This window comes from Hibiscus syriacus, unplaced genomic scaffold, assembly GCF_006381635.1.
Source record: "Hibiscus syriacus cultivar Baekdansim isolate YM2019G1 unplaced genomic scaffold, ASM638163v2 tig00111238_pilon, whole genome shotgun sequence".
Lineage (NCBI taxonomy): Eukaryota > Viridiplantae > Streptophyta > Magnoliopsida > Malvales > Malvaceae > Hibiscus > Hibiscus syriacus.
The window spans coordinates 1,384,807-1,508,618 of NW_024063030.1; the positions used below are offsets into that span (position 1 = coordinate 1,384,807).

At 35.9% G+C, this 123,812-nt stretch overlaps 13 protein-coding genes, 1 non-coding gene and 5 pseudogenes across 18 annotated transcripts; 6 read left to right on the top strand and 13 right to left on the bottom strand.

The window, feature by feature from the left end:
- Positions 1-2,681: 2,681 nt before the first annotated feature.
- Positions 2,682-4,903, bottom strand: LOC120156882. The gene is made up of 10 exons (XM_039168149.1): positions 4,859-4,903; positions 4,691-4,746; positions 4,525-4,582; positions 4,386-4,425; positions 3,962-4,042; positions 3,794-3,846; positions 3,610-3,670; positions 3,390-3,475; positions 3,075-3,308; positions 2,682-2,941 (listed from the first exon to the last, which is right to left on the bottom strand). The coding sequence occupies exons 1-9, from the start codon at positions 4,898-4,900 to the stop codon at positions 3,192-3,194; spliced, it is 594 nt and encodes a 197-aa protein (XP_039024080.1). The 5' UTR covers positions 4,901-4,903; the 3' UTR covers positions 2,682-2,941; positions 3,075-3,191.
- A 2,065-nt stretch (positions 4,904-6,968) lies between these two features.
- Positions 6,969-8,791, bottom strand: LOC120156881 (growth-regulating factor 1-like). 4 transcript variants are annotated; one of them, XM_039168148.1, is made up of 4 exons: positions 8,311-8,791; positions 7,764-8,226; positions 7,185-7,657; positions 6,969-7,061 (listed from the first exon to the last, which is right to left on the bottom strand). In XM_039168148.1, exons 1-4 carry the CDS (start codon positions 8,495-8,497, stop codon positions 7,054-7,056), a joined length of 1,131 nt encoding a protein of 376 aa, XP_039024079.1. In that variant the 5' UTR covers positions 8,498-8,791; the 3' UTR covers positions 6,969-7,053. The 4 variants fall into 4 exon arrangements, with proteins under 4 accessions (XP_039024079.1, XP_039024078.1, XP_039024077.1 ...); XM_039168147.1 differs by having other exon boundaries at positions 7,185-7,648; positions 7,764-8,791; XM_039168146.1 differs by having other exon boundaries at positions 7,185-7,654; positions 7,764-8,791.
- Positions 8,792-11,273: 2,482 nt separating this feature from the next.
- On the bottom strand, positions 11,274-19,654 carry LOC120156878. Of its 2 annotated transcripts, none has more exons than XM_039168143.1 (20): positions 19,168-19,654; positions 18,329-18,653; positions 17,828-18,016; positions 17,631-17,714; positions 17,358-17,417; positions 17,086-17,130; positions 16,335-16,534; positions 15,898-16,085; positions 15,627-15,807; positions 15,339-15,465; positions 15,036-15,233; positions 14,848-14,937; positions 14,306-14,368; positions 13,843-13,917; positions 13,717-13,767; positions 13,366-13,443; positions 12,719-12,853; positions 12,162-12,269; positions 11,798-11,863; positions 11,274-11,596 (listed from the first exon to the last, which is right to left on the bottom strand). In XM_039168143.1, exons 2-20 carry the CDS (start codon positions 18,635-18,637, stop codon positions 11,528-11,530), a joined length of 2,316 nt encoding a protein of 771 aa, XP_039024074.1. In that variant the 5' UTR covers positions 18,638-18,653; positions 19,168-19,654; the 3' UTR covers positions 11,274-11,527. The 2 variants fall into 2 exon arrangements, with proteins under 2 accessions (XP_039024074.1, XP_039024075.1); XM_039168144.1 differs by having other exon boundaries at positions 15,627-15,753; positions 15,940-16,085; positions 19,168-19,652.
- Positions 19,655-22,712: 3,058 nt separating this feature from the next.
- LOC120157219 lies at positions 22,713-24,515 on the top strand (annotated as a pseudogene).
- A 1,621-nt stretch (positions 24,516-26,136) lies between these two features.
- Positions 26,137-27,375, top strand: LOC120157220 (annotated as a pseudogene).
- Positions 27,376-27,808: 433 nt separating this feature from the next.
- On the bottom strand, positions 27,809-29,782 carry LOC120156883. Its single transcript, XM_039168150.1, has 2 exons — positions 29,429-29,782; positions 27,809-28,548 (listed from the first exon to the last, which is right to left on the bottom strand). The coding sequence occupies exons 1-2, from the start codon at positions 29,739-29,741 to the stop codon at positions 28,496-28,498; spliced, it is 366 nt and encodes a 121-aa protein (XP_039024081.1). The 5' UTR covers positions 29,742-29,782; the 3' UTR covers positions 27,809-28,495.
- Positions 29,783-35,145: 5,363 nt separating this feature from the next.
- On the top strand, positions 35,146-38,062 carry LOC120156879 (annotated as a pseudogene).
- Positions 38,063-42,930: 4,868 nt separating this feature from the next.
- Positions 42,931-44,800, top strand: LOC120157053 (annotated as a pseudogene).
- Positions 44,801-51,083: 6,283 nt separating this feature from the next.
- On the bottom strand, positions 51,084-52,115 carry LOC120156938. The gene is made up of 3 exons (XM_039168205.1): positions 51,689-52,115; positions 51,311-51,502; positions 51,084-51,177 (listed from the first exon to the last, which is right to left on the bottom strand). The coding sequence occupies exons 1-3, from the start codon at positions 51,871-51,873 to the stop codon at positions 51,159-51,161; spliced, it is 396 nt and encodes a 131-aa protein (XP_039024136.1). The 5' UTR covers positions 51,874-52,115; the 3' UTR covers positions 51,084-51,158.
- Positions 52,116-54,235: 2,120 nt separating this feature from the next.
- On the bottom strand, positions 54,236-54,931 carry LOC120156913. Its single transcript, XM_039168183.1, has 2 exons — positions 54,767-54,931; positions 54,236-54,596 (listed from the first exon to the last, which is right to left on the bottom strand). Exons 1-2 carry the CDS (start codon positions 54,907-54,909, stop codon positions 54,281-54,283), a joined length of 459 nt encoding a protein of 152 aa, XP_039024114.1. The 5' UTR covers positions 54,910-54,931; the 3' UTR covers positions 54,236-54,280.
- Positions 54,932-56,012: 1,081 nt separating this feature from the next.
- Positions 56,013-56,370, bottom strand: LOC120156959 (ethylene-responsive transcription factor ERF017-like). Its single transcript, XM_039168224.1, has one exon. It carries the CDS (start codon positions 56,343-56,345, stop codon positions 56,028-56,030), a length of 318 nt encoding a protein of 105 aa, XP_039024155.1. The 5' UTR covers positions 56,346-56,370; the 3' UTR covers positions 56,013-56,027.
- A 785-nt stretch (positions 56,371-57,155) lies between these two features.
- Positions 57,156-57,746, bottom strand: LOC120157221. Its single transcript, XM_039168433.1, has one exon. The coding sequence runs from the start codon at positions 57,744-57,746 to the stop codon at positions 57,156-57,158; it is 591 nt and encodes a 196-aa protein (XP_039024364.1).
- Positions 57,747-60,691: 2,945 nt separating this feature from the next.
- LOC120156948 lies at positions 60,692-63,005 on the top strand (annotated as a pseudogene).
- Positions 63,006-63,776: 771 nt separating this feature from the next.
- LOC120157222 lies at positions 63,777-81,052 on the bottom strand. The gene is made up of 5 exons (XM_039168434.1): positions 80,954-81,052; positions 80,460-80,541; positions 80,155-80,221; positions 63,871-63,986; positions 63,777-63,799 (listed from the first exon to the last, which is right to left on the bottom strand). Exons 1-5 carry the CDS (start codon positions 81,050-81,052, stop codon positions 63,777-63,779), a joined length of 387 nt encoding a protein of 128 aa, XP_039024365.1.
- Positions 80,995-81,067, bottom strand: TRNAA-UGC. The gene has a single exon. It is a non-coding gene; the product is annotated as a tRNA-Ala (tRNA).
- Positions 81,068-94,145: 13,078 nt separating this feature from the next.
- On the bottom strand, positions 94,146-94,636 carry LOC120156982 (auxin-responsive protein SAUR76-like). The gene has a single exon (XM_039168250.1). The coding sequence runs from the start codon at positions 94,558-94,560 to the stop codon at positions 94,189-94,191; it is 372 nt and encodes a 123-aa protein (XP_039024181.1). The 5' UTR covers positions 94,561-94,636; the 3' UTR covers positions 94,146-94,188.
- A 3,780-nt stretch (positions 94,637-98,416) lies between these two features.
- LOC120157049 lies at positions 98,417-112,449 on the top strand. The gene is given in 14 exon segments (XM_039168309.1): positions 98,417-99,230; positions 99,508-99,784; positions 99,908-100,093; positions 100,430-100,564; positions 100,824-101,246; positions 101,781-101,931; positions 101,934-103,058; positions 103,095-104,047; positions 104,582-104,787; positions 104,882-105,037; positions 105,219-105,450; positions 106,912-106,920; positions 111,017-111,330; positions 111,934-112,449. Coding segments are annotated over 14 exon segments (5,238 nt in total). The 5' UTR covers positions 98,417-98,469; the 3' UTR covers positions 112,244-112,449.
- On the bottom strand, positions 108,510-109,929 carry LOC120157048 (sucrose synthase-like). Its single transcript, XM_039168308.1, has 4 exons — positions 109,715-109,929; positions 109,067-109,630; positions 108,824-108,962; positions 108,510-108,732 (listed from the first exon to the last, which is right to left on the bottom strand). The coding sequence occupies exons 1-4, from the start codon at positions 109,816-109,818 to the stop codon at positions 108,703-108,705; spliced, it is 837 nt and encodes a 278-aa protein (XP_039024239.1). The 5' UTR covers positions 109,819-109,929; the 3' UTR covers positions 108,510-108,702.
- Positions 112,450-113,836: 1,387 nt separating the features above from the next.
- On the bottom strand, positions 113,837-118,069 carry LOC120157047 (sucrose synthase-like). The gene is given in 15 exon segments (XM_039168307.1): positions 113,837-114,063; positions 114,156-114,294; positions 114,399-114,962; positions 115,047-115,271; positions 115,389-115,446; positions 115,449-115,554; positions 115,649-115,765; positions 115,859-116,032; positions 116,125-116,309; positions 116,312-116,555; positions 116,688-116,880; positions 116,977-117,128; positions 117,202-117,328; positions 117,413-117,519; positions 117,981-118,069. Coding segments are annotated over 14 exon segments (2,412 nt in total). The 5' UTR covers positions 117,511-117,519; positions 117,981-118,069; the 3' UTR covers positions 113,837-114,033.
- Positions 118,070-123,812: the final 5,743 nt, after the last annotated feature.

Genomic DNA, 123,812 nt, shown 5'->3' on the forward strand with positions numbered 1-123,812 from the left:
ATGGAACAAAAATAATAGCTGAGATATTAAACATGCAGTTTACCCTATAAAATATCCAGACTTTGACAACTTGATCACGCATATAATTTAGATGGTGTTTGTTTTCACTATGCAACCTCTTCAAACCACTTATGTCTGCGTCGCGCAGACCACGCGCAGACATTAGGTTTTGCAGACTGTTTGTTTTTAGAAGACAGAAGCTCTTCAAACGTCTGCGCGAGCTCTTCTTGGTGCAGACTTGGTTTTATGTCTTCAAAGGTCTTCAAACATCTTCAAGAACAATTATAAAATATAGTTATTTATTAAAATAATTTTAAATAATTTAATAAGGTTATTTATTTTAAAATAATTTATTTTAAAATAATTTATTATAAAATAATTTATTTTAATTATTTTAAAATAATTTATTTTAAATAATTTATTAGTATGGATTGATTTATTTTAAAATATGGATTGATTTATTTTAAATAATTTATTAGTATGGATTGATTTATTTTAAAATATGGATTGATTTATTATTGTAGTTGTATGGATTGATTTATTTTAAATAATTTATTAGTATGGATTGATTTATTTTAAATAATTTATTTGTATGGATTGATTTATTTTAAAATATGGATTGATTTATTATTGTTGTTGTATGGATTGATTTATTTTAAATAATTTATTAGTATGGATTGATTTATTTTAAAATATGGATTGATTTATTTTAAATAATTATTAGTATGGATTGATTTATTTTAAATAATTTATTATAGTATTGGATTGATTGATTTATTTTAAATAATATATTAGTATGAATTGATTTATTTTAAAATATGAATTGATTTATTTTAAATAATTTATTATTGTAGTTGTATGGATTATTTAAATTTCAGTATTGTAGAACTAAAATTATTTAAATCTCAGTATTGCAAAACTCTTTTAAATTTAAAAAATCAGTTTATTTGTATTTCAGTTCATTTTAGCAGTCTGCAGACGTTAAAAAACAAACATTTTTCTTCTTGCAGACTGCAGACTTTTGGTCCACCTCTTCTGCTGCAGATGCCTGCAGATGTGATCCGCAGACTGCAGACATTTTACCTCTGTAAAAATAAACATCACCTTAGCATGTCTTGTCTTGTTATCCAGAGCAATGTACGCAAATAGATCTTGAAAAAGACGGCAAACAAACAAATGATATTTGTGTACGAACTTATTTTTCTAGATATATGTACATATAATATCCGTATATGAATTTGTTGTGTTCAATGTAGATATAATTTTTAAATATTATTTAATAAAATTAAATATTTTCGTATCAGATATTTATAATTATTAATACCTGACAATCATGTCTGATATATAATTAAATAAAGGTGTGAATATACAATCATTTAATAATCCTTGTTTGTATTTATTTTCAATACTCACATTAGAATCAAAGTTACATAATTGCTTAATACCTAACAGATTAGTAAAGAACCGAGGAAAGTACTTTTCTCTCATCCAAGTAAAATGCGTTGAAGGATGATCAACCCTGAGTTTCAACTTGAGAAGCTCAAGGTTCAACACTTTTCTTGTTTTTAAACAAACGTCAGCTCAATTACTTGAATATTCAGTTGGGTTTCTCATTGTTATTGAATTGTCCTTTCAGCTGATAGAGCAGTGGAAGGAAATGGCTACTTTGCAATCAAGTTGTGAGATTGATATCTGGCCTGAAGTTCAGAAGCTTACTGCTGATGCTATTTCCAGGACAGCTTTTGGAAGCGGGCTATGAAGAAGGGAAGAAAATCTTATGTATCTTGGTAGTTGTTGACGAAAAATTGTAACGATCATGTGATATTCCTACAAAAAAGGAATCAAAGGAGAAAGAAATTGAACTAAGAAATGTAATCCTGAGGAAAGAAAAGAGCATAGAATGAAGACGGGACAAGAGAGGGCCGATGATTTGCTTGGTATGTGTTGCTAGAAAACACAAAATGGAGCGGAAGGAGGGATGGAAATTAAAGATATAATAGAGGAATGTAAACAGTTCTACCTTAAGATTGCGAGTATTCCACTGATGAAGCAATGATAATGAACCACAAATATGTAGGCTTTTTCTTCTGAACAAATATTGAATGATGTAAATTTTCTTGTAGGTTAACAATGATTGAATTGAAGAACTCATGAGACTGTATCCATCTGTTATAGCTCTATATCAGTAATACTAACAAAGACACCAAGGTTAAAGAAATCATGATCATCTACTTTGGGGTGACCATTCTGAAGAATTCAAACCTGAGTGATTTTCTGAAGGTGTTTCGAAGGGCATCGAAAGATCAACTGCCATTTTTTCACATTTGGCCAGCCATGAATGAAGCTAAGGTATACCCCTTTGGCTATGATTCTAAAACATTTCTCATTCAAGCCCTCACCATCCCACTCCCATACACTGTCATGACTCTTCAACCACAGCATGGAGCACAAATAATGTTATGCACCAAATCTGTGGCAAGCTAGGATTTATGAGACTATGGTGGATTTGCATTTTGGAAATAAAGTTGAGTTTGGAAGGGAGAAAGAATTACCTCTGTTTGTATTGCATTGTATTGTATTAACAAGAAAGATTCACAAGCTGAACAGTTTCGAATTTCTAGATAACTGATAATTTTGTGGCAAACTGACTGATTCAGTAGTTCATTTACATTGGTAATCGAGTTGAATTTGAACCTCTAACCTTCACTGAGTACTCATGTTTTCAGAACAATTTTATTTTTAAATTCCTTCTTGAATAAACTACTAACCAAACCTGAACAAGCAAAAGCCATCAAAGATCATCCAATTTATCCAAGACAGAATTTATATCCGGGCTTAAAACAGCACGCTTCTCAAGCTCCCCAACAACACAACAATGCTTCTCTGCAGTATTTACAGCTACAACATCTTGGGAAAATCCGCAATTCGAACCTGGAGTAACCTGCATCAAATGGAGAGAGAAAAGTTCAGAATCATAACCACCAAATGTTTATCATCGAGTAATCCGAAACTCCTAAAAAAAGTCAGGGTCTCAGGGAATCATGACAAGGTTTTCACAATGTTGAGTTGCTCACGTCATAAAGGTATCCCCAACTTTAACTTGACAGCACCACTTTTGTAGACTAGCATTTTACCCATGAGACCTGCAGGTATCTCTTCTAAGCCACATGTCTTCTTTCCAGAACCTACACTCACAGCTGGCTTTGAACTGGTATTGATCTCTTGCCAGATGTGTTTCCTGTTTGCTTTGTCATAGGTAAAGTTGGTGGTAACTGCATAAAGAACATAGTTGCTTCTGGATTCTCCTCCTGGTAGCCGATCATCAGCGAGTGTCAGCATAAAGAAACCAGGCAGAATGTAATGTTTGATTCAGTTTCTAAGCAACTAACCAGTAGACCAAGATCTACGGCTGGCTCGACTGAACTTTCATCGAAAGCTATATTCGCTGAAGCAAACTCCTCCTCATCAAGAAACTCTGCAATTGTAAATTCAACATAATATATTAACAAGTTATGTGAACGACAATGCCCGGTTCGTTCCAAAATGGTTGTGTTACTGTCTGTACTACAATGCCCTATCCTTTAGCTTTAAGCGAAACTAACCACAAACCTGGATTTCCTGAATATGGTCTCCTCATAGGAAGAGTTAGAGGATAATAACTGTAATAATCCTGCAGAAACATCCAAATAAAGGAAAACCAAAAACTAAATATACCTTACAATCAAGGATCAATGGAGAATTAGAAAACGGGTCATCATGGCTTGAATAAATAATCCAAAGTTTACATACACACCCATGGTTCTTTGTATTCTTTCTCCTCTCTCAATCCTGATGTAGGAACTTTACCTATAGAAACATCGACACTACATATCAGACTGAAATGAATCTCAATCACTAGCGAAACAGCATATAAGGATAATATATATGGCATTGAATGTTTCCACTCTACTGCGACTTGAACCTTTGGAAATTCCACCAAATATTTTCATCGAAGATGATGCTGATGCCGCTCCAAAACCAAATGCAACTTGTGAAGATGCAGCTGCATGTCAAGAAAAGCGTATTAAGAACTCGCATTTGGGTTGCAGAAAACAGTAGTGTTTTCAACTTATAGGGAGTGCATGTAAAGTTTTTAAATTCCAGGTCTTTTAATACAACTTGCAATCACAAGTACCAGGCATATTAAAGTAACTCATAAACCTGGGTTTAAGTCCAAATGCAATTGTAACAGTAGAGATATTTTCATTAATTCGAGGCCTGTTTAAGGCGTTGATTACACGAGATTCTGAGCACATAATAGGAAAGAATAATGACGAACAATAAAGCAAGCAAAACAATGCGTGAAAGAAGTCCTTGCACTATGAAATAATAGATAAAGAATATACCTTTCCTTTCAAATTTAGGCTTTGTCTTTGCAGAAATTTGCTGTGAGGAAATAATGAAAAAAGATGAAATGAGAATAACATAACAGGGAAACCAATGGCATGAAGGAAAATGGCAATAATAAATTGGAAACTCATGTACATTTAAACGCTCTAGCAAATCCCTGGCCTGAGCAGCATCAGTGTCTTCCGCCGATTCACTGAAACCCACCCGAAAACAACCACAAAGCATGCAGATTAATAAGTCGGTCTCAAAGCAATGAAACAGACGACTTGCATTACAATTCCAAGTGCCAAATGATATATACGTTTTAACCTCAAGCTTCGGTGCTCGGCGAGTAGGAGCTTTTGGTGCAAATTTCATCTGCAATAGAATACCCACAGAAACCCAAAAAGAGAGAAATTCTTAGAAAAAATGATCGACTGCTGAAGTTCAACCATATATAGATGATAAGTTAAAGGTGTGGGTAACAAACCTTCCTGGGGGCATTGGTTTTGGTAGTTTGTTTTTGTTCCATTGATGATGACAATTCAAAGAAGCCTTTCAAACAATAAATGGAATGATTACTTGCCTATGATACTATTTATCTGGTTAAGGATCAAACAAAAAGCATGGATTTGAATTGAACGAACAAAGAGATGCAATTTAGGAGGGGGAAAAGTGAAAAACAACAATACCTTGGAACGTGGAGCAAAGTCTATATCTTTATAACTGTAATCTTCACAACAACAAAAATAGGTCACTAACGTAGGCCTAAAAGGCCCTCTATATTAATCACCCCACCACGTAACTGTAGTGCCATCATTCGATACTATTTGTAAGGTGTATGTAATTTTATTTTGTTCAAAATATGGCAAATATTATCATGGAGCTATGTTAAAAAACTGTATTTTATTAGAAGTATGAGAAATAAGGAATGAATAAGATAATATTTTTTTAAGAAAATATAATGTTTGATAAAATAATCTCTTTAACTCTTATCCGTTAGTTGATTAATAGTTAGTCAACAAATGATTTTCATCAAATTAGAGGTCATTTTGTCTCAAAACAAAATGTTGAGACTTAAATACTCTAAAAAATATGAGTCAAAGTGATTATTTTAACAAATCTTAGAGTACTTTTTGACATTATGCCTTTAAAAAAAGTTTGAATTTTGTTTAAGGGACCAAACTAAAATTTGTAGAAATGTTAAAAAAGACTAATAAAAATTTCCCCTTTTTAAGGATAGAGATATTGTTTTCGGGGTTTAGTTATTCAGTTTATATTTGAAAGCTCAACGTTCTGGACAGAGTATTTCCATTAAAAAAATGTGGGGGACCGACTGACATAAAAGAAAAAGAACTTGGAGTGTGAGACAGAGGCAGAGACTGAGTACGTGCGTGCGTGCGTGGAGGATAAAAAGTGTACCCGTCAGTCGCAGAAAACTGACTACTGATGGGGCAAAGCCAAGCCAGCCCACCCAACTACCACAACCTTGTTGCAGGCTTACTCCTCTCTTTTATTTTCCTCACCTTCTTTGCTTTTATTCATTGATCGACCCAAGCTGAAGGTTATGACTTGAATACCATTGTCTCCTCCAATGAAACATGTAGTTTATGGACCAATCTAGCTGCCTTTAGTCTGCTTTTTGTTTAACAGTGATGAACCTTTTGATTTCTTTATTTGCTTTTGGTTTAAAATACCAATTGAAAGGTGGTTTGTGCGGGAAACTTTCGGTGTTTACAGGCACATTACGTTACATACCGGTGTGCACTAAAGCAGGCAGAGCACAGTACATAAAAGAAAGAGATGGAAACAAAAATGGGCTTAGTGGAACACTAAAGATGAAGATGAACATGGTGAAAAGTGACCTGCAACTACATTTGCATGGAATGGAAGATGCTTCTTTCTACTTTTAATAGTGGAATGTTTTCTCAAAAGCCTAAACCAAAGCTCTCAACTTAAGATGATATGGTATAATATTAGTCCTTTTGAGAACTAATTCCAAGCTTTTATGGAGCATTCCAATGGTGTTTTTAAGACATTATTATCTTGTTTTTCTCCCAAAACAATGGCACAAGTGTTGGTATCTTCAGTGGACCATTTGGTTCCGCTTGGCTTTGCCAAACTTCAATACATAGGCGTACAGAAAAGCGACAAATTAGCAAATCCGGAGAACAATCGGCCAGGGGGACCCCAACTATTATTATTTATTATTACAATAAGCAGCAGGTTAAGTGTGCCTGCTTGAACCTTCAAGTTAAAGCCAACATGAAAACCCTCAGAACAACACATCCACATGTTACCTGCATGCAGGGATGGATGGACGGAGGATGGCGGACATATAAGATATTTTCTTTGTATTTTCGATTAAAAATATATTTTCATCTCATAAAATTTTATAAATTCACACTTACCATAAAATCATGTTCGTCCATCCCTACCTACCAGCAGGCCATGTTTCCAGTCTTAATGTTTATGAACTGTATATTTGCAGTAGGAAAATAACATCAAACCAGCAACATACAAGTCATTGGATACTTCATTAATATAAGGGGGGAAAACACAACCCAACTTTCATTTAACCCAAAAAAAAAAACAAAGGCAAGATTACTAAACAGTCAGAATTCACAGAAGTGATCCCACTAAGTACATCACTGTCCTCTAATGCAGAAACCTACTACTGGATATTCAACCATCTGCAGAAACAAAAACAAAAAAAATCTCGAGTTTTTCAGACCAAATTAAAATATGAAAGGAGTTAATTGTCTTAAATTAATAAACGTGTGGCTAGGTGCAAAAACCAGCCAAAAAATAGATACCATTATGAGCTCTTGAATTGAAAATGGGGAAGTCATGTGAGGTTGAAGGGATGGATATTGAGAGCCTGGTTGTTGAAACTGATGAGCTGTTTGATGATTTATCATCCAAATCCAGACATGAATCCCTTTGTTTTGGTGGCCATTCATCAAAGAAACGATGGACTGTCTTTGGGGGTTCTCCTTTCTCCAATTCATTAGGCATTTCAAATCTGATGTAGCAAGGCTCATCATCGTCCTGCTTGCTTTGTTTTGTGCTGTGATCGGTGAGGCTTTGAAGCTGCAAGTAAGAGTATTCACTCTGTAACCCAGAGCAGCTCCTCTGCTTCAAGGAAGGAGAACTCATCTTTAGTGGTGCAAATTGCCATGAATCATCCACAGAAGAACCAGAGAAGCTCCTCATTGTACCAGAATGCTCAGAGAAAAAAGCATGCTCATCCACCTCTTCTTTCAGCCCATACACATAACTGTTCCTTCTTCACAAAAAAAAAAACAAGAAACAAATCTCATTAGCAAAATAATAGCAGTAAATGAAAACAAGTACAGTAAAAAAGAAATCCCAAGATTCTTTTGTAATGGAACCTGTAATCTGTGTTTGTCTGGGAGTACGAGCCAGAATCCAAAAGAGAATGGGTGGTGTTCTCTTGAGGTGACAGGCCAACCCCTGGAGGCCTCGATGCATGGGGATACATAAAGGGATGATTGACCTGAGAATGATAACCATGGTGGCGAAGTTGATGGTGGTGCTGTTGGGACTCAGAAGACAAGGACATGGAAGAAAGAGAAGAAAAAGAAGGGCGAGTCTTGGTGATCGATGACGAGAAGTTGTGGTTTGTTGTTGAAGGGTTTGCCATTGTTGTATTACTACTAACTTCCACAGGCTTTCTTGAACGGTTTTTGCCTCTATGCATGTGTCTCTCACAGTACTTTGAATCGGGGTAGGCTTCTTTCGAGCATCTCCATTTTTTTCCATCGGTTCTCCTACACCTCCCCGGCTCTGGGTCCACTTTTCTCCCTAATCCCATCTGGAAACAGTTCCATCCAACTGCCAAAAAAACAACAGGAAACTCATTGTCAAAAACCCAAAATGGAAAAAGTAAAAAAAAGTGAGTTAACTCTGGGGTTTTACCATGTTGAGGCTGGTAAGAGAGAAGCCTTGAAGGAAGTGAGGAATCCAAGCGGCTTCTCTTGATGGTAAAGAGGAGATCAGGTGGTATGGGGACGCCAGAGACCATGTACTTGAAGATTAGAGCTTGGTGTTCAAGCTCTTGATACTGAGATGCAGTAAAAGGAAACCTGTTTCTTCCACTCATCATTCAAAGAGAGGAACAATGACAAATTTGTTGAAATTAAGCAAAGCTAATAAATAAGAAAGGTGAGGGAAAAAGGGCAGTTATTCAGACCTAACAGACGAGTGAAAGAGAAACAAACATGAAGGAGAAAGATTGAAAGTGAAACGGTTTGGTTTTTTTGTAAGCGCAAGTTTGTTGGGTGGGTGCATTACTTGTTACTTAAGAAGCCTGGGCTGTTGAAAGCTGATGTAGACTGTGTATATAGAGTACGTATATTTATTTCAGGGACCATTTCACTGCAGAATCTTCTGTTCATGGATAAAAAAAAAACTAATGCTGCCAATGCCAGCAACCTTTTCTCTCTCTTTTTCTTCCCTCTGACACCTGAGGGAGAGAACTGAGAAGAGAGCAGAGGCTCATATTATGACTGAACCCTCTCTGGTGCTTTTTCTGGTCCTGCAGGCTAAGCTGCTCCTCAGTTGCAGCTCTTGTCTTTCTGACAACACTTCTGAAACCCATAAACTAAAGTTTAGTGGGTTAAAAAAGACTGTAAAAACAAAGGAGATCATTATTGTTGTTAGTATTATTTTAACCTACAACACTTGGTGTTGGTGTCTAAACTCTAAAGGCCAAATGCCTCATCAGAAGTTAGTACGGTTTTGGGTTGTTACTGCTACTAACTCTTTTACTTTTTTTCTGTTCCTTTACGTCAGACGCTCAGTATACTCTCCCCCACTCACTACACAAATCTTTTTTCAACTTTGGGAAACTGGAAACTTAAAAGATTAATTCTAGGGTACTTTTAGGGCTTAACCAGGTTAACTCTTACCACTTTTTTTTATGATTATTTACCTTTTGTTTTTCTCAATGTAGTATAAATATATATTCATGTTGTGTTTGTTGTTTTTCCCTAATTCTCAAATGAGATGAACATGGTTTTGGTTCGTCTGTCTCTTGTAAAGTAGCTAAAGTCTGCAATCTGCAGAAACCAAACCACCTCAGTTAGGCACTGTCTTAACTTTCAACCATTAATGCCTATTTTATTAGTGAAGGGTGATGATAGAATCAACTTATTGCATTGCTAAACCCAAGGATTAATATTCTTTAAATGAAAAACTGGTGATATAATAATTTATATAACTATTTCAGCTAATCGCTCTATGGCAACTCTCCATTATCACTCCTATGTCCTAAAATAATAATAGCAAGCTAATGGAGGGTCCAAAAGAGGTTAAAATGGACACAACTGTTTTCAACAGTGATACTTTTGTTTCTCCTTGTCGTTTCAGGACAACTGTATTGCATGGAAAGATATCAAGCATTCATGTGAGGGGAAAGAAGTTGGAGGACTTTTTTAAGGGATAATAGTTGGAGAATCACAGATTTTGAGACTGGATTAATGGAAATAAAGGAACCCTGAGAACTAGCATTTAAATCCCGCGCACTGTTGTAGTTTTATAAGTTTGGCAGGTGTTGGTACAAAGTAAGTGAAGGGTTCTTTGGCACTGTTCAGAGCTGTCCTTATCTCCCCTGTCAGCTTCAAACACAAGCAAACCACCTTTAAAAAGACATTAGATTACCCACGTGACCACAAGTACGGCACTTCCCCATTGTATTCCTTGGATACAAGAGGTTTTGGAGGCTTATGAATAATACAACTAAATGCATACATTTATCAACTGACCCTGTACTTCTCCCTCAGCAGAGTTTGGTAGAACCCACTTGCATTGCATAACTGGGTTTTGAAATCTTTGGGATCATATGATTCAGTGAGGTAGTGGGAAATATTGGCCTTCATTGATGATCCTGGAGCCACCACTCACACTGGTTTAGCTTTAAGGGCTCCAACTGCATGACTCAAATGTCCAATGTGGGTCAACAACAGGATACACCTGTAACCATTTTTACAGTTTAGAAGAAAAAATTGTGGTCACTCATGTCTTTGTAATCTCAGCAAAGTTTTTATGGCCATAGCATTGCCATTTTTCCCACTTTGCCAAGAATTTGCTTGTTTTCTCAATTCTCATTCATTACTCTCTGCCTCTATGATTACAAAAGCTTGAAAAATCTGCCACTAATTAATATCAATGTTCAAACTCCATTAATTCTGCCCACGTTTACTCCTCTGACTCTTTTCTATATCGAGTCTACGGAACGAGAGCCACATGGAGCCATGGCCCTACCATCAGATCACACAACGGTATCAGCACAAGGTCTGTCTCAATAGGTTAAAGAGTAATACACTTCTGCTCAGATTATCGACTATTTTGACTCTCTTGATTACCATTTCAAGACTAACAAAAAAGAGCTTCACTCCCGTCAGAATTGTTAGTCAATGACCGAACCAGAAGGCTTTGATAGATTATTGAGCCGACACTAGATTGTGCACCATTAAAACCAAGTCTGCTGCTTGCTTTAAAGATGGTTCCTTTTTTCAAAAAAATAGTTTGGTCAGCAGAAAACAAAAGCCTTTGCTCCCAAACTCATTCACCGTCTTTTTTTCTTGTGCTCAAGCAGATTCACGTGTCTTACTCTCTCGAACTGACAGAAGGAATTTAAAAGAATCTCTGTGCACGAAATTGCTGGTGGTCCTATTAGAACTGCATGAGCTAGCATTATGGTTTAAATCAAGCTCGATCGTAAGTTTCGAGAATTCCATGAAATTTATTGACACTTTTGTTGGTATTTAGGAGACGAAGCAAAATGGGAAACCAACAATAACCATGTCCTTGAAGAAAAGGGTATAAAAACATTAGATTTGACTTAACCTGCATATGCTAAATTTCCACTATTCCTGCTACAACTTGATCAAAATCCCATTTCAGGATAATATCTCATTGAAGTGTTATAATCTTTCAATTTCATGGTGCCCAGTAGAAAATGGCAAGGGGAGAATTGGGTCCAAGGAAAAATAAACATATACTTTTACAAAACTATAACATTCTTTTTGGGGGGCTGATATTGATAACATACTTTGACATTATACAATCATTTCTGAACTTATGTCCAAGTTACAACACTGGAATAGCAGGCCCTCTTTGGATGATTGTTGTCCTATTCCTTCTGGATAAATGAGAGAACAAGATCTGTATGTACAGTGAAGAGTTGTGTGTCTACAAACAGCTGAGAGAGAGAGGGGGAGAAACTGTCAGTATGTATATTCCAAACATGCTAACATAAGCACCTTAAAAAGTGAATATGGAAATAATCATCCTGAACGAAATGAAAGAAGATGGAAACAAGGTCCAATATACTATAATTGTTTTCAAATCAGGAGCTGAGGCAAATATCTAGAGATTTAGTCAAGGGAAATGAGGGACTCACCTTCATAAATGGTCGATCACGACTGGGGAATGAATCGATGAAACTCTCTTTTAAAAGCAATGATACCTGAACATGGAAGAACTTCAGGATTTTATCATTTGTTTTCAAACAATACAAGGTATCACAATAAAACATAATACTGCATTATACAACTCCATCCTCCTATGCAATCAATATTACTTTTACATTAAACTTGTAATTTGGATCGGGTAACAGCAATATCTATGATAGAAAATCCTAAAAAAGTTGACAAATTAGTGTATGACAACAGCAGTAAAACAGCATAGTAGGTTTGTCCATATACCAAAAAAGCACCTAAAGAAAGCTGCTTGGCTGAAATATCTGAATGCAACGGAACACAAACCTTATCATTGTTCAACTGTACATTTGTAATTGTGTGTGAACGCATGTTAGAGCAAAGCGAATCCAAGTATGATCTTAAAACCGAGAGAAAACCTTTAGCAGCTTCAATCTAATCATTAACATCATCAAGACAACAATTAGCAAACCACTGAAATATGGCAGCAGCACTTCATTAGATGATTTTGAGCAAACAATCATGCAAAACCCAAAATGAAACAAACAGGAGATGATTCAATGGTTCATATGGATATTTTACCGATAAAGAGACATGATCAACTTTATAAACTTCAGAAATGGTGGTAGTGTGTTTCCCCATTAAAAATGGTGGTAGTCTAGTCCACCTCAAGATGGTAGAAAATATAATTTCTAGTTAGACCTCACAATATAATTGTGAACAGTTGGTATTGCAAAATTTCAGACATTAGTTAACCACACTCATGAATGTTTGAATTGCATAATTTTTCATGATACATCATAAGTGAAGTTGTTAGTAATAGGTCTTTTGGATTTAAGATTGATTAGAAAAACCAAAACTGAAATGGGTGACAAAAGGCATACCTGCACATCTGTGCACTCGTATACTGGTCTTTTCCTCCCCAAATAACTTTCACCAACAAGCTTTGCATGATAAGGACTTAAGCATGCAAAGAGCTCCTTATGCTGTGGCAGTTGTGGTATTGTGGATGCCTTTATCTATCACATCGTGCAATGAGAAAATTAGAACAGAACAGAAGTGCCCAGATCTTAACCTAAAATATTTCTCAAGAACAAATATCCTCTTCAAATGCGGAATGGAAACTAGAATTTTGTCTGCTGCTTGCTAAGCAAGAAAACAGGCTTTTACAGTGTGACTAACTTTTTCCTCTTGATCTGAGAAAAATCAAACTGATCTATGAAAATTATCATATTTTTTAATAGAATAGAATGGAAAATATAATATTAAATACACACAATGGTAAATAAAAGAAAAAGAAAACAAACCATTCAAACAATAATTTGGCAAGCACACTACCCAAATATAATTTTTTTTAAAAGAGAGAAAGGAAATGCAAAGAAAGTATAGTGGACTCGTCAAACATAAACACTTCTAGCAGCAAAGGAGATAATATTGAAAATAAAAATATAGAATATAGAATCTAAACTGAAAATTATGAAATTACATTATTATGCCATATTGTAATGCAAACATCAGAGAAGATGCAAACCTGGTTCCTATTAGCATCAAGCAGAATGACATTGGCCAACTTTGACTGCACTTCGCTGGTTTTATTCTTTACACCAACCTAGAGATGAGTAAAATTTAATTGACGAGTACTTCATTGAAAACAAATTTATGGGGGAGATAACTTATTCAGAGAGATCTTATTACTTTCCAGGTAATAACTAGAGAGAAACCTTAGCCAAGAGACTTTATGAGTTCATATATGACAATAACCAAGTCTTTTCCAAGTATGTAGATTCAGTTAAAAGAGTTAGGTGACCCGTTGTGCACTGAGCACTAGTGCAATAAATAAAGCATGCAACATTAAGGCTTTTTTTTCTTTCTGAAAACTTACTATGTAAGGAACAGGCGCATCTAAAAAGTCTAGCATATCATCTGGCAAAACCTGCAAACTTTTGAATGTAAGTACAGAAAAATATGACTAGTCTAAATATCAGATAAGATTGTTAAGAGATTATACCGGCATCAAGAGGCTTTGCCATTGGAATGGACGGATCAGAGGGACAATTGACAGAACAAGAGCAGATAAGACCCCCTGCAAATTTTTAAAATCTAACATAAATCCAGAGGTTCTAAATTTCTAATTATCACCACTTAAGGAAAAAAAAAATACACGAAATAATCCATATCATTCAAATATAATAATATAAGTCATAAACATCAAACAGAAACTCTCAGGAAAAAAAATTAAGATGTCGTCTTGAACCCAAATCCATGTGAACTCCAAGCTACAATCTAATTATAGAAAGTTCCAAGCTAATGGATGCAACTAGCCTCAAAGGACGAGGAAGGAGATACACTTGTTTTAAAGTTAGGAATGTATAATAGCAACACGATCATCCGGTTTTAAAGTAAAGAGCGGTAGTTAAAACATAGTCAACTCAAAATAGATTACCATTATTACGATGATATTTAATCCATACCAAATTTGAACAAACAACCACAATCTGTTTCTCCAGCAATGTTGCAGCAAAGACTGTTAACACCTGTCGAATAAGAAGAACAATTCAGCAACCCTCTCAACAATCTATACAAGACCAAACAAATTGAAATCACTAATGCTCATCATATCTTGAGAGAACAACTCAATGACACACATGCAAATAAATAAACAGATAAATGGTGATTGATGATTACATCACAATATAAAATAGAACAAGGTTTAAAAAAACAGGTCATAAACAACAAATTCTACGATTTAAATCATGGTTGGACTTCATAGATTACGGAATAGAAACAAAATTTAGAATCAATAGAACATAACCGTCATTCACCACTAGATATATAGGCCATCTCAAAAAAGCATAAAAAAATTATGTTAAATCTTTAAAATTTCACATTAAAGTACATGAGCAAAATTTATTATATGACATCCAAAAAGCCAAGCATTACATTAAAATCAACTTGAAAGAAAACCTAAGGCAGCATGCTATGCTTCTGTAAATAAGCAGGGACACGTATTTACATGTTCAAGCCGCAGAGATCCACATGTGCATGCAACAGCCCATGTTGACATAGCGATTGATTCTTCTTCTGCCAAAAGTGCAGTGTATGCCTGATAAAAGAAGATAATAGTGAGATGGAATTTAACCATCAAACTTGAAATGAGGAATGCACATTATCCCATCCCATGAAACTAATAATCACGGTTACCTCAGCAATTTCAAGACTTGTATTGCAAGATCTCAAATCAATGGTTGAGCCAGCAATATGCAGAACTTGTTCATCAGGTCTATGATATTCCAGTGGATGAAGGTGCTCCAAAGGATGAAACCTGAGTTTTGAACCCCTTGTTGGACATTGTAACTGGTAATATTCACACAGTATCTGCAATGATCCATGATTGTTTGCCTGGAAATTGTGGGGAATTACTCTCTATGATGTAGAAAAAAAAAGTGGGGCATGGCATAAGAGTAAGGTTAATAGCTTAAATTACTAAACATGGCATATTCAAACCTTAGCCCATTCAAGGATATCAAGGTGATCACTGGAATCTTCCTGGCCAGAAATAGATGCCTCTTCTGTTTCTGTATCATCAACATCACTCCTCAAATTCCTGTCATCACAAGGAGAACCTTGAAAACTGCACAGAAAATAAATATCGAATATATCAAAATGTTACCTGAAAGATGAGACTCCTGAATGTGAAGGACCCAAAAGCATGCTTCAGCAAAACAATATAAAACTAGTTCACCATGTAAATGTCCATAAAAATGATACTAGGAGCATTGCAAAGCATTCTACCTGCAAGAAGACTCGGAACTTTCATATTGATAATAGCGCAGAAAAGGCAGAACCGCATTTGTCAAATGCCGTTCTGCTGTTTGCTTATTTGTTGTGAAATCATCAACATCAGTATCACAATCTTCAGGAAATGCACCACTAGATTCTTTTTTTCTTTTAAATGTCTTCGTTTCCAGATCAACTGTAACAACACTATCACAATTAACAACTTTGTTTGATTCAAAGTCCCTCTCAAGCATTTGATGGTCCGAAATGTTCCCATCATCAGTACCTCCAGGTTTAGAATCTTCAGAACTTAACTCGGAGGTTCCAGTCATTGCATTCTGCATATCCTCCATTGCTTCTTGCTCCGTTAAGGCATCATCCATATTTGCTTCATTGCTATAATTCTCAGACAACTCCAAATCTATATCACTGATGCTTTTTGTTAATCGTTCCAACCTTTCTTCATCAAAAATGCTGCATGAAAATTTTAAGGAGATAAAGAAGTTATGAAATCAGTAAGATGAACTAAACCATGTTGCTAGCATCAAATCTCAAGATTTCAGTCTAGAAACTTCATCAAGTAGGACTTTTAAATAATGCATGAATCTTAACTGACGTTTCAGTCCAAATAAATCTAGATTGTACTCTTAATGGAAACAACAATAATAATAAGTTAAAAGATCCATATTATCATTTGTTGCATCTGATATTAATAAAGCACACCTATTCAGAACACCAAAGTGCAATTCAAAGCATGGAAGCCTCGAAAGAATGCAATAACATCTGCGAGTGGTCATTACATAACGACTCAGAGACGGGTAGGCAGGTTGTCTATCTGAAGTCAAGGAAAGCAATCCAGAGGGCTTTTGTACTAATTCTTCAACTAACACACAGCATCCATACAAAGTGGAATTATCAGCAACCTAGAGAGAAAGAGAGAGCGAAAAGTCACAGAAAAGAAAACAGCTACCATGGTTTACAATGTCATGATAAAGGAAATCATAAATGAAGTAGAAATTATACTTCTTATAAACAATTGAAGATATGAAGTAAACAACAAAACACTATCTTCATTAAAAATACAAATATACACCTAATAGAGCTATAGTAAGTGATCTAGTAATTCAAGTATAGCGTACAAATGAGTAAAAGATTCAGAATACATATACTTATATGTCCCAACTCCCAATAACAATCACAACTAAAACTAAATCTGTTAGCAGAGATTAGAGACAATAACAAGGATTTTGGGATCAAAAAATAACGGGACCAAATGAGTTCAACAAAGTTCCAGAACACATTAGCCTAAATTAATAGCTCAGATAGGAGCATGAACTTTAGAATGATCATCAACATACAACACGTCAAGCTTTGATCATATAAGCAGCAGGCAACACAACTTAAAACAGAACAACACAATGAGAAAAGAAATTCAACATTATAGAAACAAATAACATAACGTTTCCAAGGTTACCTGTAACCGGAATACAAATGACAGGTCACTTTGTTTTAGGTGTTCCTGCAAGACATGAATTGTGACATGAGAGATTTAACATTTGACATAATCAAGTGATAAAATCAAACTATGCAGTCTGCAGCATTCAATTAAATAAATCTAGAACTCATTAAGATGATTTTTTAATGGTAAATCTCCACAAGAAGGACGATTGAGAAGGTACAAAGGCAAACAGCTTTATATAATCTATCATCAAAATTCAAGTGGAAGGTAGATTTTAGCAAAAATACCTGGGAAAGAAAAATTTCATTCAGCTCACTCATTGAAGGAGTTCTCTTAACAGCATGAACCTAAAATTGAACAAACTGAATTTAGAAAAACCAGCTTAAATGTGCATCTATAATGCACAGGTATATTTACGCAGGAGAAAAACAAAAGCTAAATTGACAAACTCGCTCAACTGAGTATTCACAGGACAACATAAGCTATAAGCACTTTTTAGCATGAACACTTCACACTATTAAGCACTACCGCAATAAATAGAAGAAGAACCATTAGCCGACCTCGATGCCTCCAGGGAAGCAAAAAGAAAGAAGATCTTTGTATTTAAGTGGCAGCTGCTTTTCTGGTGGATAAACAAATAAGACCTGAAAATAGAGAACAGAATCAACATCCAAAGACATGCCCCACCCCAACCACCCCCTCCCTGTCTCCACATGAGAGGCCCTTAAGAAAATGCTTGTTTATGAAGAACACCCACCTGGGGTTCGAGGCAAGGTTCGACACGAGAACTATTCTGACAACTTAGAACACTTCGCAGCTTCCCAGAACCTTCAAACTGTCTAGTGACATATTGCCTTTGAGGAGCCTGAACATCACAACTAGGAGGAAGTCCAACAACAACCATGCTCTCGAACAACCTTGAGGGTTCCTTAAAAGATCTATGATCCTGCACACTTAGAAATAGAATGTTATGAGAACAAGTTTGAGATTTTTTATTACTAGTTAAACAGAAGTATGAATATATACAAGTAAAACAAAAGAGGTTTATCGGAGCTCATATTATGCCTTGCAATAAATATATACTGAATGACAATTAGACAAGAAAATACTTGGCATATTAAGGGTTGTAAATGCTGTACTAAAATAACAGCTACATTAACAAAATTACATCCCTCGGTATTTACTTGCTGAGAAAAGTCCATACACAGGTCTGAGTAGCATTAACAAGAAAAATGTCAACTTGAATGAAGTACTGTACCAAATATTGCAGTTGAAAGCTTGCCCACTGACGCTTTTGGCTAGTCAGAATTTCCGGATTGTAAGTTCCAAGTCTCACTTCAGAGGACTGCGAGAAGCCTCTTAACACTCTTGAAACATGATGCTGTAGCTTCTGGAATCGACTACCGGTATTCTCATCTTTCAATGAATATACAGCAGATGGTCGGGGAGAATGAACAGCAGTTGCAGCTGCAGCAGCGGCAGCAACTGCTCTAGCAACATCCTCTTTAGTTGGCATGAAAAAGGATGCACTCCATCCAGGGCTACCAGAATTTTCACTCTTAGACATCCTTAATGCCACTCAACTGTTAGCATACACGAACAAACAACACATAAACATAAACAATTGCTAAAACATTGAACGTTCCATTCAATTTGACTAAAATTACTTGCTTAATAATTTTCGCCCTTCAAGTGGAAACAAAAATGAAAACCCATCTTTCAACAAATCATAATAGATCATCTAAAAATCACTGATCTAATCAAAGAAACAAGTTCAAGAAATAACTGAAATCGGCCTATGGAAAGACAAGTTACACTAATTAAACGTTTATCTTAGGTGAGAAATCATTCAGTTACTTCCATTTTATTAAAAAAAAAAACTTCAGTTACAACCTACAACAAGCTTGAGAATAACAAAGTCAGAACTTGAAACAAATCAATATTCTTGCAATAAAATAGGATGCTTCGAAAAACAGTAATTCGCACATAGTTCTTCAATAACTCGAGCAAGTAAAGCACACAAAAACCCACTAAAATGGGTACTGAAATTAACCTTGAAATAAATTAAGCATAGAAACAAAACCCCAAAATACTTGCCTAAGAAAAACGGTTTGGAGCCACACTAAAACGATTATCGTCTACTGTCTTTTCGGATCGATGAATTAAAGGGAAAAATAAAACCAACTTTAACAAAGAGAGAAAGAAAACATAAAGGGTATTTAGCAACCGCCATATAAAGAAAACAAAGCTCTCTCCTTGAGGTCAAATCCTTCAGTTATTCCCCCCCCCCTCTATTTTTACCAAAGCGAAGAGAAAACTGTATCAAGTTTCTGGTAATTAATGGAGGTTTTTAAGAAGCAAAACTAAAAAACAAAAAAGGTTTTTGTTCTCCTCGTATGCGACGTCCAAGACGATATTAAAAATAAAAATTATTTTAAAAAAGAAAAACCCAGAACCAATAAGAAATCCTAAAAGCTGCAAACGAATCAAAAACGACAACGGACGAAGTGAGGAGACGATCAGTTTCAGTTGCTATCCCTATCAGTTTCTGTTCTTGTCAATTGTCATGGTGTTGGGCTTAGAAGTTTCAGAGTGAAAGCTTATTTAAGCAGACAGATTGAGATTATGGACAGTAATGTTTCAAATTCAAGCATTGGTTTAATTATTATTAATTAGAGTATTAAATTGTTAATTTTAATTCTATTAGGAATAAAACGGTAATATTCTCTTCTTCTTTTGTGCGCGCAATGTTCTTCAGATCATTTTGATACGGCTTTAGATAAAGACACGTGGACCATGTGTGCGGACATGATCCTCGATATACGGTTCGGTGTATTTAGCAGTGTTTTGCTTTTGACCAGATCTTACTTCACCCTCTATGCCTTGGAAAAGTGGGAATCATGAAAAAGCTTTCACTTTTATAATTAACTAGGTAAAAAGTTGTCATATATTGGCTTTATATAAAAATTAATGCCGAATTATATTATTTTTATCTAAATTATTTTTCAGTTAATCTAAATATTTAACATTTTCAACATTATATTTTTATGTATTTAGACGGTTAACATCATTAAATTTCATTATAGAATGACACATGTTATCTTTATAAAATTTTAAAAAAATATTTAAAATTATAATTTTAAAAAAAGAATTTTAATCTCATTGTCACCGTCAGCCGCTATCAAAGTCATCAATCGGCCAAACATCAACCACATGTATCTGGTCAATTACTCAATGACCAAAATCTCTTACTTTTACAACCGACTGAACACCCAACAACTATATAAATGCAAGATTTCACGATCACCAGTTTTCAATTATCGTCAATTTCCATTGCAATTAGAGGTTTGAGTACGAGGTTTCTATCTTTTGTGTTCAGTCGATCACACGCCGTTAGAATTTTGATTAGTTAGCGGTGTTGATGATGGCCAACTATAGTAAAGGAATTAAAAATAGGTTATTTTATAATTCCAGAAAAAGAATGAGGTTTTTTTAAAAAAAAATGGTTTTTTAAGTTTTATTTTAAATAAAAAAATTATAGAGGTTGCATATGTTATGTAATGACAGAATTTAACGATCGTAATAGTCTAGATAACTAAAAATGTTTCTAAATGCTAGACATTTAAATTGATCGAAAAAATATTTTAGACGCTTAAATAAAAAATAATAATTTTAACAATTATTTTTATATTAAACCTCTTGTATTCTTACTTTTTACTACATTAAATATGTGTTATTTTAATATGAATAATAATTATATAATGTTAAAAATAAGACGGCGTGAATTACATGAGATCATCCCATGGTTCAAAAACGTATTTTTCTTTTTCTGATGAAAGTCTTATATGGGAGTGAATTAAAAATGATGGATCAAATTGAATAAACAAGTGACTCGGTACTTGAAAGAGGAACATTAGGCTTCTTCTTATAATATGAAGGGGTGGCGTCTGGAAATAGGCAACAAATAATTAACAGTCGTGATTAAAATTCTTTTTGGATAAATAAAATAATATATTTAAATATTTTTAATTAACGATAAATATTATATCAATGTTTAAACTTAAAATTTTAAAAGCTAAAAATAATTTTTTATTCACTAAATTTACTTACTTCGTGAGTGATTAATATTAAAATTGCCAATAGTGCTCCTCTTTTTTTTTTTGGATAAATTCTTTTTGTTTTTATCAGCAGCTGGAGAGTGAGGAGTGATGTGTCGGGGGACCATCCGACAATGACAATTTGTGTGATGAAAAATGAAGCCCACATTTATGATTGATTGCATCGAACAGAGAGGACAGGATGAAGAAGGGTCTGGGTGTGGGCTACCACATGCTAGTATTTTCACCCCTTTACTCATTATACCTTTCATATCAAAGTATCGTGCAATTAGATTTAAAATAAAAATAAAAATATTTAAAATTAACTTGAAGATTTATAATTATAGTCATAAAGATGAGAGCATACAAAGACAAGATTTAAAAAAATTCAAATAAAAAAATAAATACAAACAAATATTAATACACGAGGCAAACAAACTACAATAATATATCAAATTATTGAAATATTATAAAAAAACATAAATCAAAGCAAAGTATTGTGAAAAATCACATATATATAAATTCAATTTGACAATCCAAAGTAAGGAAGATTAGTAGGACAACAAATATGTATAATCTTAATTAATCATGACAATGTCAAATCTAATATAAGAAAAATAAATGAAAGAATGACTAAACATGTAATATTTCAAATTTTGGACTGGTGATTGAAAAGTAAATTTCGAAAGTCGGGAGAACAAAGTGTAAATTTGTAAAGTTTATGGACTAAAAATATAAATTTCCAAAAGTTATATTTTGGGTATGTAATTGAGTAGTTCAGCCCAAGAATATAGTTTTAGTGGTTTTTAGAATTTTGATTTGAAATTGGTATAAAAGTTTATTAAGTGATATAGTCTGATAAAATATTCGGATAATCGGATCGAATCGCAAGCTTACAAAATTTGAAGGAAAGGAGTTTGAGGTTATAAATTTATATTGATATTTTAATTAGTATAATTTGATGTGAATTAGTGAAATTTGGAGGAATTTTCATGTTAAAGTGGAATAGTGAAATTTAGTGACTACATTGAATTTTTGAAAAATTAAAAGGGTGAATATGAAATTGATAAATGAGATTTATATTTATTTAACGATAGTAAAATGGAGATAAAAGGATGGCATGTTGGTAAAAATTAGGATTCATTAAGGGTAATCTTGACTTTTGGGCTAAAATGGATTTTTAAAGATAAATTAAGAGATATTTGTATGGAAAACTCAATAATTCTCCTCCCTTCTTCTCCATTCTGCCGTGGCTCCATAGCCAAGGTGAGCAAAGTTTTTTTTTTCCATTTTGATCCATTTTAGTGAGATTTTGGACTAAAGTGTGAAGTAAGAAAATGTTCTAAACCGAATTCTCTACAAATTGGTATAGGTATTTCATTGTTTCATGCTTAAATGGTGAAGTGGGTATTTATGGTGGTTGAAGAGAAAGTTGAATTTGATTGAGATAAGGTTGTAATCTAGCTTTAGGAGTGTTATGGAAGTATAAGTGTGAAAATTGATTGGAAATGATTAGGAGGGACTTAATTGAAAGTTTTGGCTATGATGGGTATTATGGAGAGATGTTAAAAATTTGTTAGTTTGATATGTGAATGGTTTAGAATGATCTTAGATGCTTGGAAATTGTGTTTTGGATCAAATTAGAACTTTGTTGGGTTTTAAGGACTATTTTGCATGGTTTGAAAAGTGAAGGATTAATAGGTAATTATTGGAAAACTAGAGTACCATGCTGGAAATTATGGTTGGATTGATGAAATGTTGCATCTAGATTAACACCCAGATGTGTTGCTGGCGCCTATGACTAGATGCAGGGGTTGAATGGAATCCCAAGGGCGGCGCTTGCTGAATATTACACCCAGAGACGACTCCCGGCAGCTTTCTCATCACCGAAGTGACACTGATCTCCGACACTGGAGCAGGGTAATCTCGTAACTCAAATTCTGATAGTGTATTTCATATGAGTCTCACTCGCATTATTCCGTCAATAGTAAAGTCTCACTTAAAAACTATACATAGTAACACAAATATTTTAATATTGCATCTGAAACAATGTCGAAGCAGGTTTCCACATGTTCCAGGAATCTACAATGAAGAACAGGTGAAGGCATGGAAGACGATTGTGGATACTATTCATGCCAAAGGAGGCATCATTTTCAGTCAAGTGTGGCACGTCGGCCTAGCATCTCATTCAGGTAATTTCCCCCAGTCCCTGGGTACACATTTTGCGTTTTACCGGATATGTTTTGGGAGTTGATCACTTATAGCATGTTTTATTTGGTTGTTGACTAATGAAACAGTGTATCAACCTGGTGGAGCGCCACCGATATCGTAGACGGATAAGCCAATCTAAAAGAAGTGGAGAATTCTTGTGCCAGATGGGAGCTACGACATATATCCGAAACCTCGACCTCTGGAAACCTTGGAAATACAAGAGGTTGTAGAGCATTAACGCAAGGCAGCTGCGAATGCCATTCGAGCAGGTTAGTTAAACATTAATCATCGAATTCAATTATCGGTACATTGCCTTGAAGCTGCATTCTTTTCAATTTATGAGTTTGATCTAGTCAAAGTCGTTGTCTCAATCATTGAATAGCAGGCTGAATTTAGAAAATTATTAAAACTTGCAGGTTTTGGTGGAATTGAGATTCATGGAGCACATGGCTATCTCATTGACCAATTCTTAAAGAATGGGATCAATGATCGCACAGATGAGTACGGTGGATCATTGGCAAACTCTTAATGCAAATTGTTCAGGCAGTAGCTTCAACTATTGGTGTAGATAGAGTGGCCATCAGAATTTCACCTGCAATTGATCACCTCGATAGAATGGACTCCAATCCGCTCAACCTAGGCTTCGCAGTGATTGAGAGACTTAACAAGCTGCAGCTACAGCTGTGGTCAAAACTTGCTTATCTTCATGTGACGCAGCCTCGTTATCATGCTTATGGGCAAACCAAATCAGGCAGACACGGGAGATTAGGAAGCTTATTAATGAGGACTCTGAAGAGGACTTATCAGGAACTCTATATGTAGTGGTGGATTCACTAGGGAGCGGGAATGCAAGCTGTTGCAGAGGATGATGCAGATCTGGTATCTTACGTCGTCTTTCTTCTCAAATCCTGACTTGGTTTTGAGGTTGAGGTTAATGCACCATTAAATAGGTACATTAGGAAGACATTTTTTACGCAGGATCTCGTTGTCGGGTACACAGACTATCCATTCCTGAGTGAAGATAAAGGTAGCCGATTGTGCATTTCCAGAAATAAAATTGAATACTGTAACAGTGAACAGCCTAAATATCAGCATCATGAGTCTCACATCCACTACTATAGTTAAGGAGTTAATGTACAAAATATTCGATGACTTGGTGGTGAATTGATGAATTGTTCGTATAACAGTCGTTTAATTTTATGTATGTTTATTAAGTTAAATAAATGAGTATAAACAAAATTTTTATGTTCATTTAATAAACGAATTAATACAAAAAGAGGTGTGTTTGGTTCGTTATTGTTCACAAACAAGCTCGTTTACCCTATTTTCTTTTTTATATATATATATTTTAAATATTGGTGAAAGTAAAAACTAAATTGAATACATTGTGAATTTTGGAGTTCAAAATGTAGAACCTGATTAGTGGTATAATTTCATCATTTTTCTTTGGCTTGCAAATAAAATGGTGAAAATAGAGTGTTGGTTTGTAAACATTAAACGAATATGATTTAAAAATTTAAACTAATATTAATTAAACTTTAAAAACTTTAAAAATTAACAAACGAGTACGAACATAGTATTATTCATCGCTTGATTCATTTACACACTAACTATAATTATATTGATATATAAGTTTTCAAGTTAGTATCAACATTGAAATACTAACTTAAATATGTCTCGTGTTAGGAATTTAAGAGTGAACAAATAACAAAGTGAATTTAACGTAAAATAAGACATGTGCAAGAGATGATATTTAACATGATTCGACTTTACTTACCTTTACAGGTGAGAAGAACAATAATCTACTATAAACGTAAATATCACAAAGATAAAAGAAACACCAAGATTTTATATGATTTTTTTTTTTTAAATCACAAATAAAAGAGAATTTTTTTTACTAATATCGAGAGAAGAAGAATATAGAGGATTCCTCATAGATAACCATCATCCTAATATTTATTTATAGAGATACATATTCAATTATAAAGGAAAATTATAAAGTAGATATCTAATCAACGTATGTTTACAACATTAAAAAAAAGCTTCACACTTTTAATCAACCTAAGTTCCTTAATTTCCTAAATTATTTCTTAATTAATTTATGCCATAATGACTTTGAATCAGACTAACAATTTCCATCTTTTTATGCCATAATGACTTTGAATCAGGCTAACAATTTCCATCTTAAAATGAATTCTGAAAGTATAAAGAGTTTGAGACAAAATCTCAAATACGATGAAACATCCAAATTCTAAGATCTTGTGGTTCCGGTTCAATGATGGTATCTGAATGAGGCATCGACAGAGTCGACCAGGGAAGGGCTGATGCCTCGAATCTTTAAGGTTTCAGGTGGGACCCCAAGCTTATATGTCTTAATGGTGGGTTGCCTAATCACCAGGGCAAAGGATATTTCACATGATCTGAAAGGAAAACCTCTGTTATAATAAATTGGAGAAATCAGCGTGTCAACCACTAGGATATTCCATAAATGTTTGATATTTTGCATTTTCTAAGGATCTTTTTCCCATGGAGAACCAAACTGATGAGCAGACTCTTATTAGCTGTTCAGGATGTCTTCTATTGCCCTAACTTCACTCCCTACTCCCTCCTAACAAGCCGCTGGAGCCAATGGACCACCACTTCCTTACTCTTCTCAAACCTCCTCCCTGTAAACAATGATCTTGGTTTTCCATGCTAATTAAACCCTAATAACAGACTATGTTGTTGTGTATATCTGTGGTTGGATACAACATAGGCAATGCCACCTTCAGAGACTCCCTCAAATTTTGCAGGATTAGTACAGTTCCCATCAGTATGCCGTCTTTGATGGATACACCTAATAGATTCCATTTGAGCGTTAACAGTACGCATGCATTCAATGATTAGTCTTGTTTCGTTAATGCTAACAGATACTGCGATGTCGCATATATCAGGGATTTAAACAGCAGCAATGCTACAGCCAAGAAACGGAAATTACCCGCAGCAGTTGGATGCAAAAGATATTTTCATTTTCCCCTCCAATCTTGTGGCTTCCGAAAGCAAAAGAGTACTGATGTTTTGCGCGAGTCTTACCTATTCACACGTATCACTGCTTCCAGATCCGTCGTTTCGCACTCGAATAGTCACTTTCATCGTCATCACGTGAAAATATGCATGGACATAACATCAATCACCTATCGTGGCTTAAGAATATTCATACTTTTTATTCTAATAATCGATGTTCAATCTATTAATTAATTAATTTGTATTAAGTGTATTATGCGACGGATCTCCAAGCTTATTTACTCTATTCACAATATCACGGTTTTAACTCTAAACCATTAAAGCAATTGATTGTCGGTAAATATATCTATTCTTTTCATTCTATGTAAAGGGCGAGACTTACTCTTCAAAGTTTCCAGGCTTAAAAAAACAGTGGCCATAAAATGTCCTCCCAGTCCTTTTCGCGTCATCTTTCATATTTTTCCTCCTCCAACGCAGTGGGGACTTAAATGCTCCTCAAGGCCCTGCAGGTTATTCTCAAGAAGGCTGAAGAGGTCACCGTAAATGATTTCTTTTACTCGGGCATCGCTGCCACAGGCAACACTTCAAACCTCATAAAAGCTACCGTAACACCAGCCTTCTCTGCTCAATTCCCCGGTCTTAATGGACTTGGCATTTCAATGACTCGTCTGGATTTGGCTCCTGGTGGTATGGTACTTACACCCCGCCCCGCGTACTCGGAATTCCTTTATGTTATTCAAGGCAAAATTAGTGCTGGATTCATATCCTCAGTCAACGCTGTTTACGTCAAAACTCTTGAGGAAGGGAGATGGTATGGTTTTCCCACAGGGTTTATTGCATTTCCAAATCAATGGAGGCTAAACTCCAGCCGCTGCACTCAGCATCCTTTAGCAGTCAAAGACCTGGTCTTCAAATCCTCGACTTTGCATTGTTTGAAAATGAATTACCCAGTGGCATTATACAACAGACTACCTTCCTCAATGCCTCTCATTAAGAAGCTGAAGAAAGTTCTGCCTCTCATTAAGCTGAAGAAAGCTCTTGGTGGTACCGGTTAAGATGATCTAATTTGTTGGGTTATTTGTCTTCAGTAATTTCCCTGCTTCCTTGGTTGCTTGTGTCTTCTGCTTCCTTGGTTGCTTGTGTCTTCTATTTTGTTTGAAATTGCTAGCAAATGAGTCGGTCTTGTTGTGCTTCTTTGTTTTCCTTCAAGTTCCTTTGTATTTTGGCAGGGTTATTTCCAAGGATCTAAAATGCAACCCAAATTCCTTAACTCTTATCAGTTTGTATATCTTCAAATAAATGCAATCAATACTTGTGTTTCTCCCTTAAATGGGAAATAACCAATATTCATTGATCTCCAAGAATGAGGAGAGTAGCCTTTTTGGGAGTGCAGTAAAATGTTAATGGTAACTAGAAAAAAAAAATTCTTTAGAAAAAAAAACATTTGCTGCTCAGGAAGAGAATGCATTTTACTTATAGTTCCATACAATAATGCTCTCATCGTCGACTCAAAGCAAACAAGAGAACATACATTAGGAATTACTTCTAAACTCATCATCATGGTATACCTAGCACTTCAAACTAGAAGTATTAGATCAAAGCATGACGTGGCAAATGACTGACTCCAAGACTAAACTACGAACCTTGTAGAAAGATCAAGTTCCGTAATTTTGTAAGTTGAACTTCAGTTAAATTCAGTGCAGTATATTGCCCTTGTTGCCACTGTGAACAGCAAAACCAGCAATGTTAGGAGTTCCGGCAGCAATAAACTGTAGATCAATAAGGAAAAGATCGGCAGGGGGGTTTGGTCTATTAGTCGATGATGACAATGGTCTGCTTGTAGTTGATTTTTTACACGGTGGATGCAGAGGTGGAAGACAGTAATGGTGATGATGAGGTTGATTGATGTCAGAGCTGATTGTTGCAGATCCCAGAGCCACTTGATTCGGTTGGTGTTGGATACTCTCTTAGATATCTCAGTTACATAGTTTCTCAAAGGATTATTGCGTTTACTGTCCAGTAAAGAACCACGGACTAATAAGTTCTTGCGTTTCTTACTGTAGGGATCTTCTGGCTTTGCAAAATCTTTGACAGAGGAAGCATAACTGCATAGGCTACACTTGTGAAGGACTTTGATTTGCCATTATAAAACTGGGATATGCCTTTTCTGAAATAAAGCAAACCACAAATAATAAGATATTGACGCACCCAAACAATAACTATGCAAATGACAGCAGTCCTTTTAAGAAAACATTTTCCTGTTAGCCAAGCATGGCTACTAAGTAAAAACGGGAGAGCACCCATGTCTGGCATCCGTGTTTCCTCAAGCAATGGTTACTAAAAACATTTTCCTATTATTCCAAAAATACTTGAAGTACCTGTGTCCGGCATCCATGTCCGACACATATGGGTCTAGATATACGAGTCTCCAAATATATGAAAAACCTGAAATATACTTATGTTGAGAACATACCCGTGCTCGGCACTCACACCCGAGTCCAAGCATCGCATGGCCTTTGGTTTATAGATGGTAATATTGCAACATAAAACCAAACTCCCTCGAAATGTTTAGTGACATTAGATGATCAAAGAGAGCAACTTCAAGGAGTGATTGGTGGTCAGATATTCTAATTTCCAAGTGCATCAGAAGATTATCATTTAAACAAGTAAATAATGCAAACCAGTAAATATTCTTCGGTCTTAACAATTACCAAATACAAACCTCGCTAGTTAGCATGCTGTAAGTGGTTCATAACTTCCACTAAGAAAATTTATTCAGGGATATATGTCAAAGCTAAAGCCAGTTCAACTCTCTTGAAGAAATGGAAACTCATAAATTTCACTTTAGACTACATTCTAAGCAGTTAAAAACCAGAGACATATAAATCAGTATTTACAAAACAAAAGGAGAAATTTTCAAATAAAACCCTAGCTATGCCTCTAGATTTCTTTACAAAGTTCGACAAATAACCCAAATTAGATCAACCCTATAAAGGAAAACAGAATCCAAAATTTTAAGATTTTTTTAATGATAAAAAATGATTTACCTCTTGGGCAAAACCTCCTCGAGAGCATCCATGTGTCCAAAGGTCCTTTCGGCTGGCTTTTCACTTCCGCCTCCGGTGAGTCATCATCATCTGATTGGGATTCACCAGAATCATCACTGTTCCTTCCAATCGAAGACGAACTGCAAGACCCCAAATCATCATCGTCTATCTCCACCGTCGAAGACAACCTCCTCCTATCCTCGCTTTTCTCCTCCGGCGATCCATAGACGGAGATACACTGCATCCCGTGAAGAAACCCCGAGCGTCTGATTGAACTAGAATTATCATTATTCCTTCCAAAAATTAGCGGCATCGTAATGAGTAAATGAAACGAGCAGAGAAAGCTTGGGAGCTGAAGCATGGCTATTAATAATATCTGGTGAAGTGCACATGGAAGGCGATATTTCCGCCATTGTTGATGAGAGAGAGAATAAAAAAACCAGAAGTTGCTTTAAATTTCTAAATATTTTACATATTAAAGATAAAATATCTCATACCGAAAATATCTTATAATATACGATTTTGATAAAAAATTTGATTTTTCAAAATGACCAACAAAATCGTAATACGATCTCTAATCGCAATATGATCTCCATATCGTAAATCAGTTTCCAGATTCGTAACGCGATAATACAAAATCGCAATTTGATTTTCAAAGCACCATTAGTATCGCAACGCGTATTTTATTTTCAAATTCCAAACACGAATATTAATATATCTCGTAATCGTAACTCATAACCTAAAACCCTAAATCACACTCAGTCTCATCTTCATCTCTCACTCTCTCGGCGACATCCGTCCCATCTCCGACGAAATCCGTCATCATCTCCGGCGAAATCCGTCTATCTCCATCTCTCAGAGCCACCCTCACAATCATTCACGGTCAGAAATGGAAAATCAACCACCGATGCTTAGTTTTTTAAATTATTTTATTTTGAAATTTTTGCATTATTATTAGGTTTTTCATATTGAAATTGATGATAAGTTTACTGGTAATTTCAATAATAGATTAATCATTTCACTTAGATTATTTATTAAATTTATTCGATTGTTGTCAATACTGCTAAATTGTTTAGTCTTTAACCCTGTGAAGTTAGTATTTATCTTTGTTTTGTCTTTGGTTGAAATAATACAATTCATTCAAGTTTCAATTTAGACAACGACTATTTGAAATTGAGAATCGCAACGCGAAATGAAAATCGCAACGCGATTTTAGTTTCGCGTTGCGATAGTCATTTTCGTGTTGCGATTTTAAGTTTTAGAAACTATTCTTCTTCTGTAAATTGAAACTTGAATGAATTGTATTACTTCAACCAAAAACAAAGACAAATACGAATTCACAGTGTTACAAATTTAAGTTTTGAAGAATAAACTACTACTACTCTTTATGTTTATTATTGTTTTTGTATATCTTCACAGTGTAGTTTTTGGTATATCTAACTAGGTATGTTTATTATTTTGTATAATTTTTTTCGGCTTAATTGACCTTAAGGAATAAAATAGTCTAGTCACTACAATTGTGAAGCTTTCATCTGTACAAAGAAAATTGTTTGAGGATAATTGCTTCGGGTCATGGCTGAAAGTACAACATCCGGGTGAGATGCTATGTTGACCCATTTGTGGCTTCAGACCATGACTAACGATCTACCCGAGAATATAAAATGTGATAATGAAGAGATATGGTTTCATTTTCTACCGGCGTATACGTGTTTTGGGCGGGATGAGTTTTGCTTAATCACTGGTCTACGCTTCGGACACGATGATGTAGGTCGATACACTAGCATATTACCCGCCCATCATGGTTATCCCGGGGTTTTTCTGACCTGTCAATGGAGAGCCGAATTTACACGTCGACGACTTAACAAGATTATTTAATAAGAAATATGGTTTTACTCGGATGGATGACGTTGATGTTATTCGAGTATGTCTTTTAGTACTTTTACATGCCGGCTTTTTAGGCAGAGAAGCCAGACAACCTATTCCTAAGGACCTAATATTATTGGTAGAGGACCTAAATGCATAGAACATGTTTCCGTGGGGTTCGTATCTATGGAAAGCTACCTGGAATAAGTTGTCGTCTGCCTTTGATGACCGAAAAAGTTTGTATGGCGATGGTTCCAAATACACTTTGTCAGGCTTTATTGGCCTTTAAGGTAATAATTTCTATATAATGTTTCCAAAATTATAATTAATTATTTAACAATTACTAATGTTTGTATATTATATTGTTTGTAGATTTGGATATTTGAGGCTTTTCCCCGCATGCAGACATATGCATAAAAAACTTCAAATGATATTCCTAGGCTATTTCCTGGAAGAGGAAACGGCGGCTGTTAGATTGAGAAAAGTTACTACGGTATACAATAAAATGATGTAGTTAACACAAATACTACCATATATAACAAGTTATTACTGGTACACGTTTAACTTTGTTTGATCTTTTATATTGTTAGGAGGCCAACACTCTATTACAGAGGCTGACACCCACGAAGGCTGAGCTTGCCACTGATTAGTGGCAAGCTAGTAAGCGTTTTTTTGATGGCACGGATGATGAGCACCTCCACTTCGAGAGCCATCACCTCACCCAGAGCCATCACTGATCAACCATACTATCTACAACGAGAGCCATCACCTATTCTGTCACATCATCGAGCCTCTTCTCCACCATCACCTCATGATAGGCGACCGACAAAGATGCCACGACATTTATCTCTCTGTTATCCACCTCCACGGGATGGTTAGGGGAGTTACGTGATGAGGTCAATGCCTTGCGTGAGGAGGTCGGTACTTTACGCGATGACAATGGTGCATGGCGTGATGAGGTATCTACTTTACGTGGTGAGGTAGCCGCTCTGCGTGAGATGGTAGCATCGTTGCAGAATGAGGTTCATCTCTACGCAAAGATGTAAGTTTAAGATTTTTCATATTTAACTTGATTTACTCGTAATTTCACTTAGATTAACCATTTCACTTAGATTGTTTAGTAAATTTATTCGGTTGCTGCAAATACTGCTAAACAGTTCTAAAATAACCCTGTGAAGTTAGTATTTGTCTTTGTTTTGTCTTTTGGTTGAAGTAATGCAATCCATTCAAGTTTCAATTTGCAGAAGAAGAATAGTCGCAACACGAAACTTAAAATCGAAACGCGAAAATGACTATCGCAACGGGATAATCGCAATGCGAAATATGTCTTTTTTTGTAAAACAACATATTGATGCATGGATGTCACGTCTTCTAATATAAGGAAACTGAGGAAAATAAAAAAATACGCGATATATAATTATGCCGACATCTTTTCACGTAGTTCACTTGAAGAATCAACGAGATGAATCATATGTGTTGGGTAATGAACAAGTTAAACTTTATCCTGCATGGTGGGAGGTCAATAAGGTTAGTATTTATTTTTTAAATATTTTAAAGGTGTTCATAAATAAGCGCGCAATTGAATTATTACTTATAATTGCAGGTGTTTATCCCTGTTTTGGAACATAATCATTGGTTTCTCGTCGAGCTGAAGCTCCCATCCCTGAAGATAATAGTATATGACAACATGATAAATTATATATCATTGTCTGATTGAGAGATATTATTAAGAGATGGATCTCTCATTTGGCTAAATTATTGGATGCGATTAATTATTGGACTTATTCTGGAAACAAGAACAAAGAAGTTCAATGTTACAGTTATCAGAGACGAGACTGCGCCACAAAAAACGCAGGGAGTCAGAGGAAAATAAGAATTATTATTATTTTTTTGCTTGTTAATTGATTTGTAAAAGTTGATTTGTTTAATTGATGTGTAAATAATTCTTATTGTGCTTGTTTAATTGATTGAAATGTAAAATTAATTTGTTGATTCAATCTGCATCATATTGAAAGCAAAAGACTGTTGAAGGTACACATTCGCAACGCTAAACTCAAAATCGCAATGCGAAAGTCAAAATCGCATATATTGTAAAACACCATGAACATTCTCCCATGACCATACAAACACAAATATATCCAAACATGATCAACATTAGATGATTTCATTATTGTAAATTAATTTACTAAACAAACGGCTGCGAAACTAAAACCTGTTGCCGGATAGGGAAGGATGTCGTTGGATAGGATGTTGGATATAGAAACGGATGTCGCCGAGAGAATGATATAGAGGAATGAGTTGTGATTTAGGGATTTAGGTTATAAGTTGTTGCTGATGCGTAGTTATATCCAAAACATTTGTGTTACGAAACTAAAACCTGTTGCGAATTTGAAATTCAGTGTTGCGATAGTCAGAATCGCGTTGCGATTTACACATTCGCATTGCGATAGTCAAAATCGCGTTGCGAATCTGAAAAACTGATTTGCGATACTGGAGATCGCGTTGCGATTTAGAGATCATATTGCGATTTGTTGGTCATTTTGACAATAAAAAAAATTGGTCAAAATCGTATATTATAAGGTATTTTCGGTCATTGAAGTTATTTTCTCTAAATTAAATACTCAAAACCTCAATAAATTAATACAAGAACCCTTATATTGACTGAAAATCAAAAACGGAATTTCTTTTTTTATTTTATATGTTTTGTTGGAAATTGTAGATAGAAAGAATAAAAAGTATTATCTGAAATTATGGATAAAAAATATTTCCGTATGCGTAAGAATTAAGAAAGAAATTCAAGGGGCGGGACTATGTTGAAGACGAGTGTATGATGATGATTCGCGTTCCTTCTGGATTTTTCGTTGACTTTTATATGACGTGGACGGTTATGATTGAGTTTGATCAATGATGAAGAACTTTGCGTGGATACTGATGATAACGTATTCTTGTCAGTTGAATCAGTTACATAATTCAAGAAAAAAGCTTTTGCCGTTGATCACGGAAGAGTTTGTCTAGTAAGGACTTTCTCGTCTTTTAACAAATTTTAATTTCTTTTATTATATAATTATGAATTCAAATATGTTTAAAATAAATTTAATTAATATTTTTAAAATATTATAAAATAATAATAATTTTTTAAATTAATTGGCCCAAACAGAGAAAATCCTGTGTTAATAACATTTTGGCCAATAAAACAGCACTTTAATCCTGTAATAATTAAAATATTGTGTTTTAAAACCAAATATTGCAAAACATTTATTTTGGATTTTTCTTCCCGCTTCTGATTCTTTTACCGGAAATAATATATTAGGTGACAGCTCAGAAGAACACGTGGCGACCATGCGATCTAAAAAGGCGACACGTTGCTTTTCCTGTTTTGGTCTTGATTTTTGCTCACTCAGGTTTTTTAATAAAATACATTAGAGGTCATTAAATATGTTCAATGATCATTTAGTCACTTTATATTAAATTTTATAAAATAATCATATTATTATAGAAAAAAACCAATAAATTTTATCAAACTATTAAAAATATTATTGAATATTATTCTTATTATTATTATAAACTTTATTAATTATGTTATAATAATTTTTAAAAGTTTAATAATGAAAATTTAATATAATTTAATGAATTTTTCGAATTTTGAGATTAAAAGAATTGAAAGTAATCTTTAATCCAATATTACAGGCCCAATGGCTATCGCTCAAGCCCAACTGTTTCTTTAGCTTAAGCAGGACCAATTGAGCTCCGATGGGTCCAAAGTTCTGGAGATGAAGCCCAAACCTTTGAACTGTTTGTCTTGTTTCGCGTAACGATAGTTAGGCTATTCAAGACAAGCAGCGAGTCACCGTCCTCTAACAAAGCCAGCCTTACACTTCCCACAAGCGACGCCGAAAACCCTAAATACCCATTTTTACATCAGACAGCAGTTAGATATTTTCTTTCTATTTCAGATTCCTTTCAATGCCAATCGTTTCAAATGCTCATTGATATTCCAATGGTCTACTTGGTCGTTGAATGCTTGATGTTTATCTGGTAGTTTTTGCTTTTTATGGATAGATATCATCATTTTGTTTTTGGCTTTGGATCGTTTGCTATGGTACCGTATTTGAATTTCTCACTATCTCATGAAGGGTAGAGAGTTCAATCAAAAACCCAACTTTGAATCTGGTGTGCGCTGTAAAAAAATTGGTCATTTTCAAGAAAAATTTTGAGCCCGAATTAGGCCTAGATATGGTTTGGGGTTACAATGACCCTATTTCATTCACAACTTGTGCCTCAAGGTTCGAACCCGCCTCCAAGCTCTTCATTCCTCATAACCCACTTTCAATTTCACGGAGGATCTCACCCGCAAGGCTATAAAGATGTAAGGGTAGCTCAAAACACGAGGCTTGGTTTGTTAAGGTTGTCTGCACTTTGTTTTTTATTCACAACCTTTGAATGATTCCTGTGTGGGATTTTGAGCAGAATTTGACACCTTCTATTGAATTTCAAGTTGTTAAATGGTTTAACCATCCCGCATTTGGGTTGAAGTTTTTTCGAGTTCAGTAGGGTTAATTTTTAATATTACTCATTCTTTTTGGACTTATAATTTGCTTTTGAGGTCATTTTGTAACATGGGTCTACATCATTCGGCTAAATTAGTTTTTGATTATATGAGGACTGATGGTCATTTACCTGATAGTTCTGTAGTAGGATTTATGATTTCGCTTTTGGGAAAGCAGGTACTTTGGAATGGCAACGAAGCTGCTTGCTGAGGTTCAGTCTGATGAAGTAGGAATCGGTGTTTTTTCAGTAAATAATTTGTTGAATACGATGATTAAACAAAATAAAGTAGACGAGGCAGTTAGCTTATATAAAGAGAATCTAGGATCGAACTTTTACCCGGATAATTGGACCTTCAATATTCTAATTCATGGCCTTTGCAAAGCCGGGCAGGTGGATCAGGCGCTTGAGTTTTTTTTACGGTATGAGGGTTTTGGTTGTTCTCCTGATATTCTTACCTATAATACCATATCGGTGGTTTTGTAGGGCAAATGAGGTAGGTAGAGGTCACAAGTTACTGATTGAAATACGATCAAGAGATGATTGTGCACCCGATGTTGTGACTTATACATCAGTCTATCTGGTTTTGCAAGTTGGGTAAGATGTGGGAGGCTTCTGCTCTTTTTAATGAGATGATTAATTCAGGAACTGTGCCTACTGCCGTTACTTTTAATGTTTTAATTAATGGCTTTGGTAAGGTTGGAGATATGCTTTCTGCTAAGTCCATGTATGAGAAGATGGGTTCTTTTGGTTGTGATGCTGATTGTGACCTTCACTTCCTTGATTGATGGATACTGTCGCAATGGAGACATGTTCCAGAGTTTGCAGCTTTGGAATGCTATGAAAGCGAGAAATATACTTCCAAGCTTATACTTTTGCCATTACCATCAATGCTCTGCAAGGAAAATAGAATACATGAGGCCCGTGAACTTTTGAGGGAGTTGAAATGTACAAATATTGTTCCGAAACCGTTTATCTTCAACCCTGTGATTGATGGGTTGTGCAAGTCTGGAAATTTGGATGAGGCCAATCTGATAGTTGTGGAGATGGAAGAGAAGAAATGCTATCCTGATAAAGTGACATTTACTATTCTTATTATCGGGCTTGTATGAAAGGAAGAATGCTTGAAGCAATTGCATTTCAATAAAATGTTATCAGTTGGTTGTTCCCCTGATGGTGTCACTGTGCATTCTTTAGCATCTTGCCTTTTCAAGGCCGGGATGCCTATTGAAGCCTCCTGTGTTACAAAATAGTTTTCACAGGAAAGGAAGTTGGCAAGTTCACCCTGGATACATGTTCCTTTGGGGATAAACAGAGTTGTGCCTGTAGCTGTTTAGTATGAAAGCTCCCCATCATTGAACTTGGCGTCTTACTGTGATGTTGTGAAGCTCTTCGTCATGCACAGAGTACCCAATTAAGCATATCCAGCTTGAAGCACAAATTACCTTCCATTCAGTAAGAGTCTTTGTTTTTCTTCTTGTTCAATCGTTTAACAAACTCATAATAATGCTATTGAATGATTTTCACTTTCTCCACTAGTATTATACGGTTAAAAGCGCATTTATCAATATGCATAGTAAGTTAGGTTTTAGTAAAAGTAATGTTAGCGAGGAAATTGATGCTTATCTAATCTTTTTCCTAAACCCTTTCTTTAATTATTCGGCAAATTTATAACTAGTAAATGCTTTTTAGAAGATAAAGGTGAAGATTGGTAAAATCTGAATGGTTAGTTCGATGAGGTTACTCATGTCCATCAACGGTTATTGGACCCTTTTTCATTTCTTAGTTCAGGTCTGATTAAAGTGTGATGTATATTTGAAAGCATCTTTTGGTAAAACCTTATTTGAAGGATTCTTTTATTACCTCATTGATTATTCTTAACACAGTTTTTCTTTTTCTATGGGGTTGCAGGAGAGCAAATAAGCATTTTTACTCATATTAGCTGAAACCTCAACGGTACTCTGTCATCACTTCTTACATTTTATGAGGGTGTTATAAAAGATTTAAGCTGCTACATCTTAAATTTGAATGTGGAGAACATCATCGATGAAGATATTTTTGGCTTCAACTGTTGGACAATGCTGAAAAAAGAACTGGCATGATGCAGAATGAGTCATAAGTGCCACGAGGTCGACCTTTGTCCTCACAGTTGTACGTCAAATGAGATCTCTAGTGGACAACAAAACAATTTCGTGTTTAGGGTAAGGAGCATGAAAAAGATAGATGATTGTTTAAATTGTGTTTTTTTTTTCCTCCTTACTTTATCTGGACAATTCACACTGTTTTTTTGCCCCTCACTCTCTCTGCATGCAATCGCCAGTCTGTACAGAACTGAGGAAGTTTCATTGTGAAGTGGACAACAAAACAATTTCGTGTTTAGGGTAAGGAGCATGAAAAAGATAGATGATTTGTTTAAATTGTGTTTTTTTTCCTCCTTACTTTATCTGGACAATTCAACACTGTTTTTTTGCCCCCCACTCTCTCTGCATGCAATCGCCAGTCTTGTACAGAACTTGAGGAAGTTTCATTGTTGAAAGTGTTAGATATCTGGCAAGTCTTAAAAGAGAGCCAAATATAAAAGGATGTGAATTTATTTCTCAATGTTGGCAAGTTGTTAGGCATGAAGCATTCAATTGATGACAATTTACATAATGTCTTTGTCGTGTACGATACATCTGCTGCATCTTATGCGTCTTGGACCTTATCATCATGAACTAGATCATGGACCTTCAACGCCTTTTGAGATGGACCACAAGTACAACATCTGTACGCCACTGCTAGAGTGATTAAATTAAGATAGATATTCGATCAGATCTAGCAAAGATGATTGTGAAGAGATATTAAGGTGACTCCAAATGAAGGGGATAAGTATGCAGATTCATGGGCTGTGATGATCTGCCGGTAGTTTGATATCGTGCAGACAATATTTTCATCATGAAGAAAAATATAATTTATTATCCAAATTCTTTATAATGCAAATATATAATTTATAAATAGTATATGTAAAGAGACTCAGTTGCACGAGTTCAAAATCAGGTATTGTGAGTTGTGACCCAGCAAAGGCCTCAACCTTAATCACCAATGAGACCCAATAGGAAGAATACGGGGCAGGATAACCAAAACGTAGCCAATTAAAATGAACCAGTTTTCTAATTCTAGGCCGCCAACGTCTCTTCAACCAACGCGCTGATGAGTACCAATTCAGCAAACTGCAAGTACGCGTTCAAAGGCAAAAGCCTAACTCGGTGTCCCAGAAGTTAAGAACCCATAGATTTCTCCACTCGTAAACCCCAAACCCTTCATATAAATCGGTCAGAAAAATCCAACGCCGTTAAAAAATTGACTTTGACTCCCTCGTTATCCATTTCCATGCTTCTTTCCTCGTCCCTAATTGGTTTCTAACCAACGCCCCTTCTAATTTTTGGTAGTCACTTGAATTAATTTTAACTTTTTTAATAGTATGAGGTAATTATAACGTATTATCTTTTTATAATTTTTTTAAATTATTGACAATGCATACATATTTTACAGACATAATTGCTTAAACTCAAGACTTCGATAAAAAACAACACTTCTTTTCAATACTAAGACCACTCAATAGGTTCTAATTTGAATTTTCTTTCGACTTTAATTTCAACTGTCATTTACATTATTACAATATTCCATAATGGATTTTAGTATTTGAAACCAAACTCTAATTTAATTCCATACAATAAAAGAATCTTGGCAAGTAGGGATCCTTAATCTATTTAATCTATATTGTTAAAATTACATCTGAACACTCTTTTGAAAATTTATAAATTCATTTAATCAGTCTCGTATAAATTTATTATCTTCAACTCCAAAATTATACTATTTATTGAGTATATTAACTCATTCGGAAAAATTTATAAAATATCATTCGTTGAATAATTAATCGAATTCTTAATTGGTTAATATTATTTTCCTAAGATATTTGTGCTCGATTTTAGTCATAAATCATGAAGGGGTGACGAGAGCACCTCTTTGATGGAGGTTGGTTCACATAATCAGCTAGCATGGGTTCCATCTCCTTATGCATAAATGCTAATATTTAATGTTATGGATGGCTTAAATCGTAGGGTTTCAAAGGTATTTAATTTAGATTCAAATGAAGCCATAAGTTTAATATTAAATGGTACATGGGATAACTGTTATTTGGTCCTTAAACTATTAGACTATTTACAAGATTATTCCATGTAGTTCAACTATAAATAGACCTATCTATTTCATTTGATATTATCCTCCATGTCAAACCATCTCTCCCATTTATTGTATTTGGGATTTCTTAAGGAATTCCATTTGATATTGCCCGTCCAGCTCAGTTGGTAGAATACAATGTTTTTAATCTTGGGGTCGTGGGATCAAGTCCCATGGTGGGTAATTCATAATTCGGAGGTCTTTCACGAAGCTATTCTCAATCTGACATTGGGGGCAGCCTACTATCCTACCTCCCCTTACCCCATTACATATGAGAATAAAGGGTCAGCCAAAAAATACTAATAAAGTCAAAAGCTACAAAATTGGGAATGCCTTTTTGAAGTGATTTACATACCCACGACGAAAGTCATAATGGATTCACGTGTGTGGCAAGAACTATAAGTGCAAAATGTGAGTGCTTGCTCATGGGGACTCGGCCTATAACTTTATAAGGCCATTAAATGGGGGAGATGGTATCCCACATAAACAGATGTCTAAATATCTTAAGATTTAGGTTTGATGTCGCACATAATTGCTCACATCTTACCTTCTCTACAAACTCATGAGAACCCTTCACAGCTGATTTTATGAATCATCTTTTTCATGTCTCGAATTTGAAACTTCGGAGAAGTGTATCCTTAAAATCCCTTACATTACCCCCGGAATCAAAGGTAATTGACAAAAACGACGTAGTTTAACATCAAAGAAACATTCAAGTAAGTTACCCGAGACTTTGCATGGCACGTTAAATAATACATTACTTCTACCATACTATAATCTAATTGTTTAAGCCGTAAACTATGACAAGTTAAATGTTGTGCAAGAAACATTGAAGAGTCAATGCTTTAGTATAAACAGTTTTGCTTCTTCCTCTTCTTTCTCAAAAAAGGGTTTTGGTTATTCGGTGAAATTACAAATAAATGAGGTGAACGGTAACTGTAAATAAACTAAAATTAACCACGCCAAGACAACAATTTCACAGCTGTAATCGTAGTAAAAATTAGTTTTATCTTTTAAAAAATGCACCCACCGAGTAATATGCAAAATTCAATATTAATTTATTTTTCTACTATTCATAATATAGTAAACCACGCGGCCTTAACTTCACACTGTAAAACAATATTGCCCATTGACTTTCTTTAGATAACGACACGACGAATTCTTCTCTCAAATCACACACCAACCCCATTGTTGACAAAGTTGCCCCTTCTATCGTCTATAGAAGGATTAAGACGGAATAACTCCTCCCCCCTCTTTCTCTTTTTTCAAATGTATTAAATATTAGGATAATCTACATATTTAGTACCTTAACAATTATTTTTGTTCCGTTTTGGTCATCTAATTATTTTTTATTTCATAATCATACCCAAGGTTTTAATTTTATTTTGGTCACTCACCATTAAAAATTTAGCGTTGTCGTCGATGTGTGATTATAAGATAATATCATATCATCACTGAAAAAAATTAAAAATAAAACGTTAACAATTCTATTATTTTTTAACGGCATGTGACTAAATTCAAAGTTATATTCGATATTAAGAGAAAAAAATAGTTGCGTGGCCAAGACTAAATAAAAGTGATAATTGAGATACTAAACTTGTAGTTTACTTTAAAATTAAATATTAAGCTTTACAATGAAACTTGGCCATGATCCGACCACACAAAATCACAAATTAATTATACATTTATATTTTAGAAAAATAAAAGATTGTGAGATAACCTACCAGCTTCTGGAACCACGTTTATATTTTCATCATGTCACTTATCTTAATACCGACAATGCAATATTAGGGTGACAAGGTCAGCCTGATAACTATATATATATATATATATATATATATATATATTGAAGTAAATCTTCTAGAAGATGTAACACTATATAATGTATTGTTTTTCAAGCTCATAAAAACCATATCTTAAATTTGAAGAAATTACCCTCATTGGTGGGCTTGAGTGTAAACTAACTGGTATGGTTAGCATGATAAATATTGAAATTATATAATTGAACTCGTGATTTTTACCTTCAATAAATTAAAACCATAAGTTTGAATTCTATTTTTACATTTAGGTAATATTTTTACCTTTTAAATTTCACCTATATAATTAATTTATATTTGTTACCTGGAATCCAATTAAGGAGGAGTTTTTATCTTTTTTATTTTCAATATGAAAACACGAAGTCAAGGCCTCCACGGAATCGGGGCAGCCCCGTCATTTTCTTTTTAACTAACATTTTAATAAAAAAATAAAATAAAAATCCCAGTTAATTATTGATAGGGATCAAGTGGTTTTTAATTATTGATCTAGTCGATTTGGTATCAGAATTGATTTAATTAGAATTGCAAATATGTATGAAGAATAAGTATTTTTTAATTTAAAATATAATTTTATGAATTAGGAGATTATTATCGAGTATACAAAGTTTTAATTTTATGAGTGATATGGATTTATCATGTATTTTTTATTTATTAATTTTTTTTAAAAAAATTTAACGACATCTAGTTGCTTATGAAATTAACCATTAATATATTAATTAAGTATCTTTAATTAAATTGGATGGAAAATGTATCTTAATTTGTAGAAGACTTGCTCCATATATTTATATGAAGAAAATCAAGGCGGAATGGTACACTGAAAAGACAAAAGAAAGTTGTAAAACCGCTTTATCCGCGTCTTGGTTATTTGGTGTTTGAATATTTTTCCCCTTCTTTTAAGCCTCCTATTAAGTCTTTCCAAACCATCGCACATTCTTCACCTTTCTCTATTATTTTTCCAACCCAACTGCGTGCTTCTATCAATCATTGCCTGAAACCTGTCGGCTGTACCTTTTTGTTGATCATATATATATATATATCAAGGCTGAAGAGTTGTTTGCACGATTTATACAGCATTAGATTTAGAAGAAGAGATGAGAGTGATAAAAATCACATGGAGATCCATCATCCCGACCTGTTCCAAGGGTGTTGTGAAACCAGAAGCCAAGCCTAAGAAGGAAGTTTCAAAACAAGGTTCATTTAACAGGCTTGCAATGTTAGACTTGAGCTATCCCAGTTCAATGCTTTTTGAAGATTTGTCTACCTCGCTTGCCGGTTCAATCTTCATATTTTCACGCTTGGGGAGCTAAAGTTGATAACCCAAAGCTTTTCATCGTCCAACTTTCTTGGTGAAGGTGGGTTTGGACCGGTTCATAAAGGGTTCGTTGATAAGCTTAGGCCTGGGTTGAAAGCTCAGTCTGTTGCCGTTAAATTACTGGATTTAGAAGGTCTGCAAGGACATAGAGAATGGCTGGTGAGTGTTTTGGATCAAAATATTTGCTTACATTTGGACATGGTTTTGTTGTAATGTTGGACAGTTGGTAAATGTTTCTTTTTCGTGGAACAGACGGAAGTAGTGTTTCTTGCACAGTTGAGGCATCCGCATTTGAAGTTGATCGGATATTGTTGCGAAGAAACATAGGCTGTTGGTGTATGAATATATGCCTAGGCAGCTTGGAGAATCAGCTGTTTAGAAGTATGCTTCTCTCTGCAAATTACCATTCAGTTTTAGACAAAAGAAGAATCGAAATTAATGTCAATCTACTTGCTTGCAGGGTACTCCGTTTCTCTTCCATGGGCGACAAGGATGAAAATTGCTCTCGGAGCTGCCAAGGGTCTGGCTTATCTCCATGAAGCAGAAAAGCCAGTCATTTACCGAGATTTCAAAGCATCAAATATATTGTTAGACTCTGTAAGTAAAAACATGTTTTTTTCCCAGGACTTTCTTCACTTTTACTGATGTTAAGTTTTGAAACATCTTCTTGTTCTTTTGTCCCAGGATTACAATGCCAAACTTTCCGATTTTGGTCTCGCAAAAGATGGTCCCGAAGGGGATGACACGCATGTTTCCACCAGGGTTATGGGAACACAAGGCTATGCTGCTCCTGAATACGTCATGACAGGTACAGGCATTTGATTCATTCAGTTTGATTTTCATAGATTACAATGCCAGCCGAATTGACGTAATGGTTGGGTTTTAGGTCACTTGACGGCAATGAGCGATGTGTATAGCTTTGGAGTGGTACTTTTGGAGCTTTTAACTGGGAGAAGATCTGTAGACAAGAGCCGGTGTCCAAGAGAACAGAACTTAGTCGAATGGGCAAGGCCAATGTTGAATGATCCTAGAAAACTTGGCCGAATAATGGATCCTAGACTCGAAGGCCAGTACTCGGAAACCGGTGCACGAAAGGCAGCTACTTTGGCTTACCAATGCCTTAGCCACCGCCCAAAAAGACCCAAAATGAGTGATGTGGTGAAGACACTGGAACCACTACAGGACTACCAAGACACCCTGATCGGTACCTTTGTCTATACGGTTCCGACCCAAAGAGGTTCGCCAAAAGAAGACAAGGACACTGTCACTAAACAAAGTGAATCAAAGTAAAGAAAGAGAAATCCCATTATCTCAAAAACCATGAACTCCCATCATCGCCACCATGGGCATCACAATCACCGGGGATGTCTCCGATTCACCCCGGGAAGCGAAATCATAGATTTAGGGAGGCGTAAGAGTATTACAAAATCAGAGTTAGTCTATTACAAAATGTAGATCTTACGGTAAATAGGCAGTAATTAGAGATTGTTCAATGTGGCAAATGTCAAAAGAGTGTGCGCTGTTTTTTTTTTTCCCTTGAGAGCAAAGATCTGTTCATTAATTCTTTGAAATCAAAAGTCTCGTTGGTTTTGGTATGTGGAATGGGGTGGGTCAATTTAATTGTTTTATGAAGCAAATGACAAGTTCAAAAATGGCTAATCACCACCAACCCATGTCTACCAAAAGACGAAATCTTCAGAATTGTCAAACACGGCAAAGCAGGGAAACAACGTGGATATACTTTAAATCAATATTCATTTAGGGTAAATTATTTTTTTCATCACTCAACTTTCTTTCCATACCTATTTTGATCACTAAATTTTATTTATTTTTAATTTAATCATTCGACTTTCGAATTGTTTCTATTTTAGTTACTCTGACATTAAATAATTAACTACATTATGACATGACAATTTATACAAAAATAAAGTCATTTTAGATCCATATAAAAAATCATCTCTTCATTTCTTCATGCTTTTCTCTCTTTGTCTCTTAGTTTGAATCATACTCAGATTTTGACCACTGTATTGGTCGTCGTTTTGACTACCACCGACAATGGAGGCTGATGAGTCTCAAAAATTTTCACCATACTCGCGAGCCCTTATGAACATAAATCTAAAGTCCGTTTAACTAGAAAACACCTCAAGCTCCACGAAGATGTCATCTGACAACTTCAATTCGTTGAACCACCATTGTCCGACATCACTTCCTACCAATATAATGTCATTTAGCTCACATTTTCTTTCTTTACAAGTATTTCGGTTTAGTTTCTCATAAAACTCCACAAAAGCTTCAAAAAAATTCTTCTCTTTCACTGATCTTAGCATCTGGCTGTCAAATCACCTTGATTTTGAGATATATTATTCTCTTTATCGTTGTTCACCTTTTGATCATCATAATTCTCCATTCAACCACTATAGCACTGAGGGCAAAAATGAAATTTATGATCGAAAATAAGTTACGACGTTTAAGGTTTGATTGTGATTTGGAATTTAGGATTTAGTTGAGGTTAATGAAATTGGATGAAACAAAAGCTAAATTTAGATTGATGAGATCAAAATAGGTCAATTTAAAATTTTGAATTTAACGATGTCGACAACAACGATCGACACATTTGTCAATCTAAAAAACTAATAAAAAAAGATACAAGAACAATTACAAAAGCTTAATTATTAAATTAAAAAATCTTAAACTTCCATAAACAAACTATAAGTGAGAAAAAAGTTGTGATTATTTATGTAATTTAATTTTTATAATAAAAACTTGAACAAAAGTTATATTTTAATAAACAATAGTTCAAATTATATAAAAAAAACCCGCACCCCAATAGGTATGATTTCCTTAAAAATCTCAACTTGCTCATTCAATTATTAGCCCAAGTTTGAGGCCAAGATTGACGATACAGGGAAAAGATATTGTCCCTTCTATATACACAACAAATCCAGTTTTTAAGTTGATTTTCTCGAAGTTTCTTACCAATGAAAATGAGACAAAGATCCAACCAGAACCAGAGTAATGTTAGAAAACTCCATAGCTACAAATTTACCTCGCCAACTGGCAACTTGTTGGGTTATAGCATAGCGTGATGACAGAATTAAACACAATCAGCCCTAAGGATATTATTATGGAGGGCATTTCATAATTTGGAGGTCTCCTACGGAAGCAGCTCTCAATTTAGTATTGGGGACAGCCTACTATCTTACCTCTCCCTTACCTCATTACATATGGGAACAAGGGACAACCATTTTTTTTAATATGACTTGATAAAAATTTATTCTTCATTTAAAATTCGATTCAATCTGATTAGGTGACTTTACCTGGTCCGTCTTTTAAGATAAAACTCATTACTCGACGCATATATATTGTAAATATATAATTCTTAATTTTACTTGATAAATAAGGAGTAAGTTGAAAAAAAAAGAATAACATAGAGAGGGATATAATTTTTTGGATAATTTGATTTTATTACCCAAAGAAAGAGCAAATACCAATACAACTGCAGAAAGCAAATCAAAAATAAACAACACCCTACAAGCAACCTAAGCAAAACAACTCAAGAAGGACAACTAAAAGAGAAGCAAACAGCAAGTAGTAAATAGCAAAACAACAAACATCAAAATTAGAAAAGGAAAACAACCCGCAAACAACCACCACAAAGGGACCTCTCGCATGTCTACAGGCAAGAGACCAACAGATCAGAAGCAAACATCAAGCTAGCCGATGTTCCAGTCAAGGCAAAGTTGAGAATTAACCCTATCAGCTTTGTTAACGCTACAATCATGCAACTTAACGCTGACTGTCCGTTTGATAACCTCAAAGACCTCATCAATCGCCCGAAAGCAGCCTCTAAAGTGTATGAGATTACGTTCTTCCCAGACAAAGTACAGAAGACTAGTCCAAGCTAGCTTCAGAATGCAGACCAGCAAGGATTTCCCCTTAAGATTGCTGGCAGCCCAGACCAAGGTATCATCCCAACACAACACCCTATAGGGAATTCTGCAAGTCTGCAGAATTTTACTCCAGAGACCAACAACAAAATGCAATCATTAAACATGATCTCTGCTTTCCCCCATCACTACAAAGCTCACAACACCCATCTAACTCAATCCCCATATGGATAAGCCTATCCTTAGTTGGCAAGCGATTCAAAAAAACTATCCAAGCAACAATAGACATTCTAGGGATATGAAGAGGAAACCAAAGTAAGTGTTCCCAAATGACATTCTCTCTCTTGTCCCTCAACTTCTCCCACACCCAATAACCTTTAACCAAATTTCAGTCAACTACACTGTCAAATAAGCTAGCAGCCTTTATTCTAAGCTTAAACCTTCCTTAAGATCCAGCTGAACTGAGGCTTATAACCAACCGCCCAAAAAGAAGCCCCCTTCAGGGCATATTCATTAACCCAGGCCACCCAGAGGGACCCATCATTTGCAAGGATATTTCGGATCAGCAAAAAACAACAAACCTTGTTCCAGCAGCCCAGACTTTTAAGGCCCAAACCACCTTCAGACTTCAGCAAACAGACTTGCTTCCAACTAACTCTAGCCCCCTTGGTAGGAGTATCATCCCCCTTTCAGAAGAACCGCATACAAAGTTGCTCAACCTGCCTAATGACATCACTACCAACTGCCTGCACCATAATTGGAAATACTGAATAAAACAAATTGGATAAGCATTCTGCCACCATAACTCAGCCTCAGCTTGGACCACAAAGACAACTTACTTCTAATCTTATCAACCAAAGGAAGACAATCTTTAGCAGTAAGTTTCCTGGTAACTAATGGCACACCAAGGTACCTAACAGGGAACTTACCCAAATTAAATCCAGTTATAGCCTGCACTATTCTCAAAACATCCTTATGTACACCACAAGGAACAACTCAGTTTTCCAGCATTTAACTGCAGCCCAGACAACTCATAAAAGGCCTCAAGAACACTAACAACACCCAAATAGAAGTCTCGTCCCATGACAAAAATTAACAAGTCATCAGCAAAGCTGAGGTGGGTGAGAAGAACACGCTTACATTTGGGTGAAACCGGATAAGCCCATCCTTGGTAGCAATATTTAACAAGTGGGACAACACATTCATAATAAGAACAAAGAGATAAGGGGACAGTGGGTCACCCTGTCTAATTCCCCTTCTCCCTTTAAAAAAACCCACTAAACTACCATTAAATGCCACAGAATATCTAGCACCAGTGACACATGCAGAAATCCAATCCCTAAACTTTTCAGGAAGCCCCAAGAAAGCAAGAACATTCATCAAGAAGTCCCAAGAAACAGAATCAAAAGCCTTTCTTAAATCAACTTTAAGGGTGCACCTAGGGAAAGTGATCTGCGGGAGTATCCCCTAACAATCTCTTGAGCTAAGAGTGTGTTATCGACAATACTACGCCCTTTAATGAAAGCAGATTGATTTGGCAAAATCATGTCAGGGAAGTAACTAGCTAACCATTTAACAATGATACCAGTGATGGTTTTATAGACAACCGAGCAACAAGATATGGGACGAAAGTCTTTAGCCATACCAGCATTATGAGTCTTAGGCACCAAGGTAATTGATGTAGCGTTGAAAGCAGGTAGCAGAGTTCCAGACTGGAAAAATCCCTAATAGCAGCCAAAAATCATCCTGCACAATCCCAAGCCATCTAAAAATGAGCCGTATAACCATTTGGCCCAGGGCTCTTTCGTTACCTTGCCTGAACAAAGAATTTTTAATTTTCATTAGAGACCTCCTCAACTAATGAAGCAACAGCAGCACAAGGAAGCTCATACCCCAACAGACTTTTGAGAAGATCAACACCACAACTTTTAACCCCAGCATCTTCAAAACCAAGCAAGTCAGTACAAAATCTCAACATCTCAGCAGACATTGCATCAAAAGAATCCAACCGAGAACCATCCTCAGCATAGAGTAATCTAATCGTGTTTCTCTTTCTTTTCCTCATTATAGTAGAGTGAAAAATTTTGTATTTTCTGTCACCCTCTTTCAACCAATGGACTTGGCTTTTTGCTTATAGAAAGAAGCTTCAGCCACCTCAAGCTCTTGAAGTTCATTAAAAATAATCTTCTCCTCTACAAAATGACAACCAGCTTGTGAAAGATTTGCAAGTTGCATCTTCTCAAGCTGGGATCTTTTGGCCTTTACCCTGCTTGAACAAACAACACTCTTGAAATCACCATGATTAGCCCAACAATTGAAAAACTTGAAAGGTTTGGGCCTGTCAGCTTGGTTGTCCTTGAAAAAAGAAATCATAGTAGGGCAATGATCAGAAACCCCCTAAGCTATAAACTCAACAAAAGAACTTGGGAAATCTTCAAGCCACCGGGAGTTAATAAGAACTCGATCCAATATACGCGCCAAGAAATTCTCTTCTTGTTTATTAGACCATGTGAAAAGAGGACCCACATAGGAGTGGTCAAAGAGCCCCAAGGAAAACAAACAACTCCTATAAGCCTCCATTTCAGCAATGTAATAAGGCCCAAGCCTCTCAAAGTCTGAGCTTTCTTCAGCATTAATGAAGGTATTGAAGTCACCTCCTATTAGCCAGGAGGACTCCCCCACCAAGCTTTCCACCTCTTACAGCTGCCTCTAGAGGCACAGTCTGTCAGAACCACTGTTACTGCCATAGACTGCAGTTATAACACATCTATGGCCACCCATATCACCAACAAAAGATAAAGACTGATCAAAAACTTTCAGACTGAGAAGAAATATTTCCTCCAGAAAATCAACAGTCTACCGTTGTCAAACACTCGTGATTTGTGAACAATTCCAATCCAAGGAATAACAATCAACAACTTGCACACATTAACAGTCCTCACTCGAGTTTCCATAAGGCAGATAATATCTACATTGAGTTTGCCCAATCTAGCAAAAACTTGCTTTTGTTTCAGGGGATTATTGAAGCCCCTAATATTCCAGAAACATATAATCATTGAGCTGGATTAGCCTCCCCCCAACAGCAATCATATATTTTTCGTGTCAGGTCGGATCATATATTTTTCGTGTCAGGTCGGATCATATATTTTTCATCCTAAATTGAACCGACATGAATTTATATCATAAAAATCGACCCCTTAGACCGAAACTCATTTTATTTACAATAATTCACCTAATAGAATCAGATTTAGTCCTGTCTACATCCCTATCAGACACCTCTCATGGATTAAACATGTCTTCCCTTAATAATAATGAAAAGAACATGTCTTCCCTTTAATACTGAAAAAAGAAAACATGCCTTTCCTACAGAACACTATTTGTATGGTACCAGAGGAGAGATATCGTTGATTGGAAATAACTATTATATACTCTCTTATGTTATTATTAAATTCTAATCATTCTATTGTTCTCTATGAATGTGAACTACCTCTAAGCAAGTGCCCATAACCCAGGGAACTGCAGAAAGGAACTCCAATATCAAAACAGAAGTGACTAGTGAATCTTAAAGATGTAAGGTAACCTGGCCTAGTGCTCTTCTGCCACACCTTATTTGATTGGTCTTAGGGAGAAGTATTATTAAAAAAATACCAGGCCCAAAATGGATCCAATTGTTGCAAAAGAGAAGAAAAAGAAAGGCCAAGATTATTTTTATTTTTTTATTTGATTTGATTGTACATGTTTTACTCAGTCTGCAACTGTATTTCCAAGTTGCTTCATCATGACTTGTCCAGTCATATTATGAAAGGAAATCTGGACGAATCCAGCAAATGAATGGCCAATCAAGGAAGAGTTCAACCAAGAGATAATACATATATCCGGAAACTTCTTGTTTTCTACTAGAAACAGTTTCGTTTGCAGATGGCTATTATAATCAGCACCACATTTGCACTATGACTGATTATGGTATGGAATGAGATCACAGAACACAATCTTTAAGGAAAATAATATAGAAAACCAAAATACTACTCTTCTGCCAGGAAATTTTATTGTGTGTCATCTTCTTCCCCTTTATGCCACAAGTTCTTAAATCACATGCTGTGAGATTTGCTTTCATTACCAAATATGCAAAATCAAGAGAAAACCAAACCCCTTTAATTAGTCACATGCTCATCAACATTCAATAATATGGATTACAAGAACAAAGGCTATATTTAATCAAGAGAAAACCAAACCAAACTACCTTTTGAACTTGAATTTGAGAAGAAATAAATCAGATAGAAAGAGCTGAGAAACAACTTTCAGATCGAGAAGATGACCAGGCAAAACGCTGCTCGATTTAGTCCTAAGAGCTCTGGGCGAATCCAGGCTTCGACGAAGAATCCTTCCCATGGCAAAAATGGGGTGCTCCGTCTTATCAGAAGGATTCCACGCCCTAACTTCTCGCAGCAAACTGATGTGTCGCTCCAGAGCTGAGAAACAACTTTCAGATCGAAGAAGATGACCAGGCAAAACGCTGCTCGATTTAGTCCTAAGAGCTCTGGGCGAATCCAGGCTTCGACGAAGAATCCTTCCCATGGCAAAAATGGGGTGCTCCGTCTTATCAGAAGGATTCCACGCCCTAAACTTCTCGCAGAAACTGATGTGTCGCTCCAACGCTTCCTCTGTGGAGATATGCGTCACCGATCTCAGAGCCTCGTCTTTGACCGCCTCGACGCATAACCCGCAAATCCAACGGCCCTGGTAACGTTCCGGACACGCGTGATGTAAGCAACGGTGCATTCCTCCGTGAAACCGCACTCGCATTTAACGCAATGGGTTTCGGTCGGGGCAGTCACTTTGCTCGGTGGGTTTGGAGTGTCTGAGCCTGAAATTCCCATTTCATGGAACCAGACATCAAATGCTCTGTCTTTTTCTCTCGATGCTTGAGATCTTCTGTGTAACTTCTGTTTAATTGGTGAAGTGAGTGGAACAGGTGAGTGAAGGAGATTTATAGCACGGGGGTGAGATGAAGAGAGAGAGAAATCATAACGTGAAACTGTTGTGTTTTCTGCGTTTGTGGGCTGTTTCATGGGTTTTAGATCAAATCAGGGTATAAGGTGTGGGGCTTTTTAATTTGTTTTTTTATTGAATGAGAACCTTATTATTATACTCGTAATTTTTTTAAAATAATTAATACCAATTATAAGATAATATATATTCAATATATTTTTAATTGTTAATTATAAATATTTACCATATAAATATAATTGTTTAAACTTAAACTTTTTAAATAAAATAATATTTTTATCGTTGATTTCATTTAATAAATTCAAAAGAAAAAAATTAAGATTTAAGGTTCTGATCAAAGTTAAAACCAAGGGTGATTAGATCAAAGTACTTTCCATGTTGACATGATTGCTAAACCATCAAATGATTGATAGTATGGCGGCTTTTGCGTGAATTTAGAAGTAATGCGGTACGTACAAATTATAAGAAATAAAAATAAAATAAAACTATATTCGATTGGGTTTAATGTTTTAATATTTAAATTTATTAAATACTGTTATTGTTGGTTTTGTTGGACAAATAATCCAAACAACAACAAAAATTAAGAAATATGTTGAGAAATTAATTTAGGGTATAGGTATTTTTTTATTGTATTTTTGAAACTTGTCATGTTATCTTGAGGAGTTCTATAAAATATAAAAAATAATTAATATACGTTATGGACTCATAATGAGTTTCATACAAATTTTATCAAATTTACCTGACGAGTTAAATTTTTTAATATATTTTATAAACTTGTTATGAGAGCATAACGAGTTTTATGTGTACCGTAACAAATAATCTAAATCTCAAAAAAAAAATCAACACATGTATTTTTAAAAATTTTGTTCTTGCCCGTGATATTTTCAAAATTTAAGTTATTGTTGATATGTAATTTTTATCAGTTACGTGATAAAATTGTGTTGACATAAAGTATGCAATTGATAATATACTTCAAAGTAATCTTTAATTCGAAATGATCATCCAGCTCAGTTGGTAGAGCATAAAGTTCTTAACTTTGAGTTCGTGAGATCGAGTCTCATGGAGGGCATTTCATAATCTGGAAGTCTCTTACGGAAGCTGCTCCTAACCTGGTGTTGGAAGCCAGCCTATTATCTTACCTCCCCTTACCCCATACATATAGAAAAAAGGGACAACTATTTTTTAATCTTTAATTCAGGGCAGATGTTATGGACAGATAAAGAGAAATAATTGTATATATGTTATTTAAAAAAGAAATATATATATATATATATATTTTATAAAAAAAAAAGAATATTGAATTTTTACTCTATTTTTAAATTTATAGATCCGTTACTGCTTTAATCAATCCGGAACAAAATTTTCATACTAGAGTTGCATGATTTACTCATTAAAAGTATATAGAAAATAAGATATATATAACGACTCGAAATTTGAGTCAATGAATGAGAGTTAAACCGTTAGATAATATATTAGCATAATCAAATGAGATTTTTTAAACTAAACCAAATGAGTAAAGTCTCTATAAGTAATTGTTCTATCTGTGAAAATAAAGTTGATTTCCCTTCATTTTTAGTTATGTCATACAGGAGAATTAAGAGGAATTTTTCACCACCCTCAACTCATCTCTTTTCCTTTTTTCATAAGTTCAAAGGTTCAAACTTTGCGCTTTGTTTAGAGATTTTGGTCAAGAAAATAAGAATTAGCTATAGAAATACTTGAGCTTTAAAATGAGCTCCACGTCTTCCATGAAAGATGATGTAAAGCAAGCTCGAGGTTTATGAATGTTTCGGTCTTAAAGTATTGTAAGCTTCATTCATAATGTCATATGTGGTTATATGTGGTTAGGTGGGAATTTCCATTTGCAAGAGGCTTTCTCTCACCGGTTTACCTGCTTGTAAAACAACATACATAGCTGAGTGCATCTGATGGTACATCAAAGACTAGGAAATGAGTTTTTTGACATAATATGGTACAACAGTAACATGACATGAACACCATACAAGTTCATAATCTCTGAATTCGAGTCCAAGATACAATGGATGTAAATGAAAGCGAAAAGTAGTAACAATACAGGAATCAGAGATCTGAAAGTTGGTACTAGGTACGGAACATCCTAAAGCGTTCGTGTGAGCTACAGTATTGGCTGAAACTTCAATTACTGAAACCATTATCAGAGTGTGGTACTTTATTAACCTTCATTTCATTCGGGCAAGTGAGTAAGAAAGGAGATGCTTTGTTTGGGAAATCGAGTTATAAGTTCCGAACGTTTTGCAAGTTCAAAGTCTTGGAACTGGAAGGCAGGTGCGCAGGTGCATCCTACGAGCGAGTAATGACTCTCGGCATCCCTCGGTTCATTTTTCGCCACCACCCCTTCAGTCAAAATGTGGAAATCCTTCGTCGGATTTGCAGCAAACCAAACATTTGGAGGCAATGTATACTGCAACTTTTGATCATTCAGCAAATCAGGCCCGAGACATGTTAGTTTTACTTGCCCATCTCTCATCCAGCTCCAGTACCTGTTTCAAGTATGCTTCAGAACAGCAATTTAACTCCCAAAAGACTATAGCTCCTATATGATTCACATTTCTTTTTGACATAACTCTATAACATTTCAAGTTATATATCAGCTCCATGTGATTAAAAAGGAACTGTTATGGCTTGAACAAGGTCAATTGTAGGCCTTTACCGTAAGAGGTTCTCCCAAATAAAAATGCCAGGTCTCAGCACAGGGTATACGATGAAGGTGACACACATTCCCGGACGGTAACAAGAAGTAAATACTCGTGCTAACAGGGCGATCGACTTTGTCTGCAATGAAGATACGATCATGTTACGATGGGAGATACTGTTGAGGAAGTAAGATGTTAACCAGTTTGTTAGAGTAGTTAGCTCGTTAGTTGTTTAAGTTGGTTACATTATTAGTGTATATAAAGGATGTATGTTACTTCAGTTAGCTTGTTAGTTTTTAATAATACATTGCGATATACGATGTGTGTTGTAAAATTTTCCTTTGGAAAAAACAATCCAAGGGTTTACTTTAGTTAAAAAATACTGGAAAAGTGGTGATGAATACAATATTGAATTCCAATCCCACCACTCAATCACAACTCACTCACTTCCAACTTTCTTCTTTTTGGGCTACCAAAAACAACTATCCATCCATGTTAAGAGGAGGGTCGGAACAATCGTGTTTAAAATTTTAAATTATTATATATTTTAATTTTTTATAATTTTTATTAAAAATATATTTTTATCATCTAAAATTTTCTATTTAATCATAATAAAATTTATAAATTTGATTGCAACATAAAACTCTCCTTGCATCTCAATATCAAAACATATTTTGAGAATTCAATGCAAACATAGATAGATAGTTGAACCACGAAAACGCTAAGAAAATCAGTTATAGAAAGCTGACATTATCTTCCCATCTACAAACATAACAATTTTTTATACCCATCAAAATTTCCACTTGAAAAAAAGAAATATTGTATTATGGGTTAGAAAGTCCAAACCATGATTTTCAGAGTTGGATCGGTCTACGAACCGGCCGTGCTATCGGTTTATTGGTTCAACCGGTCGAATCAGTCAGACCGGTCGTAAGAATCGGACGACATCATAATTATTTAAAAAATTAAATAAAAATACTAAAAATATTTAATAAAAAGGTAAAAAAAATTAGGTTAAACCGGTTCACGGTTCAAACCGGTTCAAATGGTTTAAAGCTGATTCTAACGGTTCCTTGCGGTTCACTAAAACCGATTCAACCGAAATAGAATAGACCAGACCAATCAACGGTTCCGGTCGAACCAGACCAATCAACGGTTCCGGTCGAACCGACCGATCCGATTTTTAAAACACTGGTCTAAACAGCTGGTGGGCGAAAATAAGCGCGGCCCGAACTGTCTCCCAAACCAACACCGCCGAAATAGCACTCCGCGCGTGAATTACCGCCCTTCTTTTTCAGCACCCCGACCCGCCTGCCTCAAAGCCACTTCCTTGATTTGAGCCTTACTCGAATCAACAGCGTCCGCTATATCCGGAGGATTGTCGAGAAAGTTGAGCTTTGCTGAATTCCCCCGCAGGCAGAAAACAGCGGCGTCGTAAGCTCTCGCCGCTTCTTTCGATGTCTTGTAAGAACCCAACCATATTCTTCCTCGGCTGTTGGGTTGCCGTACTTCCGCCACCCATTTCCCCCACTTCCTCATCCGTACACCCTTGTAACGGCCTCCGTCATCATCCCTCTCTCCTATCGGCCTCACCATTTTCCTTCTCCCGAGTAATTTTTGTTGGTTTATCATTAATAGTAAAAAAGGTGGGAGGCGGCAGGGCGGAGGGAGCGCGTGGGTATTTGACAAACTGCCACGTAGAAAATTAAGAGGGAGATGCGTCCGGGGTTTTCGGTGATGAAAACGTGGGTACCCGGCGTGGAAGCTTTAGAACCGTTGTATATGGATAAAGACGCAAAGCGTGGGGAGGGAATTTTTTTATTTTCTCCCCCACGTATTGAGTATACACTCAATTACTGTATACCTAAAAGTCTTCTACTATCTTTCCCAACGGCGTGGGGGCAAAATGCAGGCTGTGTTTCTCGTTTTGCGATGCTTACAACAGTCATATAGTTTTGTCTTAGATAGTTGTTTAATAGATTATTAATAAAAAAGTATAAAATTATATTTAAAATAAATTTTAAGATGAATGCGATTTATCCATTTCTAGTTCTAATCGGTTTATATAACTCATGAGATGCATTTGAGTTGCATGCTCGAAGCTTCATGGTTTTGTTCGCATCAACAACGAGATGAAGCTGATTATTATATTTTAGATAATTTCACTTGATATAATATTTTTCAAGATAAATTATAAAATTCATTGCTCATTTTTTTATTCATGTTTTAAGCACTAATATTTAAAAATTAAACTACGAACAAGAATCAATTGCTAAAAGCCTTTGCCTTTGCCTTGGTTTTGTTAATTGTTGTCGGATAAATACATTTACATGTTTCCACAACCTTAAACCAAAAGCCATTAAGCCAATGATTAAAGTACAAATGTATTTCTTAAGAAAACACCTACTACCCTACAGAACAGCTTCGGCTGTACATTCCTCTTCTACATGAATCATCCCATAACCGAACAACGTTGCCGTTTATCGCCGTCAAATTCTGATAACGGTACCACCCTGTCTCCCCTTTCCTAAACCTCAACACTCCCTCCCAACTCTCCCACCACTCCCCGCCGCGACTCCCTTCCGTACAGTACCCGTCACCGTCACTCCATTCCGTATCTGTCGTTTCACCGTCGATGTCCTCTTCGTAATAAACGGTCAACTTGGGCTTCCCACTTTTTGTCACCCCGTCATTGCAAACGAACCGCGAAACACGCGTCTCCGTAACGGAAGCTGGAGCTGACACCAAAGGTGAAACGGTCAGTTTTTCTTTAACTTCGGGAATCGGTCGACCAATAACGGATGTTGACGGGCACTGCTCCTGACTTTTAACAGAATATGATGAAGTGGCGGCGCCGGCGGCTCTGATTCTCCATAAACTAACCGCCGCCGTCATGATAGCGACCCACGTCCATAGATTATTAACAATAGTGAAGATCCCAAAACTTAGGTAGTTAAATGCTAAAGCTTCGAGCCGAGAATCCGACAACTGGTCCATTTTGTTCAAGTGGTTTGTGAGAAAAACAATCTGAAGCGCCTATAAATGTTATAAACGGTAAGGGGTTAGGTATATGATAAGGAAATATGGACCGTTAGATGGGTCAAGTTAAGGGTAGGGATCTTGATGAAGAATTCGAGATGCTGAGAATCGGAATCGAAGATGCTAATATGCTCTAGGTAGATCCATCCCGAATTTGAGGTTAGTACTAGACAGGTGTTGGGTTATAATTGGTTGTGACTTTCAGCTGTTGGTGGTGATTATTTGGTGTTTTGCAGCAGCAGAATATACAAGGCCAATAAAAATCCAATACCCCACGTCTCCCTTGCTTAATTACTAGTATTAATGCCAAATTTATTTGGCGGCAGTTTTTGGAGTTCACACAATTAAATTAAGCCTTAATATAAAAGAATTATTCAAATTATATCTCGTTTGCTATTTAGGTATTTAATTTTCTTAGAAGATATACAAATAATTCTCTGACTACATGATATTATTTTATTGAGTTTCTTAATTAATAAAAGTTGTAAAAATTGTCCTCAACTATAGGATACTACTCTGTTGAGTCTTCAGACTATTAAAAGTTATAGAATAGTGACCTCCTAAGCTAGATGTAAACTTTTTGACTAATATATGATAAAATATAATTCTAGAATCTTTTGAGCTATATTTTGTAGATCGATTCTCCGTTTACATTATGTCGTCAAGCCAATACTTTAAACATTATGTCATCGAGATAATGCTTAAAAGCAATGATAGTATCAGTAGACATCATTAAAATATAATTTTATCATATCTAAGTCAACAAGTTAACTTTCACCTCAAAAGAACATTAATTTTTTTTATCGAAAAGGACGAGTTTGGAACATATGAATAGTCAAGTGACCATTTTGTAATTTTTAATAATTGGAGGACTCAACAAAATATTTTCATATAATTGAAATATCATTTTGTAACTTTTAATAGTCGATGACTCGATAAAGTATTACTCTATAGTTGGGGGACCATTTGTGTACTTTTTTTTTTATCAATATAGGTGTTTAATATTGTTAACGTTACAATTTTAAGTATGTGGCTACTCACATTCATTAAAAAAATTAGTTATCTGACACGTGTCATGTTTTTATATAATTCTTTTGAAAATTTTATTAACAAACTTAAAAGTATTATTATTTAAAAAAAAATTATTTTGCACGATTAAATTTACAACTGAAGCAATGGGAAGAGGATAAAATAGTGACAAAGCCGTACACAATCCAAATTTGGGCCCAAAATATTAGATAAAGGTAAGCTTGGACATCAATCTAAAAAAAACAAAGTAATGGTAGTTCTGATCTGTGAGTACAGCCCACAAGTAAAATGGGCTGTCAGCCAATATTTTTAATTTTAGTTAAAATAATAATTTCGTACACTAAAAATTATTTGAAGTAGCTCTGAAAGAAGTTCTAGATTTTTCGTTTCAAACCCTTGGCAACCAACCACTCATGTTTGTATGTTCCACGGTCGTTTGATATTCAAAATTGGACCGCTTCCTTTCACACGTATGTGGATGTGGGATTGTAATTGGCTGCCGCAGAAGCAAGCCACCCACAAAACCATGTAATGGAGCTCACTCAAACGGACCAATATGTGAAGCCAATCTTGTCCAAGTCAAACTCTTTTGCCTTATCGCACAATAACCATGTCGAGCTTAATCCGCGGGGAGAAGCCGCCTCCCATAGAATCCATGGAGTCGACTACGTACTAATTATTCCCTTAACAATAATAAATATAATTACATATATGGATGGATCTGGAATGGGTGAACAGAGGCAGTCGACCCTTTAAATTTTTCTTTTTTATATATTTTCTGTCAAAATATATATTTATCTCATAAAATTTTATAAATTCATCTCATTTAACGTAAAATCATATATTTATCCCTTATTATATATTAGTTAACATCTGTTTGGAAACTCTCTTGTAATCCAATATGAATGTATACAATCATGGTATATTAATTACTATAATTTACGAATTTCATTAAATTAAATATAATTAGAGGTTTTAATTACAATTTTAAAATTTACTATTATGAATAATATTTGATATTATAATAAATGTTATACTAAATGACAATGATTTATGTGAATATATTTTTATTCATATATATAATTTTTTTTTATTTTATATTCGTTAAATTTTATTATGTGTTTATTTGTTTTTACTTGGTAAATAAAATTATAGTTATTAATCTTATTGTTGTACGTTTGAGTTTTATAATATATTTATAATTTTTTTCAACCCTGGCGATTTTATTTTTTATAATGAAATATTTAATTAAATATTTACAATATTTTAGATTTAATTTTTTTATAAATAATATTTTTATAATTTATACGATTAAACATGCCGGTAGAGTACGAACCGAGCTACTATAATGATTAAATAGATGTAATCATATTCGTTTAAAAAAACTCAAAGCCGTATATGAGTAACCCTTAAAAAGTTGAACCCTTATGTAATCATATTCGTTAGGTTCATTGTATCTTAAAAAAACTCAAACCATAGAATTTAACAAATGAATAGAAAAATTCAAGAAACAGTTTAATAAGAAATATCATTATTTTTAAATAATCTGAATTCAAATAATTTTATTTAAAATAATGCATGGATTTAATCGGATTTAACATCAAATATATATAATGCTTTATAATTAAAAGTATTAAAGATCGTACTGTAATAAATATTTCTTTTTTGAAAATTCTATTATGTTTAAGAAATAGAATATTGGTCTGCCCTTCTTTCTCTCTCTATGCCGAACTCTGACGTCAAATTCACGTGCTTTTGCAATGGCCTCACTGGTTCCATGCAACTATATATAACGTGCAAATGCTCAAAGCTTTCATCACCTTCAAACTCTCCAACCTATTCTTCATTTTTCTCCAAAAGACTCAAAATTTTCAATGGCTGATCTTCACCATGAAACCCCTCCTTTTATCGTCTCCAAGATTGCCATCATTGGAGCTGGTGTTAGTGGCATCTCAGCTGCTAAACAGCTATCTCACCACAACTCGGTCGTTTTCGAGGCATCGGATTCCATAGGCGGGGTGTGGAAATCATGTGCTTATAACTCTACTAAGTTACAATCTGCTCGTAAGGATTATGAGTTCTCGGATTTCCCATGGCCTAACAGAGATGATCCCAGTTTCCCTACTCATGTTGAGATTGTGGATTACTCGGAATCATATGCTAAACACTTTGATGTTTTGAAGTTTGTCGAGTTCAATTCAAAGGTGATGGAGCTCCGGTTTTTTGGTCACCATGAATCACTCGAGCTTGCTGCAAATGCTGGGGCATATGTGAGTCCATTGCCAGGCCACCCTGTTTGGCAGATTGCTGTGAGAAGGAATAATTCAGAAAACCTTCATGTTTGTTGCTTTTAATCACTAAACCAACGAATTAAAAAGGGTTAATTGATGATATGATCCATGGTTTGATGCTTGATTACTCTCAGTGGTATGCGTTTGAGTTTGTGGTTGTATGCATTGGAAAATATGGGGATATACCCGGAATTCCAAATTTCCCAGACAACAAAGGACCTGAAGTGTTCAAAGGCAGGTCCTTCATTCCCTTGATTACTGCAAGCTGGACAAGGATGCTGCTACTCAACTACTCAAAGGGAAAAAAGTTGCAGTCATTGGCTACAAGAAATCAGCCATTGATCTTGCCGTCGAGTGCGCAGAAGAAAACCAAGGTAATTTATCTATTAAATTAGATGGTTAATATAAAAAGTAATTGATCTATAGTTTCGAATATTCATTAAGCACTGTACATTTCTCTATCTTGATAGTCACTAACCAAGTGATAGATTAATTAATGTTTTTCTAATATAATAAAGATGTAAGCAGTAGTGTGATACAGGGTCGAATTTTGCATGGTTTTCCACGTTAGGAAGGTCGAATTGAGCATGGGTTTGATTTATTTATTTCAAATGATGACTTGAAGGGCCTGAAGGGCAGCCGTGCACCATGGTAGTAAGGACACTTCACTGGACTGTTCCGCATTATTGGGTGTGGGTTTGCCTTTCTTCTTGTTCTACTCAACAAGATCTTCTCAGTTCCTCCATGAAAGGCCTAACCAAGGCATTCTCAGGACCCTGCTCTGCTACCTCTTATCTCCCATGGTGAGTTTGACGTTTCTTAAAGCCCTTAAAGGACACTACATATTACACGCACATGGTGTGCTATATAACCGATCTTTATTAAAAAAAAATTCTTTTGGCAGAGGCGAGGGGTTTCGAAGTTCGTCGAATCCTACTTGCTTTGGAAACTTCCATTACAGAAGTATGGACTGAAACCAGACCACCCATTTGAAAAAGATTACGCATCGTGTCAGATGGCCATCATGCCTGAAAATTTCTTCACCGAGGCTGACAAGGGAAACATTGTTTTCAAAAAATCATCGAATGTGGTTCTGGAAAGAAGGGATTGAGTTCGATGACAAAACTAAAATGAAGGCCGATGTTGTGATTCTCGCGACTGGTTATGATGGAAAGAAGAAACTCAAAACTATTTTACCAGACCCTTTCTGTAGTTTAATAGAATATCATCCTTCTGGAATCACTCCCCTGTATCGGTAAAAGAACGTAGTAAAAAAGAGCTTAGTTTGGGAGTTTCCGACAAGATTTTTCAAGACTAATTGATGATTAATTACTGTTTTGACAGGGGCACAATCCACCCGTTGATACCGAACATGGCTTTCGTGGGTTATATCGAAAGCGTTGCAAATCTTCACACGTAGGAGCTTCGTAGCATGTGGCTAGCTCGATATGTGGATGAAAAGTTAAGCTCCCGACTGCGGAAAACATGCTGGAACAGATACATAAGGAAATGCAGGTGTCGAGGAGAACAACTAGGTTCTACAAGAGGCACTGCATTTCGACGTTTAGCATCAATCACAGTGATGAAATCTGTGAAGAAATGGGATGGAATTCTTGGAGGAAGAGAAGCTGGTTTGCAGAAGCATTTAGCCCTTATGGCAGTCAGGATTATATTCACCAAAATTAAAATGTTCACAGAGTCAATACCATTTTCTTATTAATGTGCATCTCAGAAAAGAATCAGCTGATGCCAAAAAGGGAAACAATAAATGTTAATAAGTGAAGTAGAAATAATCATCAATTCATCATAGAGTCATTCAATTTCAATGTCCTTAAAAGGACTTTTAGGGGTTTCCTGTGTTTGTCATATCAATTGGAAGATGAAAATAAAATAAATGAAGAAATATTCTGAACATCGGTTCAAGACAAGTTCAAAAAGGAGCGGATGCAAGTATGACCATAGAACCTTTGATATCATTTGATGTATAGAATCAGAGTCGCATGAATTATTAGGAATTTAATATGCAATAATTAATGCCAAAACAATAACTCAAGGAGAATTGATGCTTGTTGATTCAATACAAATGGGGATTTCTTCTCCATCCTTTGAAACAAAAGTGACAGATATCCCCAAAAAAAAAAAAAAGATAATCTAACTTGAATAAATGGAGAAAAAAACAGCCGTACATTAAATGTATATAGAACCATTAAATGTTTAAAGACAATGTTGAGATGCTATCAAACTCCAGACTTCCGTTAGCAATGAATGAATTGCAATCAGAATCTTCCACCAACTAGAAGTTTAAGAGCACCATTGTGCAGGGATGGAAAGTAGAAATGAAAAATACACAAAATCTGATTAAAGACACATGCATACTTATACAAAAGTCCTCCTATTGAGGGGTTCTGGTGCTCTGGATGCCACCCTACCCCCATATCACCTGATGCATTAATGGACACTGAAGGTTCAAGTTCACCTTGAAGTATGCTAAAATTTGTCTAAACGATATCATGTCCTGACAAAGAAATGCTTTTCCTAGTCGGTATCAGCATAGAATAACTCAAACTGAATTGAAGTTACATCATCTCCCCAGGAACTAGTAAATGGAAATTAGGTATGCGTATTTCTTCTTTCATTTGCATGTGTCTGTGTATACAATTTAAATAATTCACCAATGCAGGAAGACAAGCACTAAAAAAATTCACAACTTCATCAAGAAGTCATAGGCAACATGCTCATACAATTTTATTTAAAAAACTTACATTTCTTTATGTTTGTCCCCTCCTTCAGAAGCATTGTTGGAAGCTGAGTGAGAAAAATCATGATGCTTTTGAAATATGCCCCCCTGAAAAGCTCTAGTTTCGGGCAGTAATTCAATCTGTCAAAAAAACTGAAGAAAAGAGAAATAGATCATGGGAAAAGCTCAATAGTTATTCACTATATGTGAAATCTTCTTTTTTCAGATAAATAGCCAATACTGAAATCCGTTTCTTATCCCATCTGTAAAGTGCAATACCAACTATTTGTCTATCATTCTTCAATTTTTATACCAATACAAACTACAGATTTTTCATGCTTCAATGCATTCTGGCAAGTACCGTCACCTACAACTTATTAATATTCGGATTTCGTCAAATGTTGGTCAGTATGTGTCGTAACCGGTTTTCGTCCGGGCACGAAATATTTTACTTGGCGGGAAAAATGATGTGAATAAATATTTTTTTAAAATAATTTGGAGTCGCCATCGGCCTTTTGGGTCAGGTAGGTCGAATACCTAAAAATCATCTTTTAAAAGAGTTTTTAAGAAAACATCAGTTAAAAGATAAACTGATCTGCGTTTAACCAAAAATTCATTCTTTTTTATTAATAAAAAGGGATTCGTGGTCGGTTACGTTTAGGGAAGGATTAGCACCCCTACAACGCCCAAAATTGGTACTTTTAATTATAAATTGTCTCTATTATTAAAAATTAAAAAAATTCAAAATATATTTAATTCATAATTCTATTGTTTCAAATAATTTTAAGAAAATATATTAATATACATAAATAATATATTTACTTATTTAGAAATATCAGAAAAGGGCTTCTAGGTGTTTTAAGACAGCTCTTTTCTTTAATATTTAAAAATAAATATCAAAAACCTTTTATTTTAATATAGTAAGATATTTATTTATTCAAAAATATCAGAAAAGAGCTTCTAGGTACCTTAAGACAACTTTTCTTTGATATTAAAATAAATAAATATCAAAATATGATTATTTTTCTTAAAAATAATTTATAAAATTAAATTTATAAATAGGAAAATAGAATAAATAAATAAATATTATATATATTTATAAGACTATATATATTGACATAATTAATAAAAAATAATAATAATAATAGTAATGATAATTAAATATATATGAACATAAATATAAAGGTAACATATGATTAAATAATGTTTAAAATACAATTAAAACATGGTATGAAAAAATAAAAAATATAAAGCTTGTAAATGAAAATATTAAACTTAGGGACTAAATTATAATCTAATAAAATTAAATACCTAATTCATAATTAATTATTTAAAATTATAGGGATTAAACATGCTATTTTCCTTATTTATTAATTTGATGACTAATTTAAAACTATATAAAATTCGAATATCATATTAAAATAAATTAAAAATATATATACTCGGGATTAAAATATTATTTATTAAAATTAAAGGACTAAATATGATATTTATCTTAAATATATTATTAATACGGTAAATGGCTAAAATATAAATAAATAAAATGTAGAGACCGAATTAAAAGGATCAAAAATTTGATTTAGTGACTAAAAGGTAAAGATTACAAATTAAAGGGATGGCGGACGGGATTAATCTTTTGTTAATTACGGACATATCCCTCCCCAAAACGGCGTCGTTTGGGGAAGGCTTTAAATACCCAATCGGCCGGCCATTATGCCATCTTCCTCATTTCTTTCTTTTTTTTTCTTTCTGTGAGAGAGAAAACTCTCTCTGCTCTCTCCAAACTCTTCCCCGGAGAGAGAGCTGACCACCGGCCGGCAACCATGATCCGCCGCAAGTTCCGCCTCCGGTGGCCGGAAATTCCCAAATTTACCTAAAATAGAGATCTAAACGCTCTAAGACCGATTCCGGTCTTTATTTTCCCTAAAAACCCTTAGATTCCTGTAGATCTAATTTTTACCTTCGAAAAATGAGACTCCGGTGACGCTCGGGATTTCCGGTAATGAGCGAGGCTTCAAGGGTAAGTTCCTCTTCTTCTCTCGTTTCTGTTTTGGTCTGGTTGTTGGTTGCTGTTCGTATCTCTCTTTTTTGTTCTCTCTTCGTCTGTTTTTCTGTTGTTCTCCGTTGCTCTCTGTGGGTCTTTTCTTTCTTGCAGGTGGGGTGGCTTTTATAGCCACCACCGAGGCTCTCGTTGGACCGGTTCCAGAGATGAAAGGCCCGGTGAGTCACCATAGCTATGGTGGTGACTCACCATAGGGCTCAACGTGGGTAGCTTCGTGACGTTCTGGAGTGTCGGCAACGGCGGGATGAGACACCTGGAAGAGGTGGCGCCGCGTGGTCCCTAGGGTTATAATACCCTAGGGTTTTAAGCTGGAAGCATCTGGAGACCGTTGGATCAAGGCCAGATCCAACGGTGATGAGCTAAGGCGGCTGATGAGAAGATTCTGAAAACCCTAGAAGGGTTTTGGGTCATGTTTGGGCCTGGATGTAACCGGGTTGTAAATGGGCTTTGTAATTTTTAATAAATAATATATAATAATAATAATAATAATAATAATAATTTTAATAATAATAATAAGCTTAAATGAAAAAATTGATATCTACAGCTGCCCCTCTTTGCTCATCCTTGTGTTAACAAGAATAGAGCAAAGACGAAAAAGACAATAATTTTTTCATTTGGCTTCTTTTGAGCAGGATGGAAATGTTTGAAAACATCATGCACTGAAGGGCTTACAGATAACCCGAAGGTTTTGAAAACATCATGCACTGAAGGACTTACAGATGACCCGAAGGTTTTGAAAACATCATGCACTGAAGGACTTACAGATGACCCTAAGGCTTTGAAAACATCAAAAAGCTACCGAAGGCTTTTTGGAAACATCATGCACTGAAGGACTTACAGATGACCCGAAGGCTTTGAAAACATCAAAAAGCTCCCGAAGGCTTTTTGGAAACATCATGCACTGAAGGGCTTACAGATGACCCGAAGGTTTTGAAAACATCAAAAAGCTCCCGAAGGCTTTTTGGAAATCATGCACTGAAGGACTTACAGATGACCCGAAGGCTTTGAAAACATCAAAAAGCTCCCGAAGGCTTTTTGGAAACATCATGCACTGAAGGACTTACAGATGACCCGAAGGCTTTGAAAACATCAAAAAGCTCCCGAAGGCTTTTTGGAAACATCATGCACTGAAGGACTTACAGATGACCCGAAGGCTTTAAAAACATCAAAAAGCTCCCGAAGGCTTTTTGGAAACATCATGCACTGTAGGACTTACAGATGACCTGAAGGATTTGAAAACATCAAAAAGCTCCCGAAGGCTTTTTTGAAATATCATGCACTGAAGGACTTACAGATGACCCGAAGGCTTTGAAAACATCAAAAAGCTCCGAAGGCTTTTTGGAAACATCATGCACTGAAGGACTTACAGATGACCCGAAGGCTTTGAAAACATCAAAAGCTCCCGAAGGCTTTTTGGAAACATCATGCACTGAAGGACTTACAGATGACCCGAAGGCTTTGAAAACATCAAAAAGCTCCCGAAGGCTTTTGGAAACATCATGCACTGAAGGACTTACAGATAACCCGAAGGCTTTGAAAACATCAAAAAGCTCCGAAGGCTTTTTGGAAACATCATGCACTGAAGGACTTACAGATGACCCGAAGGCTTTGAAAACATCAAAAAGCTCCCGAAGGCTTTTTGGAAACATCATGCACTGAAGGACTTACAGATGACCCGAAGGCTTTGAAAACATCAAAAAGCTTCCGAAGGCTTTTTGGAAACATCATGCACTGAAGGACTTACAGATGTGAGAAATAGTTTACTAAGTAAGAAACTATGGAAATTGTTTTCTTACTATTCAACAATTTCATTTTCAGAAAAGATTGAATGAGAAACTATGGAAATCATTTTCTCATTATTTTTCAAAATAACATGTTGATTGGGTAACATGCCCCAATCTCAAGATAATACTCATTCTTGTGGATTGCGTCCATCTCTTCTTTAGATGTTTGCGGGATTCCTGTATTTTTGGTTTTGAATACCTTCTTCTTGTAAGGTATTTTTTTTCTTCTTCGTTCTTCCGAAGATCTGTAAAACTTCATGTTTGAATGCACTCAGATGTATCAATGTAATGCATTGTCTATTGTGTAAATGATATTCTTATGAATGCATGAATGTTGATGCAATCTTCATTTGACTTCAAAGTGGTGAACTTGGTCTTCCTCTAGTTCATCATTTATTGCCAGGGTTACCTCTGGATATCAATGTAGCAACTTATGCTATCAAGCTTGCATTTCTGCAGAATCATCTGATCAACTTGTATCTTTACTGTCTTCTTTGCTTCATGAAGGTCTCAGAAGAAATGTTTCATTTGTGGAACTCTTGCTGTAGTCAGAACTATGACCTTGATGTCCCATTTTGTCTTGGATAAAACCAATTTTCTTTGCTTGGACTTGTGTAGAAATTCCATAAAGCTTTCATTTTTGAAAAGAGAATCTATCATCTTTGAAGAGTGTAGATGTAGATATGCCTGACTCAACAGGGATTAATTAGGAGAGTAGAGTCTGATCTGATTTGACTCTTGAAACATATCACAAGGAAGATTTATTCCAATTCATTTCATGTCTCCACATATAATCAGATCTCGAATAAGGCAACTTGGACCATATAATGTCGAGATGCTTAACAACAACTTGTAGTTCAACCATAGTTGGCTCCACTAGTTTCTTATTGTTAAAATTTCTGCGTCCCTTCTGTGGAAAGAAATCTTCATTATATCTTGCTTCTAATCTTGGGGTTGAAGAAGACAGATTTCATCTTGGGTCAATAAATGGAAACCATATGATCGTAACATTGGTTCAGTATCCGAATAGCAGGTTCGTAAAACATTTAACAGTGCATTCATCCTTTCCTGTGGCTTCTGCTCAGATGTTCGTAAAACATTTGACAACACATTCATCCTTTTTTGTGGCTTCTGCTCAGCTGTTCTCAATCATTGAAGCTCTTTGCCTAGTGTTCAAAGCTTTTGAATGATGTCATAAGACCATTTGAGGAAAAAAAAACTCAGTGGGGATTCAAGTGTAATGTTGGTATGACCAAAAAGTTGGTCAAATTCACAAGATATGCTAGTGCTGAATTGAATAGGAGATACAACAAATCTTGATATCATCTTGGGTAAAGACAAATGTGATATTGATCACATTTTCTTCTATAATGATCTTTGTAGGAAGTAGAAACACATCAACTGTAGGATCAATGTACAGAAAGATATCCGTGGAATTTTTGCATCTGGGGATGAAATACAAATGATAAAACCAAAATAGATGAAAAATCAGTTCATCTTGACTAGCAATGATGATCCCCATGAGGTCCAATTTTGACAATGAATTGTTGTAGGTACTTGTAGCTTTATTTGTGCCCCAAATCTATTTATCTTGAATACTCTCATTCTGGTGTCACTAAACAGTAGTGTTATCAGGTAACTGGAATTCTCTTCATGTTGTCACAAATTTAAGAAATACTCAATCATTCTGACATAAATGTCTGAAATGAGGTGACCATTTTCTGTATCTGGAGGGGTCTAGTCAGACAGTGAAGTAAAAATAGCTTGGTAATCCGTTCCAGGCTGACACAGTGGCTTATCATCTTTCAGTGAAAAACATCTCTGAAATATACTTTTCTGTGGGAGAGAAACCAATTTATGCAAACAATAATCTGATGCAATGGCAAAACTACATATTCAATGGTACAAGCTCATCAAAAATCCGCACCCATGCAACATGTTGAATCTGATAACAACTCATCTGATTATGAAGCGATCTTTCAGGATGATTTCATATATATTGATAGTTCTTCTGATATCGAGGAAATCATGAATTCTGATTTTGATGAGGAGAGTAAACTGTTATACTTGACAAAAATGGGATTCTCAGAGGCTGAAGCTTCAATAACCATGGAGAGATGTGGTTCAGATTCATCAATTGCAGAATTGACAGATTTTATGTGCTGATCAAATGGCTAAGGTTACTGACGCACTTCTTATGGTAGAAGATAGGAAGCCATTATGCAATAATCCCAATTACAAGCAAAGGCGAAACTTGGGCTATGATTTGTGGAAAAGAAAGAAGCAAAGGAAGCTTGAAAAGAATCTTCTTAATGAAGATGATCATGCAGTTCATCTTTCAATTCCAATGATCAGTTCTGGGGTTCTTACCGAATCAGATCAGATAACTCAAAGAACACTTCCAGAAGATGCTATTGGGTCTCCTTATTTCTACTATGAGCAAATTCATCTTTTAAATCCAATGATTGGTTTTGGAGTTCATACCAAACCAGATCAGATAACTTAAAGAACACTTCCAGAAGATGCTATTGAGTCTTCTTATTTCTACTATGAGCAAATTCATCTTTTAAATCCAATGATTGGTTTTGGAGTTCATACCAAACCAGATCAGATAACTTAAAGAACACTTCCAGAAGATGCTATTGAGTCTTCTTATTTCTACTATGAGCACGTGGCACTTGCTCCAGTTAATGTTTGGACTGGAATATCACAGTACTTTTTCGATGTAGAGCCAGAATTTATAGATTCGAAGCATTTTCATGCTACTACACTGAAAAGGGCTATATTCATAATCCTGCCAATTGAGAACAGATTTTCTCTTATTCTGCTTCCTCCATGTGCTGATGCTTTTCCATTGACAAAGAAATGATGGCCTTCCTGGGATCCAAGAACAAAGTTGAACTGTTTATAAACATGTACAGGAAGTGCCAAATTGACAGAAAGGATCTGTAAGGCTCTTGAAGCTTATGACAATGAGCCACCTTCGAGTGTCCAGAATTATGTTCTTGATGAGTGCTGAAAATGGAATCTGGTATGGGTTGAAAAGAATAAAATTGTTCCACTTGAATCTGATGAGGTGGAAATGCTTTTAGGTTTCCCTAAAAACCATACACAAGGATCTGTATAGAGACATGTTCCATGGTGGTATCAATGTCCTGTCACTTTTCTCTGGGATCAATGATGCAGAAGTTGCCTTTTACTATCTTGGCATACTTTTGAAAACAGATGTGCAAGAACTGAATGATGATCGGTTGGAGCAATTGATGAATAGTTTTGTCGAATTCGACCTTGTTGTAAGTGGCATCCAGCGTAACAACCTTACTGGAAGAAATAAACATCATTGTGATGGGCTTGAAGATTTTTGTTGGTGCATTTACTTGCAATGATTGCTACAACAAACTGTCTCTTCTGCTGCTTCAATATGTCCCACTCTTTTCGAATTATGGAACGGTTTAGTTGACAGTAAAATTTATCATATTCAACTTTTGGAATCCTGTAACCAATGTTACCCTATATAAAAGGCCTATAAGGGTAGATTCTGTTCCAATGTCTTATTCTGTGCCATAAGTCCTCAAATTCAGCAATCTTCTGAAGGACATAATGAATATCATCTTGACAAAGAAAATGATCAGCATAAAAGAAGTAGCAATAATGTATCAAGACTTGAGCCAGCATCACGGTATAACCAGAGTGCAGGTAGTGACTTGTTCATGGCTTTATGATGTAATCTTCTAGAGAACATGAATTGATGGTTGGGGAAAATAATCTTTCTGGTGATACTTATCGCCCTCAGCATGAGATAAACGATAATGTTTCTTGATGAATTGCTAATGTCATAGGAGAGTGTCACAAGTTCAATTCTCCAGACTTTCTGGCTTCTTGGACCACTTGCCTTCAAAAATATGAAGCGCTTCATTCTTCTGGCTTCGTTCATTCTTTTTCTACAACAGAGGTAGAATAAGCAACAATTGCTTTAAGGACTTTCCTCATTTGAGACTGTCCTGTTTGAAAATGTTTTTTCCTCCTTTGTTTATTGAAAGACTTTTACAAAGTATTGCCCTTCTTAGGTTCACAATAGAATCAGATCATAAACAATGAGTTTAATGACTATCAAATAAATCAACTACACTTTTAAATCATTCAAAAATCATAATCCTATGGCAAGTGTCAAAATTATTGACTGATTTGAGGTGTAGGTTGATTTTGGTAAAGTAGGTTCTTTCAAGTTGGTTCAGTATGTCGCTTCGGGCTTCCACTAACTTGAAGAAATGGTTGGTATGCTCATCTTGTAGAGATGCTTCTCGTTTCCAGAATCTCAGGAACGTTTTTGAGATGTGTAGTGCTTCATTTAAGAGCTTAAGATCATCTCTTATGTCGTTTGTTGCACCATTCAATATTCGAGCCGCCTTTTCAGGTTTTCAACTCGAATCCTCCTTTGGTTCTAAGATGTTATTTAAAAATTTATATCTTGAACCTTCCTTTTATCATTTTTCATATCATGCATTAAAGATTTTAAAAACCAATTTTTGCAAATAAAAATCAATCTTGAGATGCGGAATGAATTCTGAAGATATTCTCTTTTACTTAGAAATCTATGTACGATTAAAATGGACTTTTCAGGTACATAACGTAGGCCATGGCTTATGGTTATGAAAAAAAAGAATAAAAAAGGCCCAAATAAGTGTTTAAGGGTCATCAAACCAAGGATCAATTCATTCTGATGCCATCAATCTTGTTTTGTTTGACTTGGATCTGTCTTGCTGGGGAATTTTCCATCAAATGGATCCCTCTAGACTGCCAAATTTTGGATTCATTTCCATTTTATCATATCTCCAGCATTTCTTGCTCTTCTTGTTTGTACTTGATCAACCTTGTAACTTGAGGCTCAATAAATCACTCATCTTGATTCAATTTTCTTTTTTCTTCTTCTCTTTTTTTTCTTCTTTCTTTGTTGGATAAGTATAATACTTCAATTGCTTTGAGCACCTCCTTTTCCTTTTGCATTTTGGAGGTTTTCCATTATTCTTGATTGGATTGATCTTCAAGCACTCTTGCCCCCCAATGTAGAGGGTGATCCTTGGTTAGGGTTGAATTAGAAGAAACATTATTCAGGCTCAAATGGGGACAACCAAGGATATATATATATATAAAAGGATAAATGAAACAATGCCGTTCATCATCTCATATACAGAAACCTTTGTAAAAAGAGGTATCCACAGGGGGATGAATATTCAAGATTAACTTTATTTACATGAAAAATGTAATTAATGCATGATATATTTATTTCAATCAATCACTTTCCCCTTCTTCTTTGAGTATACCCTAATCACTCGAAATTATCATCAATGAGTTGGTCCATGATGCCTCATCTCGTCTCTTCTTGCAGTAAGATTCACGGATAATTGAAAGTTTGATTCTTTTGAGGTCTTTTGGTTTATGATGGTTTTGTGTTCGAAAAGACAAATGTGTGACTTTTGAAGTCATGTATATGGTGGAAGGTAGTATCATCAATCAATCGACTCTACCCGAGAAGGTAAACATCTAGTGTTTGTGTCTCAAAAACAGGTAGAGACATTTCTTCAGAGTCTCAGATAAATGTAGTGTCAGGATTTGATTTGAGTAATTGGCATTGGATGGGATATTGAAGATATAATTTTACCACTTGCCAATAGATCTATAACTCTTGAAAAATTAAAAGAACATTTAATCTACTTGATACTCAATAATCACAAGATTAAAATTTGACTCCTTGCTCATAACCATAAAAGAAACACCTATTTATTTATTGCCAAAAGGAAAGGAACAAAAAAAACAAGTTCAAACAAGATGCTGAAAATAGAAAGTACTACAGTGGTAGATAACACTTCCACTTGTTTATACATCATGCCTCCTCTAATGTTGGATGTATATTTGGACCAGGGTCATTATCCTTATTTGCCCCCCATTTTTTTTGATCATTTCTTGTGTTAGGACTCTTTTGTCAACAAGCATCTCTATTTCTTTCAACAGTGGCCTACAATTGCTTGTAGAATGCCCTTTTACCCCCAAGTGGAAATTACAAACACTATTTTGATCATAACTATGAGCAGAAGGGTTTGATGTCATTTTAGTTGGTCTTGGTGTGATGTATTGACCTTTAACCAAATGAGGATACAAGTCTGAAATGGAAGTTTGGAACACTTCCAAAGTTTTTCTTGATCGTATGACTTTCTTTGGTCGATCTGAACAGTTACTTGCTCTTTTTCTTTTGTAATTACGAGGACTCTGGATGCAACATTCATTCACATGATCATCTTTTGCTTTTTGATCCATCGGGCTCTTGGATATGACTTTTGAGTTTTCTTCATTGATTACATTCTCAATTAAATCTCCAGTTGTCACAAGATTCTCGAATTCCTTTGTCGGATTTGCCTGCATCAACTCGTGGAAAGGAGCGGGAAGGGAATCACGAAACATACGTGATATCTCTTCTTCTATCATGGGAGGTTGAACTTGTGCTGCCACTCCTCTCCATCTTAGGGCATATTCTTGAAATCTTTCATTGGTTTTCTTCTTTATTCTTCGAAGATCCATACGTGTTGGAGCTAAGCCTTTAATATACCGATATTGTCTCAAAAATGCATCAGCTAGATCTACCCATCTCTTGATCTGTTCTTGGGTCAACTGATTGTACCAGACTACTGTTGGGCCAACAAGACTATCATGGAAAGAGTGAATTAACAGGTCATCAGAATTTAAATATCCTCCCATTTTTCTGCAAAACATTCTCAAATGGATTAAGGGACAACTGGTGCCATCATATTTCTCAAAATCAGTCATTTTGAATTCATGGGGAATAATCAAATCTGGAATCAAGCTGAGCTCTCTTGCTTCTAATTCTTTGTGGTAGGCACTAACATCTTTCATGTTTCTGATTGCTTTCTCTGTTCTCTTGACTTTCTCCTCATATTGTGAATAATTAATGAGGCTATTCTTTGAGTTTGAGTGGGATGCCCCAGGGTATGTTATCTTTCTCGACTCTTCAATCTGATAGCACGATTTCTCTATAGCAGTTGTATCTTCTTTATCAGATTCCATTCTCTGGATAATTTGATCTGATCCATCTGGTACTGAATCTGAAACTTCTTTCCTTGTATCCCGAGGTAACCCTGTCAATGGTTCTGACCAATGGTCTTGTAGTCCCTCATAAGATTGCTCCATTGTTTTCATGATGATGGTACAGTAAAATAAATGAATGATCTTGGTTTTTACTGTTACAGAAACCTTTCATGAATTATTTATATGTTTTTATAATTAAAGTACATGACAGTATTTAAATAAAAATGTGAAAAATGCATAAATGAAAAATAAGAATGAAAAATGTGCAATTCAAAGATATAAAAATACAAAATGAAAATGCACAGATACAAAATGTAAATGCATGTATGAAAAGGTGTTACTTAAGAGTGATCATCTTAGAACAGATTTCATTGAACACAAAAGCTTCAGTACATCAAACAAAACTTTTACATGTAGGGGACAACTTTTAATCCTAACTTCAACAAAACTTTACATATAGGGAATAACTTTCCCATTTTCTTCTCTAAAACCAAGTTAGATTATCAGCTCATGGGCCATATTGCTTGTCTGGACTGCAGCTTCTTCCATGACATTCTGGGGTTCTTTCATCTCCTATGTTTAATTCTTGGAGTTGATCATTTTCCTTTGCGAGAGAACATTTTGTGTTCAAAAAGTTTTTGGAGAAGATCTTCATGTATGTTGCAACTCTTTTTCAATTTGGTGACCCCTGATATCCACTCTTCTGGGGTGTTTCCTATACCAGCATTTTGAAAGGCTTGACTGACCTTCTGGAAATCTTCATGTATGGTTTCCATTTTGGTGTTCAATTTATCGTTTTCAATCTTCAAATGACGTATTTGAGCTTCAAACCTCAGCAAATCTTCTTCTCTCTGGGCGCCCCTACTGATATTCTTACCTTTGAAGACTTTTGGTATTAATCTATCAGGACCCTTAGTTACCAAACTAGGTCAATCATTTATCATAAATTGTAAGATTCCATGATCCAAAAGACTTTGGACTCGGCGTTTGAATGCAAGACGATTCTCGATGGTATGTCCTTGAGCTCCGGTATGATATTCACAATGAACGTTGATGTCATACCAATTTGGATACGGAGGTTGGAATGGTTTTATATAATATGGATCTACTTCTCGTGCTTCAAGTAACTTTTCATACAACTCTTTATATGATATGGGGATAGTATCAAGATGAGAACCACCTTTTGTCTTAGATTGAACCTGAGTTTTAGTCATTGGGAGCAGACCAAACTTTGATGATTTCTGATCACATGATTTCTTCTCATCTCTGAGAGCTTTTACAGTGGTCACCATTTCTTTGGTATTTCCAGACGATTTGTGAATACGAATGATGATTGTCTGTAATTTCTCAATTTGGTTAGGATCAGAATTCCCTTGCATATCTGAAATTGCAGGATTATCTTTATTAAGTTTTCTCTCTTTCTGTGCAGGAATCTCTTCTCTTTTGGCCAAAACAGATATTCTATCCATCATTTTGGACACCTGCTCTCTTATTTCTCGTATCTCCTTTTGCTCTTCAATGGGCATACAATCTTTGGGTGCATAGCTTTTCTCTATCTTCAGAGTTCCCTCAGGATGTTTTTTCTTGGCCGCATCAGATTTTGTTTGATCATAGAACTTTTTGTCCATTTATGATTTCTTTCTAATTTGATGAACAGTCTTTTCAGTTAACACCTTTTGGTCATGATCATGCAATGCAAACAACAGAAAATAATTTAAACAAATTAGAGCAAAAATAACATACATGGGAAAATAAGAAAAAATGAAATGGTTAATACCAACTAATTGAAAGAAAAAATTTATTTATCATGGCATATAATAAATCCTAACCTCATGCTTTCTAGTTCCATGCTTTGTTTGGAAAAATTAACCTAACCGCATGATTTCTAGTTCGCATGCATTTATTCAGGGAGAAAAATAATAATAAATTAAATAAATTAAAAGCAGAGCTTATTTCTCCTTTGTGTACACCTATGAACAGAGGTTCAGTACTGTCTTAGATTAGGTGAATTTCTAGGGTTTATTATATGCAGAATTTCAGTTCTAGGAGTAAAGGTACTCGAATTGTCCTTGTTGATGTCCCCTTGGGCTGCCAACCCTCAATCCTAGTCCATCACAGACTTAAGCGGATCGAGTTCAAGTCGAGAGGACACATTTCTCTATGCCTGACACGAAGAATAAATTCTCACGAAGACATAGAGCATATGAACCCTGAAAGTTACTTGCTAGGTCTGACACGGAGAATAAATTCTCACGAAGACGTCGCTTTCACTCCCACTTAAAAAGGACAAACTCAATTATAGAGCTTTATGTTATGCAATGCAAGTGTTGTGTGTGAGGAGAAATATTCAAATCTATAACAAACAAATAAATAATGAAATTTAAAACTTGAAAATAAAATAATAAATATAATAAATATTATGAAAATAATAAATAATAAAAAAATTGAAATAAAAGAAAAAATTAAATAAATGATTTTTTTTAATTTCTAATTAGTAGAGACAATTTATAATTGATTTTAAAAGTTTGACAACTGAATCCCCAGCAGAGTCGCCAAGCTGTCGTAACCGGTTTTCGTCCGGGCACGAAATATTTTACTTGGCGGGAAAAATGATGTGAATAAATATTTTTTTAAAATAATTTGGAGTCGCCATCGGCCTTTTGGGTCAGGTAGGTCGAATACCTAAAAATCATCTTTTAAAAGAGTTTTTAAGAAAACATCAGTTAAAAGATAAACTGATCTGCGTTTAACCAAAAATTCATTCTTTTTTTATTAATAAAAAGGGATTCGTGGTCGGTTACGTTTAGGGAAGGATTAGCACCCCTACAACGCCCAAAATTGGTACTTTTAATTATAAATTGTCTCTATTATTAAAAATTAAAAAAATTCAAAATATATTTAATTCATAATTCTATTGTTTCAAATAATTTTAAGAAAATATATTAATATACATAAATAATATATTTACTTATTTAGAAATATCAGAAAATGGCTTCTAGGTGTTTTTAAGACAGCTCTTTTCTTTAATATTTAAAAATAAATATCAAAAACCTTTTATTTTAATATAGTAAGATATTTATTTATTCAAAAATATCAGAAAAGAGCTTCTAGGTACCTTAAGACAACTTTTTTCTTTGATATTAAAAATAAATAAATATCAAAATATGATTATTTTTCTTAAAATAATTTATAAAATTAAATTTATAAATAGGAAAATAGAATAATAAATAAATATTATATATTTATAAGACTATATATATTGACATAATTAATAAAAAATAATAATAATAATAGTAATGATAATTAAATATATATGAACATAAATATATAAAGGTAACATATGATTAAATAATGTTTAAAATACAATTAAAACATGGTATGAAAAAATAAAAAATAATAAAGCTTGTAAATGAAAATATTAAACTTAGGGACTAAATTATAATCTAATAAAATTAAATACCTAATTCATAATTAATTATTTAAAATTATAGGGATTAAACATGCTATTTTCCTTATTTATTAATTTGATGACTAATTTAAAACTATATAAATTCGAATATCATATTAAAATAAATTAAAAATATATACTCGGGATTAAAATATTATTTATTAAAATTAAAGGACTAAATATGATATTTATCTTAAATATATTATTAATACGGTAAATGGCTAAAATATAAATAAATAAAATGTAGAGACCGAATTAAAAGGATCAAAAATTTGATTTAGTGACTAAAAGGTAAAGATTACAAATTAAAGGGATGGCGGACGGGATTAATCTTTTTGTTAATTACGGACATATCCCTCCCCAAAACGGCGTCGTTTGGGGAAGGCTTTAAATACCCAATCGGCCGGCCATTATATGCCATCTTCCTCATTTCTTTCTTTTTTTTTCTTTCTGTGAGAGAGAAAACTCTCTCTGCTCTCTCCAAACTCTTCCCCGGAGAGAGAGCTGACCACCGGCCGGCAACCATGATCCGCCGCAAGTTCCGCCTCCGGTGGCCGGAAATTCCCAAATTTACCTAAAATAGAGATCTAAACGCTCTAAGACCGATTCCGGTCTTTATTTTCCCTAAAAACCCTTAGATTCCTGTAGATCTAATTTTTTACCTTCGAAAAATGAGACTCCGGTGACGCTCGGGATTTCCGGTAATGAGCGAGGCTTCAAGGGTAAGTTCCTCTTCTTCTTCGTTTCTGTTTTGGTCTGGTTGTTGGTTGCTGTTCGTATCTCTCTCTTTTTTGTTCTCTCTTCGTCTGTTTTTCTGTTGTTCTTCGTTGCTCTCTGTGGGTCTTTTCTTTCTTGCAGGTGGGGTGGCTTTTATAGCCACCACCGAGGCTCTCGTTGGACCGGTTCCAGAGATGAAAGGCCGGTGAGTCACCATAGCTATGGTGGTGACTCACCATAGGGCTCAACGTGGGTAGCTTCGTGACGTTCTGGAGTGTCGGCAGCGGCGGGATGAGACACCTGGAAGAGGTGGCGCCGCGTGGTCCCTAGGGTTATAATACCCTAGGGTTTTAAGCTGGAAGCATCTGGAGACCGTTGGATCAAGGCCAGATCCAACGGTGATGAGCTAAGGCGGCTGAGAGAAGATTCTGAAAACCCTAGAAGGGTTTTGGGTCATGTTTGGGCCTGTATGTAACCGGGTTGTAAATGGGCTTTGTAATTTTTAATAAATAATATATAATAATAATAATAATAATAATAATTTTAATTTTAATAATAATAATAAGCTTAAATGAAAAAATTGATATCTACAGTATGTTTACCAGATTTCTCGCATACCTGTAATTCAAGTTTTGGTGCTATATTCCTAACCCACTGACAAATCTCCAAATTGTTACTATAACTGAAACTAATCAAATCATTCCATCCCTTTACAAAACAAATTTACTGCCACTCTATTTCTTCCGTAGATAATATAGGAGAACACTCTTTCCACTTGAAAACCAATCTGCAAAATGTTGTCAACTAGCTCATCTAAAACCACAATTTACATGAACAGCAAATATATCATCCTAAAGACTGTCCACAGATGAATCGACCTAATTATCATGAGGGCAAGGCTTGATTGTGTCATTAGCGCATTGATTAGTGCAGTTAATGCATTTCATCTCCTAAAAGTCATAGGGTATCCACCATAGGGTAACGTACTTATCTCCATCATTCAAGATGATTAATAGGGTAACGTACATGTCATAATCACTATATTAACTTTGAACGTTGTGCACAACAACCGATAGGAGAGTAAACTATAATTCATGTCCTGGAATGCTCTTAGTGACAAAATATATATGATGCATGTCAAATTATATTTGTATCATTTTGAAAGAAAATGAAAAAAAGATGAAAATAATAACCACTGACCGGAGAACGCTGGTATTGTCCACAGGGCCCTTGTCTAAATCTTGTTCTAGAGATACAAGTATACCCCCTATAGAAAAGAATGCAATTTGGAGTCAAGTCAGTAAATGAAAAATCATTTCATTCAAATCAAGCATTGGCAAGAACCCGCAACAAAATACCATTCTAAGAAAAGCAAAATGGCCTGCTTATAAACTACAAGGGAGTCTCATTTTTCTTATTAAGAACAAGCTCTAAATATTTATAATGTCAATTTCCCATAGAATCAAACCGTAACAAATGAACACAAATTGAGAGTAGTAACAAACCTCTGCATAGTTCTTTGGCAATCCAAAATCCAACTCTAGAAAGCCTAGGAATTAACATAGTTTGATGTTGTAAAACAGAACCCTGTTTAAAGGAGAAAACATAAATATGCTTAGAAACTTGAGAAACATCAAACTGTTAACAAATATATGAAATATCCAATTCCAAGAGAACTAGCTTTTGAAGCTAATCAGTCAATAAAGTTCAACTGAGTATTCAGCAATCAGGTAAGATGCTGCTTATTCATACCGATGCACACTTAAATATCCAGAAAGCTGAAATAACGATAAGTTCAATCGAGAAACGAACTTCAGAAAAAAAATATATATACATTTTTTACAAGGAGATGAACAGAGGAAATTGGAACCAAGTTTGGGCCAATCGAAGTAGGATTTTAGTACGAGTGATCCAACTGGGTCTTTCGAGTAAATAATATGCGCCGCAGAGAGAGACGAGAATTCAAGGAAGAAAGAAGAGAGTTTGAGAGCAAACCAACCATAGCAAAACTGAAAACGACTGTGTGGAGGAAAAACGACTTGGAGATGCGGGGGATCGAACCCCGTGCCTCTCGCATGCAAAGCGAGCGCTCTACCATTTGAGCTACATCCCCTCGTTTCTATTTTTATAATATATAATATATATAAATCATTTAATTTTTACTGTTTACGTATATGTTTATTTAATTATTTAGTCTGCCATAAACATGTTTATAACCTGAAGTAAAACATGACAAAATGGATAAGATAATATGTTGGAAAAGAAAATGTTCACACAGTGTATCTTGAGAATTTTTTTTTTGGATACGGATGAATGTTATAGCATAATGGAAAGACATATGGAGCATTATGTGTTTTTAGCTTGATTGTGGTTCGTGGAAGACACATGGCTTGTAAAGTGTCTTCAACTTTTTCAAACATGACGCATGGAAACGTAAAACAAAGGAAAAATGACAGGTCATGTGGACGTATTGTGATCCATGCGTCTTTCTTAAAAAAATTGAAGACATTGTGTTCTCAACATCTTCAAGTGGCACTGTAACAAATACCCTACTTCAACAAACAATTCGCGAGGGATGCTACATGATAATTTTTTTTCCACAATGTTAAATTATTTAATGAAAAATCAATCGATAAATTATAGGATAATGCATATTCAAAATCTTTTACGTTACAACAACAATGATATCAATCGAATTAAGATTGAATAAATAAAATATATAATATATTAACTTCAAAGGTAATATTTTCGTTAATTAAAATATTTAATTATTACATTATTAGTCGTTTAGACTTCTAGTTGATTTTAATTAGAAAAGATAATTTAAATTTGTGATATTTTAGATCATTTAAATTTAACAGTCTTAACTTATACTTTATGTTCAAGTGATTTATGGTTAAGACCATTTAAGTTTAATACTTAACTAATTTGATTCTAGTTCATTACCTTTTGAATCAAATAAGATCAATCTGAAGTAACTAATTGCTAGAGTATTATTTAATTAAAGATTAATAATATTAAAAATGATATGTTAATATTGTAAATAGTATTTAAAATAGTATTGTATTAAATTCAAAACATACAAACATTGCTCTAAACTACTTAAAAAATATTGAGAGAAAGAGAAATGGCAGTTTTCTCTCACGGCCCTCTGCATGGCGGCGGGTGACACAGTCACTGGTCGAGTATTTTCTGTTCCGGTACAGGTTCACGTTGCGGTTTTTTCCATTGGTCACCTTGAGGCTGTCCGTTCTGACAGTCTCTTTATCATATATTTCCGGATCATTTCTGTAGATTATTCGGCTTTACGTTCTACGGTATATGCAACTGGCGCCTGTAGTTCTTTCTCTTTTTGCATTACTGCCTTGTCTTCCAGTAATTATTGTTCTTCCATTCTGGTTGCTTTCTTCATGTTGGTTGAGCTGTACAAAATTCCTTGGTCAGTTGGGATTGATGTATGGGTTGCATGTGCCATGCACAAGTCATGGGTGGTTACAATACGGTTCCAGTATTCACTTTGCATAACTTCCTCCTTTCCGTTCATACATAGTCCAGTGGTTACAAGGGCGGTTCTCTGGATTTTTTTGCTTTGGTAGTCGGCTTCTTTTGGAGATTATGGCGGAGGAAGTTGAGAAACTATTTGCTGGTCTGAATTTCACGTCTGACGAAACAACAGATATTCCTCTCCCGGGTGATCCCACAGACCTCCCTCCCAGTGTGATTGCCCACTGGTTGATTGGTCGGGTTTTGGCCGAACTCCCTTGATGTGGATGCTCTTATGCGTGTCTTCCGCGCTATCTGGGGAACAAACCGATTGGTTGACGTATCTTCTCTGGGTGATTCCACTTTCCTGTTCAAATTGTCGTCTAACTCTGCAGTGGAATTTGTAACCTCTAGGGCACCATGGACTTTTAATGGGGATTTGGTTGCGTTACATCGTTATGACCCGTCTCGTGGACTTGGCGAGTATGATTTTCATTCTCTGTCTATTTGGGTTCGTATATATGATTTACCTTTGGGCTGGATGAATGCACGGGTGGGCGCTTCGATTGCTAATCGGCTTGTTGAAGCGGTAGCCGTGGATCTTCGTACTGGTGCGGGTCGTCTGGGATCATATCTTCGTATTCGGGTGAATATTGATATCCGCAAGCCTTTGCGACGATGTGTATCGCTGGGTACCCGTCCTAATGGGAAGCCACGACTGTGCATTCTGAAATATGAACGGCTACCAACTTTCTCCTTTCGGTGTGGTATAGTGGGTCATTTGTATTCTACATGCACTCTCCCAGGTTCAACGGCTACGGATAAAATAGAATATGGGGAATGGTTACGTGTTTCGCTCCCTGGAGCATCTGGTTCTACTGTTCGTGACAGGCCTTGCATTGTCTCCCTACTACCATCATCATCTGTTTTGCCAGTTACCTGTGATTCTAATCCTGACAATTCTGTATCGGGTACCCTCCACTAGTCTTCTTCATCCACTTCTCGGGCTTCCAAGCGACTTCCACCGTGTCAACCTGACACTACTTTAATTTCTGCTCTTAAGAAGGCACGCTCTCGACCTCCTCTTCCTGTGGTGGCTTCTACACCTAATGATTTGGCGGCGACTGGTGACCAGCCCCGCCAGGGATTATGAATATCATTTGTTGGAACTGTCGGGGGCTTGGGAACCCCCAGACAGTCCGATCACTAGAGCTTCTGGTAGCTCGGAAAGGACCCGCCCTCTTATTCCTTTGTGAAAGTCGTCTTCGTCACCACCGTTTTGACTACTTGAAGCATCGTTTGGGGATGGAGGGTTGCTTATATGTTGATAGTAGTTCTAATTGTTCTGGTTTATTGTTATTTTGGGATTCGTCTATTACTGTTACTTTCCTCTCCTTTTCGGACTTGCATATTGATGTTGTTGTCGAGTGTGGTTCTGATAAGTTCCGCTTTACAGGATTATACGGTCATAGTGATCGGGATTGCCACTCTGAGACTTGGGCTCTTATTGATCGTCTTCACCATTCCTCTCATCTTCCATGACTAGTAGGTGGAGATTTTAATGAAATTTTACTTGATTAAGAGAAAGCCGGTGGACGTATGCGATTACGTGGTGATATGGAGGCCTTCCGTGTTGGAAATAAAACACTCACACAAACAACTTTTATTTAAACTCAAACAAATATTACAAGAGCACTCTCACTCAAAAACAAGAACTACAACTCACTCTTATAAGACTTTGCTTTTTCACTCACTTAGAAGCTCTTAATTTTTCTTGATGCTTAAAACTAAAATGGGAAGGGGTATTTATACTACTCAAGAACAATCTTACACCACACAAATAAACTAATTTAAACCATTACAAATTCAACAAATATCTAACTCTCACCTAACTAAATTGATGACATCATTACTTAAATGATGTAAGCAATGACATCTTTAATTAAATGATGTAAGTAATGACATCAATTTAGTTTGGGTTTGGGTTTAGGCTCCCATAATGGATCAAGTTTATGATCCAACACCCCCCCTTAAACTTGATCTCGTGACCCCTAGTAGGTTCCTTAATCTTAAGAAGTCTTCGCTGGTCAGTGGCTTGGTAAAAATATCAACAACTTGATCTTTTGACTTCACGTATTCAACTTCCATATCTTTTCTTGCAACACACTCCCTTATATAGTGGTAGCGAATATCAATGTGCTTGCTTCGATCATGGAATACTGGATTCTTCGCTAAGGCAATGACTGACTTGTTGTCGACACAAACCTTGGTAGGCTCTTCTTGTATCAAACCAATCTCATTCAATAGATTTCGAAGCCAAATTGCATGACAAACACATGAGGTAGCAGCAACATATTCCGCTTCACAAGTGGACAATGTGACAATCGGTTGTTTCTTTGACATCCATGTGAACGCAATATCTCCCATGAAAAATACGAATCCAGTAGTGCTCCTTCGATTATCTATGTCTCCACCCCAATCACTGTCGCTATATCCAACAAGCTTGTAATAATTAGAAACTGAATAGAACAAGCCAAAGTCAATTGTACCTTTCAGATAGCGAAGAATTCTCTTTGCGGCTTTAAAATGGGTGGTTGTTGGAGATTCCATGTAGCGACTAACCAATCCAACTGCGTGAAGAATATCGGGTCTCGTGCAAGTTAGATAGCGTAGACTTCCTACCAAACTTTTGAAGAATGTTGGATCTACACTTTCGCCTTCTTCATGTTTGGTCATCTTGATCCCGTATTCTGCCGGTGTGCTTATTGGCTTACAGTTCTCCATCTTGAACTTCTTCAGTATCTCCTTTGCATAGCTTTCATGTGAAATGAAAATTCCATCATTTTGTTGCTTAACTTCAATGCCAAGGTAGTACGCCATGAGCCCCATGTCTGTCATCTCGAATTCTTTCATCATCGTATCCTTGAATTCATTAAACATGCTTGGGTTACTTCCAGTGAAGATCAAATCGTCCACGTAGAGGCACACGATCAAAATATCTCCATCTTTGATCTTGATATATAGAGCATGCTCGTAGGGACATTTGTTGAAGCCATTCTCTTGGAAGTACTTGTCGATTCGGCTATTCCATGCCCTTGGTGCTTGTTTTAGCCCGTAAAGAGCCTTCTTCAACACCAACACCTTGTCTTCGTGCCCTTTGACTTCATAGCCTGATGGTTGCTGAATGTAAACTTCCTCTTCAAGAACTCCATTTAGGAAGGCAAACTTTACATCCATTTGTTGTATCTTCCACTTGTTTTGAGCTGCCAAAGAAATGATTAGTCTGATAGTCTCCAATCGAGCAACAGTAGCAAATACCTCATCATAGTCAATTCCAGCCTTTTGACTATAGCCTTTAGCAACTAGCCTCGCCTTGTGCCTTTCAATCTCTCCTTTGGCATTTTGCTTTGTTTTGTACACCCATTTGACACCTATCGCCTTATGTCCCTTGGGAAGTGAGGTAAGTTCCCATGTGTCATTCTTCTCGATGGCCTTGATTTCTTCGTCCATCGCATCTCTCCATTTCTTTTCTTGTACCGCTTCTTGAAAGCTCACTGGTTCACAATCGGCAAACAGACAAAATAATGTAAGATTATCTTGTCGTTCAGTTACCTCATAGAGATCTCTAAGGCTTATTGTGCGTTGCACAACTCTTTCACTTTGACTCCCACTTGACGATGATGAAGGTGATGAGTCTCCTTGAGTTGTTGATGTTGGTGAAGTGGGTGGAGTTGCAAGCTCTTGTTGAGATTCATCTAGTTGCTCCCTCATTGTCTGCTCATCTTCTTCAAACTGAGGAAAGAAATTGAAGTCATATGTATGAGAGTTAAAATCCCATTCTCCTTCTTCGTTGAAGACCACATCTCGACTAATCACAAACTTCTTATTGTCTGGATTGTACAACTTGTAGCCCTTCGAATTAGCATCATAGCCGATGAAGATAAAACTCTCGCTTTTATCATCAAGCTTCGTTCTTCTCTCGTCTGGTACGTGAACATGGGCTATACTTCCAAAGGTTCTCAAGTGGGAAATGCCAGGCTTTCTTCCACTCCATGCCTCTTGCGGTGTCTTTCCCCATACACTTCTTGTTGGAGATCGATTTGACAAGTAGACTGCACACGATACTGCTTCCGCCCAAAATTCTTTGGGTAGTTTCTTGCTTTTGAGCATGCTTCGTGCCATGTCGAGGATTGCTCTATTCTTTCTTTCTGCCACACCATTTTGTTGGGGGGATCTAGGAACTGTCATTGGTCGACGAATTCCATTTGCTTCACAAAACTCTTGAAACTCCTTGGAAGTAAATTCTCCACCTCGGTCGGATCTCATGGCTTTGATCTTTCTACCGCTTTCTCTTTCCACTACTGCTTTGAACTTCTTGAAGACTTCGAAAACTTCTGACTTCTGTTTCAAGAAATATACCCAGGTTTTTCTTGAAAAATCATCAATGAAGAGAAGAAAATAGTTATTGTTACCGAGAGAGCTCGGCTTGATCGGTCCACACACATCGGTATGGATGAGCTCAAGTGGCTTCTTGGCTCTTGTCTCTGACTCTTTTGGAAAGCTTTTCCTGAATTGTTTCCCAGCTAGACATCCTTCACAAAGCTGATCAGGATGGTTGATGTGAGGTAGTCCCTTCACCATCTCCTTCTTAGATAGCAGCTCTAGACCTCCAAAATTTAGATGCCCAAATCGAAGATGCCAAAGCCATGATGCATCTTTATAGCAAGCTTTCAGACACTTTGCAACATCATTTTGTATGTTGATCAAGAACATTCTATTATTTAACATCGGCACTTTAGCAATGAAGTTATTCTTATCATCTTTTATAGAAAGATTATAATTATTCATATGAATATCATAATCTTTCTCTACCAGTTGCCCTAAACTTAAGATGTTACTTTTCATATTGGGCACATAGTAGACATTTGAAATAAATTGATGTCTCCCATCTTTCAAACGGATAAGAATGTTACCTCTCCCTTTCACTGCTATTGTGGAATCATCTCCAAACGAAACATTTCCGCTTACTGACTCGTCTAGCTCCACGAACATGTCTTTCCTTCCACACATGTGATTACTTGCACCACTGTCAAGATACCAGGAATTTGCTTGGCCACCATCAGTTTCCTTTCGTGCTAGAAGAAGAGTTTCTTTGCCATCTATCTTTTCCTCCACGTAGTTAGCCTTCTCCTCAATTTTGTTGTTGGGAGCTCTACATTCTGAAGCATAATGCCCAAACTTTTGACAATTATAACATTGAACTTGAGATTTGTCACGCCTTGAGTTCGGATTGATTCTTCCATGGCCTCGTGTTGAGCTTTCTCCTTTCTCATAGTTGTTGTTGGAATTATTGTTGTTGTAATTCCAGCCTCGTCCACGACCTCGACTTCCACCTCGTCCATGGCCTCTACTTCTGCCTTGGCCACGTTGGTTTCTATCATTGCGTTGGCTTTCATGCATATCTTTGAGTTGCAGCTTGAGGAGTTGCTCAGTAAACTCATGCTTCTTCTTATGCTTCTCTTCGTATGCTTGCAATAATCCTTGGAGTTGCTCGATCGTCATTTCTTCCAAGTCTTTAGTTTCTTCAATCGTCACGACGATGTGCTCAAATTTGGGATCCAACGAACGGAGTATCTTCTCTATTATCCTCACATCATCTAACTTTTCACCATTTCTTTTTAATTGATTAGAAACAGCTACTACTCTTGAGAAATAATCTGAAATAGACTCAGATGCTTTCATGTTTAAGGATTCGAATTCACCTCTTAATGTTTGGAGACGAACCTTCTTCACTTGCTCGGATCCTTTGTAAGAGGTTTGCAGCTTCTCCCACGCTTCCTTGCTAGAGCTTGCACTTGAAATCTTTTCAAAACCATCATCATCTAATGCTTGATAGATGAGGTAGAGAGCCTTCTTGTCTCTCTTTCTTGAATTCTTCAAAGTTGTCTTTTGATATGGTGTAAGAGTAGCAAAAGCATCATCATCTGTAGGCTCGTTATAACCTTTCTCTATGATATCCCACACATCTTGTGATCCAAGAAGTGCCTTCATTTTGATACTCCAATTGTCGTAGTTGTTGTTGTTGAGTGTCGGAACTTGGAATGGTGTCATACCATTTGCCATATCTCTCAATATAATGAGATTTTGTAAAATCCGATTGCACGGATGAATCCAGAACGATGAAAAAAAAACTTTGGAGGGACTTGGACAACTCGGTCAAGGGCTCCAACTCGGTTGACTCGGCTCAACTCGGTGAGTCAACTCGATTTTCTGGCAGTAGTCTTCCGGCGGTGCGTGGCGGTGCGTCAGAACTCAGATTGAGAAAATTCTGGCGGCGTCGGATTCCTCTCGTCGAGACCTTCGATCTTTCCAACTCGCTCTGATACCACTTTGTTGGAAATAAAACACTCACACAAACAACTTTTATTTAAACTCAAACAAATATTACAAGAGCACTCTCACTCAAAAACAAGAACTACAACTCACTCTTATAAGACTTTGCTTTTTCACTCACTTAGAAGCTCTTAATTTTTCTTGATGCTTAAAACTAAAATGGGAAGGGGTATTTATACTACTCAATAACAATCCTACACCACACAAATAAACTAATTTAAACCATTACAAATTCAACAAATATCTAACTCTCACCTAACTAAATTGATGACATCATTACTTAAATGATGTAAGCAATGACATCTTTAATTAAATGATGTAAGTAATGACATCAATTTAGTTTGGGTTTGGGTTTAGGCTCCCATAATGGATCAAGTTTATGATCCAACATTCCGATCGACTCTTAAGTCGTAATGATTTGTCAGACGTTCGACCCAGTAAAGGCTGGTTTTCATGGCATAAAGGTCGGGAGCAGTCAAGTCAACTATGTGAACGTCTTGACCGATTTGTTGCATCATCAACATGGTTGCGTTCCCACCCCTCCTGTCGCGCTTCAAGTGAATTTATTTCGACATCTGATCATTGTTTTATTACCATGGAATGTATGACTACTGTTCGGCGTCCTCGACACAGGGGTAGCTCTGATTATTTTCGTTTTGATGCTTGCTGGACTGCTGATGAAGGCTGTCGGTCTCGCGTAAAACAAGCTTGGGAAGGATCTCCAGGTTCCACTCTTGCTAAAATACAATCTGTTGGTGATTCTTTTCACCAATGGCAGTTTGAACGTAGGGATGCAAATAAAACTAAGATAGCATCAACCCGTGCCTGTCTTGATCACCTTCTTTCCCGACCACTTTCAAATGCTGAAATGCTGGAGGTGACGACTTTGAAAGCTGAGCTACATCATTGTAGTTCAATTGAGGAGGCTTACTGGCACCAACGTTCACGTAATAATTGGTTGCAACATGGCAATCGTAACACGCCATACTTTCATGTAAGAGCATCTAGTCGTCGATGGAAGAATTTTGTGCGTGGAATTTATACATCTGATGGGGAGTGGGTCGATTCAATTGAAGAGATTCATGTTGAGGAAGTTTTATATTTTTCTGATTTATTCTCCTCTAGTTGAAACCTTTGGTTGGAGGAGGTAATTGACTCTGTACAACAGGTTTTTACACCCGAGATGAATGCCTCCCTTCTTGCTCCTTTTTCTGCTTAGGATGTATATACGACATTCTTTCAAATTCATCCGACCAAAGCCCAGGGTGTGGATGGTCTTCCAGCCAGTTTCTACCGATCCTTCTGGCCCATCTTTGGTGAGGACGTAACAGCTTTATGCTTGGGTTTGTTATCTGGCCAAAATTCAATGGAGTCAGTCAATCAAACAGTTTTGGTTTTGCTGCCTAAAGTGACTGATTCAGTCCGTTTTCCCCATTTCAGGCCTATTGCTTTTTGTCGAGTGATTTTTAAGATTGTGTCAAAGTGCATTGTTAACCGATTAAAGCCACTTCTGCCCTCTTGCATTGACGAAACCCAGGCAGCGTTTGTTCCTGGACGACAGGGTTCGGATAACATGATTATTGCCCATGAAGTTTTTCATCATTTGAAGTCTAGCACTGGTTATTCCTCTCGTGGGGCAGCCTTGAAACTTGATATGGAAAAGGCATATGACCGCATTGAATGAGCATTCCTTCGAGCTATGCTGGTGCGTCTCGGCTTTGATCCGGCTTGGGTGGCTGTGGCTTTGGTCATGTCTTGTGTCACAACTGTTTCTTACAGCATCCGCATCAATGGTTCATTAACTGAGTTTTTCCAATCTTCAAGGGGTTTGCGACAAGGCGATCCTTTATCACCTTTCCTCTTTGTTATCTGCACTCAAGGTTTGTCTTTGCTATTACACCATAAAAAGCTTGTGGCACATATCCAAGGTGTTAAAATTAGTCATCAAGGGCCTTCCATTACACACTTGTTGTTCGTTGATGATTGTCTTCTTTTCATTCGTAATTATAATGATGAGGTCCTTGCTCTTCGTGGGGTGATAGAGAGTTATGCACAAGCTTCCGGCCAGTAGATTAACTATCATAAGTCAAGTATTTTCTTTAGTGCTACCACTTCGGTAGCTTTTCGTATTGAAACATGTCAGACTTTAGGTGTTGAAGAAGGTGTTAACCCGGGGTTTTATTTGGGCCTTCCATTGCTTATTGGTCGTAATAAACAACAAGTGTTCTCCTTTATGCGAGAAAAGCTTCTGAAACGGGTCACAGGATGGTCGAAAAAACCTGGTTTCATATGGAGGAAGGGAGATTTATATTAAGTCCGTCGGCCAAGCAATGCCACATATGCAATGGGATGCTATCTTCTACCTACCGGCGTTATCGATGACCTCACCTGGGTGCTTCGTGATTATTGGTGGTCTGGTCGGACTGATGCACATGGGTGGCCTATTTTAGCTTAGTCGATCGTATGTCAGCCTAAAAGGGTGGGTGGTGTCGGTTTTCGGGACCTTCATGCTTTTAACTTAGCCCTCCTTGGTAAACAGATTTGGCGCCTGGTTAAATCTCCTGATAGTCTAATAGGCTGTATTCTCGCCGGGAAATATTTTCCAGGAGGATCTTTGTGGTCGGCTCCACTTGGTAATCGACCTTCTTATGTTTGGCGCAGTTTACATGTAGCTAAAACCACTTTTTAACCTGGATACTTCTGGCAACCTGGAGTTGATAGTGCTGTTTGTATGTTCCAAGATTCTTGGGCTTCGCCTGTTTCATTTTCCACCGGCTATATTGATAATGCTGATGCTCCTGTTCGTTGTGGTGAATTCATGATTCCAGGGATGGCGTTGTTAAATGAGCAACTGGTTAGACAAGTGTTTTTATCCTCCGATGCTGACGCCATTTTAAGATGTTCGATTGTTGTTCTCCATCGGGATCTCCTCGTTTGGGGTTATCACTCTTCGGGGTTATATTCAGTTCGGTCGGGTTATACATGGCTGATGCGACCTCCTCAGGATATCGATACCACTTCTTCTTTATGGCTGTTCTTATCTTGGTCACCCACTCTCCCGAAAATACGTATATTTGGTTGGCGTCTTGCGGCTGATGCTTTGCCAGTGGGTTCTCGTCTTGTAATGGCAGGATTGAGTGATGGGGTATGCCCAATGTGTCGTTTGCATCCGGAGACAGCCCTTCATGCTATTCGCGACTGCCCCGACTCCACAGCTATATTATCTGCAGCGGGTTTTCCAACTTCATGCATCCACACTTCTCATATTTCCTGTGGTGATTAGTTATCATTTTTAACGCAGGTTTTAACTCTTCCACATTTTGTTGACTTACTTGGGATAGCTTATTCATTGTGGATGCGAAGGAATCTGTTTGTTCATGAAGGAAGGTTGACACCGGGATGGCATCTGATATCGGAAGCTCGTGCTTTACAAGGTGCGTACGTATGCACAATTTCACGCTGGTTCATCTCCTTTCATCTCATCTTCGCGTCCCTCACGCTGGTGTAAGCCACCGCTTTCCACTATCAAGATCAATGTGGATGGGCCTTTTCACCACGAGGAGTTCTTGCCGTCGGAGTTATTGCACGTGATGAGAAGGGCATAGTGGTTGCTGAGCAGGCTATTTCTTTGTCAACTGTTGGTGAGGCTTGCATCGCTGATTAGCATATGCAATGACCATTGGCATGCAGGTAGGCCTTGCACTAGGTGCTAATAGGATTTTAGTTGAGAGTGATGCAGCTAACTTGATTCGTCAACTACAGCGCCGAATTTTAGATCTTTCTGTCGCTTGTTTTAATCTCGAAGAGGCTCTTCGACTACTTGCAGCTAATCCGAATCTGAATATCGCTTATTGTCGTCGTTCAGCTAACTTGGCAGCCCACACTCTTGCTACATGGGCATCGCACTCTCACTCTTCTATTTATTTTGATGATATTTGTCCAGATTTTATTAACTCTATTGTATTGACTGATGCTATTTATGGTTGAATGCAATTATCGTCCTGTTTCAAAAAAAAAATTATCATAAAGATAACATATATTTAAACTTGAAAAAAATAATATTATCATCAAAGAATGATGAATCAAGAATATAATCATGATTATGGAGAAAAAATATTCATATTAAACTCTTTTCATATGGAATTAAGCCATATGAGGAGAAGCACGTTTAGCAAACAAATTTACAAAGGACTGAATATGCTTTCGGAACTAAATACAAATCAAGTAATTATGTTCAGAAATTAGGTTTCCTCCGACATTGTGACCTTTGGGCTGGTTCTCTATGTAATTGAGGAGATACTTGAAGGTCTCGATCTCACAAGGGAGAGTAAGGCCACCGTTGTGATCATATCCGAATTCCTCCCCGGCTTTTTCCAGCAAAATCTTGAAAAGAGGGTGGCTGAGGTAGCTGGTGGGGATGATGAACCTTCGAAGCTCAGCCCCTACATACACGGCCAAATATCCTTTGGGAACATCAGGCGCCGGTTCAGGGCTGTGGCAGCTTTCGTCGTCGGAATCGTTATGGATTATATTTGTTTGGATTTTGCGGATTGATTGTGACACATCCACATGGTTTCCTTTTGAATTATGGGTATTTGGCCTTGACCCAAATGTCACGGTTTGCCACTTTTGAAGCATTCCTTTTAGTCTAACGATCTGTCTGATTCCCTTCGACTTCACACCACTTTGCGCAACGGTGAAAAGAGAAGAAACCCAGTCACTATTCCTTTAAAAGAAACTTGATTTTGAGATCGATCAGCTGTCTAACATGCAAATTTAACCATTTACCCTAAACCATGCAAGAAATCCCAACATGATCAACCATGAAACATCAACACAAAATTGTCTCCTTTTTCATATAAATTCTTGACATTATGCAAGGAAAAAGGGAAAGGATTGTTACCTGATTATGAGGGGAGGAATCAGCAAGCGCGCTAAGGAAGGAAAGCCATTGCGAAGGAGGAAATTGAATGAGAAAACTATGACAAATGATGCCAAGAAAAACACCAAATGGGATAGCCACAAAAAATATAAATCCTCGTTATAGAAATCACACAAGTTGGTGGTTTTTTATTCTTGGGTTTTTTTTTTAAATTATTACTAGTAAAAATCCGTTGTTTCATTGATTGTCTATTCATAATTTTCTATTGGGTTAAGCGATTGTATCGGTGGAATTCTAAAAAATAATATTAGTAATTAACTAATAAAGTAAAAATATAAAAATAGTTATAAGAAAAAACGAGCATTAATCTCTCATGTATATTACATATATAATAAGAAAAAAATGACATTGAACAACAATACAACATTATCATTACATAATGTACACGGAACGCTTCGTTTGGTCTCCACAAGCAATCAACAAGCGTAGAACTCGACAAGTTCCTCCAATGACTCAGCTTGAGGATCAGCATTTTCGAGCATCCAAAGCAAGTGTTCGAACAAGACAACCTCGCACGACACATTGATGACGGTGTCGTTTTCGCCAATCGACCTTCCCGTGAGTTCGCGGAACAAAGGGGTTTCGATGATGTCGGAGCTAATAAGGTACCGCCTCCGGGACTTTCCCACGTAGACCGGGACGAGATTTGTCGAAGAATATTCCTCGTCAATATCCGAAGCCGCCGCTACTGAGCTCGATTTAGGGCGGCTTTGCTTGTTGTTGTTGAAGGAGTTTAGCTTCTTGAGAACTGACTTAAGCTTCGTTAGCTTGTCGCTACCTTTCGCCATTGTCTTTCGCTTTTAGGAAGGTCTAAGGATTTTGCAAGAGATTTGGGAAGTTTTTTACTGCGAAGGTCGAGGGAGAAGAAATAACTGCTTAACTGCTTGCGAGCAGAGGAGGAAGGTTCGTTGGTTTATAAAGGAGTTATAGAAGGGTGAAATCGTAAATTTGGTTGAAATGAGTCCACATATAGAGTCTAGGCCGCGCCTCTTTTTTTTGTTTTCGCTTTCGAGTGGCGTTAATTGACCGATGGGCGGTGACTATCAAATATTCCAATTTAAAATAGGATTGATGTTTTATTACTCAATTCTCACTTATTATATATTTTCTTTGTTATTTTCTTTATTCTATTATTATTATTAATATATTATTTTAGTGATGTTTTTATTAAAAAACATAATTTAATCGGTCACATGTAATCAACATATATAAATTTATTTAAAAAATCATAAAACCATAAAATGTCAAAAAATCTAAAAAATACAAATGTTATTTTTAAGAACCCCTAATTTTTAATATTTTTCTCTCCTATTTCCAATTCTTTTATCAATTTTAATTTTTTAAACAAGTATAATAAAATTTTTGAAAAATAAAATAAAAATTAAAACATAAATCTTAAAACTGATAATATAGTAATAATTTAATTAGCATTATATTATTATACAAAAAACATTACTTTGAAATATAAAATCGTTTGAAGAATAAAAACAACGAAAATTTATTTAAGTGAAGGTTCACCTCATACGTCCGTCTCTAATACTAATAATACATCCTTTAAGAATAATCAGTGTATACATTATGAGAACCATTAAGAACAATCACAAAATCACTAAGAATAAGGTGAGAAGCAAGAACATGAATATCTTAATGGCAGATGATGCTTTGGGTGAGTTGAACAACAAACTAAGACGGTTCTTTAATCAAAGGAAAAACCCTTCGATAAAGGCAATTTTGCGGCGTATGAAACAATTGCATGTGACCAAACACATGGAATCAAATTAATGTCCCAAAAAATGTGAACCACCAACTCTAAAAACCAGCCTCAATCACACCCGACCATACCCTCATCATGTGGATTCATACACTATATTTTACTAACGCCTCCAACATACGCCATTTACCGCATCCTTTTTAGTAACTTCACTTGCTTGCAAATTGAAAATGAAAGTTTTTTTTCTTCTAATTATGCTTTTATATATATATATATAATATATATATATATATATATATATATATATTATCTTTCAAATATATATGAATTCATCAAGCGATTTCAATGGTTAGTGAAAGTATTGTTCTCTCTAGAAGTTGTGGGTTCAAGTAGTTGTGTCTGCAGCTTGTGTGCATAACTAAGTAATATTCTAAACATATACTACCTCGTAATCACCCAAATTACTTTTAAAAAAAATATGTATCTGCTTGTATATTATAAAAAAATATTTACTATAGATCATGAGCGATACATAAAAGGATCGAATAATCTCCTTCTTTATTCAAGAAAAAGTATTTCTAGTTTTCATGATCTAATCATTGATCCTGAAAATTTTTACAATAAAATTATGTAGGTCATTAGTATAGTTCCCTATTCATGATTCTGCTATTTACTTTTATTGAAAACTGAAAAAAATAATGAAATAGAAGGGTCTCTTAATAGATAGAAAGAGCAAAGAAAGTACAACTTTACATTATTTTCTAATATTTTTATAAAAAAAAAATCAAATTATTGAGTCTTGATAAAATATTTCAACTTCAAGATCTTTGTATGCTGTATAAATTGGAATCAAAACATTACTCTATTAGGATATATTTAGAAGTAATAGTTTTTTTTCTTAAAACTATTAATTGATTGATTGACCAAGAGTTTGTCTAGAATTTGATTCTGTCGGCGCTCTATTCCGTTTCAATGAATGGACAACATTAATGATGATTAACACATAATAACAAAGGCTTGCGACGACAGTTAACAAAGAAAGAGAATCAAGAAGCAAAATGTGTGGTGAGAGTTTCATTTTTTATTTATGTTCAACGATACTCGTTGAAAACTTTTGATTCTGATTGTTTATTTCTCGGGAAACACGATCCCATCAGAAAATCAACAAGATCTGCTTGCACTTTTGAACTTATCCTACTCTGTGTTTTGATTTCAATCTCCTTTTGCTCAAAAAACATATACCGGGGAAGGGTTGAGATGTCCCCGAAAGACGTAAGAACCGTCTATTCTTGATTGCGACATAACCTTGCGTCTGAAAACTTCATGCTGGAATCATTGGGACTTGATTATAATTTCTTTGAGTGATTAAAATCGATTTCTATGATTATTTTAGATTAATGAAAACAAACAAAGGCCTAAACCCTATAGGTCCCATCATCTGCATGTGCTTAAGCAGTTTAACGATCTCATTGCGATATTATATGCGACACGTAGCATGTGATTAGCATTATCAAGCTACTAATGATCAGAGTTCATTCATTTTAAAGGAATGCATTTGTCTTTTATATATACGTGTGTGTATGTTTCTAAACATTGGATTCTACTTAGATAAGTAAATTTATTTGGATTACTTGCCAATTAGTCAGATTTGGGAGTTAATTCAGAAAAAAATATTAATAACAGGTTTCAATTTTTGTTTAGATTGAGTGAGTGTAAAAATTATTAGTTAATATATTAGTGGTAGAGTTTTAAATTTGATAGACATGATTTTAACTTCAATTGTGAAGTTTAAAAGTTCTATTATTAATATATCAAATAATTATCATGACATACAATGATGAACTCAATATAACCGTAGAGTATTAACCATAAAAAAATCGTATAATCTCTTAAAATTTTATGTAATTTTAATTTAATATAATGAAATATGCTAAGGGACGTTGTTCAGGGGTAAATGGTAAGATGGCCGTCCTTGATATAGTAAGGTATTGACGGGCATTTCGCCCTTAGATTTATGGGCCGTGATTCAAAGCTTAATGGAGCAATGTCATGGGATAGGCATGCGTCAGCACTTTAAGGCCCAATATTTAGGTCAAGGCCTTGCAGCCTTTACGTAAGACTGAAGCGATTGGATCTAATTCTCATTTGATCATGATATATAACTTTCTAGCAGCAACTTCCTTTTTTTTACTTTCGACTGCCCTTTTCGGGACCCACGCCGCGCAGATGTGGGATCCATCGTGCATGACAGCCAAGCTGAAGCCATACTTTTTCCTTTCGTTCGCGGTAAACCTGTAAAACCTCCCTCCACCACTAGAGGTGTTCATTCCGAAACGGTGATCGACCTAATCGAAATATCTTTAATTAAATTAATTAATTTTTGTTTAATCGTTAATTAAATTGAATTTTTTAAAAAAACATTAATTGAACTGAATAAATTTCGGTTAATTCAGTTAATTTTTGAATTAACCGAAATTTTTTAAAATTTTTAGAATTTAATATATTTTTAATTAAATATAATTTATAATTAATTTAAATAATATCTAGTTATAATATCTAATTAATTTGATTCAAATATTTTGTCTTTAGTATTGAGATTATTTTAATTAATTAATATTGATTTGAGTTTTAAATGGATTGGGCCGATTAAGTCTCTTAATATAATTATATTTAAAAGTTAATTCGGTTAATTAACCGATTTCGAATCGAATTAATCGTTAACCGAATTTTAAAAAATCTTTAACTGTTCTCTGACCAAACTAATTCAGTGAACAACCGAATTAACCCATTCGATCAATTAATTCGATTAAAACCGAATTTTAAACACCTATCCACCACTCCTTACCACACACCACCCCGTCACCGTCGCCATCCGCTCTTTTTCGAACTTCCTTCACTTTTTTCCTCCAGTCTCTGTTTTATCTATAATACTACCTTCTGGAAACTCAAATTTCCATTTCCCCACAGTAAAGAAAAAAAAAATTACATGAGCATCTCTTCCGGTTACACCACCAGCGTCTTTCTCGCGCCCAACTGCTCCAACAACCTCTTATTCTGCTTCCCTCGAAACTCTTTCCGTATCCGCGAATTTCGCGTTTTCAGACGACGACGCCGTTTCAAGATCTCCCGCTCCAACCCCACTCTCCAAAGCCAATCCAATTTCTCTTTCGATAACAACCTTTTCCAGAACCTTCCTTCGCTCGATTTTCTCGCTCCGGTTTTGGGTCTAACTTCCGGCGTTGCTCTTTATTTATCGTCGCGGTTGAATTTAGCGTTCGGAGGTCGAGACAATGCCTGCGAAATCGGGGAGTGGGTTTTGTTCACCAGTCCGACGCCTTTTAACCGCTTCGTCATCCTCCGATGCCCCTCCATATCGTTCGAAGGGACTGAGTTGATGGAGGATGTGAACGAGAGGTTGGTGAAGGAAGATAGGCATTTCGTGAGGCTAGATAGCGGGAGGATGATACAGGCGAGCAGGAACAGAGGAGAGGAGCCGAATGAGTTGGAATACCAGAGAGTTTGTATAAACACGGAGGATGGCGGTGTCGTTTCGATTGATTGGCCGGCGAATTTAAACTTGAGCGAAGAACATGGATTGGACTCTACGGTGTTGGTGGTTCCGGGAACGGCGGAGGGTAGTATGGACGAGAAGATCAAGGAGTTTGTTAAGGACGCGGTTTTTTGTGGGTTTTTTCCGGTTGTTATGAATCCTAGAGGTTGCGCTAGCTCGCCACTCACCACTCCGCGGTAAGCTATTGAATTCTGGAAGTGAAAATTGTTCGTTTTTGTGAGTATTGTTTCATTACTTCTTTTGTTTATTGCCATTTGTTTAAAATACTTGTAACATGTTTGAAGTAAGTGGGGAGTTTTTACTTGAAAGAATTATTTCCTTCCACAGAAATTAGTTTCTCAGCTAGGCTAATCAAGTGAATTATCTAATTTAAGCTGGGTGCTTTGTTTCTCCCTGTAAATTTCTTGAAAAGCCGTCTGAAACCAAGGCTACTTAACGACTTCATATATGTAGGTTGTTCACAGCTGCTGACAGTGATGATATCTCCACAGCTATACAGTTCATCAATAAGGCAAGGCCATGGAACACATTGATGGGTGTTGGCTGGGGATATGGTGCAAACATGTTGGCAAAATACTTGGGAGAAGTTGGTGAAAAAACACCTTTGACAGCTGCAACTTGCATAGACAATCCTTTCGATTTGGAAGAGGCCACACGATTGACTCCTTATCACATTGCTTTAGATGAAAAACTCACTGGTGGACTTATAGATATTCTACGATCTAATAAGGTTGGTTATTGCTTAAAAATATGTAGCTTTTCACTCAAAATCACTTGATGGCTTCAGTGTTTAGGTATGCTTCATTATACATTAGCATTCAATACTAATTCATTTGATTCACGAATGATCTAGGAGCTATTTCAAGGCCGATCAAAAGGGTTTGATTTGGAAAAGGCTTTATCGGCCAAATCTGTCCGTGACTTTGATAAGGCAATATCTATGATCTCTTATGGCTTTGAGGCCATAGAAGACTTTTACTCCAAATCTAGTTCACGAAGCCTAGTTCACAATGTGAAGATCCCGGTTCTTTTTATACAGGTACCTTTTAGAACTTCTGATGCTAATGCTATCACGAGGTACTTATATTAAATGTCAAATGTGAGATTATTGTTTTCTTGCTTCAAGAAATTCATTTGTAAATGCTGAAAATAGACATTGTTAAATTTACCTACTTTAATGGTAAATATTGACTAAATGTATTATAATTTTGCTTTCTAGTTTGAGAAGATATCTTTTAGGACTTGCAATAGCTTGTATTTTTTCTGTTTCTATCATCTGCATGTTCATATGGTGGCTCAGAACCTAACTCCCCCATTGGGGAAGGAGGAAACCTAGATGGTAAACCTATTTTTTTATAATTTTTTCTTTTTACAGAATGATGACGGATCAGTTCCACTGTTATCCATTCCACATGGTTTGGTTGCAGAAAATCCTTTTACCAGCCTACTTCTCTGTTCTTGTTCTTCATATAGAGCTACAGTGTCTTGGTGCCATCATCTTACTATTGAGGTAATGTCTTCATCTTCTCTTTTCTCATCCGTGTTCCTTCACTTAATTGGATTTTGAGGTTCAAACAATTTAAATCCTACAGAATTTACTTCATATTTCATGATAAGATGTTTCCATTGCTAACTATATCCTGGTTTTTGCAAGTTATGCTAACCGAGCTGGAGTAACATGTTCTGTAGCTTATGTCATCGAACTTGATAAAGTTTTTCCTTGTATATTGCAATTGATATTCCTCATTAGTATCATTTGGTTTATATAGTGGCTTACTGCGGTGGAGCTTGGACTCCTAAAGGGTCGACATCCTCTTCTAAATGATGTTGACATCACCATCAGTCCTTCAAAAGGCTTAGTTTTTACAGAAGATAGGTTGACTGGTAAAGGAAGAAACACTAAGAAGCTTTTGGATCTTTCTAGTTCAAATTCTGTAAATGGCTATTCTGTTGGTCCTACAAGAGACATGTTAGAAGATGGTGGTACAGCTGCTACCATACACCAACAGTCCAGACAAGATTCGCTCAAAGATTTGTCAGCAGAGACCAAACCTCTTGAAGGAGAGTTGGTCAAAGAGGAAGCTGTACCTGAAGTTGGTGAAATAGGGCAAGTTTTACAAACTGCACAAGTAGTTATGAATATGCTTGATGTAACTATGCCCGGAACTTTGAAAGAAGCAGAGAAGCAGAAGGTAGGACTTGTAAACATAGCAGTTTGTTCTTTTATCTCACATGTATTGTCATTCTGGGTTTAAAAAAATGTCAATACATATTCATCAATTTCTAGCCTTCAGTTTTCTGTAGTTTGCATCAAGTATAATCTGCATTTTGAACAATCAAAATGATAAGCTAATGTAAAGGACGGCTTCTGCAAATGTGCTTGTGGGAAGGAAATATGTAACTGTACAAGTTTTATGATATATAATATATTTCTTAAATGAGTAATTTAAATGTTTGGGTCTTTTTGTATTTGATTGACTTCCTTTAATTGGTTTATGATTTTCCTCATGGTTTGCTGGTATCTATATTTTGTTGGAAAATTGAGCTTATATGGTTTATTTCCTTTTTTTATTTAATTTTTCTGGTCTGGCATGCTTGGTTATCTAAGTATCAATTTTAAGCAGGCATGACTTTAAGAATTTGGAGATATGAACTTTAGGTATGTGGAAAAAGAATATGGGACACAAAATTTAGGTATGTTAAATAATCTGAGTATATACATCCAGGTATTGACTGCTGTTAATCAAGGAGAAACAGTTATGAAAGCTTTGCAAGACGCTGTTCCAGAAGATGTTCGTGAAAAACTCACGGGAGCTGTATCAGTTATCATGCATTCTCATGGCACAAACTTAAAACAAGGCATTGAGAGGATTCCCAAAATGCAATCAGGGTTTGGGTCAAAGCGCAAGAAAGTGTCAGTAAAGCTCATTCTCCAGATGAGATAAAAAGAGCCGAGGATTTGGCAAATGGGACTGATAGCAATCAAGTTGGCTTGGAGAAAGCTACTTCTGGACAGGGATCAGAATATCAGCCTTTAGAAAATATGGAAAAGTTTGGGGAGGTAGGTCAATCTCAACCAACAAGTGGAGATCACAGTGATATTTCTTCTTCAGTCAAGAAGGATACAAATGAATTGGGAAAAATTCATGGAAGTGATGATCTCAACAAGGAAAAGGCTTCTCTGCATGCCGACTCAATTGAACCAGGATCAGAAACTAGTGCTAAGCCTAATTTGACTGCCCATGCTGAAAAGGAAGGTAGCACAGATGAAATACTTAGTGGCAAGTCCAAAGCAGACCGAGATGGTAATAATTCCCAGCAAAAGGAAGAAATAGTCATGGATTCTTTGACTGACCAAAATAAAATGGCGTCTGAAGGATCTTCTGAAGCCCAACCAGAGGAAGGGGAAAAGAACAATGATCAGAAAAAAGATCTGCAACATTCATCTGATCAAAATAAGTCCACCGTCACTGATTCCAATACTCCAGCCTTCAGTGTTTCTCAAGCATTAGATACTCTGACAGGGATGGATGATTCCACCCAAGTAGCTGTTAACAGTGTGTTTGATGTGATAGAAAATATGATTGATCAACTTGAGGAGGAAAAAGAAAATGATTCTCGTGATGGACATGAGGTTAGGACTGAGAATACTGAGACTCTGCCTGAGACGCAAGATACATCTAGAAAAAACGAGGGCAGTGAAGATGCTAACAAATTAAGAGAGACTGAAAGCAGTAAAAATAGCCAGGCTATGATTTCTGATAGATTGCATGATCCTCCCACAAATAATGATCGTGGAAACGGTACAGTCTTGCAGGATGACTCAACAAGTGAATGGCTGCAGAAGGAATCCCCACAAAGTCCTGTTCCATCTAAGGAGACCGGTAGTGATGATTCTCAGGGAAATATTGCAGGTAGTAGTTTGGATTTGCCAAGAAACAATGATGGTCCAGTTGGTCGTAAACCTCTGGTTGATTATTCAGATAGACCCATAAATAGCATTCCTTTGCACATAAATGCAAGTCAATATGAGGTATTTCCATATAGTAAATACTTCCACAAATATTTGCTTTCAAAACAAATGACCAAACCACTAGATGTAGATGCAACTACTGCTTTATTGCTCGACTACTTTCCAGAAGAAGGTCAGTGGATGCTCCTAGAACAACCAGGAGAGAACGGAGATTCTAATGCTGTTCTTACAACTCATAGCAGAGAGCTTCAGGCTCCATCTGCTAAAGTGAGTGAAATGGAAAATTGCATTGAAACATCACATGTAACATTAGATACTGAGAGACAGCATGACCCTGTTGTAGAGTTTGAGACTAGTGGCAATATGAATGGAAATGCTGGACAGGACTATAGGGGATTAGAGGAATTGATGCAGCTTGTAGAAGTTACCATATTGGATTCTTTGAGGGTGGAAGTTGATCGCAGGCTGAGTGCATCTGACATGGAAGAAATGGAATCTCAACTTGCTATAGATATTGAAACAGTTGCAACTGCAGTGTCTCTGTGTATTAGAAATGATGAGCAGCTTAATGATTTTGAGGGCAAAGAGAGTGTTATTGGCAATACCTCAGATAAAGTTGGTACTCTTAATGGAGAGAACGTTATCAAGACTATTTCATCTGCTGTTCAGAGAACAAGTTGTCTAAGGAGAGTGCTGCCAATGGGTGTTATTATAGGATCTAGCTTAGCTGGTTTGAGGAAGTATTTTTATCTATCTACAGTTCATGATGGTGATCAAAGTGAAGTTAAAGCTGATGAAAAAATACAAATATCTCTGGAGGGAAATAATGATAAGACTAGTACAATGGATATTGATAAATCACCTATTTATAAAACTAGTGAAAATGGTACTTTGCATGTCCCCAGTAGTAAAAAAGAGGTAGAAAGTGGTTTGAAAGGCCTAAACAAAGACGATGTCATGGTTGGTGTTGTTACAGCTGCTCTGGGAGCATCAGCTTTGCTAGCGCCACTGCCAAATCAGGTAATAGTTAGATTCTTTAGAATTTTTTATATAAGCATTTATGTCTTTTTTGTTGGCTGGTTAAACCTGTATGCTCAAGCCTGGTTTAGCAGGGATATCCTTGTCTTGTTACTAAATATTAAGCAAAATTTGGCTAGTAATAAGGATTTTCAACAATATTTCTATCAGCAAGTTGTTCTTTGAATTTTATAGTCGTTTAGGTATGATGTTCTCTAGAAATTATGCTTATAATTACTTCATTTAATTGTTTCTAACTGTTTTTTCATGTTTGTCATGGTCTGACTCCCATGGAACCTTTTTGACTTTATCTTTCATGGTTAAATTACTAGTTTTAGTTTTTGCCAAAATGGTAAAAGCCTGCTCAAGGCATATCCATTTTGTAGCAAGAGCATCTAAGGAAATGTTGGGTTAAAGTTTAAAAAAAATATTTCAAACTTTTAATCTTCTATTATTATATGTCATGCATGTTGGTTGTGCTTTATGTACTCCAACTTTGTATTCTGCTCATTCTTGCTGGTGTATAACAATGCAAAGGATCCCCTAGAAGAAAAGGGAACTGCAGAAAGTTCATCCAAGACATTCAAAGGGAAATATCATCAGCATAAAGAACCTGGAACTCCTGAGGAAACAGTAGGTGACAAACACCAAATCAATATGGTCAGTAGTCTTGCGGAGAAAGCCTTGTCAGTTGCTGGTCCTATTGTACCTACAAAGGAGGATGGTGAATTGGATCACGAAAGGTCTTTATCATATGCCTGATTTATGTTTCCTTGCATTTGAAGTTGTCTGTTTGGTTTTCTTCGGAACTCTACTTACATGTGTCTTTGTCAGCAGATTGGTTGCTATGTTAGCAGATTTGGGACAAAGGGGTGGCATTTTGAGGCTAGTTGGTAAAGTTGCTTTGCTTTGGGGTGGTATACGTGGTGCAGTGAGTCTAGCGGATAGGCTTATCTCATTTCTCCATATAGCTGAACGCCCCTTCTACCAAAGGTACTAAGTGCTGGCAACCTTCCCAACCCACCTTTGGTTTTGGCATTTCTGATATATATAATATATCCGGGTGCTAGGAGCTGGTGGTGTTCTACTTTTCCGCCTAGATTTATGTTTTTCATCTATCTATTCTTGTTGTACTGATGTACTCTTCCTCTTGTGTCCTGCTTTCTTCCCAAAGGATTCTTAGCTTTGTCAGCATGGGTCTTGTTTTGTGGTCGCCAGTTATTGTTCCATTGCTTCCAACTCTTGTGCGGAGCTGGACAACAAATAATCCCTCCAAGTTCACTGAACTTGTTTCCATTATTGGCTTATACGTTGCTCTCATGACACTTGTCATGTTATGGGGGAAAAGAATACGTGGTTATGAAAAACCTCATGAGCAATATGGACTGGATTTGACATCGTCAACGGTATGGATTCTTGCTTAAACCTTTTATTGAAGAAAAATCTAGATGGTGGCGCATTTATATTTATCTCATATGTTAGCTTCTGATTCTTATCATGCATGTTGATTTATGTCTTTGAGGTTGTTGCTTTTCTGCACCTGGCCAATTAAGGGTTTGAGTCTTGGAGGAAACCTTAAATTTAGCAGTTATGAACAGCTGCTATTATCCTAGACAAAATGAGTTAATATCTCCATTATTACTTGCAGATCACAGGTCTTCTGTCGGGCCTGATTGGAGGAGTCACGCTTGTAATGTTAATACAATCTGTAAATGCTTTGCTTGGCCTTGTCAGTTTGTCTTTGCCTTCAAATTTTCTCCCATCATCTGTGGACTTCATGGCTAGGCTCCGAGTTTATGGGAAATTGTTTGTTATGGCTCTTCGAGGAATTGTTACTGCTACTGGCATTGTGCTAGTTGAAGAACTGGTTTTTAGATCATGGTTGCCTGATGAAATTGCTGCAGATTTTGGCTATCATCGGGGAATTATCATATCAGGAATTGCATTTTCTTTGACTCAGAGGTAACATTTTCTCTCTTGCAACTCATTTCCCCTTTCGTTCTCTCTTTTTCATTTTTTCTTTTTAACTTTATTTTTATTTGCATAATGACAAAAATACACCTAACGTTTGCACAAATGGTCACTTTGTTCCATTTTTTTAGCATTTTATTGCCGACGTTTTAATTTTTTGTCAAAACAGACAATGTTGGATGGAAATCTTTAGTTGACAAATGGTCAACCTATGTTGCTGACATGAAATTTTCCAGTGCGTTAAATTGCTGACGTAACATATGTTACGTCATCGCTTTGTGCGATGTAACAAGTCATCACGTTGGGTGATGTGGTACATACCACGTCATCAATTGAACACATGTGAAAATGTCACATCAATATGGAATGATTATTAATCAACTAACGGTTTCTATCCAACATGGCCTGTTTTGACTAAAAATTAAAATATCAGTAGGTAAAATGTTTTTTTTAAAAAAGTGGCAAAGTAACCATTTGTGCAAATGTTTGGATTGCATTTTTTGTAATCATGTAGTATGAGGATCTTATGTGTGTGTGTATATAAAGTAAAAACGTTGCTAACAATTGCCCTGAAAATGGTTCAATGGGATTGCAGGTCTCTAACGGCGATACCCGGGTTGTGGCTTGTATCATTGGCTCTATCAGGCATTCGGAAAAGAAACGAGGGCAGCCTCGCAATTCCAATCGGGTTGCGGGCTGGGATAATGGCTTCAAGTTTGTTGTACAAACAAGTGGAGTTGTAAATTATAAGGCCAACCATCCTCTCTGGGTAACTGAAGCTTACCCCTTTCAACCTTTTAGTGGAGTAGTTGGTCTTGCATTTGCTTTAGTGTTGGCAACTATTTTCTATCCCAGACAACCTCTGGAACAAAAAAACCTCCAAAAAAACAAACAAGAAATGTAGGGTTAGAAGAGCAGCAGCCTTTGCCACAAAGTGCTACACTTTTGGGTCAATAGTCTGCGTAGTCGGTCTTTGTAATATTTGTAAATGCATGTGAAGGGAAATTTGAAGCAAAAGAAAAGGTGGATATTCATGTATAGTTGGGCGGCATAGGTATAGCAATGTACATTTTGTAAAGGTATATAACAATAATCTAATACGTCCACAAGTATCATGAAGTCCATAACTCGATATTTATTTTTTCAGATGAAAATAAAATCAAGAAATGAGTGTATTCTGGTATAGCTTGTGAGAGGAGTTTGTATTATGATATTTACTAATGGGATCAATATTCGATAATGTAAGTCTTTCCAACTCGATAGTTAATATGAATAATCATAATTGTTTGATTATAGTCTCATGTCAACAAGATTAGTTTCTGTGCGACCTTGTTAGCTTCTGTGCGAGTAAAAACAACTCTGAAACCAGGGTGCGAAGTAAGGAGTCATCTAGCTTCAGAAAAGTAGGTACCCACTACAGAGAGATCGAGAAATGAATTGTTCAACAATTATGATATCATTCCAACCATTCTCAATGGCTAAAATAATGCCCTTTGTAAAGGCTATAGCCTCAACCAATTCAGCTGAGAGGTAGTCTTTCATTCTTAGTGCATGGCCCCTACAACAAGGCCATTATGGTATCTGGCCACAATCCCTTATATGCAAGCGCCATCGACGTTGATCTTCAAGGAACCTTGTGGTGGACATTTCCAGCTTGGATTAACGCATTCTCTAGTCGTGAAGTTACCTGCCCGTGCACTTTTAAAATTTGAAAGAAGTAGAGCATAGTCGTGGACAAATCTTCCAGGTTGCAGGTTATTCTCATGCACCTATTTATTCCTTCTATTCCATATACTCCAGAGCAATACAAGCAGAATGGCGAAGCGATTTTGGTCAATCAGATCAACAATAATATTTAGCCATTCTTTGGAGAAGATAGGGGAGTGTTGAGAAGAACGTCGGTTCAAGGTGTGAAGGAGAGAACTTCTCTGGCCAGAGGGCAGTCACGAAGGGCATGGGTTATGATTATTTTTTTTTATTAAACTAAGGTGAATACAAAGTAGAATTTGTTCTAAATACTCTCAAATATTTGACAATGAACGTTTAGTCACCCTTGCAATCATTGGTGCTCGAACCTATTACCTTTAGGAACAATAATTTCTTTAACCACTGAGATAAATTGATTTGTGCGAATAACTTATAGAATTGATGATGAAAACATAAGGATATATGATTAAAATAAAAAATATATTAAATAGTTTTTTAATAAATCTGAAGCGAATATAAGATGTTAAAGATTTTGAATCCTTTGATAATGAATATTTATACTCTTATATATGTGATGTTCGAATATGAAATCTTAAGAATTATCACTTAATCGCTAAAATCGTTTAATTAGTATAATATAAAATATATTTTAGAAAAATAATAATTAGATAATTAATATAAAAAATAAATAGGTGATTAAATAGATAGGTTTTACTAACGGTCCCATGTGGTTTAATAAACTAAGGTTTCATCAAATAAAAACCAAAATTAAGAGAAAAAGATCAAAAATGAAAAGGACAACCTTTTGCTTGAATTGAGCGGCGCAAAACGCCATGTTCAAACAATGCCGGCAAAGAAAAAGAAGAATCACAAAATGAAATACAAAGAGGCTTTTCTTTTCCCTTATCCAATTCAAAGCGAAAACAACAATTATTATTCTCCAGAAAAGAAGCGGCACATTGCTGTTCATCACCCTCAATTCACTCCTCTGCCAAAGGAACTGATTCAGCCTGTAACAATCACGAAACCAGTAGCAATACAATCAAACCAGAGAGACCTTGAAGAAACGACTAAAAGAGGGTACCCGAATGAGAAAATTACCAGTTTGCGGTACTTGAGAGCATAGAACATCTCAAGATAACGGCGGCTCTCACGGCGTTCGAGGTTGGAGACATGCTTCCAGAATCCGTACACTCCGGTGAGGGTCAACAGTCTCTCGGAGTAGATCTTCCATGTATATCTGATTTCCAACCATTTCAACAATTTGTAGTTCGTCAGAACAAAGCAGAGCATAGAACGTTGGCGCAAATATGAAAAGAGAGAAGGAAATTGGTGAGAGCTTACTTCTCCTCAATACGTTGCAATCCTCCTTGTGAGATCTTGTCCCAGTGAGATGGATCCACCTTACACTTCTCGAAGAAATCGACGAGTATCTCAGCAGCTTGATCACCGTGGTAAGGATCGATGTTGAAACCGGATTTACCGTGGACAATAATCTCAGCCGGTCCACCATTGCAAGTTGCAAACGTCGGCAGACCGCAAGTCATTGCCTCCACGACTGTCAATCCGAAAGCTTCGTACAATGCGGGTTGTACGAATGCACCTTTAGTGTCGCAGATGTATCGGTAAAGTTCTCCGTTGCGGATTCTGTTCATTTGGGATGATATCCATCTGAATTGGCCATTCAAGTTGTACTTTTCAATCAGCTCGAGCATCTTCTTCATTTCGGCTTTCTCTTCCAAATCTTTCGATTCCTTTCGCCTGTCTCCACCTACAACTACAAGGTTCACCAAGTCACGCAACTTTGCGTTCTTGCCATACCACTCGACAAGTCCGGTTAAATTCTTGACACGATCCAGCCTTGCCATAGTAAACAGAATTGGCTTGTTGCGGTCATTGAGCACACATCTGTCGGAAAATCATGGACAAATTGTTAGATCAGACAACACATGCTTTAGTAATCGGTTTTGCTAGTGGAAAACATGCACTTACAAGTGTTCTTCATTCTCGACTTTGCTGTAAAGAAGGTCTTCGATCTCAGGATGGAAATGCTTCAATCTCCTCTTCTCCTCGGTGTAAGGGAAGTATATCTCCATATCAGCACCGGGGGACACAATGTTGAATTTAGGATCGAACACATCGATACCATGTACGACACGGTAGAGACCAGGAAGAGTGAAAGCGGTGTGGCTCTCGTACTGACCGACAGTGTCCTTGCTGGAAATCATTAGAGAATTATATCGAGTTAATGATCTATATCGGCGGAGTTCAGGGATGGGGTTTAAAGAAAATATTATAGATCAAATACTGAGGACACAAATCATCCATATATACCTTCCTGCAATTTCCTGGAAAGTACTGGTGAGGATGGTGAATTGGATCACGAAAGGTCTTTATCATATGCCTGATTTATGTTTCCTTGCATTTGAAGTTGTCTGTTTGGTTTTCTTCGGAACTCTACTTACATGTGTCTTTGTCAGCAGATTGGTTGCTATGTTAGCAGATTTGGGACAAAGGGGTGGCATTTTGAGGCTAGTTGGTAAAGTTGCTTTGCTTTGGGGTGGTATACGTGGTGCAGTGAGTCTAGCGGATAGGCTTATCTCATTTCTCCATATAGCTGAACGCCCCTTCTACCAAAGGTACTAAGTGCTGGCAACCTTCCCAACCCACCTTTGGTTTTGGCATTTCTGATATATATAATATATCCGGGTGCTAGGAGCTGGTGGTGTTCTACTTTTCCGCCTAGATTTATGTTTTTCATCTATCTATTCTTGTTGTACTGATGTACTCTTCCTCTTGTGTCCTGCTTTCTTCCCAAAGGATTCTTAGCTTTGTCAGCATGGGTCTTGTTTTGTGGTCGCCAGTTATTGTTCCATTGCTTCCAACTCTTGTGCGGAGCTGGACAACAAATAATCCCTCCAAGTTCACTGAACTTGTTTCCATTATTGGCTTATACGTTGCTCTCATGACACTTGTCATGTTATGGGGGAAAAGAATACGTGGTTATGAAAAACCTCATGAGCAATATGGACTGGATTTGACATCGTCAACGGTATGGATTCTTGCTTAAACCTTTTATTGAAGAAAAATCTAGATGGTGGCGCATTTATATTTATCTCATATGTTAGCTTCTGATTCTTATCATGCATGTTGATTTATGTCTTTGAGGTTGTTGCTTTTCTGCACCTGGCCAATTAAGGGTTTGAGTCTTGGAGGAAACCTTAAATTTAGCAGTTATGAACAGCTGCTATTATCCTAGACAAAATGAGTTAATATCTCCATTATTACTTGCAGATCACAGGTCTTCTGTCGGGCCTGATTGGAGGAGTCACGCTTGTAATGTTAATACAATCTGTAAATGCTTTGCTTGGCCTTGTCAGTTTGTCTTTGCCTTCAAATTTTCTCCCATCATCTGTGGACTTCATGGCTAGGCTCCGAGTTTATGGGAAATTGTTTGTTATGGCTCTTCGAGGAATTGTTACTGCTACTGGCATTGTGCTAGTTGAAGAACTGGTTTTTAGATCATGGTTGCCTGATGAAATTGCTGCAGATTTTGGCTATCATCGGGGAATTATCATATCAGGAATTGCATTTTCTTTGACTCAGAGGTAACATTTTCTCTCTTGCAACTCATTTCCCCTTTCGTTCTCTCTTTTTCATTTTTTCTTTTTAACTTTATTTTTATTGCATAATGACAAAAATACACCTAACGTTTGCACAAATGGTCACTTTGTTCCATTTTTTTAGCATTTTATTGCCGACGTTTTAATTTTTTGTCAAAACAGACAATGTTGGATGGAAATCTTTAGTTGACAAATGGTCAACCTATGTTGCTGACATGAAATTTTCCAGTGCGTTAAATTGCTGACGTAACATATGTTACGTCATCGCTTTGTGCGATGTAACAAGTCATCACGTTGGGTGATGTGGTACATACCACGTCATCAATTGAACACATGTGAAAATGTCACATCAATATGGAATGATTATTAATCAACTAACGGTTTCTATCCAACATGGCCTGTTTTGACTAAAAATTAAAATATCAGTAGGTAAAATGTTTTTTTTAAAAAAGTGGCAAAGTAACCATTTGTGCAAATGTTTGGATTGCATTTTTTGTAATCATGTAGTATGAGGATCTTATGTGTGTGTGTATATAAAGTAAAAACGTTGCTAACAATTGCCCTGAAAATGGTTCAATGGGATTGCAGGTCTCTAACGGCGATACCCGGGTTGTGGCTTGTATCATTGGCTCTATCAGGCATTCGGAAAAGAAACGAGGGCAGCCTCGCAATTCCAATCGGGTTGCGGGCTGGGATAATGGCTTCAAGTTTTGTTGTACAAACAAGTGGAGTTGTAAATTATAAGGCCAACCATCCTCTCTGGGTAACTGAAGCTTACCCCTTTCAACCTTTTAGTGGAGTAGTTGGTCTTGCATTTGCTTTAGTGTTGGCAACTATTTTCTATCCCAGACAACCTCTGGAACAAAAAAACCTCCAAAAAAACAAACAAGAAATGTAGGGTTAGAAGAGCAGCAGCCTTTGCCACAAAGTGCTACACTTTTGGGTCAATAGTCTGCGTAGTCGGTCTTTGTAATATTTGTAAATGCATGTGAAGGGAAATTTGAAGCAAAAGAAAAGGTGGATATTCATGTATAGTTGGGCGGCATAGGTATAGCAATGTACATTTTGTAAAGGTATATAACAATAATCTAATACGTCCACAAGTATCATGAAGTCCATAACTCGATATTTATTTTTTCAGATGAAAATAAAATCAAGAAATGAGTGTATTCTGGTATAGCTTGTGAGAGGAGTTTGTATTATGATATTTTACTAATGGGATCAATATTCGATAATGTAAGTCTTTCCAACTCGATAGTTAATATGAATAATCATAATTGTTTGATTATAGTCTCATGTCAACAAGATTAGTTTCTGTGCGACCTTGTTAGCTTCTGTGCGAGTAAAAACAACTCTGAAACCAGGGTGCGAAGTAAGGAGTCATCTAGCTTCAGAAAAGTAGGTACCCACTACAGAGAGATCGAGAAATGAATTGTTCAACAATTATGATATCATTCCAACCATTCTCAATGGCTAAAATAATGCCCTTTGTAAAGGCTATAGCCTCAACCAATTCAGCTGAGAGGTAGTCTTTCATTCTTAGTGCATGGCCCCTACAACAAGGCCATTATGGTATCTGGCCACAATCCCTTATATGCCAAGCGCCATCGACGTTGATCTTCAAGGAACCTTGTGGTGGACATTTCCAGCTTGGATTAACGCATTCTCTAGTCGTGAAGTTACCTGCCCGTGCACTTTTAAAATTTGAAAGAAGTAGAGCATAGTCGTGGACAAATCTTCCAGGTTGCAGGTTATTCTCATGCACCTATTTATTCCTTCTATTCCATATACTCCAGAGCAATACAAGCAGAATGGCGAAGCGATTTTGGTCAATCAGATCAACAATAATATTTAGCCATTCTTTTGGAGAAGATAGGGGAGTGTTGAGAAGAACGTCGGTTCAAGGTGTGAAGGAGAGAACTTCTCTGGCCAGAGGGCAGTCACGAAGGGCATGGGTTATGATTATTTTTTTTTTATTAAACTAAGGTGAATACAAAGTAGAATTTGTTCTAAATACTCTCAAATATTTGACAATGAACGTTTAGTCACCCTTGCAATCATTGGTGCTCGAACCTATTACCTTTAGGAACAATAATTTCTTTAACCACTGAGATAAATTGATTTGTGCGAATAACTTATAGAATTGATGATGAAAAACATAAGGATATATGATTAAAATAAAAAATATATTAAATAGTTTTTTAATAAATCTGAAGCGAATATAAGATGTTAAAGATTTTGAATCCTTTGATAATGAATATTTATACTCTTATATATGTGATGTTCGAATATGAAATCTTAAGAATTATCACTTAATCGCTAAAATCGTTTAATTAGTATAATATAAAATATATTTTAGAAAAATAATAATTAGATAATTAATATAAAAAAATAAATAGGTGATTAAATAGATAGGTTTTACTAACGGTCCCATGTGGTTTAATAAACTAAGGTTTCATCAAATAAAAACCAAAATTAAGAGAAAAAGATCAAAAATGAAAAGGACAACCTTTTGCTTGAATTGAGCGGCGCAAAACGCCATGTTCAAACAATGCCGGCAAAGAAAAAGAAGAATCACAAAATGAAATACAAAGAGGCTTTTCTTTTCCCTTATCCAATTCAAAAGCGAAAACAACAATTATTATTCTCCAGAAAAGAAGCGGCACATTGCTGTTCATCACCCTCAATTCACTCCTCTGCCAAAGGAACTGATTCAGCCTGTAACAATCACGAAACCAGTAGCAATACAATCAAAACCAGAGAGACCTTGAAGAAACGACTAAAAGAGGGTACCCGAATGAGAAAATTACCAGTTTGCGGTACTTGAGAGCATAGAACATCTCAAGATAACGGCGGCTCTCACGGCGTTCGAGGTTGGAGACATGCTTCCAGAATCCGTACACTCCGGTGAGGGTCAACAGTCTCTCGGAGTAGATCTTCCATGTATATCTGATTTCCAACCATTTCAACAATTTGTAGTTCGTCAGAACAAAGCAGAGCATAGAACGTTGGCGCAAATATGAAAAGAGAGAAGGAAATTGGTGAGAGCTTACTTCTCCTCAATACGTTGCAATCCTCCTTGTGAGATCTTGTCCCAGTGAGATGGATCCACCTTACACTTCTCGAAGAAATCGACGAGTATCTCAGCAGCTTGATCACCGTGGTAAGGATCGATGTTGAAACCGGATTTACCGTGGACAATAATCTCAGCCGGTCCACCATTGCAAGTTGCAAACGTCGGCAGACCGCAAGTCATTGCCTCCACGACTGTCAATCCGAAAGCTTCGTACAATGCGGGTTGTACGAATGCACCTTTAGTGTCGCAGATGTATCGGTAAAGTTCTCCGTTGCGGATTCTGTTCATTTGGGATGATATCCATCTGAATTGGCCATTCAAGTTGTACTTTTCAATCAGCTCGAGCATCTTCTTCATTTCGGCTTTCTCTTCCAAATCTTTCGATTCCTTTCGCCTGTCTCCACCTACAACTACAAGGTTCACCAAGTCACGCAACTTTGCGTTCTTGCCATACCACTCGACAAGTCCGGTTAAATTCTTGACACGATCCAGCCTTGCCATAGTAAACAGAATTGGCTTGTTGCGGTCATTGAGCACACATCTGTCGGAAAATCATGGACAAATTGTTAGATCAGACAACACATGCTTTAGTAATCGGTTTTGCTAGTGGAAAACATGCACTTACAAGTGTTCTTCATTCTCGACTTTGCTGTAAAGAAGGTCTTCGATCTCAGGATGGAAATGCTTCAATCTCCTCTTCTCCTCGGTGTAAGGGAAGTATATCTCCATATCAGCACCGGGGGACACAATGTTGAATTTAGGATCGAACACATCGATACCATGTACGACACGGTAGAGACCAGGAAGAGTGAAAGCGGTGTGGCTCTCGTACTGACCGACAGTGTCCTTGCTGGAAATCATTAGAGAATTATATCGAGTTAATGATCTATATCGGCGGAGTTCAGGGATGGGGTTTAAAGAAAATATTATAGATCAAATACTGAGGACACAAATCATCCATATATACCTTCCTGCAATTTCCTGGAAAGTACTGGTGATGATGAAATCTGTATGGTTCATGGCAAAAGATCAGCTGTAAATTGGCAGGAGAAATGGTATTTGTCTTCAAGCTTCTTCCAGTAGATATCTGAATCTGGATATTTTGTCTTCTCCAAAGCATGGGCAATGGTACACTATACAAGGGTGAAAAAACCAAGTCATTTTACCCAAATACATCGAAATATGAGATCATCATACAAGATCGGAGCAAATTTGTTTCTCACAAACCTGTGTGACACCCAATTTATGTGCGAGCAAGGAGGCGACGATATTGCCATCACTGTAGTTTCCGATGATCAGATCTGGCTTACCTTGCAACTCTTTGGAAATATCATGAGCAACATCCTATGTGACAAACAGATTTACTAGTAAATAAAACAAATGTGATCTACCATCCTTGAAATGAATATACGAAGATCAATGGCTCATGTGGTTCACCTCGGTGTAAGTTTCCAAATAGGGCCAGACTTCGAATCTTGAGATCCACTTACGCACAATTCCCTTCTCTGTTCTAAAAGGTACTCGAAGAATATCCGAGTACTCTGTTCCGTATACCTTCTCAAGTCGTTGGCCACAAGTCGTTCCGACGGCATCAGGAAGAAGTCTAGTAATCTGAAAAAAGAAAATAGGCATATAAGCATACAAAATAGCCAAAATCACATGCCGAAGAAACCTGAAACAAAGCAGTAACCAAGAAATCTCACAATGAGGATACGAGGGGTGATGTTGAGTCCTTGCTGCTTGATACGGAGGAGCATCTCATTCTCTAAAGCTCGGACTTGATCCAAGATATAAACAACCTGGCCACCGGTGTCAGGGTACCCCAAAACATTGTCTTGAGCAAAGTATCCGTGGGGAGTAAGAATCACAACATTGAACACCATGGGATCCTCCCAAGGAATTTCTCAAGGGTGCAAGGATCAGGTGCCTCAAGAAGATCCAAAAGGAGTTGGATCATCTCGAGCACTCGTTCGGCAGTGTCACCCCAACCCCTCTCCAAACCGATTTCCTGGAACCTGTGTTCGAATTCGGCATATGGTGTCTCGACAGGCAGGGTACCAAGATACTCCTCTGCCTTCCTCAAAACATGTTGTAGAGCATTCAGGTTTTGAATTCTATCATTCAACATCATGTTCTGCAAATTAAACAAAAAACAACTAAAACCCTCAGTATTTTAAACCCACAAAAACAAAATAGACTATACCATGAATCTATGTCTGATCTTCGCACTGGCAACAAATTTGACTTATGTTTTTATGGGGCATACCTTGCCCTTGTGGCAGTGGACTCTGAGGAATTCAAGCAAAGGGTGCATGCTCTCCTTGTCATGGAACAATTTTGCCGAAAGGTGGCGATTAAGAAACTCCACACCATTACCAATCGACTTCGAAAGAGTTGGGCGAGGGAAAGATGAATTGAAGGGCTCAAAATCCAATTCCAAAACAAAGTTTCCATTTGAACTGCAAAACAAAGCAAAGAAGAAGAAGAAACATTGTTAAAGACCAACAAACTTCATTAAACAGATCAAATGAACTCTGCAATGTATATATGTTTACCTTCCATCAACAAGTTCTTCCTTGAAGTGAAGATACTCAGCAACAGAGAGCTCTTCAACGACAAGGGCGTGAACATTCACTCTAATGTACTCCCAAACACCAGGTCTTGGACGAACAGCAAGTGCGACCCATGGGGGCAACACGATCGCTTCCTTTACCACAAAGAAATGAACAAGATCAAGACTCTGTAACCAAAAGAAACAAAAAGAAAATGGTTTAATTTACCTGACTAGCCTTCAATATTTCAAAAAATGCACCATCAGCGAGCTTCTTCCTGTTTTCTTCAGGGATAGCTTCAAACTCAAGGATGATCTGATGGTGTTGCAGAATTCCTTTTCCTTTGCCCTCGATCCTACAATAAAATTTACCAATTATGTAAACAGATTTCAAAAGCAACATGCAGAGCAAATTTAAAAATAAATCAGCTTCATATTACCTAGAGAGCAAGGCCAAAATCTCGTTCCTGTGAGCAGTAAGGGTTTCATCCAAACGCTCACGCAGACTGTGGACGCGGGTAAGGGCACGCTCAGCCATTTCTTTGAACTGAAAAAGAACAAAAAAAAAAGTAAGTGTCCATCCAACCCACATGGAAATATCTTTCATGTTTACTGTTAAACTAAGTTTCAAAACACATGGTATGGGATTCATTTTCCATTTTAAATCTTAATGCAGCTCAAATATAATCCTTAAAATATCACTTTGAGTGCACTGTTTTGCGAGAGAAATTTGGGCAGAGAAACGCCCCTGTTCAACAAAAAAAAATGGTTTTATTTTGGCAGAGTTTTATTTCTTCGACATGGAGATTTTGAGAGCAAAATGTCCAGAAAGACAGAATCCCAGAAGGTCAAAACAAGCACAGCGACATGGGAATTAAGTGAATTCTTCATCAAAAGTTTGGAGCTTAAGATGAAGAAGATAGAATGAACTAAAGAGCAGATCAAACAAAAAAACTGAACTAAATAAACTAAAGGAAAATGGAAAAGAACAGAGAAACAGGAAATCACCCAAACGAAAATAAAGAAGGGAGGGGGTTAACGCAATGGAGAAGGGAATGCAGAAAGCTGGAGTTGTGAGAGAATTTATAGAAGCCAAGGCTGATAAATTTCGGTAAAAATAACTTAAAAAAACGGTATAGATTTATAAATTGAAAAAATAAAAAAAGTAACTGCGGTTAAAAACTTTGAAATATTAAAAGTTTGTAAGAATCTGAGGACGTCGAAATAAATTTCATAAGCCGACAGTTTTTTCTAAGCAAAGTGGTTATGTTGGTAATTTCCTACATTAATTTTAAAGTTAACGAAATGTCAAATGTGTCTATCGGTGCAAAAAAACAGAGAATCAAGGAACTGGATAGAAATGGAACCGCCAGCTGGAAACAAATGGTAAATTACACCAGAGGTCCCTTAATTATTATCAAATAATTAATTTATTATAATAATAAATTTTGATAATTTAAAGATTATTTCACATTTCAGTATTAATTTTGGTTTATGAAGTATAAATCACAAGTCAGAAGCTGCAGAAAATAAAAGTGGGGCAGGTGCTTGTATCATCACAGTCAGGATTTTCTTTTGTTTTTTTATTATTAAAAAAGCTGAAGTTTCTGCAAATATTGCGTGGAATTTTCTCTGTTTCTCTTGAATATGATGTAACAAATAGTAACGTATAAATTTTCTTATGGAATTTACCACTTACTCCAAACACCTCAGCCTAACATAATTTTTTCCACCAAACCTACACGCCCAAGCCCCATAACTGCAAAGGAAAATAGGATCTTTTTAGCATATGCCCTCGATAACAAAAAGACAAGACATTATTTTTATGTCAACAATTTCTACAGTACGGAGCTAAATGTTTTAGGTTACTTGCATAATACGGCTTTGTTTATTTTCATCTTCGTTTTGGGGGTCGTTGGCTTATTTAATGTTTCGAAAGAAGGATTAGCATATTTAAATTTTTATTTAATATGTTAAAAGAAAAAGGTTATGTAATATAATAACTTAAAATGAGTGCTTAACGAAAGTCATCCATTGGTTTAGTATCGTTCTGTATTAAATATGTCTTAAAGATAATATTTTTTTAATCTAGTTTTTAATAGCATTTGGATTAAGTTGAGAGCTGGAAGAAACGATAGGCGCCGGCCACGTAATCCTTTTGCACAAGGAATTTGGCCATTTCTACTTCATTTATGATAAAAAAAAAATTAGATACCTTTTTGGGGGGGGGAAAATCCGTCCACCGTCTCAGCTCACCGTGAAAATCACGGCGCGTCAGTTACGGTACGTGCTGGGCTCACAATTGTCGGGAAAATATCTTCGGGTAGCGCTGTTACGTGGCAAATTCACATTGGTTGATGTTAAACTCGAGTAACCGGACGGAGTTATCAGGTTATGTTTGCCGTCAGATATAAGTCTAGCTGGCAAGTGGGTCCCGACAAAAGAAAGTGCAATACAGTTTCTGAAGAGTAGTACCGAAAGAAAAATAAATTCATGAGATTAAAATAGAATCATATCCAAGGGTTCCGTCTGAACAGGCTGATCTTGATATATTAATTTATTTTTTAGTTTAGGGGACAATAATGCCGCCTGGAAAATCCATTGGGTGTAGAGATGACAACTCAATCCGAACCTGACGGGTTTTGATCCGATTCGATTTGATCGGGTCGGATTTTTATAAAAAAAAATCGGATAAAGGTTGGATCGGATTTTTTTTAAAATGCACTGTTTGGGTCGGGTAGGATTTATGGTAAAAAAAATCCGACCCGACCCGACCCAATATATATATATATATATATATATATATATATATATATATATATATATATATTTAGAGATAATTACAATATTACCCCTCTATATATAATTTTTTCAATTAAATCACTGTTTTTATTGAATAAAAATATATATTTTAATTATTTCGGGTCAGGTCGGGTGAAACCTTAATTTCTTCGGGTCGAATCGGATCACGGATGGAGGACCCTTTCTTCTCGGGTCGGGTCGGGTGACCCAAAAACCCGACCCGACCCATTGCCATCCCTAATTTGGGTGGGTGTTTCGGTTTTGGGGTCACCTGGTATTTGATTTTCCAACCCCTCGAGTGGTTTGTGACTTAATGTTGACTTCATATATGGTGTTTATATTTCTATTAATTATAATTAAAAGGATCATTATTCTATACATAAGCGTTGAAAATAAGAGCTCAAATCAAATTATTTCATTGATTAAATAAATGATTATTATTTTTAGTAATTATAAGTTCGAACATTAGAGACTAAAATAGTTTTTATTGTTAAATATTTGACAATCTTTAAAATAGATGTTACTTTGTTATTTTTAAAGGTCATGAGTTCGAGCATCAGTGATTGCAGGGATAATTGGGATTTATTGTCAAATGATTGAAAGAATATTTAGAACAGATATTAATTTGTTATCACCCTAAAATATTATTAACTTTTTTAATGTGAAAAATATTATTAACTAAAATTTATCAATTATTTTTAAGTATATTTGATCTTCTATTCCGTTCATCTAAATTTATTTTAGGGTAAATTATGCAATTATTCATTTAACTTTGTATCATTTATGTTTTGGTCTCAACTTTAAAAAACTTACATTTATCACTCAATTTTTATTTTTTATCACCCTTCCGTTAGTTATATAATGAGAAATGAAAATTTTATTTAATTTGTAGACTTAATCTAACATTTTTATTTATTAATCAGGGTTTTTATAAGTGGTAGTATATGTTCTAAAGAATCTCAACAAATTGACAATGAATATTCAATATCCTACAATTGTTTGTACTCGAACATAAAACCTCTAGGTATAACAACCATTCTTTAATCATTGAAGTCGATTGTCTAATGCAATTACTATAATATTTTATATTTCTTTGCATGATATAATTGATATTAAAATATTTGTATTTTCTTTTATATGAGAATAACTCCAATCAAGACTTCAATCTTACCTTAAGTTGATCATCGTGGAATAAAGATATTTTATTTTTCTCTTAATTTTTTAATATTTAAATTTGGAAGAAAATATTCTAACGTTTAGAAGTGAAAGGAAACCTGAAAATGTGAGTTTAAGAAGAAAGTTTAGCAGACTTGTCATAAATTTACCCATAAAAAATAAACAACAAAAATAGAATCGAAAAGTTGGATGATAAACGGGAAATTTTAAAGTTGTTTGACCTAAACACGAGCAAAGATAAACAAAATTTACCCTTTATTTTAATGGGTTTGGAAATTTTAGGTGAAGTCGTTTGTCGTATATTTAAAGGTATATAATAAAATAAAGGATGGATTAGGGATAGGGATAGGGATAGGGATAGGGATAGGGATAGGGATAATGTTGAGCGAAATAGTGATGGAAAGCGAATTATGTGAAACGAGGGTCACGTGGAGGGGAGAAACGATACAGCAATAAATTCCATTAATTGTTTTGAAGTTTTTGATTTAAATGGACCGTACGTAGTTAAGATGGTTTTGGGAGGAATGTGCGACGATAAAACTGCCGCAGTAGCTGCCAACATTGTCGGTTTCCGACATCACCTGCCCATCACCCAGAGACGACTCCATTTTCGCACGGGCTATCCCACTCTTACTCATTGCACCATATTAGCCTCCATCTTTAATAATTTTCTTAGATTTTAATTTTACATTTTTAAAAACTTTATATTAGGTTTTATGAATTTTTAAAAGATTATATAAAAAATTAAATATATACAATTAAATCATCAATACAAATTAAATTTAAAATTTTCAAAAAAACTGATCATATATCCAATATTATTTCAGTCTCTCTACGAGTCTATTATGGTCAAATATAAATAGAATTTAATTTGTTGCATTAACATTTCGCTAATTATTGTAATTTGGTTATTGGAATTCACTCAAGTGGTAAGGTCGTTCTTGAGATATTTAGGTAAAAAATAGTTAAATAATATTCAAGTTAACCAAAAAAATTGACTCAATCATTTTGGTTTATTATGGCCAACTTGGTGAATTAAAAATTATCAATAGAGTGATGGGTGTGATGGCATAGATTCCGAGGTTTTTTTTGTAGTAAATTTCAATAATAAAATTTCCTAAAAACTAAACTAGTAACTAATAAAGAGTAAAGTACGCAAATAGTCACCCGACTATAAGATGTTTTATTGAGTCTTTCAATTATTAAAAGATATGAAATGATCTTCTGACTATAAGAAATTATTTTATTGAGCCCCCGACTATTATAAGTTACAAAATGATCACTTGACTATTTATATGTTTCAAACTCATCCTCTTTTAATTAAAATATTGACGATCGTTTGAGCTAAACGTTAATATATTAACTAAAATGTAATAAAATATAGCACAATATGGGGTTTTCCTTAGTGGTAGAGGAGTGCACAACTCACTATTTAGGTTGCTTGTTCAACGTTATTCAAATTCAATTATTTTAATTTGTCACCTTTATTAGTTCAAAAAAAATTGTCACCTTCTAATTAGAGTGAACATTTATCAAACTAACTAAATTAAATTTTTTTTAAAAAAAATATCTCTAACCAAGTGGTGACCCATGTCATCATATAATACGATAATTAAATTTATTAAATTGAATTAAAAGTAGTATTGAAATGATAAAATATATAATTATTTAGGACCAAATGTATAAATATATCAATCTTTTTAAATGTCACATCAATACTTCTGTTAAATATTAATGACATGTAGCTTGATTAACCATGTTTAAAGAGTTAAGTGGTCTAATTAATAAAATTTTAAAAATCGACAGTCAAAATAAAAATGGATAATACTTAAATGGCCACATATATAATTTAACCTAAATTTTAATAACAAAAATTCCTGAAAACTAAACTAGTAATTATTAAAAACAAATTGTAGGGCCATGCACACAAAAAATAACAATGAGAATGCATTGGGATTCACGCATTAGTGCCAATATACACGAAGAAAAAACTTTGATGGCAACCAGGGAGGACAAAATTTAATTTAATTTAATTTAATTTAATTAATTATGACTTTATTTAAAGTGGTAATGGAGACGCACCCACCGTTGGAAAATTACATTGGTGGGACTGTGATCCCGGTAATTTTATCAAATAATTTTTACTTACGAGTTATTTATATACAGTACAAGTATAAAGCCACACAAATGGAGACAATGGCATGTATATGTTACATGTAGGTCTTATTTCTTACTAAATATACATATATTTTTTAAATTTATATTTACATAATATGAAATTTAAGAATCTCATTATCAAAATTTGTAGATTTTGTTTTATAAAAATGTCTCTTAACTTATCAAACTCTCAACAATACAACAGTTAAAGTTAGTTTTATATACTGAAATCTTGAATATTTGAAAAGATAACAATTTTCTTTTTTATTTTTATATTGATATGAGGCTGATGAAGTCCAAGACCTGTATTTTACAACTCTAAAACAACAAGCTTTGATAAGGAGATTTTCAAATTTCACATTGTTTAGATATGATTTTTTTCCAAATATTTAAATGTAATCTTTTAATCACATACCCGTTGAGTGACTGAAGACAAGACTTATACATGCGTGTCATCGCCAACTCTTATAAATATGTGACTTTGATATGTATCGTGTATGTCTATTCCTTTTGAATAAAGTTTGTAAAATTTTCAAATATTTTTGACCCATTATTTTATTCTTTTATTTTGATAATGAATGACGCAAAACGTTAGAAGTTACGTATGAAATCCAGTGGCAGATCCAAAAATTTAAGAATGATGTTCAAATTTTTAATTTTCTTTTCTTAAAAGTAATGTGTATGCAAAAATTGTAATTTTTTTCC

What these genes read in the sequence shown, in the direction of transcription:
- LOC120156882 (XM_039168149.1), bottom strand. Translation starts at nt 4,900, where the DNA reads ATGGAACAAAAACAAACTACCAAAACCAATGCCCCCAGGAAG. An exon ending in AAGAATACAAAGAACCATGG is followed by an intron (nt 3,671 to 3,793) that starts GTGTGTATGTAA and finishes ATGTTTCTGCAG; the next exon opens with GATTATTACAGTTATTATCC. An exon ending in CCGTAGATCTTGGTCTACTG is followed by an intron (nt 3,309 to 3,389) that starts GTTAGTTGCTTA and finishes ATCGGCTACCAG; the next exon opens with GAGGAGAATCCAGAAGCAAC.
- LOC120156881 (XM_039168145.1), bottom strand. Translation starts at nt 8,497, where the DNA reads ATGATGAGTGGAAGAAACAGGTTTCCTTTTACTGCATCTCAGTATCAA. An exon ending in CAGACAAACACAGATTACAG is followed by an intron (nt 7,658 to 7,763) that starts GTTCCATTACAA and finishes TTTTTTGTGAAG; the next exon opens with AAGGAACAGTTATGTGTATG.
- LOC120156878 (XM_039168143.1), bottom strand. Translation starts at nt 18,637, where the DNA reads ATGTCTAAGAGTGAAAATTCTGGTAGCCCTGGATGGAGTGCATCCTTT. An exon ending in GCTTCCCTGGAGGCATCGAG is followed by an intron (nt 17,418 to 17,630) that starts GTCGGCTAATGG and finishes GTTCAATTTTAG; the next exon opens with GTTCATGCTGTTAAGAGAAC. An exon ending in TGAAGATTCTAAACCTGGAG is followed by an intron (nt 15,808 to 15,897) that starts GTACTGATGATG and finishes GTGTTGTTACAG; the next exon opens with TTGATCTGGAAACGAAGACA.
- LOC120156883 (XM_039168150.1), bottom strand. Translation starts at nt 29,741, where the DNA reads ATGCCGCTAATTTTTGGAAGGAATAATGATAATTCTAGTTCAATCAGA. An exon ending in GAGGAGGTTTTGCCCAAGAG is followed by an intron (nt 28,549 to 29,428) that starts GTAAATCATTTT and finishes GCTTTATTTCAG; the next exon opens with AAAAGGCATATCCCAGTTTT.
- LOC120156938 (XM_039168205.1), bottom strand. Translation starts at nt 51,873, where the DNA reads ATGCGAGTGCGGTTTCACGGAGGAATGCACCGTTGCTTACATCACGCG. An exon ending in AGTTTCTGCGAGAAGTTTAG is followed by an intron (nt 51,503 to 51,688) that starts GGCGTGGAATCC and finishes GCGAGAAGTTAG; the next exon opens with GGCGTGGAATCCTTCTGATA.
- LOC120156913 (XM_039168183.1), bottom strand. Translation starts at nt 54,909, where the DNA reads ATGATCGTATCTTCATTGCAGACAAAGTCGATCGCCCTGTTAGCACGA. An exon ending in ATTTGGGAGAACCTCTTACG is followed by an intron (nt 54,597 to 54,766) that starts GTAAAGGCCTAC and finishes TACTTGAAACAG; the next exon opens with GTACTGGAGCTGGATGAGAG.
- LOC120156959 (XM_039168224.1), bottom strand. Translation starts at nt 56,345, where the DNA reads ATGGTGAGGCCGATAGGAGAGAGGGATGATGACGGAGGCCGTTACAAG.
- LOC120157221 (XM_039168433.1), bottom strand. Translation starts at nt 57,746, where the DNA reads ATGGACCAGTTGTCGGATTCTCGGCTCGAAGCTTTAGCATTTAACTAC.
- LOC120157222 (XM_039168434.1), bottom strand. Translation starts at nt 81,052, where the DNA reads ATGGTAGAGCGCTCGCTTTGCATGCGAGAGGCACGGGGTTCGATCCCC. An exon ending in TCGTTTTCAGTTTTGCTATG is followed by an intron (nt 80,542 to 80,953) that starts GTTGGTTTGCTC and finishes TCCTTTAAACAG; the next exon opens with GGTTCTGTTTTACAACATCA. An exon ending in TGCCAAAGAACTATGCAGAG is followed by an intron (nt 80,222 to 80,459) that starts GTTTGTTACTAC and finishes TCTTTTCTATAG; the next exon opens with GGGGTATACTTGTATCTCTA.
- LOC120156982 (XM_039168250.1), bottom strand. Translation starts at nt 94,560, where the DNA reads ATGGCGAAAGGTAGCGACAAGCTAACGAAGCTTAAGTCAGTTCTCAAG.
- LOC120157048 (XM_039168308.1), bottom strand. Translation starts at nt 109,818, where the DNA reads ATGGAGATATACTTCCCTTACACCGAGGAGAAGAGGAGATTGAAGCAT. An exon ending in GTCGAGAATGAAGAACACTT is followed by an intron (nt 109,631 to 109,714) that starts GTAAGTGCATGT and finishes ATTTTCCGACAG; the next exon opens with ATGTGTGCTCAATGACCGCA. An exon ending in TTGCAACGTATTGAGGAGAA is followed by an intron (nt 108,963 to 109,066) that starts GTAAGCTCTCAC and finishes GTTGGAAATCAG; the next exon opens with ATATACATGGAAGATCTACT.